Below are 113,978 nucleotides of genomic sequence, written 5' to 3'. Positions count from 1 at the left end.
GTAAAATTTTCAGCCAAGGTGGGGAAGGGTAATAGGACGGTAGGGTCCACACCTTATCAGTTCCAGGTGTTGGCTCAGGTGGTGGGACCCGGATGCTGGTCATTGCCCAAACCGATATACAACGTCACTGACAAACAGGTGCATCATTCCTCATCTTTTTTTTCTTCGTTCTTTCTTCTTTTTAATGGTGCAGTTGCTGACACCATAGAGGGTATCGGTAGTGAGTTTTAAAATTATTTAATAACTCTACTGTGTCGTGGCCCACCATCTCATCAGTCAATCTGGACCCTTCATTTTTATGAAACCACCTTTTGATTGGGTACCGTTGAATGATTGGGTGTCCGACTCTCTCATTAATGGAGGGGAGATTTTTTCAATCTACAATACGTATCATTATAGAAAGTAAATTTTAGTAATGGTCTATCAACTTTAATCAAATTGGAGTAATGGTCATTCAATTAAAAATCCATTATTATTGATCCCTCAACTTATCAAAATGTGTAGCTATAATCATTTTCATCAATTTTGTCAAAATTTTGTCAAAATAAGTTATGTTGGAATAACCATTTATATAATTAGGGTTTCTTAATTCATCAAAGTGTGTAATTATGGTCATTTTCGTCAACTACGTAAAAAAAATTTTCCAAACGAGTTATATTGGAAGGACCATTGCTACAATTAGGTTAAAGTTAAGGGACCATTTCTCCAGTTGAATTAAAGTTGAGAGACCAATGGTAATGAATTTTTAGTTGAGGAATCATAGCTGCACATTTTGATGAGTTGATGGACCAATGGTAATGGATTTTTAGTTGAGAGATCATTGCACCAATTGAGTTAAGATTTATGGACCATAGCTACAATTTACTCTTATATAAATGTAGGGAAGTGTTTTGTTTTTTCAAGTGTCTCACCATTTGTATAGAGACATATGACGTACATATTGAAAAATCTCTCCAATAGCGAGTAGGTTTTTTTTCAAGAATTTTCTAGTTAGCAAACCATGCATAAATTTATAAATTGCTATTGCAATTCAAACACCTCTTTTTATTTCCTAATTACTTTTGTTAATTCTTATCTATTGATCTTTTTGAATTCATTCGATCCGACGATTGAAAATTGAGAGAAGTGCGTGAAGTAAAAATGAGTGTGTGGATAGCACTACTCCGTTTCCTTTCTTTTTATAGGAGTAGAAAAATTATTTGTGCTTTAAAAACTTCAAGAACAAAATAACACAAGGATTGTACACTTTGCACCAATTGGATTCCACACATTTAATATTGATACCCACATATATATACCTAAAGATTATATTCTTAATCACACAAGGGACGATTGCCAATTACATTTGCCAGAGGGCACATGACATAATCAATCTTAGTAATGTCCTATCCTACATGACTTAATGGTGGTTTGGTTGTGGTTGGCGGGGTTCGTTTAATTTGTAAAACGAATTCATGAAAACTTTATTATAATTCAGCGTATGACATGCATAAGAGTACTTGATAATTGGATGTGCAATTAAAAATAAAATAAACAAAAATTCAACCGTCATAGACTTCGGTGTATAGACTAGTGCATACTAGAAAATCATTCCTTTTCTTTGATAGTAGTCAAAATGCGATCGAGTGACTCGTTCTTGAGACAAACAGTTTAACTGGATGAAACTTGAAGGCAAGATAAAGGTTCTAGCTAGGATTTATGAAAATTGAGAATTAATACACACTTGATTAAGTTTTTATGGGCTCCCTGGTCTGCATAATTTTGGAGTCTTGGGTTAATTGGGATCAATGCAACTCTTGGTAGTGCTCTAGTTAATTGCTGGCCATCGATCGCTGTTCTTATATATATATATTCTTAGCGATCCTTTGATGAATAAAGTACACACAAAAAACAAGTGTAAAGTGATTATTTGTTGTTATCGTGTATTAAATATGCAGATTTATCAAATATAAAAGTCTAATCTCACTAGGTGTACACACGTAACAGATTAGACATTTTTATAATATTCCATATCGAATAAATATCATGTTCATAAGATTTAGCCAAATTATAATTGAGATTGTCTTTGGTTTGGAACAAAAGGATATTGTAGTAGATCATCGTCGGAAGATGTAATGTACACATCAAAACTAACAAAATCACCTTTAATCAAGTGAATATATTAAACAGAAAAAAAAGATGTTAGTGAAAAAGATCAATGGTGCAATATATTGTTAAGTTCGATGACTAAAGAAACTAAAATAAGAGTTCATATAATAAATTTAAACTAGGGCTAAAGTTCAAGGATCATTGCTATAATTCGACCAAATGGTGCATCAACATTCACTTATTCATGACATTCAAACCCTTGTGCATAAGTTGCAAGCTAACATATTTATGGAGAATCGAATTTCAGTCATGACTAGTTCTTATTACACGTTATTGGTTTGTTAATATTCTTTAGCATTTCTTCGAAACTTTTGTATGAGTAAAGGAAGTTAAAGATCCTAAGAGGATCATCGTTGTAATATAATTTCAGTTAAAAAGTACGTTTAATTTACAGCAAACACACATTTAAGAGATATCCTGATATATATCTGTTGGACGTTGTTCGTTGTCATGACTGATGATCATGACAAGTACTGTGATTTGGCATGTACTATCTTTAATGTTGTTGTGTGAGAAATCTGTGTCAAACCCATCATCGCAAAATATAACTTGGTCTGGGTCGTACACATATTGTGCACATGGTTTTGAACCCTGTCGACGACACAGCCGATGGTCCCATGCATGCAACCAGCAAATGAACATCTCGATAGATCCTATGCCAGAAGTAGCATGATTAGACCATCTAAACTTATTTAGCCGTGCATGAAATCTTCCTGAGTGAACCAACAAACCTGCCTCCATCTGGGAATTAAATCAAAATCTTATTAATATTCTACTAATTTGGCCCATAAAATCACTTCTAATCCCGTTTGCTGTGATTGATTATTAGGGCCCAGAAAATCTTATAATCCCAGCTCCACGTAGGGAGTTAACTTTTTTCTTCCTTTTTTTTATTTTTTTAATGGAAATAGATGGAGTGGCATGTCACATGTGCCTGCCTAGCTAACTACTGGCTTTTAGCTTAAGGATTGTTTGTTGGGCAGCAAGAAAATTGGATCAAATGACCCACCACCACATCCACATCCACCCTTAAATGTCATGCTTTTTTGCGATAGTACGACCTAGAACTCTCCACTTCGGTAGAGCAACATCTTGGGTGTAATTGTTTTACTATTTCTCTCGTTATGTGATCATTATTTGACAAATCACGTGATAATGAAGATATATTGGAGGACTAGTTCATGACTAGTTTAGATACATTAATGAATTAATGTTATTACGGAAATGTTTAAAAAAACACACACACCTAATTTGATCGACCTCTCCAACTAAATTATTCTTCTATAAGTATCATTGGTTAATTCATCTAACTACTATATAGGTAGTGCAGCCTAGCACACATTTGAATTAGACCCAATTTTTGGGGAGAAATGATTTTAACTCCTCTTTTTCCCTCATACACTCCTCTTATATATGTTAGTTGATAACTGCTTTTTATTTTTTCAATCCAAAGGTTAACCACCTTTGAATTATAGACTATGGATTTAGGGTCCTACATTAAGGGGAATCCAGCATACAACAGGATACTCTCATTATCTCTTACATTACGCGCCCTTATGTGGTGTGAGAGAAAAAGAAAGGGATATCATCGACATGAACAAGAATCTCCTCCAAGATTGGGCATAACAAATTGGTGACAATAGTAGTTGTCAAAAGTTGTTTCATGTGTACTCAATCACAATGAGTTTGTTTGTATCAGAAGTGAGTTTTCTGCACAACTATTTTCCTCTTCTACACTTTTATTTACTTTTATCATTTGATTCTTTTATTATAATTTAATCCAAATGTTAAAAAAAAAAAAAAAAAAAAAGACGTGGAGAAGGAGATGACCATGATAGTTGTCTGGGTTTATATTTGACAATGAGCTTTGTAATAATGAAGGCCCAAAAATGCAAAAACAAATAGAAGACTGGGCTCGGGCAAGTCAATGGACCTGAGATGAATTGGAAGTTATTTCAGCAGAGGCATAGGCCACATGTCTATGATTGAAGTGATGGGCAACAAAGAACACCTCACCACCAGTCAATAAGCACTTTTCAAGGGCATGGATGAGTAAATAGGTGATGACTCACTGCACTCCGAAAGACATCAGCTAAAGGCAAAGCTTAGACAGTCAGGCTAAATTGTTTATAAAAGTAGAGAGGGACACCAGAGACAATGACACTCAACCAATCAATCAAAAGACATACCACTTTGCTCTCAAGCAAGCAAGAAACTAGAAAGCTGAACTTTGTCCATATCCTGTCCTTTTTAGCTATAGTTCCCTTATAGAAAGCCATCTTTTTTCTAGATTAGAAGTTCTGCTACCTTCCCCTAATGTTGTAGTATTGATTCCCTCTTATGGAACCCTTTTAATTTTCATCCTCCAGAGTATACAAACCCCATGTAAACTTAAAGAGAAGTGGCTGCAAGAAGTTGAACCTTGCCCGACAAGTTTAAATCTTACCCGACTCTCTTTTGTTTGTACTTACATATAGTAGATATGTTATTTAGTGCATTTTCCTTCATGTTTTTAAATCATTTTCAACTGTTTTACAATTAAAAGTTCCATCCGCAATCAAATCTGGATAAATCAATGAACTTGTTTTCATTAAAACAAAACTTGATCTAGAAAATGGTTGGAAGGGCCTTGAACTCTCTTCATTTTGGACATACAAATGTTATGGATTAAAAGTCCTTGTTTATAAGGCAAGAAAAGAACCTTATACAGACTTAACTCATATGTGACAATCTTTTGATAAACAAGAAGTCTAAATAACTTATGGCTCAAGTAACCAACCTATTTCACCTCCATTCAATAATCTGTTATACAAAGATAACAATGGCACACTTAGATCCTTGTTAATTTTGATTGTGACCCTCAAGGCCTAAACCAAAGGCCCCACAAATGCACCTTTCAAACTAACAATAAACTCATATTGTAGCACACCAAGCAGCAAGATCTTGCCCGACAGGCAAGAAAGAGCCAGAGCCCCGGAAAGTTGTGTGAGGGACTAGATCCAGAATTCCAGCCCGAACAGTAGTTAATCATTTTTCGTCCTTTTTGTATTATGGTGTAATATTCTTATAGACTAAAGAGTAAACTGTCCCCATGAACTAACAACCCTTTCGAAATTGTCTCCCAAAACTTATATTTCAGAAAATCAAGGATCTTAACTTGAAGAAAGAAATAGTTCGTGAAGAAACTGGCCAATTTGTTGTTGTTTTGGCCTTTTCATGCTAGTCACATTCTCCTTTTCTTCTTTGGCTCAAAATCCACGCACTCACCGAGTCACACTAAACGTGAGAAAACTTAGGGCACGAAGCAGAAGTTAACAAAGACAAAACCAAGGTCCTACTGGTTTCCACTACATAAACAGTTGAATGTAAGGTATTGATCACAGGGCTTCCTTCTCAACAACAATTTGAAACGCATTGATACAAAGATATTGCGACGAAACCATTTTCCCTATCGCCAGTCTGGCCAAATGAACCAAACACACTTCCATCATCTTACAAAATGGAAATGGCAGACACGCAATCTCCAAAACCCGCAATTCTAATGGCATGCTAGTGAATACGCAATACGACCATCATCAACTTCCTTCATCGTGAAGAAGAATGGTCGCATTCTTCCAAATTGTAATTTGTAAGCTATATATAATTACATACAAAATTCAACTCAAAGTCACAGAGATCATCATATTTACAAAGCATTCCCTTGATTTGTTCCATACTGTTATTCAAGTGACAGATGATAGATACAGTAGCTATTCAAAGAGAAGGAGAAACAGAAAAAAAATGCAGAAAAGAAACAAGGGAAGGCAACAACTCCATATACAACATAAACACAATTTGTAATAAAACACTAAACAGATGAAATGTAGCGTTTCTTATTGAATGTAAGATGTGGAGAAATGTAACACTTTAAATCAGCAGTTAGGGAGGTTATTGGTTTGAAATGTGACTCTTAACCCATTGATCGTATCACTTGATCGCTGAATGCAGGGAATTTTATGGCTCAAAATTAGAGTTATTCGGTGGAACATATATAATAAAAAGAGATGAACTATGCTGCAAGCAAACATGGGTCATCAGCTATATCTCTACTCTATATAATTTTGATTTATAAGACAACTTACATAAAACGAGACTTCGTTAATTAAACTTGGTGAACACTAGTGCACGTATTTACTGTTTTACTCTAAAAAAGTGACTAACTTAAGTCTTCCCCAGCAGTTTGAGTACGGGTGATACTTATATAGAAATCATGTAATTTGAGTTTGATATCTATATATACCACTACTAATGTAAGTTCAATATATTCGCATCACCCTTAAATTCTTAGGAAAACTAATTAAAAGAGTTTGAAAACTTTGAATTTTAACGAAAATGACAAAATAAATGGTAAAATAAATAGTATAAGGATTGACTTTTTAGTGTAAAAATATGATTTGTCATGTTAATCTTTCTCTTGTACTTCTGGTTAAAAAACCGTTACCAGCTTCTCCCTAGGAAGTTACCAGTCTCGCAGCCACTGGTGAGCTATGGCGACGGCTAAACGGCGGTGATGGGTAGGGTGGCGCCGACGACGTGGCGGAATGAATCGCTCCAAGACCGTAGCTTTCATCTGGCTCCTCTATGCCTTGTTTTTCTACTCACTCTTCCGAGTGGCCCTCAGGAACTCAGACTCCTCACGCAATTACTCCTCCGCCTCCGGTAAATTCCAATTCCTTTTCCCTTCACTCTCCCGCTATCTCCTGTTTGGTTCCCGAGAAAATTACATAAATCACAATCTCCCGCCGCAGATGCTGTGATTTCGAATAAGGACCGGAGGTCTGCATTATACGATCAGATGGGTCGGGATTTGAAAGACCACGGACCGGTTTTTCTCAACCGCGGCGGCCGGACCTCTCAGTCTCTGTCACTTTCTGATATTTTTACGATAAGGGATGGATCTGTAGCACCTGTACTTAAGGTAATCCTAATTCGTTGATTAAAGAGTTAAACTTTGGAGATTTGGCTAATTGGATATTTTTTCATGTGTGTGTTCTATGTAGGCAGCAAATCCTCCTGTTCGTGCTAATGTGTTGTATCTGAGCACGCAGTACTCGCTTCCGATTTCGTAAGTATTTAGCTTTGTTCTTTCATTGTGTTTTCGAATTCGAATGGTCAATGATGGTATGGGAAAGGAACAATTTTTAGGGTTGATATTAGCAATGTATGAGCAATGTATGTATGGTTTTGGTTATTAATTATATGTGTGATTCGGGATGGAGCATCGAATTGACATCGTGCACAATAAAGTTTAGAAATTTTGTTCGGGGAAGCGTTTTGCTGCAAGATTATAAGATTAGGTACAATTTTCATAGCCTTAGCTTAATGCTCTTTCGTTTATGTCGTATATCCATGCTTGGCTTGTTGCAGGAAGGCGCTCAAACCTATTCTCGATCCTTACTTCGATAAGGGTAAGCTACTGTTTGCCAATTTATAATGTCTTTGACAGATTATATGATTATAGCTTACGAATAACGGAGTAATTTATCTATTTTTTAACTCGCACATTTACTATTTGTTGGTATGCTTATGTGTCTATCTTGGCTAGCAATCTGGTTTCAGAACTCGAGCTTGTATCATTTTAGTATGTTTCATGCCTCGCATCATATTTCACCCATTCCTGCTACTCAAGACGAGATAGACTGCACTTCTGGAGTTTCTTAACATCTTGTAATTTGCACTTAAATGTCAGTTTAGGTTTTGAACCCTGTTTTTTATTTTCCCTCAGATTGAAACCGAAGTAGCTGCCGTTAGGACTATTACACAGGGTCTCTGCCCTTTAAAAATTGTCTTGGACAGAGTGGTCTTGACCTCAACAGGTGTGCTTCTTGGGTGCTGGCAGGTTATTTTCCTTAACCTATATGCTCACCTTTTTCTTTCTTCCTGTTCGTAATGTATGTCACATAAGAATATTTGATCCTTGTAAATATAGATGTTTAGAAAGGTCGCAATTTCATAACCATCAAGGGAACGATATAACCGAGAATCTATTTTCTGGAATCAATCTTTTGTTTTCATTGTAGGTAACCTCTGGATCAGATCCTATAACCATTCGAGCAAAATTGAGGACCGCACTTCCACATGCACCAGAAAAGCAACTTGTAAGAACCATATATCTATCTTTATTCATTTTACACAAGTACAGTAGCCCAATACTATGCAAACTAAGAGTTGTTAAGTTTACCAATAGACTTACTCTTAATGAGTTGAGATCATGGAAGAACCGAGGTTTTAATGGTTAGTATATGTTTGAAAGTGAACGATTGTAACACTTGCTTGAGGTGACTCTCTCCTGCTACGAAACTTCTTCCTTTCTGATTTATCTTATTGGCTGTCTGTGGGGTGCATGTGTTCCGGCAAAAGTTATTTCATTCTTTTTCAAGTTCTAGAATTTAGAATAGAGCTTTCCTGCATGTGGCAATGAATACCTTCTTATTACCAAATATCTGCTATGAAAGGATAAGTAGTCTGAAGGTGCATTATTCCAATTTTGTTAAACTATAAGAAATACATGATAAATCCTGATGCGGAACTTATTGTGGCATCGCAGATCCCCTCATTAGTGCGTTATGAATTATTATTGGTAGACTGACAGTAAAATTCCCCCTGTATCTTATGCTTGTAGCACTTGCTAATCTGCAGCCGTTGTCTCCTGCAGTATGATGCTGCCATTCTTCATACTTCATTTGCAAGGCTTCTTGGTCACCCAAAAGCATCATCCAAGGTAGTACATCTAATGACTGTTAGTTGCCTATCTCATTGCTTGGCATTGTAAGCACCTGTTTTAATATTGCGGTTCCAATTTATCTGGCGATCTGCTGAAAATTTTATTCCCAAACGTGCTTCTAATCTTTGCAGAAAATAGGAGTTTTCTAATTGCTTTTCAATTTTCGTAGTTCGTGAAATTTGACAACTCTTTATAAGATTGATCCAGAACCATTCATCGACTAGAGACAATTCATCGACTAGAGTTGATGAAACATGTCTCATATCATTCTAATATTGATTGCCACTGCATCTATGTACATGTAGGTTCTGTTATTTACGTAGTTTTTGTCGTGTTCAGGTGCTATCTAATACTTCAGATCAAATCCACTTCTTCCAAGAGCTTGTTCATCATCTAAACAACGAACTCCAAGGATTTGAGGTGAGTTGTTATGCCGTATATATCACTCTACGTACATAATTTATGGCATGTGTATCCATAATATCTTAGTCTTTCAAGATCCTCTAAAATCAATTGAATTCAGGCAGTGGTATCTGAGCTCTGGTATGTGGAGGAATTTGAAGTTTTGGCTCTAGCATTGAACGGAAGAATGAAGGCGCGCAGGTTCCAACTTGGCTGCTCAAGAAGTTGACATCATGATTCGCCAGTTCCACTAGTATAAACCCAGAATTCAAGTAAATAACGCTAGTTATGGATGTGTCCTTAAATCGCCTTGTTTTACAACGAAGCAGGTTCTCCGTGTTGGCGTGTAAATTCGCATCTTGTTCTTCTAAACTGAAAATCTAAAGAAAATGATTGATGTTGTGGACTTGATGAACGTTTCTCGAACTTGAAATTACCTTATGATAAGGGAACGCGTAACGACATATATGATCGGCATGTAACGTACTAAAATGGTGCATGCTTGAGCGCTGAAAGCAGAACATTAGCCAACATAAACAGACGCATTGCAGCATAAGCGCACCAACAGATGGTAGGCTGGATGAGTGGTTTGAGCATTTAGCGACCAGCTTGACTGTCGGAGAGTCGCCATTGCCGCCCAAGTGGCCGCTCTCCATAAATCACGTTGGAAAAGCTTCTCCCACAATAATGAGAGCCCAAGTCCACCTGAAACCACTATTCGTCAATTCCCTTGCGAATACCAATACACGATCTACAACGATATATATTACACTACGGAAGAGGGGAGTTTGGTTAAGGTCACATAATGAACAACCTAATTTGGTATCGATCTTCATTCACCAGCTTCGAATCTAAGACCTTTTGCTTACAAGTGTAGAGAAATACCACAAGACCGTAGTACTGGTGACAAAGAGAACCAATAAATAAATATGAAGGAAGTGTAGAACAAGAAATTGAAAATTGAGGTGTAAAATTCACTGCATCCATCCACTGCATCAAGTTGGGGTGACAAAATGATCACTGTCATTCATTGTCCTGTAGATTGACGTTCTCATGGATGGCACACGCCTAAGCTTTCCTTTTTTTTTCTTAAGGGGAGGGGGGACAACGGGTGGTAAGCTACGGTCATCCATCATTTTTAGGGATCGGGTTGTAAGCTTTTTTTTTTTTTTTTTGGTGTGGCAAGCCACAATTATCCATCATTTTCGAGGGTTGAAAAGACTTACAAAAGCATTTTAGCCTCCTAAGCTTTCCTAGAACAAATTAAAAAATTGCAGTCACTTTCAGTAACGCTTGGAAAATACGTATGCTTCCTTGTGGATGCCACAACCCTCTCTTGCCAAACAAGTACTTGTTGTCATTTTTTTTTTTAAAAATTTTAGACCGTGCACATTTTCTTTGCTAAAGTCAAACGTCAATTTGTCACCATTGATCAAAGTTTGTGTGCGCGTACGAATGACAATGGCACAAAAAATGATCATTGCTCAGAAACTACACACATGCAAGTAGATGATTGCTTGTAGCATAGCTGAATTACAAAAATTAACTCAAATCCACTGGCTGATAAATTTTCTACATGTGAGAAGACTGAGATGCAATGTCTATCTCGAGCTTGTTACACAATGTTATATGCTTAACTTTTTTTTATCGTTTCGGAAGAAGGGAGTCTATCCTATCTCAGGGTCAGGGCATACCATAAGTTTATTTAAAGACTTATAAATAAGGTTTTAACCTCTTTTTTGGTTTTTACTGATCGGTTACCAAGAGAGATTGTTGGCAACATGACTCAAATATAAACCTTGTCTGGCAAAGAGAATGATCTTTACTCATTCAACCAATCCTCGTTGTTTGCTTGAGATGCTATCATTTGTAATCTTAAAAACTTACATGTAATCAAACACTAACCAAAATAAATCACGATAAGTGGTTCAGTAGAAAGATACAGACAATTTAATACGTTGTAAATTGTAAATCTGCTTAATCGCAATCACGAGCAGAGTACAATTCCTAATTAGCACGAAAGGGGGAGGACTAGCCAAGATATGATAAAATGTAAAGCAAATGGCACGAGGGAAGAAAATCGTAAAATATACAGAGACACAAGCCACAGCTCACGAGAAGGAAGTTCACGTGTCCGGGTTCGCTACACCGCAAAAAGGCAAGCGCTCGCCACACGCCCTCCGCTGCCTCGTTTTCTCCCGCCACACTCTCTGTCTTCCTCCTCCCCTAAGCGCCAAGCGTAACAGTTACCTCTTTCAATCCATTACGTTTCATCTCCGGATATATAAAATCTCCAATTTTCCTCAGATTCCTTCAAAATTCCTCAACTTTTCTTGATCCAAGTCCCAATTTTTTGTTCCCGCCATTTCCATCTGCAGGTAGCTAGGGTTTGTTATCTGTAATTCTACATATTGTGATCAAATTATGCAGTTTTTTGTTTGTATTTTTGTTCAGTATAGTTGATTTGTTTGTGATCTAGCGTCTCTGGAAGTATGTGATTTCTGAAAAGCATATATCTTTTGTAGTTTTGTTGGATTTGGGTTTGACTTTAATGGCTAATTCTGCATTTTAATAGTTTTTAGTATCTGCTAAGCTGGATTCATGATTTTGGACTGGAAACATGTAAATATAATTTCAATTTATTGAATTTTTAGTGGGCAATGAGGTAGAAGAAGTAGTTGGGGAAAAAGAAAACTAGGGTTTCACTTTGAATGTTGATTGTGTATTTCGATTCTGTTAAATACAGCATGCATTATATAAGGAAGTGCAAAAATTTACGCGTTGTTTGGATGATTTGTAGGCTATAGAGCCTTATTCAGTTCATCGAGATAATCATGGGTTCACCGGATCCTGTGCCGGCAGCTGACGAGGGTAATGTGGCAACGGAGGCATCAGTGCGCCGGTAAGTTCTAGAGATATTAGGTTTGGCATGATTGTATAAGCATTCTTACGTGTGCTAGCAATTTTCTACTATCTTGATTGGATCTAGTGCTTGGAGTATCAATTAGAGGGTGGAAGTTCAGGTGTACTTAGGAACGGTAAAACTTGTCTTGCCTTAGAAACTTGATGCGAATTAGTGTAGCATTTAGAAAACGATTTGTAAAATGAAAATGCAGAAATGCGATTTCTGAAATGTTGTTTGAAGTTACAGGGTCTATGTATGTTGTAGCATCAATATAACCGTTGTACCTGGTGAAATCTACGTAACTTTCTGGAATGTTGGATGTGTTGCTCACTAGTTACCGATCATGAATTAGCTTTAATAGAAATAGCTGCAACTAGTGATGGATAAATTTTGGATTAAATGTGCTCAACGTTTTGGTATTTATGTGAAAGAAAGAATGCTATGGTTGGTAGACTCGCATCATCGAGGTTAATAGTGGTGTCTACTTATTGCCTTTCTAACTGACCAAACGATTCAAATAAGGTGGAATATTGTCAGCAAGCACTTAACTCCTGTTCATAAATCAATCTGATGCACTTCGGCTATATCTCTTTCTGATGTGGTAATATTGTGTTTTTTAGTTAAACAAAAATATAATGAGCACTAGTCTTTTATTGACTTTGAACTTCACAACAGTTTACGGTTGATATGTTTATGCTTTATAAAATGTTTAAGAGGGTCTTCTAACAATATATCCTCTGGCCATAATCAATTTGTGTGAGGTTCTTAGAGTTGTGGATGTAGCATGACTATTTATCGGGATGAAAAAGCACTCAGATTTCTTGGTTAGATGTTTAGGAGGCTGTTTGATGTGCAGGGCTTGTCCTGGAATAAAGAAACAGGGGAAAATTCCTAAGAGAATCCGCAAGGCTGAGAGGGAGAGACGGAAGCGTGAGCAGTTTAACGAGCTTTTTCTTGGGCTGGCTGATGCCCTTGGTAACTTCTCTTTTATTTATGCGAACTTCACTATAATTTTGTTTTTGTCTGCAGTTCATCTTACATTGATAATTAGCTTCAGTTTTTGGTGTAATTTTTTTTTTATGATGGTGGGTCGTTCTTAATTTGCGATAACTCTTTTGCAGAACTGAATGAGCAGAACAGTGGAAAGGCCTCCATAATAAGTGAAGCTACTCGACTGTTAAAGGACTTGTGTGGTCAGATTGAATGCTTACAGAAGGAAAATGCATCCCTGTTGTCTGAATCGAACTATGTAAGGCACCCGACATCTTTCTTCACCCCCTAAACATTTTGCTCGTTTAATGTTTATACAACATTTAAACTTTCTATGTGTACTTGTTTATGTGGATATCTTAGCGAAGTTCCTACTTGTTAGAACTGTGAAACACTTCTACATCTAGTAGTGCATTCCTTTAATCCATCATATTTTCATGAAAGCTCTTTAAAAATTGAACAGATGACTCTCGAGAAGAATGAGCTGAGAGACGATAACTCTGCCTTAGAAACTCAGATTGAGAAATTGCAAAGTGAGATACAAGAGAGGGTGGCACAGTCTAAACCGAACCTGAATGCACCACCTCGCGGAGAATTGAGACCAGAAGTTCCCTCCCATTTTACCGGAAATTGCATCAGTTTGCCCACTCAAGAACCCAGCTTGCAGCAAGCACCTGCTGTCTTTGTTATGCCCTTCTGCCCTGATCTCCAAGCTTATCCACTGCCGGATGCCACCCACCTCACATCTAACACCACCTCACATGTGAGCAAACCGCATGCTAGGTATCCGACCTCGGTGGATTCTTGGCCGTTCCAACTTCTCGGCGAGAAAACAACCGCAGGCAAAGGATTTCGACAAAGTGGTAAAAGCGACCCTAGTAATATGTAAACTTCGTAATCGAAATGGTTTATGTGCCCTTCACCTTTTGCTGGGTATAATTGACAATGCCCCATATTTTGTAGGTTGTATATTTCAGAAATGAATGAAGCAATAGCAACGGTGTTCAGTATTACGGAATTTGGTATTCGATTTGTACCGAAGTTTTATTATGCTTCGTGATATTCTTGGGCTGTTAGATTTCTATCGTTGTATTTTTTATTGTTAGATTTTTTATCGCACGTTCAACGTTTCATTTATCTGATGCATAACATAGGTCGGAGCATAGTAGAATTTTTAATAAATCGGAGGTTTTTTTGGACAATCCACTTGACAATCTATTAGACAACCTTTGACGCCCACATAAGTCCGTACACAAGCATGCGCATTTTTTTTTCTTTCAACAAATACCCATATTCAGGGACAAGGGGCGGAATGACCTCTCGATCTACTATCTACATTAAGGAAAAACGAAAACTAAAGACAAATCTTAAAAAACTTCTTTTTTAACGAAAAGTCATTTTTAAAGGTATAGTGAATAGTGCCAGTTAAAGGTTAAAATGTGGTTTTTCGTTAAAAATGAATAGTATTAGGAGTGTTTTGTTAAAACTCCCCAAGGAAAATTGGTGAACTTAGCCTCACAATGGGCTAGCAATAATGTGGTTTAAATTCTCCTTTGGCGATAATCGAACCTAAGACCTCTCACTTACAAATGAAATGAAATACTACCATACTGTAATACTAAGACTATCTCCAACCGAAAGGTTCAGAGGGCCAAAAGGCCAAAAATAGCCCGAAAACCGTCTCCAACTGAGGGCTAGGCCAAAGAGCTTGTGGATCCCACTGGACAAAAAAGGGTCAAAGGGCCAACTGACTGGCCCAAAGGAGCCAGCTAGCTAGCCCCGTGCCAGGCCATAAATTTGAAACCAACGGCTAACTAACGTCAATTACTGTTATTAAAAAAAAAAATTAGACCAAAATTTTTAAAAATATTTAATTATAGGCTCAAAAAGTATGTTTGGTTGAATGTTTGGGTGGTGTTCTTTTTATAGGCTTTAGTGCTTGCTCAAATCCTTCCCACAGCTGATGTGGGACTCCCACCCACTTCCATTTTTTTTATACTTCCTCTCCCATAGCTGATGTGGAACTTTTCCATCCACTTCCTCTTTTCTTTTTTTCTCCTTCCTCTCCCACAACCAATGTGGGACTCTACCACCCACTTCCCTTATTTTTATTTATTTATTTTATACTCTAAATATAACATCTCATATTTGACTTGAAATGTATAAGTAGTATTATTTAAGTTGTATTTTTAAAATTTTAGTTGTAGTTTTTATATATAAGTTGCAGTTTTTAAATTTAAGTTATTGTAGTTTTTAAATTTAAATAATAAATTATGTTTGGCCATTTGGCCTTTAGTTGGAGACGATTTTTTGTGATAGGGTTAAAACGAGTCCTATGGCCCTTTGACTCTCGATTGGAGATTGTAAGAAATATGACCATGCACTATTCATTAAAATATTAATTTCTTGGAGGATCAGAAAGTTAAAACGAATCATCTAGTCCTCGTTCGATTGGACATGGTCTAAGGCCATCTCTAACCGAAGGGTCCAGAGGGCCAAAGGGCCGAAAATAGCCCTAAAACCGTCTCCAACCGAGGGCTAGGCCAGAGGGCTCGAGAATCTGGAAGGGCCCCAAGGAATTTCAAAGGGCCAAAGGGCCAAAGGGCTGGCTGGTTGACTATTTTTTTTTTTTTATAGTTTTGTTATTCCTGTCGGTTATAACCGACAGGAATACATGCTATTATTTAATATACTAAATAATAGTGTATTCCTATCGGTTATAACCGACATGATTGTTTTAAAAAAGAATTCAAATGAAACGGCTACTAGCCGTTGCATTTGATTTGTTTTTTTTTTTTTACATTATTATTATTATTTTTTATTTACAAAATTTTTCATATAACTTCTATTTTTTCCTATAACTTCTATTTCACAAAATTTGGTTCATATTTTTTTTTAAATTCCATTTTTTCCTATAACTTCTATTTCACAAATTTTGTTTCATATTTTTTTTAAATTCCATTTTTTCCCTATAACTTCTATTTCACAAATTTTGTTTCATATTTTTTTTAAATTCCATTTTTTCCCTATAACTTCTATTTCACAAAATTTGTTTCATATTTTTTTTTCCTATAACTTCTATTTCACAAAATTTATTTCATATTGTTTTTTAAATTCCATTTTTTCCTATAACTTCTATTTCACAAAATTTGTTTCATATTTTTTTTAAATTCCATTTTTTTTCCTATAACTTCTATTTGACAAAATTTGTTTCATATTTTTTTTTAAATTCTATTTTTTTCCTATAACTTCCTAAGCCATTATACAACATTAAATTAAATTAAGTAACATGAAACAACATTAAACAATATGAAACAACATTAAATAACATTAACCAACATAAAAATTATACAACATGAAACTTAAACAACATTTTAGTTGTAGTTTTTAAATAATAAATTATGTTTGGCCCTATGACCCTTTGGCCCTCGGTTGGAGACGATTTTTTGTGACAAGGCTAAAACGAGCCCTCTGGCCATTTGGCCATCGGTTGGAGACGGAGGCAAATATGACCATGTACTGTTCATTAAAATATTAATATCTTGGAGAATCTTGGAGGGTCAGAGGGCTAAGGGGCCACAAGCATGCTCTCTTTGATTCAATCATTGTCCTTTGATTAAAGAGGACCACAGTAACTCCCATGAGACCCGATAGTTCCTCTCAAAGCCTTAGCTTTTGCCACGTCACGTATATTTGGTAGTGCTGTAAGTTGTTAACCACACTTGTCCGCTCCTCACTTTCCCACCTCCAACCGACCCTTCACACACAAACTGACAAAAAACCCTAGCTTATTCCAGAAGCACTTTTTCCAGAAGCTCAGTGTTTCAGTTCAGAGGGTGATAGAGTTGCTTTGGGAAATCGGGAGATGGGATCTGGCGCCGGCAGCTTCCTGAAAGTGCTTCTCAAGAACTTCGACGTTCTTGCTGGGTACACCCACATTCTCGCTCTCTCACTTACTTTACCAAATTTTCCAAACCCAGCAAAAAAGTTTTGATCTTTTTCTTTTTCTTCTCTAATTCGATTTATGGGGTTTTTTTTTTTGGGTGCTTGCAGGCCTGTGGTTAGCCTTGTTTATCCACTGTAAGTTGGGTTCAAAGGCAACTTTTTAAGTTTTATTTTCCAGTTCTATCTATTTTTTGCATTGTTTTTGTGCTTAATTTGAAGTTTTTTGTACTGGGAAGTTGAAATTTGGGTTGTTTTCGATAGATACGCATCGATCCGAGCGATAGAGACGCAGTCTCCGACCGACGATCGCCAATGGCTGACATATTGGATTCTGTATTCCATGATTACTCTGATTGAACTCACCTTTGCCAAAGTCATTGAGTGGTAAATTATTTTCTACTTTCCAAATTTAGTTCCTTTTTTACTTGTTTGTAATCCGGGTCTGCGTTGTATGCGATCATTCGTTAAGTTTTCGGGTGAAGATTTCATCTTGCTGCATTTACATTCTTGAACTTGTATAGAAAAGCGGTTCCGATTGTGTGATGAACTTTTACCAGTTTTTTACTTGTGCTTCAAGGAAGATTTATGAAAACTTATGTTTGAGTTTGCTAGGTTTGCGTTGCCTAGTCCGCCTTGTCGGGGCTGTAAACAGTTATCTTGCATTAGATTCAATGTAACATCCCACGTCGCCCAGGGGAGTGATACTTAAATGTATATTCTTATCCCTACCTAGCACGAAGTTAAGCGAGTAGCGCACAAGAACACCTCTATGATGGGTGACCTATTGGGAAGTTCTCGTTTGAGTTTTCAGAAACAAAACCGTGAGGGAGTAGTTAGGGCTAAAGCGGACAATATCGTGCCACGGTGGTGGAGCGGGCCTGGGATGTGGTGGACGGGTTGGGATGTGACATTCAATTAACTCTCAAGCTGTTGTAGTTCACGAATGATGTGCCGTTGCTGCATTTGATATAATTTTGTGTGTGTAATGTTCTGATCTTTTCTGGCAGGATTCCAATCTGGTCGTACGCTAAGCTGATTGCGACTTGTTGGTTGGTCCTCCCGTACACGAATGGTGCTGCATACGTTTATGAACATTATATCCGACCTTTCTTTCTCAACCCGCATAAAATTAACATTTGGTATGTTCCGAGGAAGAAGGATGACCCAGACGACATTTTAGTTGCTGCGGAGAAATACATTGCAGAGAACGGGACTGAAGCTTTCGAGAAGATCATCCACAGGGTATGCTTATTAACCATAACACTTGAATAATTCGTAGTAATATACTTATAATGTTACATATCCCACTGAATAACAACCAGCATATTTTGGCTTGACGTGATCTTTCCGTTTCTGTAGGCTGATAACAACCAGAGGAGCGGGGGATCCGTCTATCATAGGGGATCTGTCTTTGATGAGGACCTTAAGTACTATCGAGAATATTAGTTGTGGTACGTTTCATTGCATCTTGTCCTGCGGTGTTGTAGAGAATACAATGTTGCTGTTACCTTTTCCGTAGCTGATAGCGTATCTATATCTTTCGGTTTTGTAAGGGATACTGAATGTTCCTAGTTTATTAACATGTAGTTATCATGGTTCGACGATGTCTTTTCTCGTTCTTTGCTTCTTAAATTCAGCTAGTCCATTTGCCTGATTCTTAGGGTGCTCTAGAGTATAGAATATTTCGTGATTTTCAACCATTAGATCTTGGTTTTTGTGTTTTTGACTAGAGATCTAAGTGTTAAAAATCTTGTAAGTATCCGATACTCTGAAGCAGCATAGAAAATCCCTGACATAAGCCAGGATTAAGCGGGATTAACCGTGAAACTCGAACATCTGGCGTGGTTTGAAACTTAAGTAGTTCAATACGATGCACAAACTAATAGTTGCTTATCAAACATCAAAAGTCGTCAAAAAGTACTTTCAAGAGAAGTTAGTTGATTTGACAAAAGCTAGAAGGCCTAGCACAATTCAGCACACATACGAGAGAAGGCATAAGTTGTTCAATTCCCGGACAGAGACCGCTAATTCATCGTCCCGTTTAGACGCTAGTTTGTAGCACAGGCAATGGCCTACAATGTTGGCCTCAAAACTCAATGACCAGTTTCTGTTTCGGCTACAGCTTCTGCTTCGGTTTCATCTTCGGCTTTGCCGACATTTAGCGTTTGGTAGAGGTACTCCTGGGCTTCAGCAAGGGGCGATTCTTTCGCATCAGCTGCATACAATATCTTCTTTACCGCCACCGACATCTGCATGAAATTGACGATAAGTTGGTTAACCAGATCAGTTAACAACATCCAACATTCATACACGGACGCGTAAACCTACTAAATCACTCAATTTCAAGAGAGGAAGGGGCAGAGGCAGAAGCACAGGAGGAGGACGGACGAACGGACGGACTTTGTTCTAGTCAATACTAGCAAGAAATGCCAGCCTAAGAGAAAATGAAAAAGACATAACCTAGCTCCCTAAGAAAAGAAAACCCAAGTCTAGAGTACTCATAGTTTCAAGATCCATTAACAATTCCTGTATTTTGCTTCAGAAATTATGAAATGTTGTAACGTCCAGCAAATACAAACTTCTGTCGTCAGCTTTAGATGCACCATGAGATTTGAAAAGGAGGCATGATAACGGGAAAGAAATATACATCGTACGAATACCATGCAAGGACGTGATTGTATACATTGATTACAAAACCATAAGTCATATATGAAAAACATGGCAGAAATTCATACCGGGATATCCTCCAACTCCGATGTCTGACAAAGAATTTCAATATCCCTTAATTTTGCAAAGTAAAAGTCCCTTTCTTTTTCCAAAAGGTCCACAGAGAGCTTGAGATCTGTAATCTGTAAAACACAAGTATAGAATGAAAACTACTAAGAATCAGACAAAATAACGAAGCAAGATGAATAATTCCACAGGCAAAGCCAGATACTAGGAGAGGAATGATTTTCCTCGGACAAGGCAAGATACTGATACCTCCTTAGACAAAGCCTGAACTTCTGAAGAATTAGCACCGCCTGCAGCTGCATAAGGTCTCCCTTGCTTTGGTCCTAAAGAAATAAGCATCAAGCAATGAGAAGCACTCTTAGGTCTTAAAAATTAATCAAAAGGAGTAGAAATAAAATTTTCGGTGGGGGGGAGGGGATCTGACCTGAGGTCTTATTAAGACCAACTGTATCTCCAGAGCCAGGGTTATGTAAATTGCTTGATTGCAGAGATTTTGAGATTTTCTGAGCACCTTTGGGATGCCGATCTTTCCCACCCTTACTCCTTCGCTCCACAGGGTTATAGTTTCTACAAGGAGAAAAAAATGTAAGAAAAAGGGCATTGATGTAATACCAACAACGAACCCAAAGCTTTGAAAGGAGAGGAGAAGGTTAGAAAAACGAGCATACTCATTCATAATGCCACCATTTACAGAATCACAGTAGCGTTTCAGCCATTGCAAGAATTCCAAGTTGTCCAAAGGCCTGCCTTTAACCAGCCTGTTGACTTCAAGATGCTGCACAAGTATTGAGATCGGTAAGAATACAAACATCTTGGTTGTTCTTGTTCCAAAGATTACCTCTGTCTGGTTTCCTGACTTACCTATATTAAAGTTCGCAATATCACAAACAATCCCAAGTCATGGAACCATACTGGAATAAAGAATTACAGTAGAGGTACATCTCAACCTTACTCTTCGATCATTAATACCAAAGAATCTCAACACATGTAAATGCTAGTGTTGTCCTAGCAAACTGGTCATGCAGAGTGATATTCGCTTTTTCCAAATAGCCCAAATAATGTTAAGACCAACCAACTTGTAAACGTACCACAAATGAGTGGGAGACAATTTAGACCAAACAACACCATAGCATGGTATGGACCTACGAAACCTTATGAACAGTTCCAAGACATAAAGAATTCCCACAATTCATTCCAGCACCTATGTCATAAGTTTTCATCTATACAAGATAAAGTACTCCCATATGTGGTGAAGATCAATACAAGCCCTACAAACAGAATTTTGATTTGGATAATTCTTTATTCTAAAAGTGAGTGCATGTATTGGAGGTTTTTGTAAATAACTTTCAAAATAAGGTTATTCCTCAAAAGCCAATTATGAAAAAGAGACGAGGAGTGGAGGAGCATCGTAATGAAAATACCTTCGCAATTTTTAACTTGTTGAATACTTCCTGTAGAACCTTATAATTCTGGATCATATCATATTCTGTTTTCGCATCAAAATTGACCTGCAATAAACCAAATAGAAGGAAATCGAAGAGGGGTGCCAGTCCGGCAATAAAAATGTTAATCCCACCACAATGTGCTGATCAAATAAATAAAAGATGCAGAGGCACGCAGATACCTTGTGCATTGGAACAACACCAGGATAGGTCATATCCATCATTTGACATTGCACAGCACCAGATGCAGCCTAGCCACATTTGTTTGCATGGTTATAAATACAAGAAGTTTAGTGTTCGTTTCAAATGAAGGAAACTTAAAGGATCAAAATCGCACAATGTGACGTATATCCTAGGGAACAAACCAATGAATGCCTATCACAATTTAATTTTCACCGCAAAAGCTGCTTTAGTTCCATCCATCCATGTTACGAAGAGTACAGAACTGCTATAAATTATTCAAAAGGCGAAACTCTGAGTTGAGTTCAAGACAAGGGTTAATGATGTTAAAGGTTTCGACGTGAGACATGGGCTCACCCCATACACAGCTCAACCAGAAGCAGTATACTACTTCCTATCACTTAATTAGTGAAACACAACAGAAACCCACACTGCAGTGTCACCTCTAATCAAATGGGTCAACAAAATTACACAGGTTGCCAACTCCTAAGTAGCATAATTAACAAACTTTCATATTTCAAAGCAGATAAAGCATTCAACTTTCCAATCATAAACACAATTAGTTCAGTTGGGTCATACATTAACTTCCATTTACGAATTAATGCACCCAATTTTAGTGGATTAAAAAAAAATTCACAAAAAAAAAAAAAAAAAAAGGAACCCAGAAAGCATTTCACAAATTGAACAAATGGGTAATGCTCAGACAGACAAACCCAAGATCAAGATCGTTTCTTTTCAACACAGAAATTCTCAAAAATCCCAAAAAAATAACCAAAAAATGAGAGAAAGAGAGAACCTCTTCAATGCGAGAGAGGTTCAGCTGAAGGCGATTGTTGATCCACGTCAAAATCTCATTCCTCCCAACAAAGTAAGCACTGTCCATAATCCCAATGTTGGAAGCCATTTTTCTTCCCCCGGATTTTCCCAATTCTTCCACAATTTTCACAGACTCAGAGACACAGAAAGGAGATAAGAAAATGCCAAAATAGAGTCGGAGAAGAAACAGACCTTGTTTAAGTATTTAAACCGATGAGGATTAGTGTGTAATCGGCTTTTCGAGAAAAAAAAAATTAAAATTCAAACAAAAATCGAAAAAAATAAGGAATGTGGAAATTATGAGAACCTGATGGAAGATGGAAATTGAATGGTGAGAAAGAAGAGAGAAAAGAAACGGAGTTGGAAATTTGCACGACTGGCGGGCACTGAAATGAGGGAACTTTTTTGATACTTTGGCAAATACAAGCGTGCGAGGAGGAGAGAGGGTTTTATTTTGTTTTTATATTAGTTTAGCTTAATCCCTTTTTTAATTGGAGGCAGATTGTCTCCCTTCTTGTTTGGATGTTATTCTCATTTCCTTCTATTTTGTGCGATCACAATTAAATCACGTTAATATTTTATATTAATTTTTTTATAGAAATAATAAGATATAAAACAATAAGAATATAAAATATTGATATAACTTAATAGTGATCACACAAATAAAAAGAGATGAGAAGAACACTAGCAGACAATCTACCTCCCTTTTTTATTAGCTTATTCCCTTTTATTTTATCTTTTATTTTTCTAGATTTTTTTATATTTTAGTAGTTGATGAGAACTGTTTATTGTTTGATGCCTCGTGGGATTGATTGTGACTTTTTTCATGAGCATCATTAGTTGTACACCACTACTTGGCTGCGGAAATTTATCAGCAGCTTCTGTTTTTATTCAACTTACAGATATACACGTGTTTAATTGGTGTTTACACTTTTAATTATTTGGATACGTGTTCATTTGTTAGGTAGAAGCCGAAGCTGGTGCTGAATTTGCAGCAGCCAAGTAGTGTTCTAACTAAATCGCCTTGTAATTGGCACGTTAATGTCTTTTGTAAAATTTAGTCCCAAAATAGTATGGTAGGTATGTGAAACAAATGAAAAATGTTGCAAGAATTAAAAATCAACATTTTGACATTTGTGTTAGGGAGATTAAAATTTTAAATCAAATTTGGTGGTTGATGATTGAATTATTAATTGAATGTTGATTAGCATGTTTATTTTGATGACACATCATTTAATTTACAAATTTGATTTAAAATTTTGATCTTCCCAACATTATTCTATTACTTTTGTAAGTTAATAATCAATCAGGCTGTGTGTATAATTTAAAGTTTTGGGTCTGTTTTGGGTCTCCATTTGTCCAAAATTGACGATGGCCTGCAAAAGTGAGAGAGCAAGACGGCAATTGAGCTTTTTATTTTACTTGTTATTTAATTGAAAATTGGAATTGGAATTGGCAATTGGGTGGAATTGTTGATTCAAAAGGCATCTCTCCTGTGAGCAAGCAATGCTATGTGAGAGTTTCTTTCTCTCTGTTGTGAGTATTTATGTGAGATCTTCTTCCAGGCTCTTCGGTGGCATCGACTCTAGCTTCGGTTGGGGTCGAGTGTTGTGTCATCTTCTTCCTTTTCTCCTTCCTTTCTCCCTACATCCAGTGGCGAATCCACAGTGGGGTCAATGGGGTCGCACGACCCCTTGGAAGCCATGGAAACAACCTTAGAGACCCCTTGGAGCTGCTGGTGCGACCCCTTGGCTGCACACCAAGTGTTCGACGAAAGGTCCGAAAGAACTCTTGGCTGGGCAAGAGGAAGACGAAGGCGCAGGCGCGCGCCTGTTTTTTTTTTTAAACCTGGACAAAACGACGTCGTTTTGGCCTAGGAATTTTTTTAAAATGATCTGAACAAAAAAAAAATGCCCAGCGTGTCCTGGGCAGGTCTGAACAAAAAAAAAATACCGACCGTGTCCTTTTCAGCCCTATTTCACACAGATTCGAAGCCTTTCATTCCAAAACCCCCAAATTTCTTTTGTTTTCTCCTCCTCCAACCCTAAGTTCCAAACTCAATCCCCCCCAAACCCTCAACTCCATCTCCTCCCTTGCTCCACCAGCTTTGCTCTTTGTATTTGCTCATTGTTATTGTGAAATTTCACAATTCAAGTAAGTTTTTATTTTCATTATTTTGTATATGTAGAATGCAAGATGGGATATTTAATTTAATTGAAATCCAATTCATACTTATTTTGATTATGTTGATGGTTTGTTTATATTATAAGTATTTATTTTGAATATTTTGTATATGTAGAATATATTTAATTTAATTGAAATTCAATTCATATTTATTTTGATTATATTGATGGTTTGTTTATATTGTGAGTTTTTATTTTCATTATTTTGTATATGTAGGATGCAAGATGAGATATTTAATTTAATTGAAATCCAATTCATACTTATTTTGATTATGTTGATGGTTTGTTTATATTGTGAGTATTTATTTTGAATATTTTGTATATGTAGAATATATTTAATTTAATTGAAATTCAATTCATATTTATTTTGATTATATTGATGGTTTGTTTATATTGTGAGTTTTTATTTTCGTTATTTTGTATATGTAGAATGCAAGATGAGATATTTAATTTAATTGAAATCCAATTCATATTTATTTTGATTATGTTGATGGTTTGTTTATATTGTGAGTATTTATTTTCATTATTTTGTATATGTAGAATTATTATGGAACGGTTTTTTAAGAGAAAGTCATCATCGGGTTCGGGTAGTTCGAATAATGTTGATAGTTCAAATACTGTTGGTAGTTCAAGAACTCCAAGTTCAAGGCAAAGTCAGTTAGATGATGTTTTGGGTAATCTTGAAGTGGATTGAGAACTCGAATAATAGATTATGATGCTAATATGAGAGATGAGGTCCGAATATCATATCTACAAAAAGGACCTTGTCAACCTAGAGGTCATAATTTCCCAATAACTAATATGTCGGGAATTAATCGACGCTTCATTCCCCAATGGTTTGATGAGTTTGATTGGTTGGAGTATAGTATATCTAAAGATGCAGCATTTTGTCTCTATTGCTATCTCTTTAAAACCAATTTTGCACAAGTGGGTAGTGAAGCTTTCACTGGAGATGGATTTAAGACTTGGAAGAAAGGGAGAGAAAGATTTAAGATGCATGTTGGACCGGTTGGGAGTGTTCATAATAAGGCTAGAGAAGCTGCTATAAATTTGATGAATCAAGCTACACATATTGAAACGGCAGTGAGCAAACACTCTGACCAAGCTCGTAAGGCTTATCGCACATGCTTGAATGCATCAATCAAGTGCACTAAGTTTTTATTGCGACAAGGTCTTCCTTTTCGTGGCCATGATGAAAGTGCCACTTCAAGCAATAGGGGAAATTACTTGGAGCTATTGCAATTCCTTGCAGATAATAATGATAAAGTTAGAGAAGTTGTGATGGAAAATGCTCCGGGGAATCTCAGATTAGTAGTTCCTAGCATTCAAAAAGAAATTGTGAATTCATGTGCCCTTGAAACACTTGATGCTATCATGGATGGTCTAAAAGATAGATTCTTTTCAATATTGGTGGATGAAGCACGTGATGTGTCGGTGAAAGAGCAAATGGCTATGGTGTTGCGTTATGTGGATGACAACGGGCATGTAATTGAAAGATTTGTGGGTATCCAACATGTTACCAACACTACTTCAAGTTCACTAAAGGATGCTATTGACACATTATTTTCTCGCTACGGTTTGAGCATTTCCAAGCTACGAGGACATGGTTACGATGGTGCTAGCAATATGAGAGGTGAGTTGAATGGCCTTAAAACAAAGATATTGAGAGAACAATCTTGTGCATATTATGTTCATTACTTTGCTCATCAACTTCAACTAGCTCTTGTTGCCGTAGAAAAGAAGAATATAGACATTGCCTCTTTTTTTGCAACGGCTAATAGTGTGGTTAATCATGTTGGAGCATCTTGTAAGCGGTGTGATTTACTTAGAGAGCAACTTCAAGAAGAGCTTGTGATAGCTTTTGAAAATGATTGTCTTATAACGGGGCGAGGCTTAAATCAAGAAACAAGTCTCAAACGTGCCGGTGACACACGATGGAACTCACACTATGGTACCTTGATTAGCATCATTTCCATGTTTTCATCCGTGGTTCATGTGCTTCAAATGGTTATTGATGATAATCCCAATGAAAGTGCGGGTGAAGCAAATAAGTTAATGAGAGATATACGTACTTTTGAGTTTGTGTTTCACCTTTTCTTGATGAAAGTCATATTGGGACTCACAAATGATTTGTCACAAGTATTGCAAAGGAAAGATCAAGAAATTGTGAATGCAATGGCTTTAGTGAAATCATGCAAGGAAAGGCTACATTGGATGAGGAATAATGGGTTCAATGCATTGGTTGATGAAGTATCTTCTTTTTGTGAAAAACATTATATTGATGTTCCTAACATGGAAGAGGCATTTATACTTCCAGGGAGGTCAAGGCGTAATGCTCCAATAAAGACAAATCGTCATCATTATCGTGTGGAGCTCTTTATTTATGTCATTGATGAGCAAATTACGGAGTTAAAGGATCGCTTTAATGAGGTAAATACCGAGTTGCTTATTTGTTTGGCATGTTTGAGTCCGAAAGATTCATTTGTAGCTTTTGATAAACCAAAGTTACTTCGTCTTGCTCAATTTTATCCTCAAGACTTTTCGGATGAGGATCGTTTGGCACTTGAAGATCAACTTGAGATTTATATTCATTATGTGCGTTCCAGTAGTGATTTCTCTCAATTGGAAGTGATTGGTGATCTTGCAAAAAAAATGGTGGAGACAAGGATGCATCAAGTATTCAATTATGTATATTTGCTCATTACATTGTCTTTAGTTTTACCAGTTGCAACTGCTTCAGTGGAGAGAGCATTTTCTGTCATGAATATTGTTAAGGGTCCACTTAGGAACAAAATGGGAGATCAATGGTTGAGTGATAGCTTGCTTGTTTATATTGAGAGAGATATTTTTGCTTGTATTGAAAATGAAGCTATAATGCTTCGTTTTCAAAATATGAAACCTCGTCGTGGACAATTATAGCTTGTAATATTGTTTCCGTTATGAATTATGAATGAAAGTACTATGATTTCATTTTCAACATGTTTTTCCATCCTAATTTTTTTTTTGGACTTTTACACTATGACCCCTTGTGGTAAGAAGGCTCCGCCACTGCCTACATCTACTGTTGGTTCTCCCCAATTTTCAATTCGGCTTTTTCAATTCCTCCAACTTTGTGGGTTCTCTTCTTCCTGATTCTTCCTTACTTTGTTTTTCAACCATGTCTTTTGTCGAGATCTTGTGTAGAGTTCCGGCGCTTGCACCGGCTCGAGTTTGTTCCACACCACCATGTTCTCCATTGTGTTTGCTGCTTGCGGCAGTGTTGCTCGGGACTTGTTCTGAGCTTCCAACTGGTGATTGGCCTCTCTCGCTTGGATGCCGGTTACCCATAATTTATGGTTGTGCGCATGAGACGTCGGTGAAGAAGATGATTGGCGATTGTCGGGGAATCAGATGGTTGATAATTCCTTGGATCGTTGGTGGAGAAGGCAGTGATGCTTCTCAGATGTTCTTAGGTTTTGGGCTCATTTTCTGTTTTTGTTGTTTTCTGTCTGTTTAGGCCCTTTTTGGTTGTGTATAGGTGTAGTTGGACCCTTGTCTATTTATAAGTTTGTGTTTTGGTTGGAATAAAATCTTTCCCTTGACCAAAAAAAAAAAAAGGTAAAACCTGCCGTCCAATTTGTTTCCCGAACTTTAAGTTTTTCTTTTTCTATTTCATTGAATAAAGAGGCATGCTCCCAGTCTGCTTATACAACGGTTAAAAACGCTTTTAGATGATCAAAACTGTTGCTTATAGTGTTGGTCATTTTTGGTATTCTTCGGATAGGACAAATTATGTTGATACAAATAAAGCACAAATCACAAATGTTTCGTACATAAGCAATTCCAAACAGACTAAGGACTATTACAAAAACACTCGTTGAGACATGCTTCATTAGAAGTGTGAAGGCTTTTGAACATTTTGTGCACTAACATGGCAAACTAGAAGAAAAAAAAACATAACATCTCATACTTTTTTAGACAGATTGAATGCACATATATGTATGTAAAATCCATGAAATCTATTGAGAAATGATAGATATGGTGGGTGCCTTATATACACATTTCCGCAGCCAACTCTTGGTGGTTGCAAGTTTGCAACCTTTATAATTATAGCTTTCGTCGGTTTCACCTATCTTTCATATTATGAATGGATAGCGTTAATTACACACTTTTTTTTATACCTTTTATACACCTTTGTTAATTTGTGATCATTGGTATTCTTTAATTCATTCGATCCGACGGTCGAAAATTGAGAAGAACGTATGAAAAGTAAAAATGGGTGAAAAGAGAACCTCCCCCTTCTTTATGGATTGAGGACCTTGAGGTATAAAAAAAAGGTAAATTGCCATTGACCCCTTGAATTATCACCTAAGTTGAAATTGACCTCCGAAATTAAAATTATCCATTTTATCATCGATTGAGTAAAATTAAAAGAAATGTGGACAAATATAGGATTGTTATTGATGGGCTAAAAGTGATTTATACCAACTAAAAATTCTTTCAACTAGGTTTGGCGGAAAAAACTTAAAAGTACTTATAGAAGCCTTTGGTAAAGCACCAAAGAAGCATTCACAAGAATCCACAACTGCATTCAACGTGCTCCTAATAAAAGCAGTTCTAACACAAGTGCTTACTCCAAAAGCAGTTCCAAACGAGAGATTGATGAATTCTAATGGGTTGGGCATAACAAAAAAGTTGGGTTTGGTCTGTAGGCCCAAAATGGGTCGTCTTATAAAATATGGGTCAATCCATCTAATGAAAGCAAGCAATTTGATATCACTCGATGCCAGTCTTGCTCTCTTAAGGTCCTTATTCTGAGGATTTATAAGAATCAAATGCATATTAGTTACATGCTTATATTAGTTCAAATTCAAAGGTTTAAAATATTTGACAACTTAATAAAGTAAAATCAACTTAAAATACATGAACCATCTTGTTTTTCTTTATTAAGTTGTCAAATATTTAAAACTTTTGGATACAAATTAATATAATCATGTGGCTAATATGCATTTGGTTCTGTCCTCCAAATGAATACCTTAGGAGAGCAGGCCTCAACTCGATGCTAGGTTAGCCAGCCAACAACTTCACTAGGGTAAGAGATCAAACAAACATAGTGCACACTTACTTTTTTTTCTCTCATCCGTGAGAGTCTGCTTGAGTGCGAGCCCCTTCTCCCTAGAGTAAATCTGTGGGTGTGTTTCCTTTCCCTTCATTTTTCCATTCCAAAGCCTGATTTTATCCCATTCTATTAGATCTGGTGGATGGTAAATGCTTTCTCCCGGAGGAGTTCGTCTATCCCTTTACCTACCCAACCTAACTCGCAACTACATTTGTGAAGCGGCACTATGAATTGGTTAATGACCACATCTTGTCAAGTCTGCATTGCTTTGAAGGAGTGGATACTCGTGGCCGCATTTAGAGTTATTACCCCCTTTATTTCCTCTCTTACCAGTCCCAATTTCTATTTATTATCCACCATTGTCCCAGTCCTACCTGAGTTATTGCCCAATGAGGGTGTAAATGTTTTCGACCTCTGGTGTTGTGGGGTCTATCTCTACTAGCTGCTCTGGAGGTTGGTTCTGACAGAATGACAAGTATCAGATCTGTGAGACTCGGCAAAAGAATAAGAGATGTTTGGACCGGTCCAACTCCGGCAATAAATGGGGAAGCAGAAAGCGCACCTTTCAGATCTGTGAGATCCGACACAAGAAGAGGGGATGTTTGGACCTGTCCAACTCCGGCAATAAATGAGGACGCAGAAAGCGCACCTACCTTCAATTTGATTTCTGGAAGCTCAACAAATTCAATTTTCTATAGTTGTAGGTACGCCCTAACAACTGTCTTTATGGTGAGTATGATATATTTATTGCAGTAACATGTGAATGTTTCCGATGAATTAGAAAGAAAGTGTGATTCTGCTGAAATCATAGATAAAGAAAATAATGTGTACCCATTAAACCCAATTGTGTGTACGGGACAATTAACAGGAAAGGTGTGGAGACAAATGGCTCGTCAAGAACTAGAGGAGTTGGTGGTCCACCTTGAGCACTCAATGGATCTATCATCAATGAAACATGGCATTAAATTGGTGGGTGAGGCCCTGGTAGACAGAAAGTTGAACAAATGGGGAATCAGGAATATTCTTTACTCTGCTTGGAAGGATTTTGGGGAGGTGGACATAAAGTGGGTTAGGGATAATATGTTTGTCATTACAGTTCAAGATGAAACCATGGCAACAAGGATTTTAGCTCAAGTTCCGTGGGCAGTGATGAAGCAAAATTTCTCTGTCAAGAAACAGCCCCCAGAGCTAGCGCTAGAGGAAGTTAAGATGGCGATCGTTCCCTTTTGGGTCCAAATCAGGGGGTCCCTCTAAGTCTCACTACAAACGCTAATGTCAAACGCCTAATGGTGAATGTGGGGGAATTCATTGAGCTAGAGGACCCAGCCAAAGCCCGTGGATTTCTAAAGGTTAAAGTCAATGTCAATACTGCGAATCCACTAATCAACTGTTATTGGTTGAAAAGAGAAACTAATAAAGATACTTGGGTGGAATTTAGATATGAACGCCTACAGGATTTTTGATATAGGTGTGGACGTATAGGCCATGCCAATACTAAGTGCTCTTTCGCACCAAACATGAGAGGTGCAGCAGGGTACGGGGAATGGCTTAAAGCAGGGCCGATCAGAGACGAGGTAGAGATCAGAAGACCGATGCCTCTAGGGATAAGAGAGAAGAGAAATGCGGGTGCTGTGAGAGATGACCCACCATCTTCCTCACATGGAAGCTTAACCGGTACTGGATCAGGTGGACAAAGGGACTTCAGGAGCATTGCTACAGATATTGAACCCAGAGAGACACCACTCCCAAACCATCATGGAAAAAAGAAGTGGCATAGAAGGTCACGTACGATGGTTGAGACAAGGAACTTCACACAAGAATGGATCGTGCCGGCTAGAGGAAGGCAGTCATCCTGGCCATTTGGGCATAATACCATCCTGCTATCAACCAACTTTGCCATTCCTAGGCAGATGGGGAATAATCAGTCAGTTAGAATTGAATAAATCAATGAGGGGATGAACCACATGCAAGATGCATTTGAATGGGGGAATAAAGCGGTGGAATCATAAGGTATGGTGAGGGAGACTATCAATACCAATCAGGCTGAGGCAAATCAGACGAAAAGATGAGGAGATCTTCAGAGTCTCGAAATGGTTCTGTCCCCCCCATAAGAAAATGAAAAGCCTGGGGGATGGGGAGGCATGAAAAGGAAAGATGACAGAAAACATGAGAGGCACGAGCATTAAGGAGCAAAGTTTAATGATGGAACATGCTATAGATGCAGATGAAGAGTTACAGGATGTCCCGATTGAGTATCAAAATCTATGGGAATATGTGGTGGGGGTCTCGGAAACAGAAAGGAATAATAATTTGACAAGAAGAACGGGCAATGTGGCTCGGGGTGGTGGCGGCTGGCCTATAACAGCCGCACGCTTGCCATGATACACATATTCTGGAACTAATGAGGTCTTGGGTTAGACAAGGTAGTTCGGGCCCTCTATGGGCTAATAAGGAATCGTAGACCCTATATGATCTTTCTAACGGAGATAAAAATGAAAGATCATAGAATTGATGGAGTTAGGAGACATATGGGTTTTTCAAATGGGTTCAATATGACTCCAATTGGGAGAGCGGGTGGTTTAAGTTTGTGGTGGGACGACTCGTTGAAGGTTGAAATTCTCTTTTCATCAAAACATATAATTGATGCCAGAATGAAGGAGGAGGGAGCTCAAATGTGGGTTCGATTTACTGAAGTTTATGAAACTTCTTATAGATGTGAAAAAGGTCGAATTCTAGAATTGGATGAACACTTACTTCACACATTCAAATATGCCTTGGTTATACGGAGGGGATTTCAATGAATTCATGTGGGATTCGGAGAAGGCTGGTGGATCTCAAGTGTTATACAATCGGCCCAGGTACCTTGAAAGCTTTTTGAACTCATCTAATCTGATGGATTTGGACTTTAATGGTCCAGCTTTTACTTGGCGAGGCACGAGAAATGGATCATTGGTGAAAGAACGTTTGGACAGGGGATTATGTAATAGGCTATGGCAAGATCTTTGGCCTAATACGACGGTTACTCACGGGACGATTTTGGGATCAGATCATTGCCCAATTATTATCCAAACCGAACCGAAAGTTAGGAGGGGCAGAAAACTATTTCGGTTTGAGGCGTTTTGGGCTAAGGAAGAAGAGTGCAAAGAAGTGGTGAGGAAGTGTTGTGATTGTTTGGAAGATGGGTATGCCCCAATGAGATGACTAAAAAAGATTACTGACTGCTGTTCTCATCTTATTCGGTGGAGTTATAATAAGTTTAAGATGAGAGGCCATCAGATTGAGTATCTGTTGGATTAACTGGGGGAGTTACAAAAAAATTAGGGAGCTCATAAGGAGGAAATTAAGGAGAGGTCTAGATTGATTGATGGTATCTGGGCGTAGGAGGAGAGTTTTTGGCAACAAAGATCTCAGGTAAAGTGGTTACGGGATGAAGATGCTAACACCAAGTTCTTCCATCAGACCACGCTTCAACGTCGCAGAAGGAATAAGGTGCTGAAAATAAGAAATACTAATGGTGACTGGGTGGAGAACCCCAATCAGGTCCGAAGGCTGATGGACGAGCATTTTATGAATACTTTCAGGTCTGGGAGGATTCGGAACTGAGGGACAACTCTTAACTGCTTAACCCCGACAGTGACGAAAGAGATGAATGCAGTGCTTATGGCTCCGGTCTTGGAAGAGAAGGTAAAAAATGCGGCCCTTAATATGGGTGGACTGAAAGCTCCGGGCCCTGATGGTTTTCAAGGGGTGTTTTATCATACGTTCTAGGAGAAAATTGTGGGTGATGTAAATGCTCTTGTCCAATCTTTGATTCACGGGCAGGACAATCCTAACAAATTAAACTCCACCCACATTGTTTTGATTCCAAAGGTGCAAAATCCTGAGACGGTGTCGCAATTTCGTCCCTTTAGTCTATGCAACTATTCTTACAAGATTTTATCCAAAGTGTTGGCGAATCAGTTAAAGCCTATCTTGCCAGAAATTATATCCCCTATGCAGAATGCGTTTGTTGCGGGTAGACAGATACAAGACAATATTGGAATAGCCTATGAGGTGTTTCATTTTCTAAAAGTCCGGAAAACAAGGTTCGAGGTTGGTATTAATCATGATATGCAAAAGGCTTATGACATGGTGGAATGGGACTTCCTGGATGCAGTCATGGAAATGATGGGCTTTGGGATTTTGTGGAGGAAGCTTATAATGGGTTGTGTGTCCTCAGTTAACTTTGCGGTCATTCTAAATGGATAACCAGGTGAGAAGTTTGCTCCATCTCGTGGTCTTCGCCAAGGAGACCTCCTATCGCCATGAATATGTCTGATGAATTGGGAAACATCTTGGGAATGACTGTTGTAGAGAACCCGGGTACATACTTGGGGGTGCCTCCATTTGAGGTCGCTCGAATAAACGAGGATTAGCTTATGTGAATGGCCGGACCTTGAGGAAGTTAAAAGGATGGAAGCAAAGCATGTTATCAAAATTGGGAAAGGAAATGATGATCAAGGCCGTTGCTCAAGCCATTCCCGCATACCCAATGAACATCTTTAAGTTTCCTGCTGTCCTCTGTAAGGAATTTGATGCTTTGATTGCCAAATTTTGGTGGGAAGATGCTAGTGGGAGATAGAAAACTCATTGGGTCTCTATGAAGACTATGGGTTTACCAAAGCATTTGGGTGGTATGGGTTTCAGAAACTTCCAAGAATTCAATGATGCTCTCCTTGCCAAGCAGTGTTGGCGTTTGATTGTTGAACCAGACTCGTTGTGGGCTCAAGTGATGAAGGCTCATTATTTTCCGAATTTGCTCTTTTTTGGATGCTACGAAAGGGGGTCGTACATCTTGGGCTTGGACAAGCCTTCTTGTGGGAAGGGAATTGATTCAAAATGGGGCTCATTGGTAGATCATGGGTGGGGAGGAGGTTCGTCTTTGGGTTGATAGATGGCTCTTCGCATTACCAACGGGACTTCCCACTCCTTCGGGTGGTGCTTCAGTAACTAGAGGCACACGGGTAAGTTTTGGAAATTTGGCCAATTTCCAAAACCTGGGACATTGATTTTCTCCTGCCCTTCCTGTCGACGGAGGATTGTGCGGCAATTAGGGACACCCCAATTGGGAACCCTCGGAGGAAGGATCGATTGGTTTGGGCGGCTAACTAAAATGACAGCTATTTAGTAAGGTCAGGTTATTTATGTGTACAGTTGTGATCCCTAGCGTTGAGAGATCACTGTCCCCCCTTCACTCGTTTTGTTCCGGATAAGCTGTGGAAGGGCATATGGAGGGTCAAGATGCCAGCTAAGGTTAGACACTTTATTTGGAATTCTCTCCACAATGCTTTAGCAACTTTGGCTGTGCTATTTAGGAAATGTTCTTCCCTAACCCCTACATGCCCAATCTATCTTTGTCATGAGGAAATTATTGAGCATCTTTTTCTTTTCTGCCCTTGGGTCAATTCAATTTGGTTTGGTGGGGCTTTTAAGTACAATATCCATCATGGGAGCATTACTAGCTGGGTTTTTTGGCTACATTCTGTCTTCACTACTAATTTGGGGTCTTCGGTGAGTAGATAATGGGTACAAACTTATGTGGCTTTCACTTGTTGGCATATTTGGAAGTCCCGTTGTGATTTTATCTTTAACCATGTCCTTATCATTCCCTCAAAGGTAATTTTGGGTATCTGTAATTCAGTTGCTGAGTTCTTTAATGCTCGGTTGGTCCCTGAGGACTCGAGGACGGTGGAATTAGGTCGGGTCAGGCAGGTTACAAGGTGGACCCCCAATGTCTCCTATTTTGTTAAAGTGAATGTGGATGCAAGCTGGTCTAGGTTGACTAAATCTGGGTTTGTTGCGGTGGTGGCTCAGGATGCAAGGGGGGATTTCATTGCTGCAGCGAGGTACCCCGTTTCTGCTTCTTGTGTTGCGATGGTAGAGGCTTTGGCTCTACTCCGTGGTTGCGAGTTAGCGGTTTCCCTGGGTATTAGCTCGGTCATTTTTTAATCTGATTCACTACAGAATGGCAATTGGGAGGCTTTCCCTATCTTGGTAAATGCTTGGGATTTGGGTGAAACTTTCCAGAATTGTCGCTAGTCTTAGGTTCCAAGATCGGCCAATATGGCGACGGATTCTCTTGCGTCGTTTTGTAATTTGGAGATGTGTAATGTTGTTTGGGTCAATCGACCCCCCATCTTCGTTAATTTTTGTCTTGAACAATGATGGATTACCATGTCCTCATTAGTTTCACCTTTTGGCAGTGTAGAGGGCGACGCATTCGCTTTGCTGCAGCGTCCTCCTTGTTGTACCCTTCTGCACTGTGTTAGTGGTTTGTATGTGTTTGCTTCTGTGTAGGCTTTCGGTGTTTGCTTTGGTCTCTTGGCCCTGGAATGGATTTCTCAGTTTGCCAACTTCACTAGGGTTTTTGAGCTTCTCTTTCTTTATAGACAGAGCTTAGAAAATTAGTTTTTATTTCCAACGAAGCACAAGGACGACTGTAATCCCTCTCGCTTTCTCTGATGTTTAATCCCATACACACACACACAAACACACACACATATATATATATATATATATATATATATATATATATATATATATTCTCTGATACTTATTATATCAAGATCATTGAGAAACTATTGTTGTTCTTGACGTGGGATTTACATTTTCAGGGTTAAATGATTTACATTTCAAAGTCTCTGAATTTACATTGTTCAATGACAATTTTTTTAATTTTTATAATGGAATTTAAAGGTACATCTCAGGTGGTTAGTGTTGGGTTCTGAATTTGTAATGGTAAACTATGAAAAAGTTTACTGAATGGTGAAAATTTTAAATGGCAAGACGCTTAAGAAGCCCCGCCGCTCCTACAAGAAGGAACGGTTGGATGCTGAGCTGAAGCTCGTGGGTGAGTTCGGGCTTCGGTCCAAGAGAGTTGTGGAGGGTTTCAGCATCTCAAAGTCGTATCTGAAACAATGCTAGGGAGCTTCTGACCCTTGATGAGAAGAACCCTCGTCGGATTATTAAGGGTAAGGCTCTCCTCAGGAGGATGAACCATTATAAGCTTTTGGACGAGGGGTAGAACAAGCTCGATTATGTCTTGGCTTTGAATGTCGAGAACTTCCTTGAACGCCGCCTGCAGACGATTATGTTCAAGACTGGTATGGCAAAGTCCATCCATCATGCTCGTGTGCTCATCAGGCTGAGGCATATCAGGTAAACTTATTTCTTATTGTGCTTTTATTTGATTTAGTGTTATTGATCTAAAATCACTGATGCAATGTGATTATATGGTCAATCTCAATGCGTAATGTCCGGGAAAATGCAGATATTTTGGTGCATCACATTTACTGATTTACATTTCATGTGATGGTATTAATTCTACTAAAAGGTGTTCTATTTGCTCGTACTTCATGTTTGATCTAGAAACAAATGGAATTACTTGATAAATGGTTTGTTATTATACCAACAATTTGTCGTGCCGAATTGTTGATTTTTCGGAGAAAGGAAAAACTTGGAGCTAATTATGTTATAGAGTTGAACGGAAGAGTCTGTTGAGGAAAAATTAGAGTACACAACTCTAACACAAGTGTTAAAGAGACAACACAAGTAAACTAATTACTTGTATTACACACATAAAATATTACAACACTCAAAACTTTCAAAGACACACTTTAGAAGCTATGACACTCACTCTTTCTAGAGACACACTATACCACTCACACTCCTCACAAGACTACTCTTCTCACTCTCATTTTGTTGCCTACTTGTTTGCTTACTCTTTTCTTGATTCTTACTTCTTTCTTGATTGGTTGATACAAATGGTGTGGATGCCTTCTCCTTTTATAGGCATGGATGAAACCTTGGAGAAGCATGGAAACATCATGCTAGAGATATCTAGATAATTCCACTACATTCCTAAGCTATAATTATCTACACTAATCTTGCATGTTGGTGGAATCCTCACCATTCTTCTAAACTCTTCCACCAACTTGAACTTTGCTAGAATTTTTTAGCATGTGCATGGATCCTTCTTTGTGCATGGGTTGGATCCATTGTCTTTGGGCTCTTTGGGCTGGTGTTGTACTTTTAACACTCCCCCTCAACACCAGCTATTCTTTTCTCCATGCTGAGTTGATGATGGAACTTTTTCTTGCACACCCATTTGCATGATATGGGTTTCACATCTCTTCACTTTAGCACTAGATTCCAAGCCTGATTTAGCTCCACTGCAGTGACCTCTTCTCCCAACTTTGAGCCACTCAGGTTCAACTGCTTCTTCTTCTATGGCTATATTGGCGTATTTAGGATTTAGCTTCCGGATTCTTGTTGACCTCCTTAGTTGTGATTGTGGAGTTGATACTTTCACTTCACTAGATCTATCTTCTTTTGGTTGTTAACATACGCTAGCTTGCCAAGGGTTTTGAGATACTGCATGCTCAACATCATTACCATCAAGTGAATCCTCAGACTCACCTGGTCTCAACTAGATTCAAACAGTTTGCTCCTCCATCTTTTGCTGCAACTTATCTTTAATTTCTCTTGAACCGGGCAACACCTCATTTTCTGAGGACCACCACGAAGATGCTTCATCAAATACCACATCTCGTGATGTGTAACACCTTCAATTCTTAAGATCAAAACATTTCCACCCTTTTCTTTGGTTGTCGTATCCTACAAAGATACATCTGATTGCCTTCTTGTCAAACTTGCTACGTAAATGACTTGGAACAAATACGTAGCACACACAGCCAAATACTCGAAAGTAATTAACTGTAGGTTTTATATCCCATAGTTTCTCAAAGTGAGACAAATTCTAACCTTGGTTGAGGAAGCCTGTTGATCACATGAGCTGCAATTCTCATAGCTTCGGCCCAAAAACTTCCTGGTACATTCTTGGTATGGAGCATACTTCGACATATTTCTGCAAGATGCAAGTTCTTTCTTTCCGCTACGTTATTCTGTTGCGGCGTGTTGACATATGTGAACTGGTGACGTATTCTACATTCTCATAGATACTGGGAAAACTCATTCGAGGTATATTTTCCTCCATTATCCGTGCGTATACAACGGGTCTTCTTTCCCACTTCTCTTTCAACTGTTTCCTTAAACTCTTTAAATTTTGAAAATGTTCAGATTTTTCTTTCATAAGAAAATCCATACATACTTGGAGAAGTCATCAATGAATGTCACCATGTACCGCATCCCATTTATCGATGGTTGCTTGACAAGCCCAAACACATTAGAATGAACCAACTCCAACAGTTCTTTTACTTTAAACTTCGACTTTTCGTATGGCAGTTGATGTGCTTTACCATACTAGCATCCTGCACAAACCATGTATGTTCTCACGTCAAGCTGAGGTAGCCCCTTAAGCATTGACTTCTTCATTATCACATTTAGCTTGTGATAGCTAACGTGATCCAATGTCATGTGCCATAAATTTGTTATCTCATTATTCCTTGTCTTGTCTACGTATGTAGTTTCTGCTGATATTACATAGACTGACTGCAGTCACCGTCCCTCCATTGGTGGCATCCTTAAGATCTTGAGGTGTCGATACACCTTCACATCTCGTGGACCAAACAAGACATAATTTCCTAATGACGTTAGTTGCGGCACTGAAAGCAGATTTTTCTTCATACCTGGAACATGGTAGACATCTTGAAGCAGCACATGGTTAGTGTTGTATCGAGGCTCAATTACTGTCTTACTGATGTGAGTAATCGGTGGCCTCGAGTCGTTAGCCGTCACCACTAAGCGGCCTCATTTGTACTCAGTCAGACTTTGTAACTTTTTCTTATCACATATCATATGGTTTGAGCAGCCTAAATCCACGATCCAATCATTCTGTTAGTCAATCAACTCCAAACTTGCTGCTGTAAGAGCTGACTCTTGTAACTCCATAACAACGGATGCTTCAATGTCCCATTCTTCCTTTAGGGCTAGAGACGCAACGACGTCCCAATCATCTTCAATTTTCTCCTTTGAGCTGGCGACATTACTCTATACGGACTTTTTGAACCAACAATCCTTCGCCATGTGGCCATTCTTTCCATAATTGTAACATTTTCCCTCAAACCTTTTATTGTTCTAAGACTGACAATGATTGCCTTGATACTTCAGAGCTTCCCCTGGCCGAGAACTCCCTCATCCGTGATGACTTTTCACCTTGTCACCATTTGTTTTAGATTCTCCACCAACACGTTGCTTAAAGCTGCATTTACTTTCGATGTAGAACACTTCCTCCGCACCTCTTAACGAGACCCCTCTCATTTTCTTTGCCAAAGCTTCTTAATCGACAAGAAAATTCTCAAATTCAACAAGTGATGGTTAGGTCGGCCATCCTTGTACAACGGCAACGAAGCCTTAATATTTGGGTCTCAATCCATGGATAATTATTCTTTTTATCCTGGATTCTATAATGGCAACACTAGGATCTAACTTAGAAATTTCACTGCAAATAGACTTTACCTGATGGAAATACTGGGCAATCGTCATGTCCCTTTGGACCACTGATAATAGCTCATTCTCGAGAAGCTGCAGTCATGTATCGTTCTTCTTTGAAAAGAGTGTGATGAAGGTGTCCCACATTTCTTTCGGTGTCTTGGCCTTCCATATGTGCTACAACATGTCATCATCAACTGTAGTTTTTAAGGCAAATATGGCCTTACCTGCCTTGATCTTCCACTTTCGCAAAGTGCCGCTGGTGTCTTCTTCCGGCTATGTAACTTCATTACCGCCGACAATATCCCAAAGATCTTGGCCTTGTAGGTAAAACTCAACGCACGTTGCCCATGTGCTGTAATTTTTGTTATTAAGCTTCTTGATTCCTCCAACAACTTGAAGATCTCCCATCGTGTCGACAGAACTTCGATAAGCAGAACAAGACTAGTCAACAATCTTGCGAAGTACTAAACTTCTCACGATTCTGGGAAGCTTCACTAGAGATGGTCCCCTGATCGTGCCGCTCTAATACCAATTGTTGAGGAAAAATTAGAGTACACAACTCTAACACAAGTGTTGGAGAGACAACACAAGTAAACAAATTACTTGTATTACACACACAAAATATTACAACACTCAAAACTCTCAAAGACACACTTTAAAAGCTATGACGCTCACTTTTTTCTAGAGACACACTCTAGACCACTCATGCTCCTCACAAGACTACTCTTCTCACTCTCACTTGGTTGCCTACTTGCTTGCTTACTCTCTTCTTGATTCTTACTTCTTTCTTGATTGGTTGATACAAATGGTGTGGATGCCTTCTCCTTTTATAGGCATGGTTGGAACCTTGGAAAAGCATGGAAACAACATGCTAGAGATATCTATATAATTCCACTACCTTCTTAAGCTAGAATTATCTACACTAATCTTGCATGTTGGTGGAATCCTCACCATTCTTCTAAACTCTTCCACCAACTTGAACTTTGCTAAAATTTTATAGCATGTGCATGGGCTGGATCCATTGTCTTTGGACTGGTGCTGTACTTTTAACAAAGTCTATCATTTTGATGATTCGATATCTGTTGTACTTCATGTTTTATTTCGATTTCTGCTAGTAGAGAAGATGCTCTAGTGTTTGAATGGATCACATTGTTTACATATTATATAACACCAACCATTATTTCGGTTGCTTGAGCTGCAAGGTGAACATTCATCCTCACCATGCCTTGTTCTTTTATTGTGGACAGAGTTGGGAGGCAAGTGGTGAACATTCCCTCATTCCTGGTGAGATGTGACTCCGAGAAGCACATCGATTTCTCGCTTACAAGCTCGTTAGGCGACGGACGCCCTGGCAGAGTGAAGCGAAGGAACACGAAGGCGGCTGCTAAGAAGGCTGCTGGCGGAGACGCAGACGAAGAGGATGAAGATTGAATAACACTAGTGATTACCCTGGCAATCGCAGCCGTCATCCACCACTCCACTACCCAGTCACCCGCCGATTCCCAACCCCAATCTCTCTCCAACTAGGCCAAGTCTACCATCAAAACTATCTGCAACGTAACTCGGTACCCCGCCTCGTGCTTCACCTCCATATCCGCCCCCAACCGCTCTCCAAATCCCGACCCAGAGCTCACCCGCCTCTCGGCGCTGTTGATGACCGTGAACTTCGATGCGGCGACCCAGGACTGCGTTTCTCAGCTGGGGTAAGAACCAAGTCAACGACTCGGCGTCGGCGATGAGGGTGGGCCCGGGAGAGAAGGCGTTGATTGGAGATAAAGTCAACGACATACAGACGTGGATAAGCAGCGCGGTGATGGATCAGGAGACGTGCCTGGATGGTTTGGAGGAGATGGGATCGACGGCTGTGGATGCGGTGAAGAGCGAGATGAAGAAGTCAATGGAGTACAGCAGCAACAGCTTGGCAATTGCCGCCAACTTTAAGGTAATTCTAGACAAGTTCAATATATTCCCCTCCACTAATTTTTTAAATTAAAAAACTGTTATTAGAATTTCAAAAATCTTATTTTTTCTAATTATAAAATTTTTGGAGTTCAAAATAAGAATTTTATAAGGAAAACTAAAGAAAAGGGTTTGAAAACTTTGAATTTTAACGATAAGGACAAAATAAAGGGTAAAGTGAATAGTACCAGGATTGACTTTTTAGTGTAAAAATGTGGTTTTTCGTTAAAGTGAACAGTACCGGGAGCTTTTCGTTAAAATTCCCAATTTTATAGTGCTAATAACAATTCTTTAAATTAATTGTATAAACAAAAAAAAAAAAGAGTTGTTAAGTGTTTTACATTTGATTTTTCTTCTTCAATTATAAATGAATTTTTTTTGTTATATGATTTGTGTTTTTCATTTATTGATATATTTGCACTTGCTCAGTTATGAAATTTGAATGTATGTATGAACAAAATGTAAATATTTACATTCAACGATTTGATGATATTCCTCTTCATTTATAAGTGAGAGGTCTTAGGTTCGAATATCGTGGATGACGAATTCGATAACAAATTAAACTGCGTCCATTGCGTGTGTTAGCCAAACTCTCTCTCCCTCTAGTGTAAAAATATCAATGTACTAAAAAAAAAAAAAAACCTTTTGGAATTAATTCTAATATATGTGGTTAATAATCTTAAGCCATTAATAAGGTTCCTCCCCGTTGCGGGATTGGGAGTCGTAGTGTGACTCCTACTTGTATTTCTCTTTGCTGGTTTCAATAAATTACTATCTTCCCAAAAAAGGGTTTCTATTCCTATTCACTCTTTGTGATGACTTAAGTTTGTTATTCTAAAAAACAAAATACCAAGATTTTTGGGTGGAAGCGGGATTCTAAGTTGACGATTAACGATGTAAAAAATATATGTAAAACTCAAGAAGACTTTGACGTCAATGAAGGAATACTAAAATTTTAGTTTATATACAGCTTATTACCGGTTAAATGTTTCAACTGTATTTTAATTTTAAAATTTTTAACATTTGAACCAAATTATGGAGTTATCTAACAGTAATAACCAGACTTCACCATTTCAACTTTATACTCCCCTGATTGAAACAGGTTCAGATCCATTTTAGCCGACAACAGCATGGTGATTGCTTTCATTTTCTTGTTTTCACTCGTAATCATTGAATGATTAATTTATGATACTATATATTGTATGTTGATGCACAAAATCAGTGAGGACTTTGGTACAACAAGAAAATGTTAAGTTTGTGACTTTTGCTAGATTGCTCCGGTCACTAGTGTGGATAAGTATGTAAATGGATAGAGACAGGGAAGCAAACACAAGATGTACGTGGTTCACCCAGATTGGCTACATCCACGGAGTATAGGAGTTCTTATTAATTGTGAAGGGTTTACACAAGTACATAGATTGGCTACATCCACGGAGTATAGGAGTTCTTATTAATTGTGAAGGGTTTACACAAGTACATAGGTTCAAGCTCTCCTTTTGTGAGTACTAGTGAATGATTTAGTACAAATGACATTAGAAAATATTGTGAGAGAATGATCTCTATTTATAGAAGAGAGTTTCTAGTTTCATTCTGACATTGACACGTGTCGTGTTATGATTGGCTTCTGATGTTGACACGTATCGTGCTATGATTAGCTTTTGATGTCCACACGTGTCGCGCTGTGATTGGCCTCCTAATTGGAGGAAAACTCTTCTGGTTCCTTAACGGTATAACGTTGATCGATGCTCAATATTTTCAAGATTGGTCAAGTATGGTAAAAACATTGTAAATCCAAGACATTGCTTCTGGTACGTATATTGCAGCAAATCACGATATATGTGGGACCGAAAATTATTTTAATATTTAGTTCGGAGCTAGATCAATGACTAGATACCATTTAAACAACACATAAGATATCAGAAGGTACACTGAAGATTACAAACATATATACACAGATATATATATATATATATATATATATATGCATTCCTCATATATATACTCTCTCACTGGTTGGATAGTCCAACCAAAACTTAACTCATGTAATTAAAATTGCTAGCCCGGAGAGAGAGAGAGAGAGAGATTATTAATGCTGCAAAAGTCTTCTAATAAGCTCTTCATCAACATCAGAGATGTCTGCAGAATCCAGGAGTTGAGATATTCTTTGGCTCAGATCTTCCACCTCCCTATGCAGCCTCCTTATGTAACTGCAAGTTTCTTCCAAAATGCTCGATGCCGATACCTGCGTAAAATTTGAAACCATCAAAATTCCATTTGTGATAAAAACCCTAAATATAGAAAACTCACAATAGTTTGCTTTAGTTACAAATGCATGCATGACTATCTCCCTAAGCGTGTACCTGAGCATTACGCGTATGATGAAGCTGAGGAAGAAGAGGTTGTAATTTTGAGATGAGCTCCTTAATCTCATCATCTGAGGGTTTAGACATTCTTGATGATGATGATGATGATGATGATCTTCTACTTGACATGGCTGGTTGAAGAAGCACTTTTGCTTATTTTCTGCTTATAGCTTTTACCTTCTTTAGACTATCAAATGGTTGGGGGGAAGTTTTAAGTACGAGGCTAAAGATGCTTAAAAAGAGAGTGGGAATGCAAGGTGGAGACACAAATCTTTTTGGGGTGTGCTATCCACACATCCCTTTTTACTTCTCTCACACTCCTTATTAATTTCTATCATTTGATCTTCGTCAATTCATCTAATCCAACGACTGAAAATTAAAAGGATGTGAGAGAAGTAAAAAGAGGTGTGTGGATATCACATTCCATCTTTTTAGTATGGGAAAGCGAGGTCGAGACACAAATCTTTTTAGTAAGAATAAGCCAAGTTCTAAAAATCGCTAGCGCTAGTCGGGCAGCAGACAAGAGCCTAGACGTTTTTTATTTTAATTAAATTTATTATATAATAATAAAAACATATAAATAAGCTACTACAATTGATTGAATAGAGGCTTCATCGATAATCTAAACTCTTAAGCTCTAATCGGAGCGTCTGACCTTTGCCTAGTGCCTATGCCTCGCCAGAGCTGTCTCGGGGCCAGGTACGAAATTTATAAAAGGTCCATCTTTAATTAGATAGTTTTCCAAACAAAATAGGACAATGATTGATGTTAGAAAGCAATAACTTAAATCAAAACAAATTTTATGACTCATTGATTATAAGTTTATAAATGTCATTAAATAATAAGTAAAAAGAGCTACAATAACCTTTACTAAATAATCAAAAGCAGTTCAATTTTAAACAAACAAACAAGATAAAAAAAGCTTCAAAAACTCTAACTTTAAAGTTTCACTTAAATATATAACATTATTATAAAATAAAATTAAAGAAAAAAATTTATTTTTAGGGTGTTGTTATTAGCACTCCAAATTTTTACATTTAAAAAAATGAGTTTACACTTATGAAAATGCACAATGACATTTTAAGTGCTAATACAAGCAACATTTTTGTAATATATAGCATTATTACATTTACATATAAATATTAAATGATTGAAGCTTTTTTAAATTTAGAGCCCTGTGATTGCACTTTCGTTCCCCTAAGGGCTGGTTTGGTATTGCTGTGCTTTGAAAAAAAAAACCTGCCGTGAGAATAAGCGGCTGTGAAATAAATCAGCATAGTGTTTGGTAAACTTTTTTATAAAAGTGCTTTTGGAAAAAAAAAAAAGCAGTCTGATAGTGGGTCTTTTCATTAAAGAAGCACTGTAGCTCCGTGTGCTTTGAAAAAAAACCAGTTTTCCAAAGCTGCAAATAGCAGCTTCAGCTTTTTCCTTTGATTTCAGCTTATTCTCACAGCAGCTTCCAAAATAAGCTTTTTTTTTTCAGTTTACCAAACGCCTAAAACCCTCACAGCTTTTTTTCATGTGTGTTTTTTTTTTAAGCACCTCACTCCCAAACCACCTCTAAAGCCATCATTGGACCTGCCTAAGCTGCTTTTTAGATCGGTGAGAATAAGACACCAACGATGTTGGTATGTCGTTGAGGCCCCATTTGAGCAACATTTTTCTTCCCCCAGATTTTTCCCAATTCTTCCACAATTTTCACAGACCCAGAGACATAGAAAGGAGATAAGAAAATGCCAAAATAGAGTCGGATAAGAAACAAACCTTGTTTTAAGTATTTAAACCAATGAGGATTAGGGGGTAATCGGCTTTTCGAGAAAAAAAAAATTAAAATTCAAACAAAAATCGAAAAAAAAAAGGAATGTGGAAATTATGAGAAACTGATGGAAGATGGAAATTGAATGGTGAGAAAGAAGAGAGAAAAAGAAACGGAATTGGAAATTTGCACGACTGGCGGGCGCTGAAATGAGGTAACTTTTTTTGATACTCTGGCAAATACAAGCGTGCGAAGAGGAGAGAGGGTTTTATTTTGTTTTTATATTAGTTTAGCCTAATCCCTTTTTTTATAAGCTTATTCCCTTTTATTTTATCTTGTTTTTTTTCTAGATTTTTTTTAGGAAATTTTAACGAAAAACTTCCGGTATTGTTCATTTTAACGAAAAACCACATTTTTACATTAAAAAGTCAATCATAGTACTATTCACTTTACTCTTTATTTTGTTCTTGTCGTTAAAACTCAAAGTTTTCAAACAATTTTCATTAGTTTTTTTATTTTTATATTTTAGTGCTTGATGAGAATTGTTTATTGTTTGATGCCTTGTCGGATTGATGGTGATTTTTTTCACTAGCATCATTAGTTGTAGACAGCAATTGACGATGGCCTGCAAAAGTGAGAGACCAAGACAGCAATTGAGATTTTTATTTTACTTGTTATTTAATTGAAAATTGGAATTGGCAATTGGGTGGAATTGTTTATTCAAAAGGCATCTCTCTTGTGTGCAAGCAATGCTCGAAAGTAAAGCCTGCCGTCCAATCTGTTTTCCCAACTTTAAGTTGTTCTTTTTCCTTTTCATTGAATGAAGAGGCATGTTCTCTGACTGCTTTTACAACGGTTAAAAACGCTCTTAGATGATCAAAATTGTTGCTTATAATGTTGGTTATAAATAACTAGAAGTATTTCCATTTTCTATGTCTTTTTGGTATTCTCCAAATAGGACAAATCATGTTGATACAAATAAATCACAAATGTTTCGTACACAAGCAATTCCAAACAGACTAAGGACTATTACAAAAACTCTTGTGGAGACATGCTTCATAGAAGTGTAAAGGCTTTGAACATTTTGTGCACTAACATGGCAAACTAGAAGAAAAAAAACATAACGTCTCATACTTTTTTAGACAAATTGCATGCACATATATGTATGTGAAATCCATGAAATCTATTGCATGCACATATATATATATACACACACACATATTGATAAGGATAATATAGTAACTCATGACAGTTACCAATTTAGTTAAATAGTTACTGTAGGGAATATTCTTTTACTTTTTACCCCAAAGTGTAACTATATATACTTGTGTAAAATTATCTTTCAGATTAATGAAAAGAGAAGAGAAATATTATTCTCAATATGGTATCTTCCGCCAAAAGTCTACCGACTTCGATCCTTTAGCTTTCTCCTTACGCTTTCTTCATTTTCTCAGTAACCAAACAAATCTCTTTCGCTATTTTCCTCTCTGATCTTGCGCATCAATGGTGGCTAACTCTTCCGATTCTTCATCTCCGATGATCGCACATCCTAATTATTCTCCTCAGGGCGCTGCACCACCTCTTTCTTTTACTCAGGCCTCGATCAACTCCATCACGATCCAGAATATCGGTAGCATGGTCCAGACAAAGCTGAAACGTCACAATTATCTCATCTAGAAGTCTCTCTTTGATTCGATCTTCCACCGCTACAAGCTCGTTGAAATTGTTGACGGATCTGAACCTGCACCGCCTCAAATTCTCACTGATTCTTCAGGAAATTTGACTTCTATTCCTAATCCTGCCTTCAAGTTATGGTATGAGAAAGATCATAATATCATCATCTGGATCAACTCTACACTCTCTGAGGATTTGATTCCTTTCACCATTGGTGTTCAATCTGCTCGGAATTATGGCAGAATCTTGAACGACGATTTAGTGGTGTCTCACGATCTCACATTCATCAACTTAGGTCAAATCTTCAATCTATGACCAAAGGAAATTCCCCTACCTCTGAGTACCTCCAGCGTATTAAGGAAGTTACAGATGCTCTCGCTGCTGCTGGCGCACCATTTGACGATCATGATATTCTTCTAATAATTCTCAATGGACTTCTTGATGATTATGCCTTTGTTAATTCTGTGCAATTTCATCTCACTGATACAATTGTTGATTATCTTCATGGTTTCTTGCTCAACAAAGAAATTGCACTTGCAAGAAAGCAGCATATTCAAGGCTCATCTACTGAACCTTTTCAGGCATTCAATGTTCAAGCATCATCAACCAATGCTCATTTGCTCCCTACAGCGCATGTTCCACCTCAACAACAAGCCTATATTGTTCACCCTCAACAGTTCCCCAATTCTAATCTAGGCAGTTATCAATAACCTAACAACAATCAGCGAAATTACAACAACAACAATCGAAATTAATTCAATCGCTACAACAATTCTCATAATCATGGTGCAAATCGTGGAGGAAATTGCTACCACAACAATTCTCAGCATGCTCCCTGTCAAATCTGTGAAGGTCCAGGCCAACAAGCCATTGATTGCAGCAATCGTATGAATCCTAATTTTCAAGGTCATGTTCCTTCTGCTAAGCTTGCCATGTATGCTAATCTTCCAATCAATTCCTCTCCTTCATGGCTCATTGACTCTGGAGCAAGCTCACACATGACCAATAACATTCAGAATTTGCAGAATCCATAACCATATCATGGACTTGACAAAGTTTACATTGGAGATGGCCAAGGTTTGCCAATTCTCCACTCTAGCTCTTCTTTAATTTGAACTCATTCTGCTACTTTTCTAGAATGTTTTACATGTTCCTCAATTGAAACATGATCTGTTCTCTGCAAATATGTTTTCCCTGGATAATTGGTGTTCTTTGACTCTGAATCCTTTTGACTTCATTGTCAATGATCTTACTGCAGGGAAGATGCTTTTTAGAGGTCTTGTTTACCAAGGTCTCTATCCCTTCTATGCATATCCTAATCATTCCAGAAGGTATCTTGCAACTACTGCAATAAGGACTTCACCTCATATTTAGCATCAACGCTTGGGACATCCAACATTCAAGACTTTTGGATCTGTTATCTCTAAGTCTTCCATGCCTATTACTACTTTTATTGATAAGTTGTTTTGTTTAAATTGTATCTTGGGCAAGTGTACAAAATTGCCATTTCATGACTCTGTTAGTATTACATCTAGACCACTAAAACTTGGTCATGCTGATGTTTGGGGTCCAACACCATTGTTATCTGTTAGTGGTTACAAGTTCTATGTTCTCTTTGTTTATGATTTCACTAAATATACTTGGTTGTATTCTCTTAAGAATAAATCAGATATGTTTGTTACATTTGTCCAATTTTAAGCTCTAGTTGAAAATGTATCTGGTTTCAAGATCGGTACTTTAAGAATAGACTCAGGGGGTGAATTTTTTAGTTCTAATTTTCAAAACATCTTGCTTTTTGTGGCATTCAACAAAATCTCAGTTGTCCTTACACACCACAGCAAAACGGTTGTGCTGAAAGGAAGCACCGACATATTGTCGAAACTGCCAAGACATTATTGATAGCTTCTAATGTGCCCCATTAGTTTTGGGTCTACATCTTCAAACATGTGCATTTTGATGAGACTTATTTTCCTTTTCACACACTTGCCTCTTCCCTTACTTCCCCAACTATTTCTCATACTGCCTCATCTCCCTTCTCTCTTGACTTTCCCCATCTATATCTTACCCTATCCTCACTCTGTCATGCTATCCCACCTGAATCGCAGTTCCCTTCATCTACCATACCTACACCCACACCTCCCTACCTTGCATTAAATGCACCTTCTTCCACTTCTTAGCCTATTCCTCCATCTACTTCTCCCACTCCACCTATTCCTTTTATTCACCCTATACAAACTAGGTCAAAGTCAAGCATCTTTAAATCTAAGGCTTATATAGCTACCAAACACCCTTTACAGTCACATTTAGACGGTGAATATGTTCTTTCTACCTATCTCCAAGCATCTAAGTATCCATTTAGAGGGCAGTTATGCAAGATGAATTCAATGCTTTGCAGAATACAGGAACCTGGATTTTTATTCCTCATTCTCCCTCAAACAACTTAGTTAGGTGTAAGTGGGTTTTTAGAATTAAACACAAACCAGATGGCTCTGTGGATCGCTATAAAGTCCGTTTAGTGGCTAAGGGTTACAATCAACATGAAGGTATCGACTTCAGTGATACTTTCTGTCTAGTGGCTAAACTTGTGACCATTAGAATCCTACTCACCTTAGCAGTTCAGTCTAATTAGTTCTTACATCAGTTGGATGTTAGTAATGCTTTTCTCCATGGTTCCTTAAAAAAATATTTGTGTATGTCTTAGCCTTCTGGATTCATTGACCAAGATCATCCCAGTTATGTTTGTCACTTAAAGAAATCTCTCTATGGTTTTAAACAAGCTCTTAGAGCTTGGTTTGAGAAACTTCAATCTGCTCTACTCTTATTGGGGTTTCAAGCATCACAATCTGATCACAATTTATTCATTCTTCATCAACATGTTCTAGTTTTGGTTCTAGTGTATGTTGATGATATAATTATTACTGGCCCATTTTCTTCTCACTGCAATGCTGTTATTTCCAAGCTCAATGCTCAGTTTCCAGTCAAGGACTTGGGTGATCTCCATTACTTTCTTGGGCTCGAAGTTCAATGATCTTCATCAGGTATCTTTATTCATCAATCCAAGTACTTTATGAACTTGCTTAAAAGATCAAATATGGATGGAGCTAAGCCATGCACCACACCACTTGGTTCTGCCAAGCTTGATCTTTCTGGGCCCTTACTATCTAATCCTACAGAATACAGATCCATTGTCGGGGCTCTCCAATACTTAACTTGGACTCGACTTGATTTATCCTTTACTGTTAATTTGGTATGCTAGTTCATGCATTCACCACGAGAACAACATTTTCAAGCAGTGAAACGGATTTTACGATACTTAAAAGGCATAGTTGGACTTGGTTTATGGTTTCCCAAATCCTCATCTTCCCTAACACTTAAGGCATTCTCTGATGCTAACTGGGCTGGAGTGCAAAGAAGCAACACACAATTGCTCGATGATCCACAGAGGCTGAGTATCATTCTCTAGCTCATACTGTAGCAGAAATTACTTGGATTTGCCAATTATTTATTGATATTGGTTTCAAATTGCCTACCATTCCTCATATTTGGTGTGATAATGTCTCTGATATTGCCTTAAAATCCAATCCTGTTTTTCATGCTCGCACTAAGCATGTAGAAATTGATTATCACTACATTCGTGAGTTGGTTTTAGCACAATTACTTCAAGTTCAGCTTGTTTGCAGCCAAGATGAACTTGCAGACATACACATTAAGTCACTTCCTCGGCAACGATTTCCCCAACTTCGATCCAAGCTCTCTCTACACCCTCCTCTGTTCAACTTGAGGGGGTGTGATAAGCATAATATAATAACTCATTGTAATAGTAATTCATGACAATTACCAATTTAGTTAGATAGTTATTGTAGGGAATATTCTTTTACTTTTTACCCCGAAGTGTAACTATATATACTTGTGTAAAATTATCTTTCAGATTAATGAAAAGAGAAGAGAAATATTATTCTCAATATATATGAGTGTGTTTGTGTGTACCTAACTGAATGCAGATTTGGTAACAAATTCACTTGGGTTTCCACAGCCAACTCTTGGTGGTTGCAAGTTTGCAACCTTTATAGCTTTCGTCGGTTTCACCTATCCTTCATATCATGAACGGATAGCGTTAATTACATTTTTTTTTTTACTTTTTATACACCCTTTTTAATTTGTAGTCATTGATTTTTTTCAATTCATTCGATTTGACGATCGAAAATTGAGAAGAACGTATGAAAAGAAAAAATGGTTGGAAAGAGAAAACATTCCCCTTCTTTATGGGTTGAGGACCTTGAGGTATATAAAAAAGGTAAATTGCCATTGACCCCTTGAATTATCACCTAAGTTGAAATTGACCTCCGAAATTATCCATTTTATCATCGATTGAGTAAAATTAAAAGAAATGTGGACAAGTTTAGGATTGTTCTTGATGGGCTAAAAGTGGTTTATATCAACTAAAAATTCTTTCAACTAGGTTTGGCGGAAAAACTTAAAAGTACTTCTGATTTATAGAAGCCTTTCGTAAAGCACCGAAGAAGCATTCACAAGAATCCACAACTGCATTCAACGTGCTCCTAATAAAAGTAGTTCTAACACAAGTGCTTACTCCAAAAGCAATTCCAAACGAGAGATTGATGAATTCTATTGGGTTGGGCATAACAAAAAAGTTGGGTTTGGTCTGTAGGCCCAAAAGTAGAAATGAGTCGTCTTATAAAATATGGGTCAATCCATCTAACGAAAGCAAGCAATTTAATATCACTTGACGCCAGTTTTGCTCTCTTAAGGTCCTCATTCTGAGGACTTATAAGGACCAAATGCATATTAGCTACATGCTTAAATTAGTTCAGATTCAAAGGTTTAAAATATTTGAAAACTTAATAAAGTAAAATCAACTTAAAATCCATAAACCATCCTGTTTTTCTTTATTAAATTGTCAAATATTTGAAATCTTTGGATACAAATTAATACAATCATATGGCTAATATGCATTTGTCCTCAAAATGAATACCTTAAGAGAGCAGGCCTCGACTCGACGCTAGGTTAGCTAGCCAACAACTTCACTAGGGTTTTTGAGCTTCTCTTTCTTTATAGACAGAGTTTAGAAAATTAGTTTTTATTTCCAACGAAGCACAAGGACGACTGGCATCGTCGGAGCACATGTTTCACGTCTCCTTCTACCGAAACTGTAATCCCTCTCGCTTTCTCTGATGTTTAATCTCCCCCCCCCAACACACACACATATATATATATATATATATATATATATATATATATATATATATATATATATATATATATATATACACGCGCACGCGTGTGTGTGTATATATATATTCTCTGATACTTATTATATCGAAATCATTGAGAAACTTTTGTTGTTCCTGACGTGGGATTTACATTTTCAGGGTTAAATGATATACATTTCAAAGTCTCTGAATTTACATTGTTCGATGACAATTTTTTTATTTTTATAACGGAATTTAAAGGTACATCTCAGGTGGTTAGTGTTAGGTTCTGAATTTGTAATGGTAAACTATGAAAAAGTTTACTGAATTGTGAAAATTATAGATGGCAAGACGCTTAAGAAGCCCCGCCGCCCCTACGAGAAGGAACGGTTGGATGCTGAGCTGAAGCTCGTGGGTGAGTTCGGGCTTCGGTCCAAGAGAGCTGTGGAGGGTTTCAGCATCCCAGAGCCGTATCCGAAACAATGCCAGGGAGCTTCTGACCCTTGATGAGAAGAACCCTCGTCGGATTATTGAAGGTGAGGCTCTCCTCAGGAGGATGAACCGTTATAAGCTTTTGGACGAGGGGCAGAACAAGCTCGATTATGTCTTGGCTTTGAATGTCGAGAACTTCCTTGAACGCCGCCTGCAGACGATTGTGTTCAAGACTGGTATGGCAAAGTCCATCCATCATGCTCGTGTGCTCATCAGGCTGAGGCATATCAGGTAAACTTATTTCTCATTGTGCTTTTATTTGATTTAGTGCTATTGATCTAAAATCACTGATTCAATGTGATTATATGGTCAATCTCAATGCGTAATGTCCGGGAAAATGCGGATATTTTGGTGCATCACATTTACGGATTTACATTTCTTGTGATGGTATTAATTCTACTGAAAAGTGTTCTATTTGCTCGTACTTCATGTTTGATCTAGAAACAAATGGAAGTACTTGATAAATGGTTTGTTATTATACCAACAATTTGTCGTGCCGGATTGTTGACTTTTCGTAGAAAGGAAAAACTTGGAGCTAATTATGTTATAGAGTTGAACGGAGGAGTCTATCGTTTTGATGATTCGATATCTGTTGTACTTCATGTTTTATTTCGATTTCTGCTAGTAGAGAAGATGCTCTAGTGTTTGAATGGATCACACTGTTTACATATTATATAACACCAACCATTGTTTCGGTTGCTTGAGCTGCAAGGTGAACATTCATCCTCACTAAACCTTGTTCTTTTATTGTGGACAGAGTTGGGAGGCAAGTGGTGAACATTCCCTCATTCCTGGTGAGATGTGACACCGAGAAGCACATCGATTTCTCGCTTACAAGCCCGTTAGGCGGCGGACGCCCTGGCAGAGTGAAGCGAAGGAACACGAACGCGGCTGCTAAGAAGGCTGCTGGCGGAGACGCAGACGAAGAGGATGAAGATTGAATAACACTAGTGATCACCCTCGCAATCGCCGCCGTCATCCACCATTCCACTACCCAGTCACCCGCCGAGTTCCAACCCCAATCTCTCTCCAACTAGGCCGAGTCTACCATCAAAACCGTCTGCAACGTAACTCGGTACCCCGCCTCGTGCTTCACCTCCATATCCGTCCCCAACCGCTCTCCAAATCCCGACCCAGAAGCCATTTTCAAGCTCTCCCTCGAAATCTCCGCTGCCGAGCTCACCCGCCTCTCGGCGCTGTTGATGACCGTGAACTCCGATGCGGCGACCCAGGACTGCGTTTCTCAGCTGGGGGAAGCGATGAACCGGGTCAACGACTCGGCGTCGGCGATGAGGGTGGGCCCGGGAGAGAAGGCATTGACCGGGGATAAAGTCAACGACATACAGACGTGGATAAGCAGCGCGGTGACAGATCAGGAGACGTGCTTGGATGATTTGGAAGAGATGGGATCGACGGCTGTGGATGCGGTGAAGAGCTAGATGGAGAAGACAATGGAGTAAAGCAGCAAAAGCTTGGCAATTGTGGCTAACTTTAAATTAAAGAAACTGTTATCAGCATTTCAAAAATTTCATTTTACACTCCCTCACAAGTGTAATTTTCTTTCTAATTATTAATTTTTTTAAAGTATAAAATAAGATTTTTAGAGTACCAATAACAATTCCCTAAATTAATTGTATAAAAAAAAATGAGAGGTGTTGAATGTTTTCCGTTTGATTTTTCTTCTTCAATTATAAATGAAGTTCTTTTGTTGTATGATTTGTGTTTTTCATTTATTGATATATTCGCATTTGCTCAGTTGTGAAATTTGAAATGTATGTATGAACAAAATGTAAATATTTACATCCAACGGTCTGGTGATATTCATTTTCGCTTAGAAGTAAGAGGTCTTAAGTTCGAATCTCATGAATGGCGAATTCGATATTAAATTAAGCCGCCCATTACGTAGGTTAGCCAAACTCTCCCTCCATGTACTCAAAAATAAAAGTAAAAATAAAAATAAAAAACTCTTTTGTGTTGCAGTCCTATTGGAATAGGAATGTAATTGTGTAAATCCTAGTAGATATGGGAATGTATCTTATATTCCTATTAGGAGTAGATTACCTATTAAATGTTGTAATCCTAAAGGGAAAGGTTTTTACCTATCATACTACTATAAATAAAGGCACAATGGGGATGAAATAGAACACACCCACAATTACACATCTCTCTTTTTCTCTCTATCTATGTCGCACCTCTCTCTTTCTGGCCTCCATAATTGTTCAGTAAATTATTCCTACAACACGTTATCAGCATGCACTTGACACTGCGCTACTAAGAGAATTTATTCTTCAATTTGGGGAGTATTACGTTTTAATCATTCTTTTTTGTGGTTAACTTATTATTTTATTGGATTGATATACAAGCTATTGATTCAATTTAATTTTTCTATGTTGCAGATACAACGCATTGGAGATGCAATTCAAGCTTTCCAAGATGGATCTTCTACAAATTCAAAGGCTTTTATTTGTTTTCTGCCAATCAAGTATGCTTAAAATAAAGTAAGATATTTGAAACGACCTTGAAGCATGAAAACATTCCCAATGATGCATGAACCCCCTATATTTATATTTTCCTTCCAATATATATATTGTATATGTTCATATATTTGTTTCATGCATTACGCAAATTTTGTTATGTGGAATTTGTGAGTCAAAGAAACGAAATAAAATAGAAGCATATTTTTTTTGGGTTCTGAAAACCCTAATACTAAAATCTGAAAAAAAAATAAAGAAAAAAGGGGAACTAACCTCACCGACCTGCTTGGGTTTTACTGCGTGTGCAAATCAGGCCCTAGGCCTGGGTTTGACTTGCTGGGCCTATGCCCTTTCAAACACATAGAGCCAGCGTTTTTTTTGCTGGGCTTTCTCACAATCCAGCTCGGGCCAGACCGAGCCAGCCTGTGCTGGGCTTGTCCTGAGAACTCGGCTCAACCACTTCGGCCAGGGTTTCTTCTTCCCTTTGCTGTTGGGCTGTTCCTCTTAGCCCGTGACTGCAGCAAGCCTGCAAGCTTGTTTGTGCAGATTGATGGGCTGCTTGCAGCTGCCTTACAAGAGCCCAGCCCAAGGCCTAATGCTGCAGGACCTTGTCTAAAGCAGCAGCCAGCACTTTCAATGCTGGGCTGCCCTTGTTTCTCGGCCCAAAGCCATTTTTTGGCTTGTTTTTTTTTTTTCAGCCCACACCCATAATAATAATAAATAAATAAATAAATATTTTGGTGCCCAATTTCACAGCCTTAACCAATTTTAGGGTGTTTCTTTTGTATGGCCTGCAGCCATCTAGCCCAAAAATATGGCTTGAAAGTTTCCCATATCTACTAGGTTTTAACGAGGCATCCATCATGGGCTGATCATACCCTTGTGAGCTATTCTACTTGCGTCCAAAAGATGTATAATTTTGACTTAATGCAAATTCTCACATTTATCCTTAGACTATGGGTTTTACCATAGCGAGGTTTTGTGAGTTTTACTTTTTATGCATTCTTCTGTTGATCTGAGACTTGCATTCGCTCATTGTGCCGACGACTTCATCAACTATACTTGCTTCATCACTGAAGACTTGATGCGCCATTTACTTGAGTATTTACACACTCAAGGGGGAGTGTTGCAGTCCTATTGGAATGAGAATGTGATTGTGTAAATCCTAGTAGATATGGGAATGTATCTTATATTCCTATTAGGAGTAGATTACCTATTAAATGTTGTAATCCTAAAGGGAAAGGTTTTTTCATATCCTACTACTATAAATGAAGGCACAATGAGGTGGAATAGAACACACCCGCAATTACACATCTCTCTCTCTTTCTCTCTATCTATGTCGCAACTCTCTCTCTGGCCTCCATAATTGTTCAGTAAATTATGCCTACAACATTTTGGAATTAACTCTGATATAGGTGGTTAATAATCTTAAGCTTTTAATAAGGTAGGTTCCTCTCCGTTGCGGGATTGGGAGTCGTAGTGTGACTGCTACTTGTATTTCTCTTTGCCGGTTTCAATAAACTACTATCTTCCCAAAAAAGGGTTTCTATTCCTATTGTGTGAGCTGTCACTCTTTGTGATGACTTAAGTTTGTTATTCTGAAAAAAAAAATACCAAGATATTTGGGTGGAAGCGGGATTCTAAGTTGGCGATTAACCATGTCATAGATATATGTAAAACTCAAGAAGACTTTGCCGTCAATGAATTGAAGGAACACTAAAATTTTAGTTTATAAACAGCTTATTACCAGTTTAATGTTCCAACTGTATTTTAATTTTAAAAATTTTAACATTTGTACCAAATTATGGAGTTATCTAACAGTAATAACCAGACTTTACCATTTCAACTTTATACTCCCCTGATTGAAACAGGTTCAGATCCATTTTAGCTGACAATGGTGATTGCTTTCATTTTCTTGTTTTCACTCCTAATCATTGAATGATTGATTTATGATACTAAATATTGTAAATCCAAGACATTGCTTCTGGTCAGTATATTGCAGCAAATCACGATATATGTGGAACCAAAAATTATTTTAATATTTAGTTTGGAGCTAGATCAATGACTAGATACCATTTTAACAACACATAAGATATCAGAAGGTACACTGAAGATTACAAACATATATACACAGATATATATATATATATATATATATATATATATATATATATATGCATTCCTCATATATATAATCTCTCACTGGTTGGATAGTCCAACCAAAACTTAACTCATGTAATTAAAATTGCTAGCCTAGAGAGAGAGAGAGCGATTATTAATGCTGCAAAAGTCTTCTAATAAGCTCTTCATCAACATCAGAGATGCCTGCAGAATCCAGGAGTTGAGATATTCTTTGGCTCAGATCTTCCACCTCCCTATGCAGCCTCTTTATGTAACTGCAAGTTTCTTCCAAAATGCTCGATGCCGATACCTGCGTAAAATTTGAAACCGTCAGAATTCCATTTGTGATAAAAACCCTAAATATAGAAAAACTCCCAATAGTTTGCTTTAGGTACAAATGCATGCATGACAATCTCCCTAGGCGCGTACCGGAGCATTACGCGTATGATGAAGCTGAGGAAGAAGAGGTTGTAATTTTGAGATGAGCTCCTTAATCTCATCATCTGAGGGTTTAGAAGTTCTTGATGATGATGATGATCTTCTGCTTGACATGGCTGGTTGAAGAAGCACTTTTGCTTATTTTCTGCTTATAGCTTTTAGCTTCTTTACACTATCAAATGGTAGGAGGGAAGTTTTAAGTACGACGCCAAAGCTGCTTAAAAAGAGTGGGAAGGCAAGGTGGAGACACAAATCTTTTTAGTATGGGAAAACGAGGTCGAGACACAAATCTTTTTAGTAAGAATAAGCCAAGGTTCTAAAAACCGCTAGTGCTAGTCAGATAGCATACAAGAGCTTAGATGTTTTTTTTTTAATTTTAATTAAATTTATTATATAATAATAAAAACATATAAATAAGTGACTACAATTGATTGAATAGATGCTTGTGATTGCACTTTCGTTCCCCTAAAGCCGTCATTGGACCCGCCTAAGCTGTTTTTTAGAACCGTGCGAATAAGACACCAACGATGTTGGTATGTCGTTGAGGCCCCATTTGAACAACATTTTGGCACTACAAGGTTCTCATTTCTTTGTTAAAAAAGAATCATCAAAATGTTATTTACGGTCTAGTGATATTCCTCTTCACTTGTAGGTAAAAAGTTTTAGATTCGATTATCGCTAAAGGTGAATTTAAACCACATTATTTATAACCAATTGTAAAACTTAACCTATTCTCCCACCCTTTTAGTATAAAAAATGTCGTTTGTTAAAAAAAAAACATCATCAAAATAGCCAAACATCTTCACATGGTTTTTAATTAGGGCATCGCATCTAATCCCATTTGGACAAGAGGCCTATTTTAGTTTGTTAATCACCCCGTTTAATGTTAGATGTTACATACTACCAAAAGATACTTTATGATTAAGGTCGATGGGGTTTCTTTGTTTCATGCATTGCCTTTCTATCTTTAATTATTATTATTTTTGTTTTTTTTTTTCGGATTCTTTCTCCTCTCTTGTCTACTGAAAACACTTTGTTTAATTTGGTTTTGAAGTTGGGAAATATTGTGGAAAAAAAACGCTTTTGAAATCAGTGAGTTGGTTAAACATCACAGTACAGTGATGCTCTTCATGTTTTTATTTCAGGAAAAACAAAAACATAGAAAAATAAAAAAGGTCGTAAACTAAAAATGTATGTCGAGTCTTACACTAGTTGGGAGACCAATAATTTTAAAGGATAGTAAGTTTGGTAGACATGATTAATTGCTTGTTTTAAACATGTCACGTCGGGCTTATAACATCAACGGTAGAACATTTTGCTTAAGCATTCACGTAAAAATTGCAGTCTCCCCTTCCTCCATGCTGCTAAATGATAATAATATCTCGAGAAATATGATCGAGCCAACTAATCGTAGTAGTTGAGTTATTGTTATTAAATAGTGCAACATTGTAGCAAATCTTATTCGCTAGCCCAAACAAGCCTGTATGATTGGCTATGTTTTTAATCTCTCTATTATTATGATTATTGATATGAGCAATTTCTTTTAACTTAGGAACAATCCCATCAGCGTGATCATATGCAGTCCAATCACAGTCTTTGCCCATTTTTTTCCCGAAGAAAATGTCATATGGTAAACCAAAGTTCAACAATATTTAGATTGTAAAACCCTAAATTTGTTGACTGGTGCATTTACTTTGATTATGATTGTGCAGTAGACAGATTAAGAGAATGAGCGAATGCCCCGTGAGGTAATTTTATTAGAATTTAATTACTCACCGACCAAACTAACTCAAGGAAAAATAAGATTTCTAACAGCAGTAATATATAGAACTCGAATGGTGATTTTGAAGGCGTTGGAACTGTAGGTTCTATGATTAAGTCGGCGAGATATACAAGAATGTACATGCAGAATGCGATGGGTAAGTTTTTCTCGCGAAGTGATGTGACAAAGCAAGCACAAGTGGGCGAGTGACTAAACTAAACAGACATGCTTATGAAGGCGCCACCTGAGGTGGTGAGGAATTGGCCTGGACAATGCCAAGAAATTGCTCTTTGGCATTATTTACCAACCCTCCTCATTTTGGACCCTAAATTTCCCGTACCCAAAACTCAGGTACAGTACCGTCTCAACACTAACATGCTCTGCATCTTTCACGTGGCACTTCCATGAGGACGACTGCCCTACGTGTTGCCCTTATCCTATGCATTGTATAGGGCAGGGCCAACATGCATGACTGGTTAATTGTAGCGTGCAGAAGATACAGTGCAGTAGAATGTCCTTTGAGCTAGCACAGTAAAAAAACACAGTAGGCCAGGTAACCCTAAACCATGAGAAGTAATTGCAATTCTGGCTAGGGCATACGTCCTAAACGACAGACTTTAATAGTCATAAAGTTCTTAGATGGGGTGAATAAGTGGTCGAACGTATTTAAATTTGAGTAATGCTAAGTATATCAAATTTGGTTAAATGTTAATAAAACTCTAAATTGTTCTCCAATGTTCCATTGTTTTCTTTTGAATTATTCAATTCAAAGTTAGAAATAAACACGAGTTTGCAAAGATGGCAATGCAGGACGCTGGTGGACAACAGCAGCGTGTGTAAGGTGAGGAAAACTGTAAATTATAACTCTTTTACATGTGAAAAAACTCACACTCTGAGTCGAATAAAGGATCGAACATGCATAAACTGACCAGACTTGAGATATCCCTTCAGACTCACCCTATATATGGAGTGATCAAATTAATCCACCTGCCATCACATATCAGTCTCTTGTCTGGCTCATTTACAAGTATATGATCACTATGACTCAATCCCGGTAATATAAATTGCTCAAGTGGTCCATCCATGAAAGACGACCTCTGCAGTAATTAACTGCAGCCTAGTAGTGGACATTAGCTTCTGTATAGCTTGATTCACGACTCTCAAGTTCCAGGAAGATTTGCATATGAAAACACAAAGCATGCAAAAGATATGGTGGAAATTGCATGGCCACACACTTTATATCATGCTACGCACCCTGCAGTCTAGTAGTGGACATTAGCTTCTGTATAGCTGGAGATCACGACTCTCAAGTTCCAGAATGATTTGCATATGAAAAACACAATGCATGCAAAAGATTTGGTGGAAATTGCATGGCCACACACTATATCATGCCATGCACCCCAATGAACGAAAAAGACTTGCATGACACAAGTTTATGTCATATGGCATTCTGTGCCAAGAATATAAGAACATATGTTAGTTGTTTTCTAAGAAAAATTAGTTTCCGATCCTTAGTTTCTAATATTCATTGACTAAGACCTTATCTGTTTTTAGATTTTGATCAAAGTCTCTAGCATTAATATATTAATGAATTACATGTAAGTTACATAATTTTTATAAAAAAAATTAGTAATTGATTTAGAGTTTTAATATTCACACCCGTATTAAACTCCTAATTAATTTTCAATTCAAGCATTTCCCAAATATAAAAAATAAAATTAGAATAAGTTTGTAACCATTAAATTTTTATAATTTTTTTATAATTTTTTAATCTTACATGTATCCATTCTTAAATATACCAATTTGTTCAAAATGTACCTTTTTAAATTTAAAATGTACCCATTTTTTATATAAAATTTCATTCAATCTTTTCTCTAATCCATTTTTTAAACTTATATGGGTACATTCTATTCCATTGATTTGAGAATGTATCCATGTCAAGTTTAATAGAGAAAATTTAATAATGTTATTAAGCCTAATATCTTCTTCTTCTTTTTTTTTTTTTTTTTTGTGCTTTTGAAAAATGTACCCATGCTTTGGTACAATAATTTTTTGTTAGTTTTGATGAACATACCTACACACACACACACACACACACACACACACACACATACACATACAATATATTGGAGAGTATAATTCATCTTTAATATTTTTAATCCCATAAATTATGGGTTTTTATTTAAAATCTCATTAATATAAATAACTACAAATTTCATTTTTAATTTAAAAATATAATAACCTACATAGAAATACACTATTACATTAATGTCAAGGATTTCGATCAAAAACTAAAAACCACCAACGTTTCAGTCAAAGAACATTAGTAGTTAGAGACCGCATCCAAAGTGTCCATTTTTTCTACATGTCTTTATGTTATTAGTATGGAATGCCACCATAACGGTGAATCTGTCATACAAGTTGTTCTCCTAATGCACACATGAATAACATTGTTAATTAAAGATTAGGTAGCTTATTGGTTTATTTGTTCATATGTATTCTCAAAACTTAAAATGTGCAACTGAGCCTGCAACGTTCATGAATAACATTATATTGTTAACTAAGGCTTTTTAGCCAAACTGATCTTTGAGATGGCATGACTCCTTACTTCAGTCCTGAGATTAAAAATCAACATGACTAGCCCTGAGTTTGTCCACTATCAATCATTTTAGTATTTTGGTGAAAAATCTCCATTAAATAAGAAGAAAATTACGAAAATACTCTCAATTTTTGTCAAATCATTTTGGCCAATTATTTATTAAATTAAGGATATTTTTATCATTTTGATCCTTATTTAATAGATATTTTTTCGAAATGACCAAAATGATTGACAGTGGACAAACTCAGGAACCAATTCTATAAATTTCAAATTCAGGAACCAAAGTGAGGAATTATGTCTGTTGATGCACAAAACCGGAGGGGTCTTGGAACAACAGAAAGTGTTTAAGTTTGTGACCTTCGCTAGATTACTCCGGTTACTAGTGTGGATAAGTATGTAAATGGATAGGGACAGGGAAGCAAACACAAGATGTATACGTGGTTCATCCAGATTGGCTACGTTCACGAAGTAGAGGAGTTCTCATTAATTGTGAAGGGTTGACACAAGTACATAGGTTCAAGCTCTCCTTTAGTGAGTACTAGTGAATGATTTAGTACAAATGACATTAGGAAATATTGTGAGAGAATGATCTCTATTTATAGAAGAGAGTTTCTAGTTTCATTCTGACATTGACATGTGTCGTGTTGTGATTAGCTTCTGATGTTGACACGTGTCGCGCTATGATTGGCTTCTGATGTCGACACGTGCCGCGCTGTGATTGGCCTCCTGGTTGGAGGGAAACTTTTCTGGGTCCTTGACGGTATAACGTTGACCGGTGCTCAGTAGTTTTGGGATTGGTCAAGTATGGTATAAACAGTGTTGCCCTAAGTTCCCGAGTGAGGGAAGCTCCTCGGTTGGGGACTTGCAAGATCCAAGCCATTGAGTAATCACGAAACTTCTAAGTACCAAAGTGTGGTATCATTTTCACTTGCCTTATCTGTCTCATATGTAGATGTAGCATCTTCTCTGGAAGTACTTTTCCTCCATCCAAGGGTGGTATCTTTTACCGATGAAGATGCACAAGGTAATGTATCAATTTCACTTGAAGATTACTTGTAGTTTCGGGCTTGGTTAAGTGCAATACAAACCTTATAGTAGGAGTCCCCCAAGTCGCCGAGCTAGGAGATTTGCCGAATGAGGTAACAGACAAGGTAAGCAATCAGACTTCCAAGCAAGCAACCTGGATTGGAGGTTCGACTTCGGCTTCTTGTAGATTGTTCTCTTTCTCCTTGTGTCGTAAACAACAATAAAGATAAGGAGAAGCAAATGGAGAAGAGATGATATGAGATACTTTTGCTTTTGAAGAAGTAACTTTCCACATGCTTATTCTTGAACTGGGCTGGAGGGTTTTCTGGTTTCCTCCAGAGTATAAGGCCGACTCAAGAATTTGAGGGTCAAAACAAGTCCATCAAATCTTGAGTACGTTCGACCTTGATGATATGGAATACTTTTGCTGTTGACAAAGTAGTGGATGTATCGGCACGCGTTCTGTTACGTTTGTCTCCACATGCTTCTTTGTATCCTTCTCACTTGCCCTATCTGTTCCTCAAGCAGATGTGGTATCTTTTCTGGAAGCATAAGATGTTGAAGATGAGTACTCGAGAGCAATGCCAGGTAAGTAATCAGGTAAGGGGTTCTAGGCAGTCAGTTCCTGACTGGAAGCTTGATTCCAAGTGCTGACTGATTGCTCTCTTTCTCCTTGTCTTGTAGGTAAGAACAAGGCCAAAGGAAAAGACAGGGAAAAAGCATGATATAGGATACTTTTGCTTTTAACCCTGATGATATGAGATACTCTTGCTCTTGTGTGGCTTGTTTGCAGAGGTATTATCGGGAGGAAAAAAAGCTGAGTATTTCGAGAGACTCTGCTGAGAGTGCTCTCTCAGATGTGAAGAGAAGTTGAGCATTTTTTTTATTTGCAGGTCTGCCTGGCTGTGGAGGATGAATGTCGACATATATATGAGTCTCCCTAACACCAAGTAGTAGTGTTATTCTTTTACCCTTCTTAGTCATAGCAATCTAGTGGGAGCTGCAAGCTTCACGTGTTTTAACTTTGTCAGAGCACTTTGAAAAAGTGGTCTGTGGTATCTGGAAAGCTGATGTTTCGTGTGAAGATTGCAGACAAGCTTTATCCAAAGAAATCTGGTTCTTGAAGTTCGGAGAGCGGTGCCTCTTCGGTTTTCGAACAAGCAATCCTGTCAGGGATCTGGCTCTCGAGATTCAGGGAACGGTGCCTTTTCGATTTTTGAGAAAGCAATCATGTTGGGAGTTTAACTCTTAAGATTCGGATAGCAGTGTCTCTTTGATTTTTGAGAAAGTAATCCTGTTGGGAGTCTGGCTCTCGAGATTCGGTGGGCAGTGCCTCTTCGATTTTGAGCACGTAATCCTGTTGAGAGTCTGGCTCTCGAGATTTGGAGAGCGGTGCCTCTTCGATTTTTGGGAAAGCAATCCTGTTGGGAGTCTGACTCTTGAGATTATTAGAGCAGTGTCTCTTCAATTTTTGAGAAAGTAATCCTGTTGGGAGTTTGGCTCTCGAGATTCGGAGGGCGGTGTCTCTTCAATTTTTGAGCACGTAATTATGTTGGGAGTTTGGCTCTCGAGATTCAGAGAGCGATACCTCTTAGATTTTTGAGCAAGCAATCTTGTTGGGAGTGTTTTCTCGAATGTGAGCAAATGTTGGGCATTTTTGCCAGTCTACCTTGCCACGGAGCACAGAGGTTGACACACATAGGGACTTTCTAGTTATCAAGCAGTGGTACTGTTCCTTTACCTTTGTGGGTAATAGTAGGGTAGCTGGACCTTCAAAATTTATGTGTCTAAACTTTATTAGTGATCTTTGGCAAAGTTATCTGTGGTACCCGAGGAGCTGATGTTGCGTGTGGAGAATGGTGCCTCTTCGAAATCCGAAGAGTGATGCCTCTACGATTTTAGAACCAACGGCCATGTTACCCTTTCTTTTATAAAAGCACCAATTGTGTGCAAGAAGTAAATTCAGAGAGTTATTGCTTGTAAGAATTTTTCACTTATTTTTGTACTTAAAAGATTTATTGCACCTCATTTCTCATTCATCATTTCTGAGAATGTCTGGCATATCCGATCGTCGTTTTGACTTGAACTATAGTGAAGAGGCGGTCATGCCTTCTCAAGACAACATATGGCGCCCATCATTCTTATCCCCTACTGGTCCTCTTACCGTTGGGGACTCCGTGGTGAAGAATGATATGACCGCTGCGATGGTGGCCAGGAACATTCTCACTCCTAAAGATAACAGACTACTTTCCAAACGGTCTGATGAGTTGGATGTTAAGGATTCTCTGGCTCTCAGTGTTCAGTGTGCAGGTTTTGTGTCTAATATAGCCCAACGCCTATTTGCTCGAACTCGACAAGTTGAATCATTGGCGGCTGAAGTGATAAGTCTCAAACTAGGAGATCAGAAGGCTCAAGCATGAGAATAAACAGTTGCACAGGCTTGCACATAACTATGCTACAAACATGAAGAGAAAGCTTGACCAGCTGCATGAATCTGAGGGTCAGATTTTACTTGATCATCAGAGGTTTGTGGGTTTGTTCCGAAGGCATTTATTCCCTTCGTCTTCTGGGGTTGTACCGCGTAATGAAGCTCCAAATGATCAACCTTCGGTGCCTCCTCCTTCTGGGGTTATGCCCAGTACTAAGACTCCGAATGATCACCCTTCGGTGCCTACTCTTTCTGGGGCTCTGCCAACTGCTGAGACTTCCCATGAGCAACCTTTGTGAAGGCTCTCTCTTGTTTGTTTATTTTGATTCATGTATATGTACATATTTGTAACTTATCGGAGATATGAATAAACAAGCTTTGCTTCATTTCAACGTATTGTGTTAAATACACCAAGGCCTTCTTCACTAAGTTCTTTGATTTTTTTCTTTTGTTGAAGCTTTGAGAGTGAAGTATGTATGTTAAGGTAGTGCTCCCTTAATTTCCCGAGTGAGGAAAACTTCTCGATTGGAGACTTGAAAAATCCAAGTCACTGAGTGGTCGTGAGACTTCTGAGTATCAAGGTGTAGTAGCATATGGTAGGAGTCTCCCAAGTTTCCGGTCGAGGGAGTTGACGAATTAGGCATTTCCTTTCTAAGTGGTAGCCCAAAACTCCTCATTCATATATATATTTGTTATGAAAGTTGTTAGGCCCAAAGAAGAGGAGGCCTAGGAAATTTTTTTTTTTTCGAATTTTTGAATTTTTGAATTTTCGAATTTCCAAATATATATATTTTAAGCTTTGTAGGTGAAGCTTTGGTGTTGAACCTTTATAGGTGAAGCTTTGAGGTTGAAGCTTTGTTGGACACCATGAATTGATTTTGCTTCACACTATCTTGATCAAGATAGTGTGAAGCTTTTGTAGGTGAAGCTTTTGTGTTGAAGCTTTGTAGGTCAAGTTTTTGTGGGTGAAGCTTTTATGGGTCAAGCTTTTGTGGGTGAGGCTTTTGTGGGTGAAGCTTTTGTAGGTGAAGCTTTTGTGGGTCAAGCTTTTGTGGGTGAAGCTTTTGTAGGTGAAGCTTTTGTGGGTCAAGCTTTTGTAGGTGAAGCTTTTGTGTTGAAGCTTTTGTAGGTGAAGCTTTGGAGTTGAAGCTTTGTAGGTGAAGCTTTGGAGTTGAAGCTTTTGTTGGGTACCATGAATTGATTTTGCTTCACACTATCTTGATCAAGATAGTGTGAAGCTTTTGAGAATTTGTAGTTGTCCTCCATTGATGAAGCATTTGTGGTGAAACTTTGTTGAATTTCCCAATTTCCTTTCTTTTTTTTTTCCTTCTTTTTTTTGGGAAAACTAGAAATTTGTTGAATTTCCCAATTTCCTTTTTTTTTTTGGGAAAATTAGAAATTTGAAAATGTGGGAGAGACAACATATACAAATTTTACTTCCACACTGTTGAGCAAGAGATTGTGATGCAAGCCACACCTTGTAGTAGTCGAAGGTTTGGATGAACCATATAAATTGAATTTGCTTCGAACAGTCTTGATCAAGAGTGTGTGAAGCTTTCTACGAGTTGTAATTGCCCTTCATTCATGAAGCTCTTGTTGGCACCATAAATTGGTTTTGCTTCACGCTATCTTGATCAAGAGTGTGTGAAGCTTTTGAGAATTGTGGTTACCCTCCATTGATGAAGCTCTTGTTAGCACCATAAATTGGTTTTGCTTCACGCTGTCTTGATCAAGAGTGTGTGAAGCTTTTGAGAATTGTGGTTGCCCTCCATTGATGAAGCTCTTGTTAGCACCATAAATTGGTTTTGCTTCACACTGTCTTGATCAAGAGTGTGTGAAGCTTTTGAGAATTGTGGTTGAACTCCTTTGATGAAGCTCTTGTTGGCACCATAAATTGGTTTTGCTTCATACTGTCTTGATCAAGAATGTGTGAAGCTTTCTACGAGTTGCAGTGTTTGCATTGTTACAGAAGGGAAATGTCTGAAGCAGATCCAAGAGGGCTGAATAGCTTGATCTTCGTATGCCATGCACTGAAGTTGTTGTTGGCTTACAATAAGACTTTGTTGGTGACTATAACTCTTGTTGGGTATAAGTGCTCCCCTAGTTGAGTTGTCAAGCTTGAGGGTTTTTAATTATTTGTGAATGCTAGGAGTTCACATGTACAAGTTGTACCATTCGTCTTCTGATAGGTGGAATGAATGGTGAGTTGTTTTCATCACTTGGTTAGTGGTACGAATGTGAGTTCCTTCATCACCTTTCATCACATTTCATCACCTGGTTAGTGGCACGAGGATGAGTTCCTTTTTCACCTGGTTGGTGGCATGAATGGCAAGTTGCCAAATGATATTAGAGTACGGGTTGTACATTTCATCACCTAATTTGTGGCATGAAGGAGAGTATGGGTTGTACATTTCATCATCTGGTTGGTGGCATGAATGGCAAGTTGCTAAATGATATTAGAGTACGGGTTATACATTTCATCACCTGGTTAGTGGCATGAAGGAGGGTACGGGTTGTACATTTCATCACCTGGTTGGTGGCATAAAGATGAGTTCCTTCTTCACCTGGTTGGTGGCATGAGTGGCAAGTTGTCAAATGATATTAGAGTACGGGTTATACATTTTATCACCTGGTTGGTGGCATGAAGATGAGTTTCTTCTTTACATTTCATCACCTGGTTGGTGAGAATAAGGGCAAATTGCCAAATGATATTAGAGTACGGGTTGTATAGTTCATCACCTGGTTGGTGGCATGAATGAGAGTACAGGTTGTACATTTCATCACCTGGTTGGTGGCATGAAGATGAGTTCCTTCTTCACCTGGTTGGTGGCATGAGTGGCAAGTTGCTAAATGATATTAGAGTACGGGTTGTACATTTCATCAACTGGTTGGTGGCATGAAGGAGAGTACATGTTGTACATTTCATCACCTGGTTGGTGGCATGAAGATAAGTTCCTTCTTCACATTTCATCACCTGGTTGGTGAGAATAAGGGCAAGGTGTTGAGGCACATTGTAGCAAGTGTCGAAGACACAAAATATGTTGAACCCTTTCGAAGCACAGTTGGCTTATGTATGGATGTGTTGGAATGTATGATGTTTATGTATAAATGTGTTGGAATGTATGATGTTTATGTATAAATGTGTTGGAATGTATGATGTTTATGTATGAATGTGTTGGAATGAATAATGTTTATGTTGATTGATATGAGTGATGCTTATGAATGTTTTGCTATGCATGAAGGGATCCATGCTTTTGATATGTGAACCATGTTGGTTGTAACACTTAGTATCACATACTTTGTGTCAAAGTACGCATGTTGAATCTCTGAGTTGGAGAAGGATAGGTCAGCGTAGACCAAGTGTTCCAGTTCTAGGGACGCAAAAGACTCAGAAGAAGTTATTTGAATTCCCTCTTCTTTAAATATTTGCCGAATGGGTTGTGTGACAAAAAATCTCAAGCGATTGAGAGTCAAAACATTTGTAATATGTATACCTTCTTATAATAACATTTGCTTCAGTACCTAGTCCTCCACTTTGAAATAGTGAGGCTTGGCCCCATAGTCATAATAGTTGACGGTACGTTCACCCCTGGTTGTCTTAATATGAACTTTTATCCTTCTTGTTGTAATGGGCTTGCTGAGAGTAAAAATCCTTTCTTTTACCAAGAGACAGATACGTTTGGTGACTTAGCGAGTAGCTAAATGAGGCAGGAGATGATGCAATGGGTGTCTGAATGGCTAATATCTCCTCACTTGGTAGAACTTGACTTCCACTTCCCATTTGTTGATAGGGGTTAACCATATGGAGGTTCCCTTGGTATGTCCTTACGTCGGCGGATGCGTGGTTGTAAGCCCGTGCCATCACCTCAGAGTAAGTCTTCCAAATGTTGGCATTGATCATGTACTTGAAGAAACAATCATGTAGGCATGCCGTGAATGCCTTAAGGGCGGTCTTGTCATCTGCCTCAGCGCAGCGAGAATACTCATGGCTGAAACGACCGACATACTCTCGTAGTGACTCGTCCGGCTTCTGGCGAATAGTGTACAAGTCATCTGCAGAATGCAAGTGATAGGTCTGGAAGATGTGTTGAGAGACAAACAGTTTCCTCAATTCCTCAAATGAGTCTACTGTCTCAGGTGAAAGGCGACAGTACCAGTTTAGAGCTCCACCAGAGAGGGTGGAGGGGAAGAAAAGACATCGCTCTTCGTCGGTGTACATCCGATATGCCATGGTGGACTCAAAGAGGTTAAGGTGTTCAATTGGGCCCTCCCTTCCAGTATAGAGTTGTAAACCAAGCTTTTGTTTTGTCTTCGCTTGAAGATGGGTGTTGATGATCCTTCTTGTGAGAGGGCCAAACCTGGGTTGGTTCCAGTCAGGTATCTCGGCTTGACGTTCGGCCTTCAACTTGTTTACTTCATCAAGGAACTGTAGGACAAGGGGGTCCTGAGTAGAGTCATGTACCACTGGAATTTTCTTTCGTAAGTCTCCATTGCCTCTTAGAAGTAGAAAAGTTTGAGCAAGGGCGTGTGGTTTTTTCTTGGACTCGCCGTACTGACTTCTAGGGCGAGTCTGTCGGAATACCTCAGAGTTCCTTGTACCTTCATGTTCCTCTGTGACCTGTTGTTCCTTCCCTAGATTGGCAGTGAGCCTGGGTCGTGGAAGGGGACCGAGTCTTTAAAAAACCCTTGGGTCATTGATCTTCGAGCATATGTGGAGGGGATTCTCTCGACGTTTCTTTAAGAAGTCTTGGCAGTTACGATAAACGGCTTTCGATCATTCCAACCCTTCTGCAATGAGGTGTCTTCCTCCACTTCTCCTGTTTCGGGACGAAGTATCTGGGTTAAGAGAAGTCTCATGTTGATCAATGTTTTGATGATTAGCTCGATCCTCATTAGGGATACCCATGTCAAAGGGAGGTGACCCTCCGTGTTGGGGGGTACCCAGATGATGGTTGATGTCCACAGGGGTAACGAGCTCGCGTGTTTGAGTACGCCTAGTTTCGTGGAGCGTCTCAAAGAGCTTCTCATACTGCTCCTGGAGGACCTCATTCTTAATTGCTATCTTGTTGTTATGAGCTTCTAGCTCATCGACTTTAGCTTAAAGAGCAACCCTTTTTCCTTCCTTATTTCGTTGCTTCGTATTAGGTGCAAGAGGGGTATCATTCTGTGTGTTGTGGCATCCTTCGCTCCCCATGTTGGAGAGGGATGCCTGGTCAAAAGAGAGTGTACGAATGGTGGAAACCAGCTTAGCAAAGCTGAAGAGAGTGAGAATAAGTGTCGTTCCCACAGACGGCGCCAAATGTTGATGCACAAAATCGGAGGGGTCTTAGAACAACAGAAAGTGTTTAAGTTTGTGACCTTCGCTAGATTACTCCGGTCACTAGTGTGGATAAGTATGTAAATGGATAGGTACAGGGAAGCAAACACAAGATGTATACGTGGTTCACCCAGATTGGCTACGTCCACGAAGTAAAGGAGTTCTCATTAATTGTGAAGGGTTTACACAAGTACATAGGTTCAAGCTCTCCTTTAGTGAGTACTAGTGAATGATTTAGTACAAATGACATTAAGAAATATTGTGAGAGAATGATTTCTATTTATAGAAGAGAGTTTCTAGTTTCATTCTGACATTGACACATGTCGTGTTTTGATTGGCTTCTGATGTCGACACGTGTCGCGCTATGATTGGCTTCTGATATCGACACGTGTCGTGCTGTGATTGGCCTCCTGGTTGGAGGGAAACTTTTCTGGGTCCTTGACGGTATAACGTTGACCGGTGCTCAGTAGTTTTGGGATTGGTCCAGTATGGTATAAACAATGTCAATCTCAGAGACTATTTTGGCTAAAATGTTTATTGTTAATTAAAGATTGATTTTAAGTAGCGTCAAGATTTTTCTTTGGTAGAGTGATTGGCTGGTGCCACTTATTACTACGTTCTAATACTATTCTTCTTCATTTGTAAGTGAGAGGTCTTGGGTTCGATTCGCACTAAAAACGGATTTGAACTACATTGTTGTTAACCCGTTGTAAGACTTAACCCACTCCTTACCTATTTAGTGCTGATAATATTGTTTGTTACAAAAAAAAAAAAAAAGTAATTGGCTGGTATCTAATACCAAATCTACATTCGAATATTTCTTTCGATATTACCAACATTTCCTTCAAATACAAACACAATATCAACAAAATATCAATATTTATTAATTGTACTCTAAATTAGTACGTCGTACAAAACAATAAATTTCCCATTTCCCTTTTTCGTTTTAGGTTAGTAGCTTCTAGGTTAGGGAACAGGGTAGGATCAAGGCCGAATGTCCATCTTATGTCAAGTCAACTTCAACTCCAAGTACCTACTAACAACATCAACGTCCTACTCTCTGTCGTTGAGTGGCAACTAAATTGACAAGATACCCGAGGTAGACCCTCCGAACGTCCAAACGAACACCGGCATGAATTGCGCCAAGAAAAATAAAGACAAGATATCCTCCAATTCCACGGCAGAAACTATCCCAAAAAAAACCACTCTGAAAACATTATTGTGATGAAATTGCATGAGAATATGACATTTCAATGCACTACTATATGCAGCGAAAGCCATTCTGAAAACATTTCAACTTGAAATCTTCATGAACTTTAAGAACGAAAGAAAAAACCTTCTCCAACACATCATGCAGTCATCAGTAACAATTTCTATTTGCAGAAGATTTCCGATCGTTTCCATTCCCGCCGCGAGTTCTCAAACTCGTATACAAGATTCAAGCAGATGGCATAACCAACAATCATCATTCACAATCTTATATGAATTTTGAGAGGATCGATATGAAAATTCTTGAGCAATTTTTCAGAAAAAAAAAAAAAAATTGATTGAATTAACAATAATCAAACGCACCTATTTTCCGAAAATAAAATGGCATACCTTTTTCTCTTTACTGTGTTCTGTTTTATGAAAAATGAATGGGTCAGTCCAAGGGTTCCTAAGTCATGTACAACACAAAACACTCGGGAGCCCTCAACTCATAAAAACTCTACTCTTCACAATCTTTTCTACCTCTGTTTCACTCAAATGTCTAATCCCATTCTCCTTCATCCATTTCTCCCCTCTTGCCAAACTACTTTGAAGTTTTTCTTCTTCCATCTTTAACACCTTCAAGCCTTCACTTACTCTGGGGAAAAAGCTCTCCGGCCTCAAACACCAAGCCCGAAATGCCCCAAATAAAACCTCCAAATCACTACCAAACCTCTCAACTCCGCTATCATAAAACTTAACATTGCTCATTAGAATACTGCTGAAAAACAATCGATCAATCCCAGCTGCCAAACTTCTCCACACCCTGACAAAGTCTATCCCATTCAAATCAGCTTCCACAACTGATATCTTACCTTGCAAATAATCTAGAGCACCAACTAAAAATCTGGATACTGTCCAACCATCCTCACTCTTTTCTTGCCACTGCCTCCTGTTCTTCGTATAATCTCGACATTGAGCAACAAATCCCCTCAATATAACAACAGACAACTTTTCAGCCCACTCTATTCTAAACTTCTCCAACTTTACAATCTCCTCGTGAAAAATACCACTTTCAAGACCTTCCGTTGTCTTGACATTACCACTTTGATCATCAGTGGATTCTCCCGGTTGATCACTTTGACCTGACCATATCTCAAGGAAAAAGATGTCCTCACACCATTCCTTTAAAACAGATTCAAAGTAGCGAGCGGCATTAATGGAGTTTGCAACTTTAACTAGGCCATCATCATCGGTCAAGGCAGTCAGACCTTCAGCTTCTTGGCATCTGATAAGTAAGCACTCCAAAAAAATTTGTATAATAGGTACCCCGGCTAATCTCAGAAACCTAGACCTCATAGAGATGCTAGGCAATGAACGACAATGATCAACCACAGATGATAAACACCGAAGATAGGCACTACAAATTGCAGGAGCTTTGTGATCTTCAGTATCAGATAAAAGAGCCGCTCCTTGGACTTTCATGGTCCAGTTTCTCTCATCACCAGTATCAGGTTTCAACTTCTCTAGTATATCATTTAATTCTATCTCTACCCATAAATCAAGCCAATCTGGTCGATCACTGAAAATGGATAGAGAAGAAACCTTTAAGAAGTTCCCATCATCCTGAAGTGAAAGCAAGATTCCAGAATTTTCTATCAGAGACTTGATTCGTTTATCAAAAGATATCATCAAGTCAATAAGATGCAGCCAGGATGTTCTAGCCTGTGACTGAGTACCTGTTACGCTATCTTCATCTGGTTGTCCAGCATAATTTGGGAATATCTCTTTTGCTAAGTAAGTTGATAAGGATGATACCATTGCTGAAATCCATTCTTCTCTGCAACTGTACCCTGTTAACATTGCTTCATCAACCAGTGGTTGCAATAATTCATCCATAGAGTCAACATAATCCCTGGTGGTCTTGTAGACTAGAGCAAATATGAATTCTGGCTTGTCAACCCATTTTGTGAAATGGCGTTGCGATGCTAATGATATAGGATTTACAAGCTCTTCAATCACCCAAAGTGGTTGGTGAAGAGCAAGTTCACGATTATAGCCCTCTAGTTGACGCAATTTTCTTCGTCTCTGCAACTCCTGGAGGCCGCACAAGGCTAAAAAGTTTTCACAGTACTGGTCTTTGAGGTCTCCTTGCATCGTGAAAAGAGGATTCAGAACTTCAGTTGATCTCCCTGTATCTGGAGTTGAGGAACTCAAAGTGGCAAGAGGCGGTGGCCATCCAAGGGAAGCAAGCAGGGCCCGGTGATCTGCTATAGCATGAGGTCTTAAAACAGCCAGAGCTCGATCTACTCTGTGATCAACTGCTGACACAAGATGTGCCCATTGAGGGCGTGTCTTTGTAACTGAAGTTAAAACATCTTCTATCAACTTAAGAGTTTTAATAGCACCCAGACGCATTTCCTGCCAAGAGAAAAAATGAGGACTTTGCAAAATAAATAGGATATAAGAAATTGTAATTACTAAATTACTTTGTTTTTGTGGGTACTTACTTCTGAATTCTGTCTTGCTGAATGTTTCCACGAGTTTTTCTTCATGGTAGAAGATACAGCATCTTCAATATCACCAATCATAGTTTGAAGCTTCAATGCAGTCTCTGAAGATAAAAATAAGGGACCAAAAAACTGTGAGAAAGTTTGATGTCGAATATACAGATAGTACTATGCTTCTCAGTAGTTAGTAATGCTAGGAAATAAAATGTAGTACAGGCATACAAAGCACAGAAGACAGAGGCTAAGTGGCAAACGAACCCAATACACAGTATGGAGGAAGCACTTCAGAAGTTAAGGGACTACTTCATATTAACAAAAAAATCTCTCCCAAATGTGAAAAACAAATTTGGCTGCATGATTTTGAAGAAGTCCAACAATTAATGTAACCATTACTAAGAACGCATTGACATTTCTACTAATTAAGGGGCCCATTCGATAACTATTTCATTTTTAGTTTTTTTTTTTTTTTTGTGCTAGAGATACAACAACAACAACAACAACAAAGCCTTTTCCCACTAAGTGGGGTCGGCTATATGAATCCTAGAACGCCATTGCGCTCGGTTTTGTGTCATGTCCTCCGTTAGATCCAAGTACTCTAAGTCTTTTCTTAGAGTCTCTTCCAAAGTTTTCCTAGGTCTTCCTCTATCCCTTCGGCCCTGAACCTCTGTCCCGTAGTCACATCTTCGAACCGGAGCGTCATTCGGCCTTCTTTGCACATGTCCAAATCACCGAAGCCGATTTTCTCTCATCTTTCCTACAATTTCGGCTACTCCTACTTTACCTCGGATATCCTCATTCCCAATCTTATCCTTTCTCGTGTGCCCACACATCCCACGAAGCATCCTCATCTCCGCTACACCCATTTTGTGTACGTGTTGATGCTTCACCGCCCAACATTCTGTGCCATACAACATCGCTGGCCTTATTGCCGTCCTATAAAATTTTCCCTTGCGCTTCAGTGGCCTACGACGGTCACACAACACGCCGGATGCATTCTTACACTTCATCCATCCAGCTCGTATTCTATGGTTGAGATCTCCATCTAATTCTCCGTTCTCTTGCAAGATAGATCCTAGGTAACGAAAACGGTCGCTTTTTGTGATCTTCGCTAGATTGCTCCGGTCATTAGTGTGAATAAGTATATAAATGGATAGAGATAGGAAAGCAAACACAAGATGTACGTGGTTCACCCAGATTGGCTACGTCCACGGAATAGAAGAGTTCTCATTAATTGTGAAGGGTTTACACAAGTACATAGGTTCAAGCTCTCCTTTAGTGAGTACAAGTGAATGATTTAGTACAAATGACATTAGGAAATATTGTGGGAGAATGATCTCGTAATCACGAAACTTCTAAGTATCGGAGTGCGGTGTCGTCTTGACTTGTCTTATCTGTCTCATAGGTAGATGTGGCATCTTCTCTGGAAGTACTCTTCCTCCATCCGGGGGTGGTATCTTTAACTGGTGGAGATGCACAAGGTAATGTATCAATTTCACTTGAAGCTTACTTGTAGTTTCAGGCTTGGTCAAGCGCGATACAAACCATGTAGTAGGAGTCCCCCAAGTCGCCGAGCTAGGGGGTCTGCTGAAAGAGGTGACAGACAAGGTAAGCAATCAGAGCTCCGACTGATTGTTCACCTTCTCCCCATCTTGCAGCAGCATGAAGGATAAAGAGAAGAAAAATGAGAAGAGATGATATGAGATACTTTTGCTTTTGAAGAAGTAACTTTCCACAGGCTTATTCTTGAACTGAGCTGGAGGGTTTTCTGGTTTCCTCCAGAGTATAAGGCCGACTGAAGAATTTGAGGGTCAAAACAAGTCCATCAAATCTAGAGTACGTTCCACCCTGCTGATATGGGATACTTTTGCTTTTGACAGAGTAATGGATGTATCGGCACGTGTGCTGTTACGCTTGTCTCCACATGCTTCCTTGTATCCTTCGCACTTGCCCTATCTGTTCCTCAAGCAGATGCGGAATCTTCCCTGGAAACATAAGATGTTGAAGATGAGTACTCGAGAGCAATGCCAGGTAAGTAATCAGGTAAGGGGTTCCAGGCAGTCAGTTCCTGGCTGGAAGCTTGATTCCAAGTGCTGACTGATTGCTCTCTTTCTCCTTGTCTTGCAGGTAAAAACAAGGCCAAAGGAAAAGACAGGGAAAAAGCATGATATGGGATACTCTTGCTTTTAACCCTGATGATATGAGATATTCTTGCTCTAGTATAGCTTGTTTGCAGAGGTATTATCGGGGGGAAAGAAAGCTGAATATTTCGAAAGGCTTCGTTGGGAGTGCCCTCTCAGATATGATGAAGGGTTGAGCATTTTTGCAGGTCTGCCTGTCTGTTGGGGATGGAGGTCGACATATATAGGAGTCTCCCTAACAAGTAGTAATGCTATTCCTTTACCCTGCTTGGTCATAGCACGGTAGTGGGAGCTGCCAGTTTCACATGTTTTAACTCTGTCAGAGCACTTTGAAAAAGTGGTCTGTGGTATCTGGCTCTCGAGATTCGGAGAACGATGCCTCTTCGATTTTTGAGAAAGCAATCATGCTGGGGGTCTGGCTCTCGAGATTCGGAGAGCAGTGTCTCTTCGATTTTTGAGAAAGTAATCATGTTGGGAGCCTTGTGCACTGGGTACGACCTTTTACGACCTTTTTAATCATGTTGGGAGTTTGGCTCTCGAGATTCGGAGGGCGGTGCCTCTTCGATTTTGGAGCAAGCAATCTTGTTGGGAGTGTTTTCTCGAATGTGAGTAAAGGTTGGGCATGTTTGCTAGTCTACCTTGCCACGAAGCACAGAGGTTGACACACAGGGACTTTCCAATTATCCAGCAATGGTACTGTTCCTTTACCCTCTCTTCGATTTTTAAGAAAGTAGTCATGTTGGGAGTCTGGCTCTCGAGATTCGGAGGACGGTGCCTCTTCGATTTTGGAGCAAGCAATCTTATTGGGAGTGTTTTCTCGAATGTGAGTAAAGGTTGGGCATGTTTGCTAGTCTACCTTGCCACGAAGCACAGAGGTTGACACACAGGGACTTTCCAATTATCCAGCAGTGGTACTGTTCCTTTACCCTCGTGGGTAATAATATGGTAGCTAGACCTTCAAAATTTATGGGTCTAAACTTTGTTAGTGCTGTTTCTTTGCTATTCTTTTACCCTTCTTGGTCAGAGCGATGTAGTGGGAGCTGCAAGCTTCACGTGCTCAACTTTGGCAGAGAACTTTGGCAAAGTTATATGTGGTACCCATGAGCTATTGTTGCGTGTGGGAAGTGGGTGATTGAACAGTAAGATTCATGTGTTTTCTACTTCCCCAGAAGTCTTCGACATAATGCCCATAATTTCCGCAAAGCTGAGTGTGCGTGTGACAGGTGCTGACAAGGCTGGAAAAGTAGGTGCCTCTTCGATTTCTGAGATCGGCCCTCGTGGTCTCTGGGGAGCCCAGCTTTTGAGAAAGCGAGCGCCTCTTCGATTTCTGGGATCAGCCTTCGAGGTCTTTGAGCAGCCCAACTTTTGAGAAAGCAAACGCCTCTTCGATTTCTGAGATCAACCCTCGTGATCTCTAAGCAGCCCAGCTTTTGAGAAAGCAAACGCCTCTTCGATTTCTGAGCAGGCGCCTCTTCGATTTCTGAAGCTCCGTCGAGTGCAGATTTTTATAGGGGCTGGCATTAAGTTCCAAAGCACACTTGAATCTCCACCAGTAGAAGCTTCATTCTTGCACTTCTAAGATCTTGATTTGTCCGACCTCTTCTCTCTTCAACACCTTTGAAAATGTCTGGCCCCTCCGACCGTCGTTTTGACTTGAACCTTGTTGAAGAGGCAGCCCCGCCTTCTCCAGACAACATATGGCGCCCATCCTTCGTCTCCCCTACTGGTCCTCTTACCGTTGGGGATTCCGTGATGAAGAATGATATGACCGCTGCGGTGGTGGCCAGGAACCTTCTCACTCCCAAAGATAACAGACTACTTTCCAAACGGTCTGATGAGTTAGCTGTTAAGGATTCGCTGGCTCTCAGTGTTCAGTGTGCAGGTTCTGTGTCTAATATGGCCCAACGCCTATTTGCTCGAACCCGCCAAGTTGAATCATTGGCGGCTGAAGTGATGAGTCTCAAACAGGAGATTAGAGGGCTCAAGCATGAGAATAAACAGTTGCACCGGCTCGCACATGACTATGCTACAAACATGAAGAGGAAGCTTGACCAGATGAAGGAAACTGATGGTCAGGTTTTACTTGATCATCAGAGATTTGTGGGTTTGTTCCAAAGGCATTTATTGCCTTCGTCTTCTGGGGCTGTACCGCGTAATGAAGCTCCAAATGATCAACCTCTGATGCCTCCTCCTTCTAGGGTTCTGTCCAATACTGAGGCTCCAAATGATCCCCCTCCGGTGCCTTCTCTTTCTGGGGCTCTACCGACTGCTGAGACTTCTCCTAAGCAACCTTTGTGAAGGCTCCCTCTTGTGTGTTTATTTTGACTCATGTATATGTACATATTTGTAGCTTATCGGGGATATCAATAAATAAGCTTTCCTTCATTTCAACGTATTGTGTTAGATACACCAAAGCCTTCTTCGCTAAGTTCTTTGAATTTTCTTTTGTTGAAGCTTGTATGTTGAAGCTTTCTGAGTGGAGCATGTAGGTTGGGGTAGTGTTCCCTTAATTTTCCGAGTGAGGAAAACTTCTCGGTTGGAGACTTGGAAAATCCAAGTCACTGAGTGGGATCGGCTATATGAATCTTAGAACGCCATTGTGCTCGATCCTGTGTCATGTCCTTCGTTAGATCCAAATACTCTAAGTCTTTTCTTAGAGTCTCTTCCAAAGTTTTCCTAGGTCTTCCTCTACCCCTTCGGCCCTGAACCTCTGTCCCATAGTCGCATCTTCTAATCGGAGCGTCAGTAGGCCTTCTTTGCAACTGTACCCTGTTAACATTGCTTCATCAACCAGTGGTTGCAATAATTCATCCATAGAGTCAACATAATCCCTGGTGGTCTTGTAGACTAGAGCAAATATGAATTCTGGCTTGTCAACCCATTTTGTGAAATGGCGTTGCGATGCTAATGATATAGGATTTACAAGCTCTTCAATCACCCAAAGTGGTTGGTGAAGAGCAAGTTCACGATTATAGCCCTCTAGTTGACGCAATTTTCTTCGTCTCTGCAACTCCTGGAGGCCGCACAAGGCTAAAAAGTTTTCACAGTACTGGTCTTTGAGGTCTCCTTGCATCGTGAAAAGAGGATTCAGAACTTCAGTTGATCTCCCTGTATCTGGAGTTGAGGAACTCAAAGTGGCAAGAGGCGGTGGCCATCCAAGGGAAGCAATAGAGGAAAAAATAAAAGAGCAAAGTGAGGAACGGAAAATAATGAAGGGAGGAGGGAGGAATGGAGATTATATGAAAACAAAAACTTGAAAGTCAAAACGAACGAGATGAAATTGTTTTCAGTTTTTTGGTTCTTAGTTTCATTTTGTGTCATTTCACACACATTTCTTCCACCACACCATCCTTCTTTCAAATTCCTTCATTCCTCGTTTCTCCCACATACATTTCCTTCATCTATGGCACAAAAAGAATGAAAACTAAAAACTAAGAATGAAATATTTATCAAACGTGCCCTAAGAAATAGGATGGGAACCGGGATTCTCATGTTTAGTATCGAGCCATTGTAGTTTCGCAGAACAGATTCAGCTTCATGGTTCTACATTAGCAATCTGTTACTGCCTAAAATAATATGTGATCATACCACAAATAATTGAACCATCAATGTAGTATTTCATAATTGATCTTACTATTATCCAGGGATTGAAGAACAATCCTTCAGTTATACATTTCCGGTCTCGATTCAAACAAAGGGAGCTAATTGTAAAACAACTATAATCTGAAAAATTAAAGCTTTTCAGATAAATCTAGTTTCATAAATTTATCAGTTCATTTTCCAATTTCAGTTCCATTGTGTCCCAAGAAACGCACCTGCGTATGTTCGAACCGACTCAACTCTCGCCACTTCCTTGGCCAACGCCGGTAGCTCCTCCCCCAATATCTGCTCCGCCCTCTCCTTTCCTTCTCCATCTAAAAACAAAAGTTATCCAAATTAGCGAAACAAAAAACGAAATTGAACCCGAAAATTGAAAATTGTAGTCAAAATTGCAGTCAGAATTGCCTGAATATCAATACCAGCACACACAAACCTGAAGTGCGAGAGCGGGTGGAGGATCCGAGACCCGTCAATTGGGCATTGATGCCGCCTAAGAGGCCGTGGACTCGATCGGAGAACGAAGCGTAAGTTAGAAGCGAGGATCCGAGGCTCCGATTCAGGTCGATTAGGGTTCGGTCCAGGTCGCCGCACTGGGCTTGGAGCTCCGACAGCAGAGTCGGAGCCCCGCTCAGATTTTCATTGGTTGGAAACTTGTCGTCGAGGAAGGAGACGACCGAGGGCGGGAGGTCGGATGCTGGAGGGAAGGTCTGGACCGCCGAGTCCATGGTGGTCTCAAGCCATTTGGGTCCGGTGGTGCGAGTGGGAAATTTGAATGGACCGCGAGGGTATTTTAGGGTTTTTAACGGGAATTTCAGCGATCGGAAAGCTTTTTGCCTTGGTTGAGACGGAGACTGAAATTTGACTCCCACCAAATACCGTTATCAGTTGCGCAGGTCAATTCGTGGATTAAATTGTTGTTGGGCTTGGGCTTTAGTAAATCGTGTTAATGGGCTTCAAATGGGGCAACTATAGTTTTGTTTTTGGAAGAAGGTTATGTTCTACTCTTCGCCTACCCACCTTGGGGAAAATATAGGCTCCGACCATCTGTCCACATCATATGTCCGATCATAGATAATCCTTACTATAATCGATTATTTGTACAGATCTGCTGAAATAAGGCCGATATCCGCATTAGAATTAACCTATTGTATTGAGTGAGGACAACCTATGAGATGGTTCTCACAAAAAATGGGATCTCATGTACTTGCTCAATTTCATGCTGAACCAACACCTTCTAAACTACATGCCACATAAAATAATTACTTTGACTTCGTTATTGGTGCCTGGTATGTAGGGCAAGTCAGTAAGACATCAAAGTGGAGAGATTTTTCAATGTATCAAGAACACAGCCCGGTACACTAAGTGTAATAATATAATTGGTTGAGAATTGAAAAAAAAAAATTCAATCAATTGTATTATGTACATAGTGTATCAAGCCGTGTTCCCAACACACTTAAAATATCTCGTCAAAGTGGAGCTAGATTAACCACAAAGCAAAGATTAAGGGTGTTTATGAGACAGTGGGTGGATCAAAGAAGGGAAGTTTTGTTGTTAAGAATTTTTCAACTCACAATCTTTCATTCAATCATTGTACGTTGGGCTTTACTAAACATTGTTAATGGACTTAAATAGGCCAACTACATTGGGGTTGGACTAAACTATAGTTGCGCTTACTTTTTATCCTTCGCATAAATTCTACAGCCTAACTACCGGATCACATCACTCTTCCGACCCTTTCAAAAGAGTTGAATCTTTGTATTAGGCCCATACAACCCCAAGTTGATCTTGCAGGGTTGAGTTTGCTTCCTTGCCGCACGCAAGAACACTCGCATATGAGTATTGAAGTTTTTTATGTGATTTTATGGAAAAACATTTCCCTTGTGCTTCTCCCTATAAATGATTCTGGTCGTTCCAGAAACACTTCTAAACGAGCCCTCAATCTACCGAAACAAAAGAAGAAAAAATATGTGTGAGGATGTTTAAGATAAACATTATCCCAATCTTGGATTGCCTTCCTTTTTATGTATAGTGCTAATAAACCGACCTAAACGCACCTAAATTTTGTCCACAATTTTAGGCTTTTACATTTTGGACCACTTAAAACATGTTAAAGAAGCATGAGAGTCTAAAACACTTCTAAAATAGTGTGCTATAAGCATGAAAATCCCTTACTTTGGTAAGCAAGCACCTTAGGATGCGTTTGTTGTACTAGATTATCTCGGACTGGACTAACTTCAGGGACTAAGTTGGACTGGCTTAGACTAGACTAAGTTGGACTGACTTAGTGAAGCGTTTAGTGCAGTGTTGGACTAAAAAATAGGATAACAACAAATTCTTGTTGTAAATAGTGGGTATGTTTGCCCACATGTATACATTAAAGATTCATATGCTAAATAGTGAAGTTTTGTAAGTTTTCAAGGTAATTGCTCTATAAATAGAGCACTACGAGTGTTCAAAACACGCAAATACAAAAAGCAATAAGAGAAGAAAGATAAGTTAGAATATTTTCTACATTCTCTTATTTCTCTTTTACCTGCAATCATTCTGTTGTAGTTAATAAACAAAATAGTGTGATATATTACATCTGTTTCGCTCTCGCTCTTAGCAAAGGTTATTTCTCTAACTTTTGCCTTTTATAACACGTTATCAGCATGAATCTCTAACCATAAAACATTTTTCATTTCTCTTCGCCGAAAGAAAAAAAAAATTTCCTTCAAGGATTTTACTGTTTTTCTTCTTCCTCTGCCTCACCTGCTGGATATACCCTCGTGAAGAATTGTTCACACCATGCCTGCTTTTAGTTCTCAACATAACAGTTACTTATATCTTTGATTTCTTGTTTGGTGCAGTTCCTAATTTCTAACCCAATGTTTATTTATCTTTGCTGCGATCAAAGATGGTGCGGTATCATCGCCCATCTTGGACTGCAGATTTAATTTGACTGTAAATTTTAGGTGGAGCGGTATAATCGCCCACCCTACCCTGCATATTTAAATTTGCATGCTATTTAATTTTATTGCAATTTTAGGTGGTGTGGTATAATCACCCACCCTGCTCTGCATATTTAAATTTCTACTGCTTGAGTGGTATGGAATAATCGCCCATTATATGCTATTCAATGAGAATGGTGCAGTACAATCGCCCTCCTCATTCATCATGTAAATCTCGAGCCTGAAGTTTCGAGTGCTTATCATTTTGGCCTGAAGATCAAAATGAAAAATTTGTAAGAACCAGAAGTTTTAACAATACATTCCTCCAGAATACACATTATTGCAAGTTCTTACACACCTCATTTTTCTTTCAGAAAAGAAAATGGCAAACTTGGCAAAGCTTGATTTTGTTACCCTGAATATTACTGGGAAGAATTCCCTTACCTAGGTAATGGATGCCAAGATTCATCTGGAGGCAGCGAATCTGGGAGAAACTATTAAAGAGGATAACAGTGCATCATCTCAAGATCGGGCAAAGGCCATGATCTTTATCAGTCGCCACCTTGATAAGGGACTGAAGAGCGAGTACCTCATGGTTGAAGATCCATTAACCCTCTAGAAGGCACTGAAAAATAGATACAATCACCAGAAAACGGTGAATCTTCCGATAGCTCTTTATGAGTAGACTCAACTAAGGATCCAGGATTTTAAGACGGTGGCTGAGTACAATTCTGCTATGTTTAGAATTACCTCCCAATTGAAGCTCTGTGGAGAAACCATTACTGAGGAAGACATGCTGGAAAAGACTTTCAACACTTTTCATGTCTCCAATGTGCTCATACAGCATCAGTATAGAGAGCGAGGTTTTACTCAGTATAACCAGTTGATATCTGTGCTCCTTGTAGCTGAGCAAAACAATGAGCTTCTGATGAAGAATCATCAGTCTCGGCTTACTGGATCAGCATCATTCCCAGAAGTGAATGATGCTTCCCTTAAAGGGAATACCATATCATCTCATGGCAATAATTACAAACGAGGATGTGGCCACAAGCGAGGCCAAAAAGGCAAGAACCATGGTGTCCAGTTCAGGTTCCAAGGCATAATATAGGCCCGAGCTTTAAAAATGCAAATTGCCAAGAAGGCAAAGCTCATATGAACACTCCTAAAAATTCTGAAGGAGTTTGCCATAGGTGGTATGGTGGCAATGGGCACTGGGCACGTATGTGTCGTACCCCAAAACATCTGGTGGATCTGTAACAAGCATCCCTCAAGGAGAAGGGTGTCGAGACCAATTTCCTCGACCAGGCTAAACCAATGGATACACCTGATCCAATGTTAGATTTATCAGGACAATTGAACACAACCCACCTGGATGTTTCAGACTTCATTATTGAAAGAGGGAATGAAGTGTTTGGGTTCGATTAAATCATTTATGTTTAATGTACTCTTGTTATTTGCACTTGTGATTTAATGCTTGCACTTTCAATTCAATAAAAGTAGTATTCCAGTATGAATAAATTGCTTTTAACTGTAATTTCCATTACTCAAATAGCATGGATAAAAATTATGGTTATTCTCAAAACAAGAGTAATGATGGAGATTTTTGTCTTGCAGACAGCGCAACTACGCATACAATACTTCGAGATTGAAAGTATTTCTCGAACTTGATGCTTGCAAAAGTAAAGGTAACAACAATATCAGGGCAATCAGATGTAATTGAAGGCTCAGGAAAAGCCCAAATCATGTTACCAAATGGAACAATATTGTTCATACAAAATGCGTTGTACGCTACTCGATCCACTCGAAATTTGTTAAGTTTTAAAGACATACATCTAAATGGAAACCACATTGAAACGAAAAAGTGCAGAAAATGTAGAATATCTATGCATTACCTCCAATGATACCCCGAAGTGTATATTAGAGAAGTTGTGTGGTTTATCGAGTGGATTGTATTATACATACATAAAGACAATTGAGGCATATACTGTCAAGAACCAAAAGTTCATTGATTCAAAAGTTTATATGTGTTGGCATGACCATCTGGGTTATCCAGGATCTACCATGATACGTAGAATCATTACCAACTCTAATAGACATCCATTATTGAGCAGACACATTGATGTCTCAAATGATAACCCTCGCAAGGCTTGTTCCCAAGGGAAGTTGGTAATTAAACCATCACAACTAAAGGTTGATGCTGAATCCCTATCATTTTTGCAAGGAATTCAAGGGGATATATGTGGGCCTATTTAACCACCTTGTGAACTATTTCGATATTTTATGGTTTTAGTTGATGCATCTACCCGATGGTCACATGTTTGCCTATTGTCTACTCGAAATATAGCATTTGCAAGATTACTTGCTTAGATAATTAAGTTGCGAGCACAATTCCCAAATTATCCCATTAAGTCAATCCGACTTAATAACACTGGTGAATTTACATCTCAAACATTTGATGATTACTGCATGACACTGGGCATTAATGTTGAACACTTTGTTCCTCATGTCCATACTCAAAATGGCTTAGTAGAGGCATTTATCAAGCGACTTTAATTAATAGCTCGCACTTTACTCATGAAAACAAAATAGCCAGTTTCTGCATGGGGACATGCCATCTTACATGCTGCATCATTGGTTCGATTAAGACACATAGCCAACCACAAATACTCATCAATATAACTCGTGTTTATGCATCAGCCAAACATTTCACATTTACGAGTTTTTGGTTGTGCTGTTTATGTGCCTATTGCACCGCCACAACGCACTAAAATGGGACCTCAATGCAGACTGGGAATTTATGTGGGTTTTGATTTACCATCTATCATTAGATATTTGGAACCCTTAACATGTGATATGTTTACAGCTCGTTTTGCTGATTGTCACTTTGATGAGACAGTCTTCCCGTCGTTAGAGGGAGAAATGACCATTCCAGAAAAACGGCAAGAGCTAACATGGGTTGTTTCCACCTTATCTCATTTTGATCCACGAAGCACTCAATGTGAAGATGAAGTGAAAAGAATTGTTCATCTTCAAAGTATTGCTAATCAAATGCCATATGCATTTAATGATGCTTCGAAAGTGACAAAGTCACATATATCAGCTGCAAATGCACCTGTAAGAATTGATGTCCCTGTTGGACAAAATAAAGTGGTAGCGAATTATTCATCTGGTGCGCGCCTGAAGCGTGGTAGACCACCAGGTTCAAAAGATTCAACCCCTCAAAAGAGAAAGATGTGAGCATAGCTGAATCCAAATGAAATCATTCAGGAAAAGAAAGCGAATGATAAATCCACAATTCATGATTCTAAATTTTCTGAAAAAAAAAAAGAAAATATCCTTGATGAGACACATGTCCCTGAAGAGACAGAAGTACATGAAAGCAAATAAATCTCCATAAATTATGCATGTACTAATGAATTGTGATCAAAATGAAGTGATCATCAACGATATGTTTGCTTTCGCAGTAGCCATTGAAATCATATTCAGCAATGACATTGAGCCTCGCTCTGTTGATGAATGTAAACAAAGACATGATTTGCCTATATGGAAAGATGCAATCCAGGCAGAATTAAATTCCTTGGAAAAACGAAGTGTTTTTGGACCAGTAGTCCAAACCCCGCCTGGTGTGAACCCCGTAGGTTACAAATGGGTATTCACAAGGAAATACAACGAGAAAATTGCAAGATATAAAGCAAAACTCGTTGCACAAGGTTTTTCACAAAGACTTGGAATTGATTATGAAGAGACACACTCTCCTGTAATAGATGCAATTACGTTCCGTTACTTAATAAGTTTAGTGGTTTCAGAGAAACTTGATATAAGACTTATGGATGTCATCACTGCGTATCTATATGGAGAATTAAATACTGACATATATATATATATATATATATATATATATATATATATATATATATATATGAAAGTCCCAGAAGGACTTAAATTGCATGAAACAACTAACAAACCACAAGGTATGTTCTTAATCAAATTAGGGCGATCATTATATGGGCTGAAACAATCTGGGCGAATGTGGTATAATCGTCTCAATGAGTATTTGATCAAAGAAGGATATGCTAACAATGTCATCTGCCCTTGTGTGTTAATTAAGAAATCAAATATTGGTTTCGTTATAATGGCAGTATATGTTGATGATATGAACCTAGTTGGAACCCTTGAAGAGCTCAATAAAACTGCTGAGTATCTGAAAAGCAAATCTGAAATGAAAGACCTTGGGAAAACAAAATATTGTCTCGGCCTGCAGATCGAGTATTGTGCTAATGGAATTTTGGTCCATCAATCAGCTTGCATTGAAAAATACCTGAAGCGATTTGGCATGGATAAGGCTTATCCACTTAGCACCCTAATGGTCGTTCGTTCTTTGGACATTAAGAAAGATCCATTTCGTCCAAAAGAAAATGATGAATTGGTCCTTGTCCAGAAGTACCATATTTGAGTGCAATAGGTGCTTTATTGTATTTAGCATAATGTACTAGACCAGATATAGCTTTTTCAGTAAATTTGTTAGCCAGATAAAGCTCTGTTCCAACAATTGGTCATTGGAAGGGAGTCAAAGATGTTCTTCGATACATTCGTGGGACAACAGACATGGGTCTCTTCTACTCAGACAAGTCCACAAATGACCAGATCCTTGTTGGATATGCAAATGTTGGTTTTTCTCTTCGATCCGCATAAAACCTGCTCACAAACTGGATATGTGTTCATTAATAGAGATACAACAATTTATGGCACTCAACGAAGCAAACATTAGTTGCTACATCTTTCAATCACTAGGAAATAATTGCTTTACATGAAGCAAGTCGTGAATGTTCTTGGTTAAAATCAATGATCCATCACATCCGGAATTCATGTGGTCTACCTTCAAAGACAGACACTTCAATTGTCATCTATGAAGATAATGCAGCCTATGTTGCCTAGATGAAGGAAGCATTCATCAAGGGTGATAAGACTAAACACATATCTTCAAGGTTTTTCAGTGCATATGAGCTTCAAAAGGCTAAAGTTATTGAAGTCAGACAAATCCGTTCCAATAAAAATTTGGTAGACTTGTTCACCAAATCTCTACCAAAGTACACATTTCAGAAGTTAATGCAGGGAATCAGATTACGTTGGCTTACAAATTTGAAGAATGCGGAATCAAGGGAAGATACAATTCAGGGGGAGTACATGCATGTTGTACTCTTTTTCCTTTGATTAGGATTTTTCCCACTGGGTTTTTCCTATCAAGGTTTTAACGAGGCAACATAAGCATGCTTAACACCATATCAACAATCTGGGTAAAATTTTACTCTTTTTCCTTCGCTATGGTTTTTTCCCACTGGATTTTTCCAAGCAAGGTTTTAACGAGACAATTGATGTTGATATGTGGGCATCCAAGGGGGAGTGTTGTAAACAGTGGGTATGTTTGCCCACATGTATACAGTAAAGATTCATATGCTAAATAGTGAAGTTTTTGTAAGTTTTCAAGGTAGTTGCTCTATAAATAGAGCACTACGAGTGTTCAAAACACGCGGATAGAAAAAGAAATAAGAGAAGAAAGATAAGTTATAATATTTTCTACACTCTCCTATTTATCTTTTACCTGCAATTATTTTGTTATAATTATTAAACAAAACAGTTTGATATATTACATCCGCTTCGCTCTCGCTCTTAGCAAAAGTTATTTCTCTAACTTTTGCCTATTTTTAACAATTCTAATATTATATTTTTTTTCTTTCATATTTTATTAATATTTTATTACTACCACTGTCTATTTCTTTTTTCATTCTGGAAACCTCCCATCTTCATTCCTAATTTTTTTTTTTCCTCTGATCTTCCTTTTTCTTCCTAATTTTGCTCCGACCCTCTCCATCTCTTGTCTTTTTCTTTTCATTTCCACTCTCTCCTCCCTCAAAACAGCGTCATTCATCACCCCACTTTTGTTCTCTCTTTTTTTCCCTTTCCTATTCTTTGATGTTGTGATTCCTCTAAATTATTTATGGCACCACAGATTTTGATTTCCCAACTTCAAATCCCACAGAAAATTGAAATCGTGCAGAGGCTACTCTCTGTAGCGCCATGGATTTCACAACCACTATGTTTCTCGCCCCTCCTTTGATTTTCTCATAAAATCTCTTAATTTTCTGGGAAAAATGAAAAAAAATTCTATTGAGTTTGTTGTTGTTATCGAATTGATTTTTTTTTCATTTTGATGGTTGGATGTTGAGAATTAGGCGGTGGGTTTTAGACATGGGTATAGGTGGCCAGAGTTGCAGAGAAGCAGACAACTTGCAGCGTGAAGACGATGCAACATGCAAACTTTGTATGCAGCTTTAGAGACGGGATTAGCAATCCCATATGTTTCGGGCGGCCTAGCTAAGAACTGGTAGTGAAGGACTTAGTCGGCACAAGTACGACTTAGTCCCATTAAACTTAATCCTTGTTCCAACCAAACACGGATTAGAAATCTCAGCTAAGCCAATCTAGTCCAGTGGAGCTTAGTGAGGGCAAACAAACACCCCCTTAGTGTCTTTATGAGTGGAGAATAATCTCGAACACGGGGCCTCAAACGTAGTACCGATGTTCTTAATTGAGTATTAAAATTGAATTTGTTTTTATTGTTTGATATGGTGTTGGAAGGAAGCTGTATTTAGAATCACATTGCCAAAACGTTACGTGATAAGGTTGAAACATGAAGAATTGACATTTTGGGGAGTCAAATTTTGGATAAACCCTTTCTTTCTTGCTTTATGAATGCCCTTTTTTGAACTTTCCATTTTCAATCAATCCATTTGAATAGCGCCAAAGGAAAGACAATCACTTCTATTCACTCCGGACGAATGCGACAGTAACTCAACCAGATAGGTCAAATTAATTTTAACGAAACATGATACACAAGACATCGAGTTCGAAATGCAGAATTCCGCGAGAATTGCTACAAAATATCAGTAAAAACTTCAGAACTCTCCAACTTTACTTTATACTGCTCAAAAGGGTAACCTTTTTTCATTAATCTCAAAAAGTTAAGGTTGCTGTTTTCCTTTTAGGTGATTTGGAAACCATCTTATCCAAAAACAGCTCCATGGAATTTGCTGACATCATTAAACTATGCTGAGAGAAAGTAAAAAAGTAAAAGAATTTCACAGCCGCACGAGAAAAAAAAAAACAAAGTAAAAGTGGGATTTGAAGTCCAAGTTCAACAGCAGCAGACACGGAGATCAACGACGCACGAGCCGCCACGTCAGCAGCTGTAAAGGTGAGAGATTTTTCAGTGCCATAAATACACAAGATGCTACATCACGTGTCACTATACAAATTGTGGGATATGTGTGCTAAAATGTTAATAACTTAAAAAAAAAAAATTTCTACCACACCTATTAAAATACGTGGTGTACTACTTGTATTCCCGTCACAACTAAAAATTTATCTGAAAAAGGAGTTGATGGGTGGGGACCACGTGCGTAAACCAGAGAGCAGAGTCAACATTTAGCAGTCTTTGCACAAAATAAGGTACGATTTTTTGTACCTTTATTTATCTTTATGTTTTAATTTCTCTGGTGGATTATGATTGGCTGCCAACAGAGATTTATTCATTTTTTTGGTGCAGTAAAAGTACGTCCTGCTGCAGTGCGAGCCAGTACATATGGTCAATAAAGTCATAAAAAAAGGACAATTCAAGTTGTTTTTTTTTTGGCTGTAAGATGATGAAGTACAAGAATATTATGATTTTATGCGGTACTTAAAAATAAATAATATTCTTATGTGTTTTTAGAAATTTAACGGTTAAAATATCTAAAATATTCTGCGCAGTGTTCTAAATTTTTTTGAGAAATATAACCATGTGGTCAATAAGATAAAAAAATGAAAAATTCAAGAAGAAAGAGAGGGAATATTGGCTGCCTCATCAATGGCTGCTGAATGATATCTAAGTACTAGATTTTTGCTATAATTTTAAAATAACCCATAAAATTTTTGAAAACATAAATACATTCTGGTGTATGTTAAGATTTAGTGGTTAAAAATCTTAATTAGAATACTTTCAAAGCATACTAGAAAGTGAAAATTGTATCAATGATATCTTTACATTAATCCAATTTGAGTAATGGTCCATCAACTAAAAATTTGTGATCATTGATCCTTTAACTCATCAAAATGTGCAGTTACAATATTTTTCGTCAACTCCGTCAAAAGGTCTATCAAATGAGTCATGGTGGAAGAACTATTGCTATAATTGGTTTAAAGATGAGGGACCCCATTGCTACAATATTCTCATTTGATTTTCCATATTTGTCTCTCAATTCAGCCTTACATGTGTGACACATGACTCATTTCGATGGAAATTCTAAGGGGGGTTGACAAAAAGGACCATAGTTTTACGTTTTAATGAATTAAGAGACAAATGGTCACATATTTTTAGTTGATGATCATTACTCTAATTGGATTAAAGTTGAAAGACATTTGCTACAATTTTCTCTACAAGAAACGAAAAATGATGGTCACACCAATTTTCTCCTTCTACATGCACATGTTTAATTATGTCCGTTATTTTCGTTTGATTTATTCATTGTAATACGAAAAAATAAAGAGAAATGTATAAAAGACTAAAAAGAATGAAAAAAAACTCCCACTAGAAAATCACTTCAAAATTCAACGGTAAGTGACCATGAACCTCTTTGGCAACCAAGAAAACGGAACTTTCGTTTTCTATATTGATCTCTGTTTCTCTTTTGCTCTACACTATAACACACGAATTTTTTCGGTTCGAACATTCGTAGGAGGCACAAGCTCAAGGAGGTATGAACCGGAATGAGACCAAAATACACAGGGTTAGGGTGTTTTGCATGTGCAATTAGAAAAATCTGAGATTGCCAAAACAAACAGAGATTACAGATATGGTATTTCACCAACTTTTTTCTTTCCCTAAACAAACAGAGAAAGAGAGTGCCAAATTTCCTAATAAGCCTCGAAACACTTTCTTCGATCGCCATTTTAATCACCGGCAAGAAAGGAAAGAAAAAGACCCTGTAAACACGAAGAAACATCGGTCACAAAATCCGTTCCCCCGAGTAAAAAACAACCAGGTTTCATGCATGAGAGTTTTCCAGAGCAACCACTATCATAGCTAAATAACACATGTCTATGAAATGCATGCTTATAGCTAAAGAACACATGTCTAAGAAGATACATGTATCTGTCAATGCCTGTGACGTATGAGTTAATAGCAACGAATGTCGCTTACCACAGCATTCCTGGAAGCATTCATGTAACCAAACATTGCAAACACCTCATCAGCAATTTTCAATGCGAAAGCGGTTGCTTGCATCAGCTCTTACTCAATTTGAGTTTCTGAATTTATGATTTCAGAAGCATCAGTTTTGTAGTGTACATTCGTTGAATCGAGCAACATCTTCAATTGCGAAAACAGAAGAGAAATCCAAGCTTCCAACTCATTTCCTTGTCTTCAAGTTCATCAAGGAAAGAAATTTAAAACTTTACCAAATCGATACACAACCCATATATGTTGTCACAATTGTATAGAAGCTAATTCACGGAAGCAATACGTCATCATCTTTTGAAAAGAAAAGGAAGCGAAAAAAAAACCCTAAATATACACTGATGCAATGGCAGACAGCTCAAATACGAAACCTAAGAGCCTATGACTAACCTGATAAAAATGACTTTCACATCGATTACAAAACAGCGAACGTTAACCAAACAGTAATGCAGTCCTCATAAAGGATCATGCCGCGGCAAATAATGGGCGCGACAAGAAAATGGGCATGCTTATTATGACAATGAAATCGCCGTAGAGATTGATATGGTAAGCACTAAAATGACTTTAGATGGAATGCAATGCAGAAGCGTTTAGAAAACGTAAGGGAAAATAGCATGACAAGAAAGAGGAAAACCTGATGTACAAGTCTCACCTGTGGTCGAAAAACCATCTAACTTGATCTGAGCTCGTTGCAGACAAAACTGAAGTAAATTTCACCGTGCAATTGCTTTCAGGATTTAGTTCTCTGAGAACAAGAGTCATCTATGAGGCTTATAAATCATTATTTCTGCTTCAAAAATGCCATGAGGCCTTGAAAATAATGCCAGGATTTCATTAGATGCACACTCAATGAGCAAAGGCATCGTCAATGGAGTCCTGTGTTCGCTTCGGCTCATGGCGATTCCAACTTGATAAACCAGATCCAAAAGATGGATTTAGTTTAACTTGTAATGACCAACCACATTTACTACATAACATATGCATATATATTTGCATCAAACCATATTGTTCTCATTTAAGTATCTCTCCACGTTGTTCATATAATTTGATCAACATGGAAAGGCTAATCATCTATGTCGAGAAAATAATAAATAAAAGTTACTTTCTGGACAAATATACAAGCCTACCGAAGTTTTCCACAAAGAATTCAACTTTAGCAATGAAACTGAGCAACCAAAGTGTTGTAAACATTTAACTTCAAAATTTCCATTACAAAAAGATAGAAAGAAAGAAATCAAGTTCACAAGAAAAAGAAGAGGGGTAATTCAAATTAAAGTTCTTCATACGGATCGAAAGAAGTTCCTCCAACCTACATTATAGTTTAGGGTCCATTCGGATTGGGCAACAGCAGTGAGTGAAAACATATAGAAGGAACATAAGAATATAAATCTATATCAGAAACGGAAGTCATTCCTTTTTCTGTCCTCCAAAATGGGAGGGGAAAAGAGGCTTTGGAAATATAAGCTTAGGAAATAAACGAAATGCAAAATTTGAACCATTACACAATTCTGCAATTTTTCAATAAAACTTATGAAAACAGTCATAAAAACCTAAAACATGTACCAGTACTTCAGTTTATTCACCTTTTTCTGTTCTACATGCTGCCAACCTTTCCGAAAACTCTCAAAGTTACCAAAGGGAAAAAGAAAAAAAAAAGATGAGACACAATAAAGTTTAAAAGATTAAAAAGGAAAATAACTCTTCAGGCCTTCTTCTGTGAATGTATCTATGACTCTAAATTAAAACCTGAATTTCCCCAAAAAGGAGGGTCGAGATTACCCATGAGCTGGAATCCCAGTTCCTTGAAAACTGAAGATTGCAAATTCTACCCAGGATTCCATGCAGCGTAGACGGTGCCACTGAAACCGGACGCCTCAGCCCTCAGCATCCCATCACCGCACAATTATACACAAAGCTGCCAGAAGGTTTTCTAGCAAGCAGGTTCCACTGTGGTGGGCCTCCATCAGGGACCCAAGAATTAAGTTCAATTGTCCCTCCGCCTAAGGCCCTAGGTCCACCAATTACAATTAACCGATCTCCACATGCCCTAAATGCTATTCCCCAACCATTCATCGAGGCTGCACGCTCAGGCAAACTCCCAACAGTGATCCACATGTTCCTCTCCTTATCATATCTCCTAACCTCCTGTTCTGCATAATCTGCAGCATACAATATGTTATTTACAACTGCCAAAAGAGGAGGTGCCGCAGCTGCAGCAGGTGCCTCAGGTGCCCCAGCGTTTCTTCCAGGGAACATGTTAGGTATCTCAGTCCAAGTCCCCTTCCCCAAATCGTACACCTCTCCACACGTAAGTTGCTTTTGGTCGCCCACTCCTATCCCACCAATGACATAAAACTTCCCATCCATAAATACCCCAGAGCACATTTTTCTAGGTTTATTCATGCTAGGAAGAGTCAGCCAAGTTCCTGTTTCGGAATTATAAAGTTCAGCAGAGTTCAAGATATTGCCACGTGGATCGCAACCACCTGCGAGAATTGCAATTTCCCCACGGCTTGCAGAACCGAACAAGCATCTAGGTGTATTCATCTCAGTGCCCGATGACCATGTGTTGGTCAAAATGCTGTATCTATAAACAACATGGGACGTTATTTCCTTTCCAAAAACAAGAAGTTCCGTACCAACGGCTAACGACTCCTTGTCTGAACACATGAAACACTCGTTTGACGCCATTCTAGGTAAATGCATCCAACGTCGGAGATCTGGATCAAATGCCTCCCATTCCAGGAGGCTGCAAGAGAAGTAAACCCAATGTTCAACAATGCCCACTTTCCGCCTCAGTGTGTACAGCTCCCCACTCCGAATCAGAGAGCGGAAGTTCTTATTCAGTGAGGCAATAGAGCCATAATCAGACCTCGAGCAGCGAAGGAGACAGTTGATTGAGATATCCCGGCCAAGTTGGTGGATCAGTGAACTTGAATCAGAATTGCCACCTCCCTGATGCCCGTCATTTGACTGGTCCTTGGCAGGGGGAAGACCATTCAGATCCATAATCACATCCCCTCCCAAAAGAGCATCCGATAGCTTGCATACCTTCCTCAATGTGATTTCATCATCGTCTTCAATGGGGCGCTTATTGTTTGAGAGCTCCATAACACGGTGAGTATTGTAAATCCATTTGCTCTCTTGCTCACAAGAGCTGGGCAACTCCCTTGACACAAGATAGGAAGGACCTTCCAACATCTTGTTGGAATTCTCCAACTCGACCGGTGGTGAAGAAACCCTTCCTTTGGTATCCATCAAAACAAAATCAATGATGAGTATACAAAACGAAATTCATACGCCTTAATTACTCCCACATGCAAACCAATAATCTGCCAAACACAGATCATCCTCAAATTAACTCATGATACACAAATAACGATTTCACATATCAAAAAACACACAGCATAACAGATAAATCAAAATTCCAGTACTTATATAACATGTTCATGTATGGGGGGCGCTAATACAAATCCCAGAAAAAAACCGCCCGAAATCCGAATTTCCCATACAGAGAACCACATGCAACAATGCATTTCGGATCAAGGGCATATCCATATCAATAAAAAAATCCTCGCTCATCCATTTCAAGTAAAACAGCTGAAAATTCAAGTAAGAAATAAAAAACTTGCATGCACAAATCCAATCCGTTCCCATAGATAAAATTTACCCAATTAAGATCTTATGGTTCGGATTCCTGAATGGAAAAAGTACAGAAAAAGAAAAACGAAAACACAATCAATTGAAAACCGATTAATCCACTTCCCACCCAGCAATCAGAACGTTAATGCAGCAGCTAAATCCAACCACAAAGAACGTTTCTTTCACGAAAGTAAATTCACTGAGAGATCCATTTCAAATTTCCCATCAACATCCAAGAACCCATTTGCTCTTTTCATTTTTTAACCACCTGGAACTCATCAAATCATGCAGCTCGTCCCCAAAAAAAAGCAAAAACCATGGCAAAAAATGAACAGAAAGCTTCAGAAAACCAAGAACGCAGAGCAAAAAAAAGCTTACGAATTTGATGAGAAGAAGACGGTGCGTTCTGCCCCACCTGCTCTTCTTCTTCTTTCTCCTCCTCCTCCTCCTCCTCCTCCTCCTCCTTCTCTCTCTAGCTCTAGATTCTCTCTCTTTTGCTTCTGGTTATATTCGCTGTGTGGGAGAGTAATGTATTAAATAATGCATATATATAAAGGGTGAGAAAATAATATTTTAATTCAAATTTTTTTAATTATTTTTTTACAGAAAAGAAAAGAAGCTGGTGTGGGACCCGCAACGGGGTATTGAGTCGCCGTTTGGGATCGCGGCCAAGAGGTACCGAAACTGGTAACGGCCGTTTCCCACGTGTTAGAAACCCGGGTGGGCCCCGTCCGAGTAAATAAACGACAAATCTACGCTGCGTTGTAAGGCGCATTTGGTGACTGCAATTGTTGTTTTTTGTGAAATTATATTTTTGATCCTTTTTTTTCTTTTTTTTAAGCTCTTTTTTTTTTCTGGATTTCTTCTTTTCCTTTATGGAATGCATCCCTCGATTTTATTGCTTGCTTGGTTGTGTTTTGAATGAGTTTTGACTCCTTGGGGATAAGGATCCGTTTCATTTTCTGAAAAAAGGATAAAGATAATTTCAATGCCATGCAAGAAAGACCAAATACTTTAACGTTCACGAAATTCAGAATTCTAGATTAGCATGACCACTAAATATTATTAATGTTCATAATGGTTTGTCGATAAGGTCATGAAAAGTATTTAGGAGTGTCTGGTGTGGTTTGCGCTAAGATGATCAACTCTTGGAACGTTGAATACTTCATCAGTACCGACATAGACTGTTAATGTTTAGAATAGTTCATCAGTGCAATTCTGATGTGTTCTGTAAGAGATTTTAATATAAGAACGTGCGATCAAACTTTGAAACTGTGAATGCTTCATTATAATATTAATATATATTCAGCATCTGTTATTGAGTATACAATTAGCTCCGATAGCTATTTTACGTAAAATGCATGCATAGTTTTTTTTTTTTTTTTTTGTCATTTCATCGTACGTATGTATATTTTTTATTTATCGTGGAAGTTAACTTAGAAACAAAGTAATCATTATAAGCAAGTGGTGAATTTCTCTAGTGGTTAGAGTCTTGCTCTTCAACGTAATGTGTTGCCATTTCAAATCGTCCCACTCTCTTTAGTGTAAATTAGTGTAAAATATTATTTTTGATAAAAAAAAGTAATAATACATTACAATTATTGTGTAATTCTCTTTCCTTATAGTTATATGATTCATTATGTTTAAAAGGCGACTTACATTTACCTGTAGAGCAAATTCTACTAGGATAGTATTATTCACACACTTTTTTTTACCTGCACACACCATTTTTTTTTCAATAATATTCTTCAATTCATTCGATCCGACAATCGAAAATTGAAAATGATAGGTGAAATAAAAATGGGTGTGTGGATTAGCACTACCCATTCTACTACCCAATGTTCAAATTAGCCATTACTTTTAACTAGTACATACATCGTACATCTAAAAAGCTTCATTATGTTTAGCTCCGTGTATATATAATAAGATGGAATCGAAAAAATATGACTTTATCCCTTGATTATTTTTTTTATTTAAAACACACAATAGTTTTTTTTTTCTTAACAAAAAACCCAATGACTAGTGTCCGACTAAGCAGATTCATTAATTAAGGTTGACTTCACTTAATTTGTATCTTCGGATGCCTATAATTCCCCTAATGGCATTTTGACCTTGGGTTTATAACTTATTATCTACATTTATTATACAACTTATTACCATTAAATGTAGGGAACTTTAACGAAAAGCTCCCGGTACTGTTCACTTTAACGAAAAACCACATTTTTACACTAAAAAGTCAATCATGGTACTATTCACTTTACCCTTTATTTTGTCCTTATCATTAAAACTCAAAGTTTTCAAGCCCTTTTCATTAGTTTTCCTTTAAATGTATGCATAATACATAAACTTATGTGAATTGAAAAATATATTCAATGTCATGATTCATTTGAATGTTTATGTAAAAAAGTGGGTTTATGTAAAAAAAAAATAACTCTATAAATTAAGTGTCTGTGTTAAATAAGAAAAATTCTCATTCCAGCATCATATAGTGTAACACTGCAGGTAGACTTTCTAAGAAAAATTCGCTTCGAAATCAGAATTACAGTCAACAAACACATTTTATTTCAATCTCACCCACATATAATACACATCTCACTCTCACCTATAAATCATGGATTTAATTTTATTCTTTTATGGTTTTTAATCTCTTTTTCTGGATTTCTCCTTTCCTTTATGCATGTATCCCTCGCCTTTATTGCTTGCCTCATTTTGTTTTAGTTTGCAGATGTCATCATGTTTATGGAGGTTTTGGTTGGATTTGATTTTGAATAAGTTAGGATTCCTTACGGATGAGCATCGGTTATATTTTTTGAAAAAGGAAAAAGATATAATTTCAGGGCCATGCAAGAAAAACAAAATACTCGAGTTTCAGTTGCTCGGAAAACTCAGAATTCTAGATCAGCACGATCACCAAATATTAATGTTCAGAACGGTTCGTCCCTGCGGTCATGAAAAGTCTTCAGGGGAAATATATGATGTAGTATTTGGGCTTAGTTGATCAACTTTTGAAACTCTGGATACTTCATCAGCCCCGCCGCTGACTAATAATGTTCAGAATCATGAATCAGAGTGATTTTGTGTTCCGTAAAAAAAGTTAGTATAACAGTCTGGCAATCAACTTTAAAGCTATGAATGCTTCATCATAGTATTAATCTATATCCAGCATATGTTGTTCGTTTGGTATTGAGTATAAACTTAAAAAGCTTTTAGTTTTAGTACGAAGTTGTTTTACGTAACATGCATGCAAAGTAATTTTTTTCAATATCATCGTATGTATATATGTTATTTCTCGTGAAACTAACCCCAGTTGCAGATAATACAACATGTATATATAGAGGAGTAGAGGTGCATGAGTTCGGAGGGGGCACGTTCTCATGCTCAATGTTTTTGAAACAAAGTAATACATTACAATCATTGCATAATTCTCCTTCCCGACTAGTTAGATGAATCATTATGTTAAGAGACGACTTATATAATTATATTCACCTGCAAGAGCAAATTTTATTACCATAAGGCGTCATTTGATGTTTAATTAAGATTGAATTTGCTTAAATAACTCATTAAATTCAATGAATATTGAATGAAAATATGAATGCCACCTTGAAGTGAAGCTAGCTAACTCAGTTGCGATAGGTCAAAAGACTGAAGATGCTTGGTATGGAAAATACATTATCCACTTCCAAGTAGCAAAGATTGTTTGGTAATTTCGCCTTTGGATGCGCCTTCTTGCCTTTTTGATTTGTTTGACATGACACATGTGCGCATGGCCTTTTTTTCCTCAATTAAAAATACAAATATTTTATTTATCATGAAACCGTCTCCATTGCAAATACTCTAGCAGCTATATATTTAGTATCTATAGGTCATAAGATGTTATTTGGTCTTTGTGACAATCGTGCGTTATCCATTCCCAATAGCAAACAGGTTATTGTTATAAGGGTTTTTTAGATATAGGCCTTTACAATTTTTATTTCTTAAATAAAAATTTATCTAGTTATAAACATTCAAATAAAACTCAAATTTGAAAATGACTGCAAAGTAGAAAAGTAATTGGCCTATTATTACAAAATATTTAGGGAAAACTTAATATAAGTCTAATTTTTTGAGTCAAGTGTAAGAATAGTCCAGTTTATTAAAATAAGTCCAATTTCTTAAATTTAATTATTTTATTATCAATAACTATCTCTTGGATTATTTTTTTTTTTGTTTGTTATTTCTTGTTCTTCCTCCTGCTTCAAACCCTATTTATAAATTTTATTTTTAATTTTTATAATCAACCTATATCACAGGTTAATCATATTTATCTACCTATATGACAGATTCTTTTTTATAATCAACCTTCACGTGCAGATTAATGTATCTTGCTTGTAGGTATATTATGTTTTTTTCTACCTTTTAGTTAGGTTTCATATCTCCCTTATAGGTATAATATACATTCATATATTTATTACTTGAGTTAGGGTTGAATGGTTTGCAGATAGATTTATGAAAGTATATTAGTATTTTTGTTATAAGATATTAATTATATTTCTTGGAGTAGGAAAATGCACAATATTAGAAGATTTTAATCGATTTTTAATATTTTTAGAAAATATAAAATGAGTATAAAAGAAATAGAAACATGTAACCATCTATGTTTTTGGACCTGGATTTAAAAGCCCCAAATATTTACTACTTTTACTGACACACCCAGATTGGAGTCGAGGCATGTTGGTCGTCACCCGAAGGTGATGTAAGCAAAAGTGTGAGTGATGAAAAAAATGTGAATAAATTAAAACCGAAACTAGAACTTATTTAAACTAATAAGGTGAGTGCGCAGTAGTGGGTAAAACCTATAAAATACAAATATTCAGAGCATAGATGACAAATAGTGTCATCGAAACTAATACACAACGGGAACAGTTCCTACATTTAAACAGGGATATGTTAGAATTGCCAGCTAATCCTCGTACGCCACAGAGTAATTCAGCTATCTAGGACCTGGAGGGGCGAAAAACAGAAGGGTGAGTGGGCAAAAACAAAGGTTTATAAAATCCATTTATTTTCATAATATACTAACCTTTCGCCGTAAAACCTGTATGGTTTCTAGAAAATCATACTATGTATAGTTATGAAATCAATGCAAATCAACTGTAAATCAAGAAGTATGCCACATCACAACATCTCAACAGTAATATAAAAAAATCAGGTGTTCAATTAATCTATACTAGCACACAAGTCGGAGTCGCCTAATGCGACATGTACGACTGACCCTAATGCTCATCAATCTATGTTAGCACACGAGTTGGAGTCGCCTAATGCGACCTGTACAACAAGATTGGGTGTAATAATATACGCTCTAGTACTATAATCACGTGAAGACTGGCGCTAATCGTGGTCACCTACGAGTCGAAGTTGCCTAATGCAACATGTACAACAAGACTGGCACCTACTTGGATCCAAAGCGAGCGTGCGGTGCGGAGGTGAACATACACGTGAAAGACTAGCCTTGGTCCAGGGTGAGCACTAACACCGGGGTGCAACAATGATGAGCAGACTATATGAATATAAGCATGTCATAACAATTCAATAATTCTAGTCAACATAATAACCTTACCTGACAATAAACTTACATGTGCATCCAATAGGATTATTTAGCATTTCACCATAGTACAACATTTCTAATAACATTATTTAATCATGGCATGATATGCATAAATCAATTCAAAAGCAGTTGTGGAAACTATAGAGTTTATATATATATATATATATATATATATATATATATATATATATATATACACACACACACACACACACATGAAAACAAATGCCCACTCACTGATATGTCGATGGATCGTAGCCCCCTAGCCTCGCTTGTTCTCGTACGTCCTCAGGATAAGTCTCCCCTATATGCGAAACAACCAATAATAATTAATTAATTAATTAACACGTACACTAAAAGCTAGGAAAACCCCCTTATAGTTTGCTCAAATGGAAGGTTTGAATATACAAAAACACTATACTCGACATCATGAACCCATACATGTCAATCACTAGCCGCCCGGTGGCCGGACACGCCCTCACCCGCTGGTTAGCCCACAGCCACATGTGCCCCCACGTGCAGGCCAGTGACTGACAGATACTGACGGACGTTAGGAATATTTCGTCAACTCTGACGGAATATTCTTCGTCTTCTCCGGTGAGCTTCGTCGTCCGCCGTCTGGTTTGCCGTTTTCTGGAAATTTTCGCTGGTTTCTGGGTAAAATTCCAAAACTTCATAACTTGCTCATTTCTCAACCATTTTCAACAAAATTTATATAAAATTGAAGCCCATAACGAGGAGAACAATATTTTACCTTCCAAAAGTCCAAAAATGGATGGGAAATGGCCTGAAAAATCCTCAAAAGGTTCGACGTAAACTTCAACTCCTCGACTCGCTTGTTTCGACGTCAACTCGACTCCGAGCTTAATCTAGGGACCCTAGGGAGTTATGTAAAAGCTTCCCCATGTCCTAAAACCTTGTCACTCGGCCTGAAACTCGTCGGATCAAAACCAACCAAGTCGGACCTTCCGAGTTGACAGGTCAAAACTCGGTCATTTCACCATAAGTTACTACAGTTGGGTTCGTGTGTTCAAAAGGAGTACAATGATGGAGTTTGTGAACTCGATTTGTGATTTTTGATGAGGATCCTTGTTGTTACTGAGAGGAGAAAGTTACGAGATAGAGAGAGAAAGAGAAGAAAATGAGATAGAGAGAGAGCTTTTTCTGATTTACTGAAAAGAAGAGAGAGAGGGATGTTGTCTGATTGGGTGAGGGATTTGAGGATGAGATTTGATTGGTGGGTGAGTGAAATGGGGAGCTCGGGACAGATTTTTAAAGAGGAAAAAGAGATAGGGTTGTACAATTGAAATCCACGAAATCTTAGGTACCCTATAAAAAACAGTAGTTTTCCAGTACTGAAAATTAACACACACGTGTACCACTCTACCCATTGGTAACGTACTTTAACTGTGCGTAACTTTTTCATTACAGATCCGATTCGGGTCTAATTCACGCTTTCGCGATCGTAACAACGAATACTATTTAATTATGATAATGAGAAAAATAATTTCAAACTGAATAACCACGTCCACGTCACTTTGCCAACAAGGGCATAAAAGTTAATTGATACACTCGGGGAGAAATTACATGGAAAATTAGGGACGGGTGGTCATATTTACCACAATATTCAAAATAAATCAATAAATTATATTTCTCACCATAATTACAATGAACAAATAATTATGCACATATTATTACCCTTAATACACACACACACACACATATGTATGCACAGTACTACATATATGATCAAACATATTATACTAATTAATCTACCTATATGTAAATTTATGATGGGAAAATAAATATATTTTGTAGGTAAATTAATATTGAATCAAATAACATTCTTTTATTTTGTAGGTAATTTATTTTCCATGTATTATTACATATATTTGGCACATTTTATTATTATATGTACAAATAATAGGTAAACTAGGATTGAAAAAAATTTCATTTTTTATGTAGGTACATTTTTTTGCATATATTGGGTTTACTTTATTATGTAGGTAAATTATTTTGCATGTATTTTACATATGTTGGGGGAATTATTTTGCTTTTTTTTTTATGCAATCTAACATTTTAAAATTCAAAAAGTAGGTGCACTGAATAAATAACATTTTTTGTATGTAAATTATTTTGCATGAATTTTTACATATATTAGGCTTTTTTTATGTTATATATATGTGTGTGTGAAATAATTGACCTACATCTATATGTAAAATAAAATTTTATTGACTTAACTAAGCATGAATTATTACATATATTAGGCATGTTTCATTGTTATTATATATTAGGCCATGAATTTATTATTTTTTATTTTTGTAAAACTATTAATCATTCCTCACAATTCGTATGGAATTAATTGTGTACGTCAAACATTCATAAATGGGTATTTTAGGCATCGAAATTTTTAAATGTGTGAAGTCAAATATAATTAATGAATTTTTTGATGTGAAATATAGTCAATGGGTTTTATTCGAGTAAAAAACTTTATCGGATCTTATGTGGAGAAAATTAGGTGTCAAGGGCTGAAGTCATATTTTTAGTTGTTATATCTGTTTTTTGCTTTTCTTTTCGTTTGTGTGCATGGCAAAGGATTATATGAAGAAAGCTCGATACTTGTTGGAAGTGACTCATAGCAATGCTTTTTGGCTGATAATTGCATGATCATCAAACGTGGTGCAGTCTTTTCATCATGATGTAATTGTTACAGTGATTTTATTACTTGCAAGGTTGTTATCTCAATGTAAATATGCCTAACCCCACAATGCCATAAGCAACCATGTTCGTCCCCATGTAAATATGCCTTACCTCACGATGCCAGAACCTAGAAAAAAGGTATTGAAAAGCCAAAAGCAAAGAACAGTCATGTGAAATAATATAATTCAAAGGGAATAATATAATTCAAAGGGTTATTCTTTTCACCAACTAGACCTAGCTCTTCGTCTAGCGTCTTCATTTGATTGGAGAAGGTGTCTGAGTTCCAATAACATGGATGCGATCATGATATATAATTTTATAAGTTCGATACATAGTTGTTGTGTCCAAATACAGTGGCGCAACTTATCGAACTTTATTGTGAATGTATTGGCCTCCCTTCTGAAAGTATTTGTGTAAATAGAATATAAATTGAAGTTTTCAGTAACTTATTTGTGAAAGGCCCTTCTTGGAGAGCAGTCACACGACCACATCATCATGTGATCCATGCCCATAAGTAATTAAACCCTAGTTGTACTGCAAATGAGAGTCGTGTACTGCAAGGAACACAGACACAAAAGCATACACATATAAGTGTAACATTTGTACATGCGTCTTTAATCCTGTGCGAAAGGCACAGAAGCAATCTCTATTTATAACTCTCACTAATTAACAACCCTAGCCTGCGTGGCCTGTGCATAATTATATTCATGAGTACTTACTGAACAAAAAAAGGGGAAAAGAATGACGTGGAATAATTAGTCTAAGCAAATTAAGATTATGATTGGCTTTTCAGTTAAAACCTGCATTATCAGTACATTTAGCATTATTATTCATGATAATGACACCGCTTTATTTAGGCCAATATAAGGAGACCACATCACAGATTAAGAAATATGATTAAGAATAATAAAATAATAAAAAAACATCTCCTCTCCCTCTCTCACTAACACAAATTAATCATGGAATCTTAAATTTAATCACAATTTATCAATATGATTCTCGGCAGTTTTGTCTGTTGCCCTAAGTTAAGTGGTCGTACCATTCAAAATAATGACTTATTGGACCTCTAAATTAAATTCTTGCATGTACATATGCAAGGTGGTGCTACAAATCCACACCCTCGTTTACTTTTGACACATTTTTCTGACCGTCAGGTCGATTATATTGAAGATGATCAAAATGATATAATTTAAGAGGGTGTATATACAAAGTAATAAAGAGTGTGTGGATAACACCACTCTATATGTAATGCTTCGTACTCATGGTATAGTTTTTGTCAATCTATATAACAAATTCAGCGTTTACTCTTTTGTGTTTTGTTTTGTTTGTTAGTTTTTGTTTTTCTGTTATTGTTTTGTTGTGTTTAATTTTTAGAACAAGGATAAATTTGTTTATGTAAGGTCAAAGTCAAATCAAGGATACAAGTCTTCGCAAATGGAAGACCATTGATGGAAGCATGAAAGGTCAAATGATCTTGGTGCTGTCGAATTCAACCCGCAAGGTTTCTTCTTGAGGACCAAGTCAAGTTTAAAATCTTCCAATTCACTATATTTGTCTCACATAATGAATGGACAAATTTTTCAATCAACTCGTAACAGCGTCACACACGTATGAATTCAAATAGATATTTAGTCAAACATTTAGTTGGCAAATCTACATCTTCACGTTTGATGATGGTTACCAAAATATGACACTCGAAAAGATTGGCCAGCAAATTTGGATGCTTCGAATTGCACTGTGTGCTGCCCATAATGAAAGCCAAAGTTCTGCTAGGGTTCATTTCAGAGACAATGCTATTCGAGTAGGGTTGACACTGCAGATTAGGCCACATCAACAAAAGAACCTTCAAAATATCAGAAACTGCATCAGATGCTATGAAAATGACATATGTATGTTACTAATTTAGTAATTTTACAAAATTATATGTTTGCATAGTTATAGTTATACATGTTTTTCAAGACAACCGAATAAAATATAAAGTATAGACATAGATTTGATCGAGTCCCATTAATCGCAGAGCTAAGCATCTTCTATGGGCAGCTTGATGCCAATATTCAGGCATCCTAGAGCTAGTCATAGCATGCCCACTTAATACGCTTTTTCTTGATTTTTTTTTTGGACAAATGGTATTATATGTACTAATGGAATTGTAGGTTGAGCTAAGCCTCACAATGAGCAATAATGTGGTTCAAATTCATTTTTGGCGAGAATCAAACATACCTCTCACTTACCAGTGAAGAAGAAAACTATTAGACTGTAGTACTAATACCTCTCACTTACCAGTGAAGAAGAAAACTATTAGACTGTAGTACTAAGTGATATTTTTATTGAAATTTAAAAAAGAAGAAAATGAAATTATTTTATAACAATTGGGAATAAGTTGGATTTTCAATCAATCAGGAATCAGTAACCTCATCAAAAAATCACTTGAAGATCCCCCAATAATAGAGAAAATGTAACTGCTGGACCTTTTCCTGAGTTAAAATTATGTACCTTTGTAGATTGAAGGTGAGTTATAATATGGTCAACGTCATTACTTAACGGTTAATTCAACAGATTTTTTAACGAATGTATAAAAGTAAAACAAAGTAATAAGTAAATATATGAGATTGAAATATTTTAAAAAATGTTTTATGAAGTTGCAATTGAGCACGTACGTATCTGAGATGGTATAATGTAATTTATCCAAAAAAAAAATGCTTATACTTTTTTTATTGGGAACTTTAACGAAAAGCATCCGGTACTGTTCACTTTAACGAAAAACCACATTTTTACACTAAAAAGTCAATCCTGGTACTATTCACTTTACCCTTTATTTTGTCCTTATCATTAAAACTCAAAGTTTTCAAGCCCTCTTCATTAGTTTTCCTTTTTTTATTTGGTGGGATGGAGGCAGCAGCCCCAAAGTTTGGGATCCCATAAACTTCTATTTGGGAAAGGTCTAACCAAGATGCTGGCCCTATATTATCTGCAGATCTCCATATGAAGCCCAAAAGTGAAACAATATCAACACAACTCCTAAAGAGAGAACAACCAAGATATATACTAGTATATACGGTAGCGTTAATCAATTACTAAGTTAATAAACAAAAAAGTGTTCAAGATAATAACTAAAATGCTAAATAAATTCTGAATCGAGTCATTTATAAGCATAATGAATAATAGCTTAAAACAGAAATGGTTCAAATTATGAGATCACTTTCTAGAGACAAATTATTAGTATCGTATTAAATTATTAACTAGTTAGCACTTCAACCTCTTTTATATACTTATGTGTTTATTGCTACATTTAAATATTAAAATCTTGGATTTCTTTTCTCAAAATAAAATTGGAATTTGTTTTGGTTAGTACATTATCACTCCTTTCCATTCCTTCGTTTGGTTGTCGGGAAAAGAAAAAATTAATAAAGGGAATTAGAGATGTAATTAACATAAGCTAGCATGATAATATACCACTAGAATTAAGTTAATCTGGTGGAGGTGGAGGTTAATGAATTAAACTAAAAATTAAAGTGGGCACTACTATACAGTGTCAGTATATAGAAATGATCAGAAATTCACGATGCCCATTTTTTGCTGGATTTTCTTAAATTTCGTTTTAATGAAATCATATTGGGGATTTCTTTAATTTTGCCCGACCTTTTCCCTGCATTGAAAGGAAGGGATCAAACAAGCCACACTTTCTACATACATGTTTCCGCGTACGAGTTATTCCAGTAGGTAGCAGGTATTCTCACAAATTCAATCGGGAAAAGCATATGAAGCCAGCTATCACGTTGGTCGATCTGTCAGAAAATAAGTATGTTGTCGACATGCAAATATTAGAACTGCAAGTTGGCATAAACTTACGTTAAACAAGCGCAGAGATCAAATTAATTAGTTGCACATCCTCTGCCTCTCGCATATATACTACTAGTTAGCTACGGTTTACTAATCATACGGCACATCGCGGTTAGTTTTATCACCATGATATATACCGACATATATGGTTCAATGTTCTATCATATGGTTTAAGATTCAAATTAGTCAAAAGCAAGCATGTAACTCAAAATCAACTGATATTTCACCATATATAGAGTATGCAGCATGCTCGTCATGAATTAAGAGTACACATGAGGCGACTTAGGTTAATAACCTAACAATTAGTAGTACTAAAAGATGTATATTTGAGATGTAAATGTAACATTTACAATTCATTTATACTCATAAGCGATGTAAATTAATGTGTTGTTGTTGTTTTTTTTTTTTTTTTTTTTTTTTGCTTCAATGGAATAAATGTAATTTGTTATCCGGTAAAAATAAGTATTTTACATTTCTTTAAAATTGCTCGTTAAAGAACTTTTTGATCAACAAAAGATACATATGTTCTACATTTTCATATACAATCAGAACTGCAATGCTCTAAGAAAAGGAAAAGAGTGCACGACCTAAAACCTACTGAACTTGGTAAAAACCTCTAGCTAGCAGCTATGATGTCTGACATAAGTTGTTTAAAGCAAGGTTTTAAAAGATGCTAGGCGCTAGTTGGGTGGCAGGCTGGGGCTTAGCGCCTAGGCGGCTAGGCGGGAGTTTAGGCGGACTAGGCGGAATTTAAGTAAATTTATTATATTATTGTATAAATAAGTGTCTATTTATACTTAAAAAAACCATACATAATTGTATTGAAATACATAAATTGCAAAATAAAATGACATATAGGTTATGAAGTATTAGAACATATTGAAAACATGGGGAACAAGCTTATAATGAGCGTTCATCTAAGTATTCAATAAGTCTTTTACATTTTATTGAAAAATTAAAGTGCAAAATGAAAGTTATCGATTTTCTATCTAAGTGAAAATCGCAACCTAGGTGGGTGCCTAGGCATGTTTAAGCAGGCTAGGCAGGCTAGGTGGACTCTGAAGCAGGTCTAGGCACACTCACTTAATTTTCGAACGCTTAGGGACTAATCGGGGGGGGTGACCAGCCGCCTCCGCCTAGGCGGTGCTAGGCGGTGATTTTTATAATAGTGGTTTAAAGTGGACAAGGATCCTCTCCGGATCCTGTTTGTAGGGATCTAGAGGATCAATCAATCGTGTCCGTTCATCGTACATCGTGCGATTAGTTTTCGTTAGGTACTATTTATATTCAATTTTAAATTAAAATTTTAAAATGATTTCTAACCTCACGATGTACGATGAACGGACACGATTGATTGATCCTTTGTATCCCCACAAAGAGGATCCGGAGAGGATTCTATTCTGTTTAAAGTATATGTGAACTCAATTGACCAAAAACTAATTCATATAAATACTAAAAGATAGAAAAATAACCGTGTTTCTTTTTTATTAGAGTAAATTGTAGTAATGGTCCCTCAATTTTAATCAAATCGGAGTAATAGTTCTTCCACTAAAATTCATTACCATTGGTCTCTCAACTCATCAAAATGTATAGATATGGTCCTTTTTGTGAACTCCGTTATAATTATGTCAAATGAGTTATGTTGGAAGAACCATTGCTACAATTGGGTTAAAGTTGAAGGACCATTGCTCCAATTGGGTTAAAGTTGAGGGACCATTTCTCCAATTGAACTAAAGTTGAGAGACCATTGATACAATTTTTCTTATTTGATTTTCCATATTTGTCACTTGATTTAGCCTCACGTGCATAGCATGTGACTCATTTTGGCGGAAGTTTTAATGGAATTGACGAAAATGACCATAGATGCACAGTTTGATGAGTTGAGGGACCAATGGTAATAGATTTTTAGTTGAAGGATTATTGCTCCAATTGAGTTAAATTTGTGGGACCATTACTACAATTTACTCATTTTTATTAAGAGAAATGTCAGGGACTCTTTTAAAAGTGAAAATTTCTATGGACTCTCAATCACCTCATGCTTTTGATACAATATTTTATAATGTTGGCACGGAAGTTGACATTAAATTGTGAGACGACAAAGAGTTCATAAATAATCTCACTTTTAAGAGAATTTCCTTAGCATTTCGCTTTTATTTTTCAGAAAATAACCTTGTCATGGCCTACCCATGGCTAGCACAATTAATTCCTTATGCAAAACCCTTGAAGGATTTTTAAACAAACTGAAACACCCACAAGTGTATAGCTTCAATTAGACCTTAATTAAAATCCCTTTGGGTACATCCGATAAAAATTAGACCTTAATTAAACTCACTTAGACGGTTAGACTTTTCTTCGTGTGCGGGTTTTGACCGGTGGAATCGCATCAAGTTTGAGTCGGTATCGTTCTAAATTAACAAGAAAGTGTTTATCCCAACATCTTGATTGTGATTATTAATAATACTAAATCATAGTTTTCTTCCCTAATGCATGGAAAGAAGAGAAGATGCTTCTTTTAAGTTCTACACGTGCAATTGCTTTTAACTCTTGCCTCTAACGACAAAACTAACAATAATCTTCGATCGGTATTGTGCTGCTTTAAGTTTAGAGTAATGCTAAAGGGATATTCTTTAAAGTAAGATTTTTCATGAATTTTCTGTCTCTTCATAATTTAATATTAATTTTCGTACTAATATTATAAAATATTGAACCACAAACATCAGATGACAAAAAATTCATAAAAAATTTCACTTTGTAAAAGTTCCCTTAGCATTTCTCTTAAATTTAACAACATTTCCGTATTACCATATGCATCAAGTAACATCCATGTATTAGTTTGCGATTGTTCTAATTAATGTACTTATTTCACAAAGAACAATTGCAAACTAATACATATTATGGACGTCATGAGCAAGTTTTACTTTGAACTGTTGAGAGAGATTCAATTACTCTTATGACTTATTTACTTGTATGAGCATGTATCAACTCCTCTGTCTCATCAATCTAATTCATAAAATTTAGGTATTATTAGATTACAAATAATGTGGGAGACACATGCTTTTTTTTATTAATTATATGTTAGTAAATGTAGAGAAGTCAAAAATTAACATAATTTCAATATTCATGCATTAATAAATGTTGAGAATGAATTTCACATTGTTAGGAGAAAAGACTTTGCATGTATTGGAGCATAGGATCCCACATTGGACACATGACAAAATACTATACAATTAATGGGAGTTTGTACCTCTAATATCACGTAGGCCTTTTGTGCTAAAACCCGATACTTAGCTATAGGTGGTGAAGTTGGAATAATATCAATTATCGATGGTGGACCTGTTTACAATGATATAGCTCGAACTTGCTTCCTAATATTGACTACTGAATAACTAAGTCTTCGAAAAGTAGTGTGTTGGCTCTAGTGACGGACTACTAAATACTAACTGAGCTTTTGAAAAGATTAGCGTTTGCTATGGTGTATTGGCTTGACCAATTCCCGATGTGGGAATTGGTTTCCCGAGTGACTCATTGTGAGGTTACTCATGAGGGGGCATGTTAGAGAATAGGATCTCACATGGGTCATATAACAAAATACTATAAATTAATACATGAGAGTTCCATCCCTAATATAATCGAGGTCTTTTGTGATAAAACCCAACACCTATCAATAGGTGGTTAAGTTGGTACAATATCAATAATGTTGGTGCTGGACCATGCGGAGCTTATAACGTTTATCAATTCTTTTGCCTTTTGGAATCAGCTTGCTTGCCTTGTGGTTGATGTTGATTGTTCATTCATTTGCTCGCTTGAATTGCTTGATTACTTGTTCACTCACTTGGATTGCTTGTTTGCTTGCTCCCTTGAGTTGTTTGTTTGCTTGAATATCTCTCTTGAATTGTTCGCTTGCTCGCTTGTTTGGTTCACTTATCTTGTCTTGTTCACCTTACGGAGCTTGCATCCTCCTCTACTTGTTGGAAAACTCATGTCATGTACCGCTATGAGTTTGACAAGGGTGTTGGAAAATTAGTTATTTATAGTTTTCTTGTGGGCCAAGAATTAGAATTTCTTGTGTGTTAAGGATTAGGGTTGCTTTAGTTTTTCTATATATAGGAGTTCATGTATTCCTTTATTTTCAACAAGTTAATCACAATGTAGTTTTACGGGTTATAGCCGTCTCAACAAATTTGTAGTATTCTCTTTCTTTTCAGTTAATTATGTATTATTAGTAGTTTTACATCATGTTTACTGGTCACGTACTCTGATTTTGAACTTTGTATTTAGAGCACATTGTCCCACGTGTGAAGCCCAACAATACCACATGCTCCACGTCACCCTTTTTGTGTTGTCCCCGTGTTAAACTTGAAAATTCGACACACATGTATGACTAAATAAGCTCCAAATTGAAGGATTTATTGTAGAGATGATATATTTACATGATGATAAATATGATCAATTGTTTTGTATATGATATTTGTATGGTGACAATGCAATAACTACAAGAGGATGAATAAGTAGGTGCACCCATGCAGTGGATATAAGTGTTGTCCTTAAGAGGCCTCTTCCAATTATTACTATGTGGAGGCAAGTTTCTTAAGGCAGAGATCTTAAAAATTATCACTTACTACAATGCATGTGAAGTTTATTCATTATATATAACTGGCCTCAATTAGAACCGTAATTTTATGGCTACATGAAAGTTATTTCTTTATAAAGTATCACTATAGAGAAGTTTTGTTATATCATTTCATGAATTATGATGGTGCTAGTGCTAGTTGTCTGTTGATGTATATATAGACACAGACACTTAGAGCGAAGTGCTTTTAAATGATTGAAAATGCTTTTAGAAAAAAATATATGTTTTTGGGTTCTAAAAGCACTCGTGTGTTTATTGCATGAAACACTTCAAGTAATTTTTCAGGATTA

The 113,978-nt window shown here is 37.7% G+C and overlaps 11 protein-coding genes and 3 pseudogenes across 19 annotated transcripts; 9 read left to right on the top strand and 5 right to left on the bottom strand.

Annotated features, from left to right (window-relative positions):
* The first annotated feature begins 6,609 nt into the window (after nt 1–6,609).
* On the top strand, nt 6,610–9,724 carry LOC126598357 (uncharacterized). Of its 2 annotated transcripts, none has more exons than XM_050264712.1 (10): nt 6,610–6,846; nt 6,936–7,105; nt 7,188–7,252; nt 7,555–7,595; nt 7,733–7,823; nt 7,915–8,026; nt 8,208–8,285; nt 8,810–8,908; nt 9,251–9,331; nt 9,435–9,724. In XM_050264712.1, exons 1-10 carry the CDS (start codon nt 6,729–6,731, stop codon nt 9,540–9,542), a joined length of 963 nt encoding a protein of 320 aa, XP_050120669.1. In that variant the 5' UTR covers nt 6,610–6,728; the 3' UTR covers nt 9,543–9,724. The 2 variants fall into 2 exon arrangements, with proteins under 2 accessions (XP_050120669.1, XP_050120670.1); XM_050264713.1 differs by having other exon boundaries at nt 6,612–6,846; nt 8,843–8,908.
* Nucleotides 9,725–11,377: 1,653 nt separating this feature from the next.
* LOC126601016 (transcription factor bHLH47-like) lies at nt 11,378–14,345 on the top strand. The gene is made up of 5 exons (XM_050267733.1): nt 11,378–11,691; nt 12,114–12,215; nt 13,075–13,193; nt 13,340–13,467; nt 13,672–14,345. The coding sequence occupies exons 2-5, from the start codon at nt 12,148–12,150 to the stop codon at nt 14,095–14,097; spliced, it is 741 nt and encodes a 246-aa protein (XP_050123690.1). The 5' UTR covers nt 11,378–11,691; nt 12,114–12,147; the 3' UTR covers nt 14,098–14,345.
* A 2,582-nt stretch (nt 14,346–16,927) lies between these two features.
* Nucleotides 16,928–18,757, top strand: LOC126599896 (HVA22-like protein a). 2 transcript variants are annotated; one of them, XM_050266358.1, is made up of 5 exons: nt 16,929–17,135; nt 17,262–17,288; nt 17,415–17,537; nt 18,161–18,395; nt 18,513–18,757. In XM_050266358.1, exons 1-5 carry the CDS (start codon nt 17,074–17,076, stop codon nt 18,597–18,599), a joined length of 534 nt encoding a protein of 177 aa, XP_050122315.1. In that variant the 5' UTR covers nt 16,929–17,073; the 3' UTR covers nt 18,600–18,757. The 2 variants fall into 2 exon arrangements, with proteins under 2 accessions (XP_050122316.1, XP_050122315.1); XM_050266359.1 differs by lacking the exon at nt 17,262–17,288 and having other exon boundaries at nt 16,928–17,135.
* Nucleotides 18,758–19,024: 267 nt separating this feature from the next.
* LOC126599895 (microtubule-associated protein RP/EB family member 1A-like) lies at nt 19,025–22,748 on the bottom strand. Of its 2 annotated transcripts, XM_050266357.1 has the most exons (9): nt 22,517–22,748; nt 22,305–22,438; nt 21,511–21,579; nt 21,308–21,394; nt 20,555–20,661; nt 20,311–20,453; nt 20,136–20,209; nt 19,889–20,002; nt 19,025–19,402 (listed from the first exon to the last, which is right to left on the bottom strand). In XM_050266357.1, exons 2-9 carry the CDS (start codon nt 22,410–22,412, stop codon nt 19,247–19,249), a joined length of 858 nt encoding a protein of 285 aa, XP_050122314.1. In that variant the 5' UTR covers nt 22,413–22,438; nt 22,517–22,748; the 3' UTR covers nt 19,025–19,246. The 2 variants fall into 2 exon arrangements, with proteins under 2 accessions (XP_050122314.1, XP_050122312.1); XM_050266355.1 differs by having other exon boundaries at nt 22,305–22,747.
* Nucleotides 22,749–25,308: 2,560 nt separating this feature from the next.
* On the top strand, nt 25,309–30,859 carry LOC126599157 (uncharacterized). The gene is made up of 4 exons (XM_050265494.1): nt 25,309–26,575; nt 26,759–26,937; nt 30,073–30,226; nt 30,387–30,859. The coding sequence occupies exons 1-4, from the start codon at nt 25,309–25,311 to the stop codon at nt 30,857–30,859; spliced, it is 2,073 nt and encodes a 690-aa protein (XP_050121451.1).
* On the top strand, nt 29,641–41,467 carry LOC126598338 (40S ribosomal protein S9-2-like; annotated as a pseudogene).
* Nucleotides 41,468–41,705: 238 nt separating this feature from the next.
* LOC126598339 (putative pectinesterase/pectinesterase inhibitor 26) lies at nt 41,706–43,395 on the top strand. The gene is made up of 2 exons (XM_050264695.1): nt 41,706–41,978; nt 43,267–43,395. The coding sequence occupies exons 1-2, from the start codon at nt 41,706–41,708 to the stop codon at nt 43,306–43,308; spliced, it is 315 nt and encodes a 104-aa protein (XP_050120652.1). The 3' UTR covers nt 43,309–43,395.
* A 437-nt stretch (nt 43,396–43,832) lies between these two features.
* Nucleotides 43,833–44,557, bottom strand: LOC126598340 (transcription factor PRE6-like). The gene is made up of 2 exons (XM_050264696.1): nt 44,356–44,557; nt 43,833–44,237 (listed from the first exon to the last, which is right to left on the bottom strand). The coding sequence occupies exons 1-2, from the start codon at nt 44,485–44,487 to the stop codon at nt 44,082–44,084; spliced, it is 288 nt and encodes a 95-aa protein (XP_050120653.1). The 5' UTR covers nt 44,488–44,557; the 3' UTR covers nt 43,833–44,081.
* A 4,014-nt stretch (nt 44,558–48,571) lies between these two features.
* LOC126599156 (40S ribosomal protein S9-2-like) lies at nt 48,572–54,431 on the top strand (annotated as a pseudogene).
* A 6-nt stretch (nt 54,432–54,437) lies between these two features.
* On the top strand, nt 54,438–55,259 carry LOC126599155 (putative pectinesterase/pectinesterase inhibitor 26; annotated as a pseudogene).
* A 2,719-nt stretch (nt 55,260–57,978) lies between these two features.
* LOC126598341 (transcription factor PRE6-like) lies at nt 57,979–58,764 on the bottom strand. The gene is made up of 2 exons (XM_050264697.1): nt 58,515–58,764; nt 57,979–58,395 (listed from the first exon to the last, which is right to left on the bottom strand). The coding sequence occupies exons 1-2, from the start codon at nt 58,635–58,637 to the stop codon at nt 58,240–58,242; spliced, it is 279 nt and encodes a 92-aa protein (XP_050120654.1). The 5' UTR covers nt 58,638–58,764; the 3' UTR covers nt 57,979–58,239.
* Nucleotides 58,765–66,091: 7,327 nt separating this feature from the next.
* Nucleotides 66,092–80,258, top strand: LOC126599860 (uncharacterized). Its single transcript, XM_050266314.1, has 2 exons — nt 66,092–66,220; nt 79,374–80,258. Exons 1-2 carry the CDS (start codon nt 66,103–66,105, stop codon nt 79,787–79,789), a joined length of 534 nt encoding a protein of 177 aa, XP_050122271.1. The 5' UTR covers nt 66,092–66,102; the 3' UTR covers nt 79,790–80,258.
* LOC126599848 (RINT1-like protein MAG2) lies at nt 72,518–81,954 on the bottom strand. Of its 2 annotated transcripts, XR_007615255.1 has the most exons (5): nt 81,525–81,954; nt 81,307–81,405; nt 75,354–75,457; nt 73,255–75,264; nt 72,518–72,842 (listed from the first exon to the last, which is right to left on the bottom strand). XR_007615255.1 is itself a non-coding variant. In XM_050266297.1 (4 exons), the coding sequence occupies exons 1-4, from the start codon at nt 81,814–81,816 to the stop codon at nt 73,348–73,350; spliced, it is 2,412 nt and encodes an 803-aa protein (XP_050122254.1). In that variant the 5' UTR covers nt 81,817–81,954; the 3' UTR covers nt 73,231–73,347. The 2 variants fall into 2 exon arrangements, 1 of the variants encoding a protein (XP_050122254.1); XM_050266297.1 differs by lacking the exon at nt 72,518–72,842 and having other exon boundaries at nt 73,231–75,264.
* Nucleotides 81,955–92,699: 10,745 nt separating this feature from the next.
* Nucleotides 92,700–97,446, bottom strand: LOC126599853 (F-box/kelch-repeat protein At1g74510-like). Of its 5 annotated transcripts, none has more exons than XM_050266304.1 (5): nt 97,313–97,446; nt 95,072–96,624; nt 93,945–94,037; nt 93,257–93,476; nt 92,700–93,039 (listed from the first exon to the last, which is right to left on the bottom strand). In XM_050266304.1, the coding sequence occupies exon 2, from the start codon at nt 96,548–96,550 to the stop codon at nt 95,174–95,176; it is 1,377 nt and encodes a 458-aa protein (XP_050122261.1). In that variant the 5' UTR covers nt 96,551–96,624; nt 97,313–97,446; the 3' UTR covers nt 92,700–93,039; nt 93,257–93,476; nt 93,945–94,037; nt 95,072–95,173. The 5 variants fall into 5 exon arrangements, with proteins under 5 accessions (XP_050122261.1, XP_050122264.1, XP_050122265.1 ...); XM_050266307.1 differs by having other exon boundaries at nt 95,072–96,537; XM_050266308.1 differs by having other exon boundaries at nt 95,072–96,533.
* Nucleotides 97,447–113,978: the final 16,532 nt, after the last annotated feature.

This window comes from Malus sylvestris, chromosome 14, assembly GCF_916048215.2.
Source record: "Malus sylvestris chromosome 14, drMalSylv7.2, whole genome shotgun sequence".
Taxonomy (NCBI): Eukaryota; Viridiplantae; Streptophyta; class Magnoliopsida; order Rosales; family Rosaceae; genus Malus; species Malus sylvestris.
This window is presented reverse-complemented; position numbering and strand designations above follow the sequence as displayed.

Bases quoted from the DNA above. Each gene is read 5' to 3' on its own strand.
- LOC126599860 (XM_050266314.1), top strand. From the start codon at position 66,103: ATGACCGCTGCGATGGTGGCCAGGAACATTCTCACTCCTAAAGATAAC. The intron at 66,221-79,373 runs GTTTTGTGTCTA...TTCAGTGTGCAG, and splicing joins TCTCAGTGTTCAGTGTGCAG to GTTCTGTGTCTAATATGGCC.
- LOC126601016 (XM_050267733.1), top strand. From the start codon at position 12,148: ATGGGTTCACCGGATCCTGTGCCGGCAGCTGACGAGGGTAATGTGGCA. The intron at 12,216-13,074 runs GTAAGTTCTAGA...TTTGATGTGCAG, and splicing joins ACGGAGGCATCAGTGCGCCG to GGCTTGTCCTGGAATAAAGA. The intron at 13,194-13,339 runs GTAACTTCTCTT...ACTCTTTTGCAG, and splicing joins TGGGCTGGCTGATGCCCTTG to AACTGAATGAGCAGAACAGT.
- LOC126599157 (XM_050265494.1), top strand. From the start codon at position 25,309: ATGTCGGGAATTAATCGACGCTTCATTCCCCAATGGTTTGATGAGTTT. The intron at 26,576-26,758 runs GTACTTTTGAGT...TGGTTGATGAAG, and splicing joins TAAGTTAATGAGAGATATAC to TATCTTCTTTTTGTGAAAAA. The intron at 30,227-30,386 runs GCAATAAATGAG...CCGATGAATTAG, and splicing joins TTTGGACCTGTCCAACTCCG to AAAGAAAGTGTGATTCTGCT.
- LOC126599895 (XM_050266357.1), bottom strand. From the start codon at position 22,412: ATGGCTTCCAACATTGGGATTATGGACAGTGCTTACTTTGTTGGGAGG. The intron at 20,662-21,307 runs GTATTTTCATTA...ATACTTGTGCAG, and splicing joins ACAAGTTAAAAATTGCGAAG to CATCTTGAAGTCAACAGGCT. The intron at 20,454-20,554 runs GTATGCTCGTTT...TTCTCCTTGTAG, and splicing joins AATGGTGGCATTATGAATGA to AAACTATAACCCTGTGGAGC.
- LOC126598340 (XM_050264696.1), bottom strand. From the start codon at position 44,487: ATGTCAAGTAGAAGATCATCATCATCATCATCATCATCAAGAATGTCT. The intron at 44,238-44,355 runs GTACACGCTTAG...AATTTTACGCAG, and splicing joins ATCATACGCGTAATGCTCAG to GTATCGGCATCGAGCATTTT.
- LOC126599896 (XM_050266358.1), top strand. From the start codon at position 17,074: ATGGGATCTGGCGCCGGCAGCTTCCTGAAAGTGCTTCTCAAGAACTTC. The intron at 17,289-17,414 runs GTAAGTTGGGTT...TGTTTTCGATAG, and splicing joins GTTAGCCTTGTTTATCCACT to ATACGCATCGATCCGAGCGA. The intron at 17,538-18,160 runs GTAAATTATTTT...CTTTTCTGGCAG, and splicing joins TTTGCCAAAGTCATTGAGTG to GATTCCAATCTGGTCGTACG.
- LOC126599853 (XM_050266304.1), bottom strand. From the start codon at position 96,550: ATGGATACCAAAGGAAGGGTTTCTTCACCACCGGTCGAGTTGGAGAAT.
- LOC126598357 (XM_050264712.1), top strand. From the start codon at position 6,729: ATGAATCGCTCCAAGACCGTAGCTTTCATCTGGCTCCTCTATGCCTTG. The intron at 8,909-9,250 runs GTAGTACATCTA...TGTCGTGTTCAG, and splicing joins ACCCAAAAGCATCATCCAAG to GTGCTATCTAATACTTCAGA. The intron at 9,332-9,434 runs GTGAGTTGTTAT...AATTGAATTCAG, and splicing joins ACGAACTCCAAGGATTTGAG to GCAGTGGTATCTGAGCTCTG.
- LOC126598339 (XM_050264695.1), top strand. From the start codon at position 41,706: ATGCGGCGACCCAGGACTGCGTTTCTCAGCTGGGGTAAGAACCAAGTC. The intron at 41,979-43,266 runs GTAATTCTAGAC...GACTTTTGCTAG, and splicing joins CAATTGCCGCCAACTTTAAG to ATTGCTCCGGTCACTAGTGT.
- LOC126598341 (XM_050264697.1), bottom strand. From the start codon at position 58,637: ATGTCAAGCAGAAGATCATCATCATCATCAAGAACTTCTAAACCCTCA. The intron at 58,396-58,514 runs GTACGCGCCTAG...AATTTTACGCAG, and splicing joins ATCATACGCGTAATGCTCCG to GTATCGGCATCGAGCATTTT.
- LOC126599848 (XM_050266297.1), bottom strand. From the start codon at position 81,816: ATGGACTCGGCGGTCCAGACCTTCCCTCCAGCATCCGACCTCCCGCCC. The intron at 81,406-81,524 runs GTTTGTGTGTGC...TTTTGTTTTTAG, and splicing joins CACCCGCTCTCGCACTTCAG to ATGGAGAAGGAAAGGAGAGG. The intron at 75,458-81,306 runs GTGCGTTTCTTG...TTTTATCTTCAG, and splicing joins GTCGGTTCGAACATACGCAG to AGACTGCATTGAAGCTTCAA.